Source organism: Eretmochelys imbricata, chromosome 26 (genome assembly GCF_965152235.1).
Source record: "Eretmochelys imbricata isolate rEreImb1 chromosome 26, rEreImb1.hap1, whole genome shotgun sequence".
NCBI lineage: Eukaryota > Metazoa > Chordata > Testudines > Cheloniidae > Eretmochelys > Eretmochelys imbricata.
This window is the reverse complement of record NC_135597.1, coordinates 4,346,348-4,488,573: the sequence shown is the minus strand read 5'-3', so window position 1 is coordinate 4,488,573 and position 142,226 is coordinate 4,346,348. Positions and strand designations below refer to the sequence as shown.

The following is a 142,226-nucleotide window of genomic DNA, read 5'->3' as shown; positions in this document are numbered from 1 at the left end:
ATGAGCACAAGACACAAAGTGGATGCCTCACACCTTGTCTCGAATATCCTGGGACCAACACAGCTGCAGTGCTGCACACAGATGAGCACCTCAGCTGTATGACAGATCTGATTCCTCTGAGAAGATGTTATATGTTGCACAATAGGATGGACACATTTTATTGTTAAGGTTCAGCTTCTCTCTTTTTGGCCAACACTGAGGTTGCAGATCTTTATCCGAAGTCTAATGGAGCTCCAGTACCCAATAAGGGGAAGGAACTTAATGATTGTGGAATCTCAGTCGTTGGAGATTAAGAGCAGGTTGGACAGGCACTTGTCAGGGATGGTCTAGATAATGCTTGGTTCTGCTGTGAGTGCAGGGGACTGGACTAGACGACCTCTTGATGTCCCTTCCAGTCCTCTGATTCTATGATTAAAACTAGCAACTCCAGCCTCCTGACTGGTATGAATCAGGCATCATGGGATTATCCTCAATCAATACCCTCCCACAGAATGCACACCGCAATAGTGCTAAAACATCCAAGAACTACATGACACAAGTGATCTTACATGCCCATATGTGAAAAGCAGATCTATTCCCAGGGAAAAGCAGTGGCCAGGACTCACCATCGTTGGGCATGGTAAGAATAGGAATCTGAGTAATGGAGCCATTCCTGCCTTCCACACGCCCAGCTCGCTCATATATAGTGGCCAAGTCAGTGTACATGTAACCAGGGAAGCCACGTCGGCCAGGCACTTCCTCTCTAGCTGCTGAAACCTGCAGGCAATTCAGGCAAAGTTACTCAAAGCTCATCACTGAGAGTTCAGGTACAGCCACCACAAAGTCCGCCACGGCATCCAATAAAGTTATATTAATGATTAACAGGACTGGCCACATGGTAGTGCCAAAACACAGCTATTCAAATCCTCTACAAGAGAACACCCACAAGCCAGGCATGAAGATCATTCCCTGTGTAAAACAGAGATCCTGTAATGCTGATCAGAAATTGACTGCCAGGTTAACAAGAAACTACTGAATCAATCTCCACTACAAATGAATTATATATCCAGGCAGACAAGCCAATTTTGCAATGCTTTATGACACAGTTCTGGCTAGTTTCAGAAGCCTGAGAAATGCAGAAGTAGCTTAACCTTGCATGCAAACATCAGTAATTTTTACACGTTTTCCCACTAGAACTATAAGCAACTGGATAACTTAGTTTTGAAATGGGAGATTCCCGTGCACTGTTATTTCTGTCAGAGCCCACTTTACACATGTCTGGTTTAACATGGAACATCAGCTGCATGCAGTGCCCATCCCCGGATACAGACTAACTTGTTAGGAATAACGGAACCTGACAGAGTAGCTTTTTTAAAATGGATTAGGTATCTTTCTCAAAAGGGACCGAAGAACAGCAAGAGGTTTGCTGAATAAATTACTCATCCATTTTATGCTCCCATTCAATTTCAGCCCTTTTTGCAGGGTGGCGAACACCTACACACATTTATCGGCTACATAAGAACAAGTACCTCTCGTAGAGCTTCAGCATAGGAGCTCATGTCTGTCAGAATGACTAGTACGTGCTTCTCACACTGGTAGGCCAAGAATTCAGCAGTGGTTAGAGCGAGTCGAGGTGTGATAATACGCTCAATGCTGAAAGGACAGAATTGCACGTTCAACACCATCCAATACTATGAGGTTACAACGCATACACTGAACAGCACAACTCAAAAGTAAGAGAGGAAACAGGTTAGGAGCCCTGTGAAATCTACTCCATATACTAATTGGAGTGCGCATAATTAGTGTCCAGGTCTATAGTATCTGAGCCTACTGCCACGAACGTAAGATATTTGACAAGCCAGTAACGTGGCTTCTTTTAAGGAAAATGGAACAGACGCCTCAGGGGGTTGTGGAAGCTCCTTCCCTGGAGGCTTTCAAAAGAAGGCTGGATAGGCACCTGTCTTGGACGGTTTAGACATGACAAATCCTGCATCTTGGCAGGCAATTAGACTAGATGACCCTTGTGATGCCTTCTAACCCTATGATTCTAAGGGTCTCAGAATCAATTTCCAGCAGCTTTTGGACACCATAGTGACATGTTTTCCAGTGCACCAGTTCTCCACATTTCTGGTTGGGAAAAACAGTCATTTTACCTACTTACGTTGGATCATTGGCCAAGTTCAAGAACAGGCACACGTTGTCCATGGAGCCATTTTCCTCAAAGTCAGTTTTGAAGAACCGAGCCGTTTCCATGTTCACCTAAACCACAATACTAAGTAGTCATTTGCAAACAGGGAGACTGTTTAAATTCCCATTCTATAAAGTAAGTTATTTAAAAGACTGGTTCAGAGCTGGTGCAAGCCTTTAATATCTATACTACCAGCCCACCCTTTCAGTCAACCTGTGACTAAGAATAACATTGGACAGTCTATCCATAATGCAATATATTATCATAAAGGAATCAGAGCTCAGGACCAAGTGTGGCAGGAGGGGTAGAGATGAGATATCTTGCCTTATTCATGACCAACCCTAGTCAGGTGAAGACAACTGTCAATCTGGAGGGAGGAACATGTAACAATCCTCTGACAGTCAGATGTTCTGCACAACTCCAGAGAGATCTAACTTGGATGCATATGCAGTGTCATCCTACCATTCAAGTAACTGATATTGCTCTTTAGTAAGCACTGTCCCAAGAAGAATTTGGAGATCAAAATGACAACAATTCTGCCTCCACCTAATCTGAGAATGTAACAATGCAATGACACTACAAAACAGATGCCTACGTTAAGAAACTGAGTGTCTTTTACCACAGAATAAGCCATTTTACCACAGAATATCCTGCTATTAAAATTTCCCCTTCAATTGTGGCAGGGGTTACAATCTGGGCAACTTACACAGTTAACAAAGTTTTTAAAAATGCAGTGCTTGGGACCTTTTAAAATGTTCTCTTCTTGTTCCAATTACAATGGAACCACCTATTCTTACAGATACCATTCTACCCCATGAGGCATTCTCCCATCAGACAGCCAGGTAGATTCATCAGCCTCAATAATACTATTGCTTTTACAACAGCATAGTATAGACGGACCTAAAATGTGACAAGCAACTCTAAAAAAATGATTAAGTTTGCATAATTCCAGTGATATAGCAAACTGGATTGATTGTTCCGTCTTAGTGCTCAAAGTATTGGAAGTAAACCATTTTTACGATGTACCTAAGCATAATGGTACTTACACCCATAGCAGCAAACACAATGGCAAAGTTCTCTTCACTGTAGTCCATCACATCTTTGGATTTCTTCACTAAGCCAGCCTGGCGACATATCTGAGCTGCAATCTGAGAGGAATGCAGAAGGAGCTGCATAAATCTATTGTAGTAAGTTGCACATTTATCTACTGTACAGACTAACTCAGGGAATAAATCACTTTTTGACATGGTTAAATACAAATGGTCTCCTAGAACTTTGCCCTGAGGCCAAAAGCAAGAAAAAAGCAGAAAACTGGTGCTAGAGAAGGAAGATTATGTGGTATCTGGCCAATCAATATTTGATAAGAAGCATCTTGAGAAAGCAGAACTTACTCTGTTTTAAAGCTTTGTGTTAATTGGTGTATATTTTACACACACAAATATTCTTAACTCTCCCCACTTGTAACCTCACATAGCTCATTCATTTTAAGTTCTTTGCACTGCAGAACTGAATGTTTCCAGCAGCTAGTAGTTTCCAGCAGCTGTCAGAGCTCCATTAAAGCACCCACCTCATTATGGGGCAAACCAGCAGCAGAGAATATGGGAATTTTCTGTCCTCTGGCAATGCTGTTCATGCCATCTATTGCAGAAATGCCAGTCTGAATCATCTCTTCTGGGTAGATTCGACACTGTGGATTGATTGGTTGACCTATTGTATTTTCACAGAGAAACCACCACATTATTTACCTAACTTTAACAATGCATAGATTAATAAAGGTTTCAAGGCAAAGTTTCAAAATAAGGCTATAAAAATGCATTTAGAATCACAAACATTTTAGTTCACCAGACACTTCTGGTTCTAGTTTGAACTTAGTCCATTGACTTTTTTTTTAATTGGTCATGAGATCATTTATCAATTTGGCAATTTATATGCATGCGGATAAAAAGGACAGGATACTGTCATCCTACTCCTTGGAAGGAAATTAACACCCTCTTCTCTTTGGGGGAAGGTTACCACAAGTCTATTATAGTTAGCACTATTAAACCACTTTAACCAAAGCACTCTCCCTAATTAAGAACTGCCATGCATTACTGTAGGAAAACACAGACCACTTGTCCTGTGGGCCCATCTTAACAGTTTATGAACAACTTTCTGATGAGTTACTAGGCATTCAGTACTTTGTACACCTTCTGCATGATTTTAGGGCTATTGTTTCATTTGCAGAGGCCTCTGAAAAGTAGCTTGTCACTGCATTTTGTGTAGAGTACATACTGGAATTCAAGTCAAAAGTCAGCCTCTTGTTCCCTACCAGAAATGGGTACCATGAATAGTTTTTGAAAAAAAACACATACCCATAATGTCCAGGTAATCTTCAGCCAAGACAATGGGACCTCTGTCAATAGGTTTTCCTGATCCATTAAATACACGGCCTACAAAAACAGTAACAAGATTATGATTATATGAACAGGACAGTAGTTACCTAGTTGTTTTCCCATCTGTAGTAGTATTACATGAAAATAAATATGTTCAATCCAAAGAGCAAGGTCTAGTGCATACCAAGCATATCCTCAGATACTGGGGTTCGGAGAATATCCCCAGTAAATTCACAAGATGTTTTCTTAGCGTCAATACCCGAAGTTCCCTCAAATACCTGCAATATATCAGAAGAGACACCAGGTGAAATGGATACATGTTCCTTTAGCGTAGGTAGATAAAGACATTGTGCAAAGAGTTATAACAGATGGGATGGAGATATACAGGTCAGTGAATCTCTAACACAACAAGCAATGGGTTAACCAACAAGCAGCAAAAGCAAGACGGACCTGTGTAATACAGGAATTATTTCCAAGACCATTTAGAAATTGTTCATTTGTACAGATATGTTAACAAAGCAACACTGTATAAAAATATATTTTACATATGACCTGTAAAAGCAGTTAGTCAAGAATGCCAGTGGCTATCAGGGATCACTCCTTTAAAATTTAAGATCATTTTCTGCTGCCTACACAATAAAGCTCTTCAGCTAAGTAAGATTAGAGTGGTAACTATTAACAGCTGCTTTGAGAACATCACATAGATGTGTCTCAAACACACTGAAGCTTTGCAATGGATCTACATTGTAGTAGTACAGGCTGCATGGAGAAGATGAAGGAGGACTCTTGCCTTATGTCTACAAGACCCTATTGTGGTCAGAAGTTTCCTTAATGTTTAAACAAAAGCAAAAACTGAAGGTTACTCAGATCCACCCACCAATTATTTTCAAATGTTTTTTGAATTTATATTAAGTTTTGACTCAAGAAAGTTACAAGGACTTTAGATTTGCCATAGCCCAAACTGATGCCCACTAAGGAAAAGTCTTTATGGGACCATTCTGTCCCTAGTTTACCTGAACTACAGCTTTAGAGCCGCTGACTTCTAAAACTTGCCCACTTCTCTTTGTGCCATCAGGAAGTGTCAAGTGGACAATCTCTGCATACCTAGGAAACTAATGCAGAAAAAAAATCTGTAAGACAGTGGGGAAAAAGTTAAAATCCACAAACTAGAGTTACCACATTATCCATAATAGACTAAATAGATCTTGAGACAAAAAGCTACCATATCTTTTACACAATTCACAGTCAAAGGGAAGCGCCAAGGCAGTTAACGTTTACTGACAAAAATGTAGCTGTTTTTATGATGAGCTCCTTAATCTGAGTGGCAGATTTAGCAAGCAGCGAGGAAAAAAACTTGTTTAAAGACAGCCTGAAACTGTTCTCTTGAGTAGCTGAACCCATATGCCAGTAGTCAAGCACAACAGAGATCCACGTTAAAGAGAAGCCAAGAACTCTAGCAAGGGAAAATTGTAGCTTGTCTACCACAAACACCAATAACCCCTGCAACCCTCCTATGAAACAAATACCCCTTCCCTTCTAACTCCCCCCAAATATTTGATAAGCATATGCTAAAAATCTTAAATTGTTTCCTGTTGTTCATGTATCCAATACTATGCACTGAGTACTTTACAAGATTTGAATCATTAATATTAAATTTGAGTTTGATAAAATGCATATGCATTAGAGTTTAGACTGTTCAACTGTAGCATCCGTTTCCCCACTTCTCTTCAAACGTAGAAGTATGAACGGCATAGTTGCAGAATTATACTCCTTTCCATTTCAGCCACAGGACATTCTTTCCAACCAGGGTGCCTGACAGCCTGTCCCAATGTCCTGAAGCAGTCTGTGTGGCAAGTTTTGGCATTTAGCTCAAAGTGTTTGGAATATAAACAAGATCTTGTGTTTAAAGTAGATCACAGAACCCATGGAATGCAGAGCTAAAGACTGTTCAAATGTGTGTCTAGATCACAAGCCAGCTTTCCCACACCATCTCCCTCAAAAGAAGATTTCATTAGAATAATTTTTACCTTAACTTGATCCAAGATTACCAGTGGACCATTAACTCCTGATACAGTTTTATATGCTGAAATATAAAAGGTGCAAGTCAGACAATATATTAAAATCAGCATAAGCATTCTATGCTGAATAAGTAGAAGAACACACCCTTTGCAAAGTCTGGGGGTCTAACCTTCTCTGAATCTGTGAGACCTTCCATATATAGTGGAAGCTATGTGTACAGAACAGCAAGTGCCATTACCTGGTGCTGGTGATTCTATAACCAGCATTCTTTTCTTTGATTCACTACTTGGCCAGTATCCCCAAGTGGTGTTACAGGACACTGTAGCATTGGAGAGGTCACTTATGTCCAGAGAAGAGCCATGAGTTCAGCGATGTAAACCTACATAACATGGTCAAATTTAAACAGAAGACTATCTAGATTCCCTGTTCTTTCCATCAGACACAGTTCAATTCACTACCTAGCCTAAACTATTGTGTAATGGTGCTGCATTCAGTGAAATAACTGCCATTTTAATCCATCAGAAAGGTAATCAATGTGATGCATACAAACATTTTATCAATTGGGAAAAGTCTAACAGATAAATACTATACAACTAATTGCAAAACCTTAAAAAGTCACTGATAGCAACCTAAGGATAAGGGCAGTATAATTCATTGAGTGTTAGTCTTTTGACAGAGATCAAAGCAACAAGTGAACACTATATGCCATTATCTCAAGACTCAATCTAATAGTCATCTTTAACAAGAGCAGTAAAGTATCCTGCTGAGTGATGTCAAAATCACCCAAAAAAAATCTGCATTACATTTAGTTTAATTTACACTCAGATGTGAACAGATGAGGAATCTCACTTGCTCAAAAGCGGATGATCTTCAGAGCACCTACAATGCATTTGGGAAACATTTTCCAGCATACCATGCCAACTGCTGCTGGAAGAGAACCTTTCAGCACCATCCCAAGAGAAGCTAAGGGACTGCACCATGAAAGATGGTGTTTCACTTTAGTCGGTAATTCAGAAATTACATAGTATTTACCACAGCTCATATAAGGTGCATTGTCAAGTCATTGAGGAGTAGAAACATGCACAGATGTCTGAAGTCCATGTTTTAGACAGAGAGTAGGTCTACACCAAAAACACGGCATCAGAACAGCTGCACAAATGCAGCTGTAGCACTTAAGTGAAGATACTGCTATGCAGATTAGGTAGTTAATCCACTTCCCCAAGAGGCAGTAGTTATGTCAACAAGAGAAGCTCTCCTATCAACACAGGGCAGCCTACAAGGGTTTAAGGTTAGTATAACTAAGTTGCTCAGGGGTGTGGATATTTCACAGCTACTTCTGAACATTCCTCTACACTGGTGGGCACTAAACATTGACTCATGGGACTGTGGCATGAGATGAGCCCAACACTTTACAGGATGGGTTTTATTATTCACCTTGTAATTGGCACATCTTTTTGGTAGTAAGACATTACTATTAATGTGTAGAACATAACTTTGCAGATGCTGACAATAGGAAATGACTTTCCAGTCATGATTACAGTTATTCCACTAGAATCCTTATTATTCCCAAACAGGGCACCAGTGTCTGTGTTTAAGCTTAGCCTCACTTGATCTGTGAATACAGGAAGTGTTTGAGAGCCACAAGGTTCTACCAGGGTCACAAGGGAAGACTAAGCAAGAGAGTAATCATTAATCAGTTACCACGAGGGAAAAAGGATGAGCAAGTTGAGCTATTTCTAGATTGGGAAAACAAACTAATATGACCAAGAAAAGAATGTTACCAGGAAAGATCACAAATCCCACGTAGACACAAACAAGCTATAAAGACCTGGAAATACAGCGTAGGCCAGACAATGTGAGAGTTTAGTACACATTGAAAGACGTGTGCCTAAATCATGTTTTATGTATTATGTCAACAGTGTGATATTTACAGTGTTAACAAAGGTAACAAGAGTTTGCTGATGAACAAGCATAATAGCATAATCTTGAAAGATTTTAACCTGGAGATGAAAAAATAAGATACAATACTGTGTAAAGCTGGTTATAGGAGCCATTCTGTCACATTTGGTTAGTTATAACTGAATTTAGATAAATGTTAAAGCTAAAGAGGATGAGAAGTCTAGCTCTGCATCTTTTTTTACTTACAAGGAAATGTTTCATTTGTCCCAAGTTAGGCACTTTGGGTTTCTCTGAACTGAACACTTCTCATTCTTGTTATGCCAATTAGAACTATTCAGTGTGTGTACCAATGTGAATAGCACTTTAAAAAAAATATCAGGGTGAGGGTGGAGCCAGACATTTGCAAAAACAGGAGAGAACTATATTGAGCAACATTACATTTTAACCTGTAAAAAGAAAAGGAGTACTTATGGCACCTTAGAGACTAACCAATTTATTTGAGCATGAGCTTTCGTGAGCTACAGCTCACTTCATCTGATGAAGTGAGCTGTAGCTCACGAAAGCTCATGCTCAAATAAATTGGTTAGTCTCTAAGGTGCCACAAGTACTCCTTTTCTTTTTGCGAATACAGACTAACACGGCTGTTACTCTGAAACCTGTCATTTTAACTTGTGACAGTCTTGTCAGCACTTCCTCACTGATCCAGGGTGAAGAGCTCACTTCCTAACACTGTCCATCAGTGAGATACCAGAGGGGATTTTATTACATTAAACAGCATCAAATCTATTGGTATCACACAAGCAGCTTGGCATGCTGACTCCAAATCCTTGTTTTCAATCACTTTTTAGCCATTCCAGTGATGAAGTGGGTTACAATTAAATCTCAATTTAATGTTTTACATATATAAAGACCCTTCTACCTCAAAGGATTCCAGAGTGTGACAAGCTATATACATACCCCACAAAAAACGCAGCCACCTATGAGGTGGAAAGCAGACAGCAAGTGCCCAGCAACAGAGGAAGGGTCACTCTGGGTGGGAAAAAAAAGCTGGAACAAATCCATGCTGATACATGACCACAGGATCTTTACTGTCCATGCAGAATAGACATGCACTTAATTTTTAGAAGGCTCATCCAAGAAAGCCATTAAACTGCATGCAACTCTGCCTTAGAAAGACAGAGAGCTAAGCTGACTAAGTTCAAACCCCAGGAAACAGAACAGGTGTTCCAAACCTCCATGCTCAAACCACTAAACTACCCATCTGGCTGTATATCTTGGGCTTTGATGTCCTGTTCCCTTCTACTTTTGGATGAAGATGATTTTGTATGACCTTTTTGGGTCCACAGTTACTGATCTGGACTTCAGACTCAATTGAAATACTCAAAACATAAAAGCAAAGAAGTTACTTGTCTACACAGTGAGAAAATTCACGCTACTTAAGTATACAGGCTCTTTCACAGAGTTACTTAATCACACAACTTCAACTGATCTAAATCAAAAGTTTTAGCAAAATCACTGCTCCAATCAGTTTTGGCCTTCCTCATACCCACACTGCAGTAAAGGATTTAGAGCTGTGAAATAACTGCCTAGTAGAATCACTATTTCCCCTTTTCCCCAACTTTCACAATCACAACAGTTTTAATGTACAAAATCACATCCCTCCCCCCAATATCACTTCACACTGTTTACAGTAATATGTCCTGTTTCTGCCAGAAAACTGATCTGTGTCATGCAGGGAAATACAAAATAGTGGATAACTAGCAACTAGATGTATCCAAAATTTGACTGTTATTTGCACAAAATTAAGTCAGTAGTCATACCAATTACACTGAAGAAACTCCAGTTTCTGTATCCAGTAAAACATATAAGCTCATAGCAATTGAGTCAGTTCTATTTATGAAGAGGTTGTCAGAACCAAAGAAAAATATTCACGTGTCCTTACGGATTTTGAATTAAAAACGAGACTAATCCACCCAGTCGTTTAACTGAAAAATTAGGCTTAACTGAATTTGAGATATTGAATTTTAGCTCCATTAAACGTCTGTAGCCAAAAGAAACCTTATGATGCACTTGCAGTCTCTAACTTAGGGCATGTGTGCACTACAAGTTGAAGTCAACCTATGTTAGATTGATTTACAGCCACTGCAGTAATTACTACATGGCTGAGGTCCATACTACCCTCCTTCTGTCAGTGGTGCATGTCCTCACTAGGAGCACTTCCTCCAACTGAAGAGGGGTAGCGTTGGGGGCCGAGAGCCAGGGTTCTCAGCTCTGTTCAGCTCCCCGCTGGGAGCCCAGCTGCACTCCAGGCTTCTTGCTTCCCTGAGCCAGGGGCAGCTGTCCAAGCTTCTCACCTCCTTGCGCAGAGGGACCAGGCTCTAGTTGGAGCCCACTACCAGCCTAGGCTTTCTTGTCAATTTCATGGCTCCAGCATGGAGTTGTGAAATTGACAAGAAAAACAGCCAACAGATAATGCAAGTAATGCAGTGTGTACAGGGACATTGTGCCCCCCTAACTTCACCAAGATAAGCCCTACGCTTCTCACAGAGGTGGAGTTTTGTCGGTGTATCAGGGCATTTACATCAGTGGGAGCAAGGCTGCATTGTGTACACTGACATAATTAGGTCTTATGTCAACTTAACTTTATAGTGTAGACCATGCTTAAGCTTTTTATTTTGACTGATGCCCAGCAGCAGCAACCTCACCTTCAGCAGGTTATTATGAGGATTTCATCTAGAGAAACCTTAGCAGCAATAGGTTCATGAAACAGACTATGAATTGAATCGCTTGAGAGATTCACCTTGCTATATTTCTGTACTCCATGCAACAGAAGCTTAGAAGTTAGTTATAACTACTACACCTATGAGGTCACATCTACTTCCATCCCCTGCTCCCTTCTCATCCATTCATATTCTCTCTCTCACACACTCTACAGCAAATGATTGTCCCCTTACAATCTAGTGCACTTAGATTCAGGAAACAGTTTTCCCCTCCTTCTGGAAGCACATGCATTTCCAAATGAGAGCAAGCAGGCCCCTCTGAAACATGTATCTGCAATAGTCAGATGTGCCCACCTCCACCTAATTAGCCTTTCCTAAATTTAAACAATATAGGATTTTACCGTAGAGCTAGAATAAATAAGTCACGTTGAAATATAAAGACAACTGCAGTCATGACTGGCTATTAAGCTACATAACACCTGCTCCAAACCACATTTGATTCTTGTACATATTTGTTAAAAGTCCTTATTGTATGATACATCTTGAGTATCTATGTAGTCAGTCTCACATTTCCATTAAGCTGCAGTGTAATCACATGACCTTGAAACAGATCAGGAACAGATTAGTCAACCCATAGGAAGAGTGATGTTTCACAATCCCTTATTGTCCTTTACTCAAGTAAAAATCAGGACAATACATACTCCGTAAGACCGTCACACCACTTTAAGAATACTAACTAAAAGCAGTGTCCACCATCTGCCTGTTATAGAACCATTCCTGTTGAAATGGAAACTGGAATTTGTCAGCAACCATATTCTGCACACAGAATGCTACTTCAAGGGGTTGTGCCTAGTAAATGTAGCCAACAACATGATCTTTCCCAATAGCCTCTGTATCTCCCAATTTTCATTTGTGGTTCATCCATGCCAAGAGTCCCATGTGGCAATATTACAAGGAAAAGCCATTTACCTGTGTAAAAAAGCCACATAAAGCCCCCGACTTTCCTAATTGCCTATGTGGATTAACTGCTCTGTTCCCAATAAGAATCTGTCCAGCTTTACCCCGACAGGGGAAGTCAACTCTACTACCCTGATAAACACCCCAAAGGTGGTAATCTTGGGGAGGGGGTGCTCCTCAAATCCAGTCCCATCCACAAGGCACACCCAACTTCTGATTCTTATTCCTACACCAGGCAGACCCAGACCCTGGAACTAACAGAGCAGCTGTACTCTGCTTGACACAGACCTACACCAGAGCCCCACTGGTCTATTTCCACCCAGTGGACACTCGAGCCCAAGACACTGGTGTGGGGAGAAAAGTTGGGCCAGAGGACAGCACAAGAGGTGGCTGGGGAGCACTGGGGCCAGTGGGCACAGAGAGGGGCAGTGAGAATGGCCTGGGTGCCGGGACAGAGGCAAATCCAAGAGCAAAGGGGCCTCCAGCCAAGGGGAACCAGACAGCACCAACAGGGACTTGGGGGGGGGGGGGGGGAGGATGGGGGAGTCTAATGGCTAAAAAAAAGGGGTAGGGGCCTCTGCTCTAAATGCAAGAACAGGAGCTGGGGCCTCACCCACCTGCCTGGGATGGGGGGGGGGGTAGGGGGCTAGCAACCAGAGCCTGGCTTTAGGGATACAGAGGTCACAAGGCAGCAGGCCTAGCCTCTTCCCTCCTCCCCCCCGACTGGGGTACGGCAGGGTGTCCCCCCCGGCCCAGCCCCACTCTCCCCCCCCCAGCCCAGCCCCTCCCCCCCAGGCCCAGTCTCACTCTCCCCCCCAGGCCCAGTCTCACTCTCCCCCCCCCCGGGATGAAGCGGGGACCCCCCTCCCCCTCTGGCCCAGCCCCTCCCCGGGGGCCTCTGAATGGGGAGCCGGAGCCCGGGTAGGGTCTGGGCCGCGGCCCGGCACTCACTGAGCCGGGGCTGGGAGATGTAGTCCCGGCTGGCCGCCGCCGCCTGCTCCCGTGCGGCGGCCGCGCCGCTGGCGCCCTCGGACACGGCCCCGTTCACCATCCCCCGGATCGCCCGCAGCGCCGCCATCTTGTCCCCGTCTGAGCCCCGCAGCGCCACTGCGCAGGCGCTGATATAGTCTCTCCCGTCCTCCCGCCGCCGTGCGCGCCGCCGAGACCCGGAACTGGCTGGGGCGGGGGGGAGGCGCGCGACCGCCAGGGGCTGGGGAGCTAGCCAGGGTGCTGGAAGCTGGGGCGAGGGGAGAGGAAGGGAAAGGGGGGGAAAGAGGTGAAGGAGGAAGGAAAGTGGGGGGAAGGGGGAAAGAAAGAAAGAAAGAAAGAAAGAAAGAAAGAAAGAAAGAAAGAAAGAAAGAAAGAAAGAAAGAAAGAAAGAAAGAAAGAAAAGGGGAGTTTTCAGTGGAGCTGGTTGGGGAGAAAGGGAACAAACAGATTTTAAAAAATCTCTAGAATGATGCTTTTCCCCCCTTCTTTTTCCTAAACTTCAGAAATGTGTCAGTTCTGAACTCTGTCCATCTCCTGTTGTCAGCATCCTCAGGGGTGCGGCTGACACCGCTGCCTGGCAGAGGCTCCCCCGTAGCCTCCCGGCACCTTCAGGGAATGTTCCCTGAGAGGGAAGGCTAGGCTGCCCCTTGCTCAGGTCCACCATTGCTCCTCGTCACACACCCCTTGACCCAGCCTTAAGCCACTCTAGCATCTGCTCAGTATTTTCTGGAAACACCGGTTGAAAATAAACTGTAGTGGGCCAGCAGATGGTGGTGACTCTTCTTCAGGCCTTTCAAAACACTGCATGACTCTCTGATTGTGGCACTCCAGAGCACCGCTATGCCAAGAGAACAGTTGTATCTAAGGGTGTAGCACTCAGTAGTTATGTGTATGTTTGTATGAATGTAACTATTTTTTTTGGTCAGAGTGAATAGAATGCTGGGGATATATTTTCCAGCATCCTGTCCCTGCTGGAACTCTGCTGGAGAGGACACAGGGACTCCGCTTTGGTCAGCCGGGAATGGTCTTAGCAGAATATGGTGCTCCTGGAAGATATTCCAACAAGCTGTGTGTGTGTGTGTTTGTATTCTGACAAAAGTTTTAATAAAATGCTCCAGGTTAAAACCACACCCAGGTCTAGGAGTGCAACAAGAGTGTCCTAGAGTACATAGCAAACGTGAAATGAAACATGGCTTCAAATGCAAAGATGCTCCTTACACAGATTCAGCCATATGTGGAACATCAACTATGTAACTTTGCAGTTTCATAGATTCATAGTTGTAAGGGCAGGGTCAGAGTTGCCTTTCTCAACCAAACTTTTCATCTAATAAAAAATGAAATCAAGTTTGTTTGACAAGACTTCACCCCCCCCCCCCGACAATGTTGATTAGCATTAGACTTGTTAAAAATCAACATCCAGTGCAAGTTATCAGTTCCCGACTATTTAACTATAATATTTGCTGTTTAACATCCTCCTCAATTACTGATGGGATCGAAGGCATTACCACTTTAAGATAGAAATACATCATTTCACTTCTTTCCATATATAGAAGAGAAATAATTTATTGACTACTTCTTCCTTTAGGCACCACATTTCCAGAAAGATTTTGGCAAATTTTAGCAGGTTTGGAAGACTAACAAAGTATCAGGGGCTGGAGGGACTGATGTGAGGGAAAGATGTAATAATCTAACTATGCATAGTTTAGCTAAGTAATGACTAAGTGAGGATACAATCATCAAGAGGTAAAGCACTAACTGAGAAGCAGTGTAGTCTAGTAGATTGAACATAGGGCTAGAATCCCAGTAATATGGGTTCTGGTCCCAGCTCTGCTATTGATGTACTGTGCGACCTTTAGCAAATCACTCACCTGCTCTGTTTAGTTTATTAATATCTGGTAAACACTAGACAGACTATTGATATTAAATAGAAAGAAATCGGGAGATCATGAGTGGCAATCACTTTGAGGATGAGGTTCTACTCTTCTTTCTTCCAGTAGCTGTTTTCAGTCATCTGCAAAGACTTTCTAAAAAGTGTTTCAGGGAGACATAGTCCAATTAGTCTAGACCAGTGGTTCCCAAACTTGTTCCTCCACTTGTGGAGGGAAAGCCCCTGGCGGGTTTGTTTACCTGCTGCGTCCGCAGATTTGGCCGATCCACTGGTCTAGACAGAAGGATCCTTTCATATTCTAAATAATTTAATGTATTGTTGAATACAGTGGCTGAGAATATTAGTTTCAACATCCTACAATAACACAACATTTGACATTGCAAAGAGCTTTACAGACTGTATACATTCAGCACCACAGAAATTCAGCTACTTTGAGAAAGGAGCAGCAATCAACTTACAGCAAAAAAACCACAAACCTATTAATTTATGTGTCAAGTAACATAAAGCTTCCTCTATTACACAACAAAATAGATTCAACCAGAAATTAATTTCAAGTTTCACTGTGAATGGAGCACTTTTGGGAGTTGTCTGTGCTGATCTCTATTTAGACAGCAGTTTTCATCTGACATCTGGCAACATTATATCTATGAGCCTTTTGTCAAACGTCATTTTATTACATGTTGCTTTGACTCATTGGTATACTGGAGTGTTCCAGCCCTCTTATGGGTCACTTAGAGGATGCTCCATAGCTAATATATTTTACTGCAGTTTTAGAATGAGGAGTCAACAGCAGAGAGCAACCCAGTCATAACCTATTGACAAAGTGAATTCACAATGATTGCAACTAGCCTGTAGGTTACGCATCAGGTGCTGCTTACAATGAGTTGCTCAGTTCCACATGGCATGGATGTGAGACACACTAGGAAGCCTATAATAATTTAAGTAGTATATTAGGACTGTGCATTAAATGTCATTATTTCATAGAATCATAGAAGATTAGGGTTGGAAGAGACCTCAGGACATCATCTAGCCCAACCCCCTGCTCAAAGCAGGACCAACACCAACTAAATCATCCTAGACGGGCCTTAAAAACCTCTAAGGATGATGATTCCACCACCTCCCTAGGGAACCCATTCCAGTGTTTCACCACCCTACTAGTGAAATAGTGTTTCCTAATATCCAGCCTAGACCTCCCCCACTGCAACTTGAGACCATTGCTCCTTGTTCTGTCATCTTCCACCACTGAGAACAGCCGAGCTCCATCCTCTTTGGAACCCCCCTTCAGATAGTTGGAGGCTGCTATCAAATCCCCCCTCACTCTTCTAAACAAGACCAGTTCCCTCAGTCTCTCCTCGTAAGTCATGTGCCCCAGCCCCCTAATCATTTCCGTTGCCCTCTGCTGGACTCTCTCCAATTTGCCCACATCCTTTCTGTAGTAGGGGGTCCAAAACTGATAGCAATACTCCAGATGTGGCCTCCCCAGTGCCAAATAGAGGGGAATAATCACTTCCCTCAATCTGCTGGCAATGCTCCTACTAATGCAGCCCAATATGCCATTAGCCTTCTTGGCAACAAGGGCATACTGCTGACTTACGTCCAGCTTGTCATCCACAGTAATCCCCAGGTCCTTTTCTGCAGAACTGCCGTTTAGCCAGTCAGTCCCCAGCCTGTAGCAGTGCATGGGATTCTTCTGTCCTAAGTGCAGGAATCTGTACTTGTCCTTGTTGAACCTCATCAGATTTCTTTTGGCCCAATCCTCCAATTTGTCTAGGTCACTCTGGACCCTATCCCTACCCTCCAGCATATCTACCTCTCCCCCCAGTTTAGTGTCATCCACGAACTTGCTGAGGGTGCAATCCATCCCATTATCCAGATCATTAATAAAGATGTTGAACAAAACCAGCCCCAGGACCAAACCCTGGGGCACTCCGCTTGATACCGGCTGCCAACTAGACATCGATCCATTGATCACTACCTGTTGAGCCCGACAATCTAGCCAACTTTCTATCCACCTTATAGTCCATTCATCCAGCCCATACTTCTTTAACTTGCTGGCAAGAATACTGTGGGAGACCGTGTCAAAAACTTTGCTAAAGTCAAGGAACAACACATCCACTGCTTTCCCCTCATCCACAGAGCCAGTTATCTCATCATAGAAGGCAATCCGGTTGGTCAGGCATGACTTTCCCTTGGTGAATCCATGTTGACTGTTCCTGATCACCTTCCTCTCCTCCAAGTGCTTCAAAATGGTTTCCTTGGGGACCTATTCCATTATTTTTCCAGGGACTGAGGTGAGTCCAGTCAAGAGTAAAAGTTTAGCTATTTCTTTGTATGTACTGTATAAAGAAATCTCCTTGAAAGTATTCCATTGTCATATGTGTATTGCATTTATACAGCATCTGGAAACTTTAAATTACAAATACCCATTTGAGTAGAGTAGATATTATACTCATTTTATAGGTAGAGAAACATAGGCTCAAAGTACTTAAGCTACCTACCAAAATCCACACAACAAGCCAATTCCAGAACTAGAAATAGAATTTAGGACCCAGGGTCCCATATACTGAATGCAACAACACTGGCTAGAAAGCCTGAAAAGTCAGCCAACCAGGCACACTGGGAAAAATATGAGAGAAAAAACTTTTCCAAACCAGCCTTTCTCACAAGTCTTTACTGTCAGGATTTAGGAGCCGGGAAAACAGCAGGTACCGGAACAGAGACAAAAAATAAAAAATGAAACCCCCCCATCTCAGAGCTCTCCCTGGTCTAACCCTGTGTCTCTGATTGGGCCCTCAGCCACATAACCCACCCTTTATACCTGATTGAGCATGCAATGCAAACATCTTTAACTGGAGGTTAACGTCTTGCTTTCCAGTGCCTGGCTAGAACCTCTGCCTGTCCCATGCCTCTGTCTGTCTATAAAATAGAGAAGTAAGAATGCAAGTGGGAATGGAGCCATCACACTCACTGGGTCATCATCACAATCAGCTGCTTTCTTGATGATGACTTAGGTGGAATACAAGCCACAGGAGTTAGTGGGAGTACTGAGAAGCCAAGCTCATGTTTTCATTGCAGATACCTTTAGTAGTAATAACAATTTTTTTAAAAGTCCGGGGGAAGAGACTGTAAAATATCTAATGCATACATGGAAATGTTTCCAAGGAGAATATTTGAATAAGTTTTGCCATCATCTCTGTGAAAGAAGATACACAATAAAGTAACAAATGTGTGGCCCCCTAAGCCTGTGGCTACTCAGAACTTCCTGGTGACAGCATAAATAGAATTAAAATCCTCCAGCTCTGGATCCCTATCACTCAGGCTAAAGAAGAATTGCTATGAGGTGGTTACCAGGACATAACAGAGTAGTTATGATTCTATCCAGTAGATGGTAGTGGTACACTGCTCATGCTGGATCTGTACTGTAGATATTTGGAAGACAGTTTCCAGATCTATCTATTCTGCTCTAAACTCACAACCCAAATACACCTCTGCTCTCCTACACAACTAGGAAATTCTTTGGTAGGTTGCACTCATCCGGTGTTATTGACAATGGTTATTGACTATACAAAAGCCTGGTAAATGGTCTCAATGTCAAGTATAACTGTCAAGAGAAGGAAGGTGAAAATTATCAAGAACTGTTTTCTTTCACCGTGGTAACTTCTATCATGAAAGGATGGAGGTAACATTTTGGATCTAAAAATTAGAGACCACAAAGCATTATGTTGAAAGAGCAAAATAAATAATGGAATAAAGTATAAAATAAATCATATTTCAAGTGACGTGTACAATGTATCACCCACACACTGCCATTATTTTCCAGCCAGCAGCCCCAGGAGCTTCTCAGTTGAAACACTGGACTTCTCACTTCCCTAAGGACAGGGCAGATGCTACTCATCCCTAAGGACAAAGCAGCAGAGAACAGAAAAACAAAGGGCAAGGGTTTGTTTAGAAAATCCCACTTTTCAAACAGAGGTAGCAACCGTGCCGCTGCCAGTCTCTGGGCATGCTGCAGTGGCACAGATATGCCCAGGTGTGGAAGGGGAAAAGGAGCAAGACAGTTGTCATGAGGTGGAATGTTTTATTGCAGCATTGTGATGGAGGCCTGAGAGGAACCTTATCCAGATCCATATGCAGCATTGCATAGTCGGGTGGTGTGGCCTTCACCTTCCTCTGAAACACCCAGTATCAGCCACTGCTAGAGGCAGGCTACTGGACTGGACTGGCCAGTGGTCTGGCCTGGTGTGTCAAATCCTATGGTGCGATGCTTACGTTTCACATGGCAAAGAGGGTCTTATTCAGAGCTGCTTTCTTTTCCCTGGGATTGGGGCAATAGGCTGCTCAGTTTCTTTTTCATGGGGAGGTTTGTTGTTGTTGTTTTTAATGACTCCCTCCAATAAAGCAGTGAGATAAACCGAATGGTCCACTGGAAAAATGTTATACCAGGTTGGAGGGCTGTGAGATTACAAGTCAGACCCAATTGTATGTCTGCTCGGGGAAGAGAATAAGAGCTTTTTCCATGTTAAACATGGAAAGAGAAAGGCCTGTCTGGGGAAGTATCCTTTTGAGGGAGCCCCTTGCAATCCATCCCAGGAGAGAAGGAGCATTGCCACTTCTTTACTTTCTGCTTGCAGGAAGGATTTAACTTAAACTTTCCCCCTCCTCCATTTGTAGCCCATAAGCTAATGCAATTCCCCCATATAAACACATGTACTATGCCCCCTTCACACACCCACATAGATGCTGCCCCCTGCATCTATGCCTTGATGCAGACCTCTCTCCCACACATTGGAATAGCCTCCTCCCTGACACAACACATTGATGCAACCCCATACGCAGGTAGACACAGTGACGCAGCTCTCCACATGTGCACTGATGCAGCTGCCCTCCCATACACTGACACAGAGCTCACCACATACACAATGACGTAGCATCTACACACAAACAGACTCAGCCCACATGTTGGCACAAGCTCCCATACAGACACATAGACACAGGCCCACATCCCTACATAGTGCCTCAATTCCTGCTTCCCACACACACACACACACAGAGTCAGCAACATCCCTCTTTTTTTTTCATTTGGGTCCCAGAATGATGGTTAAGGTTTAACCCTCAAATTCCTGCACCACCAGAGGCCTTGCCAGTGAAATCTGCCTCTTTATACATAGGAGCACTGTAACTTTGATTCAATCTTTGAACAATGAAGTAGGAGACAAAAGCTACAGCTACAGAGCCCATTTCAGGCTGTACAAATGATTCCTCTGAGTTCAGGAGGTTTTGTTTTTGCCATTTTAACCTGGTGGAAGCTGCGCTGGAGATTTTGAACTTGGCGGTTTGTTACCTATTTCATTTGTCTGGAAGTCTTGTTTGTCCCTGTAGTTGGTATTTGGGAACCCAGAAAATAATCATTAATTTCTCAGACTCTTCTCCTAACCCAGCAGGTTCACCTCAATTCTGCGGGGGCATTCTGCCCACCTGTGCGGGCATTTGGGATCCCTGGAAGGATCAGAGGCACAGCGGGGCCGGTTTGTTCTCAGTACCTCAGGACAATTGTGGAGAAACAACAGAAGGATTTTATTATTTTTACATTTAATTTTAAGTGAATTTAAGGCTGATGAAAGATACCAGATTGACAGCCGTGGAGCTGAATACCTTCTGTGTATCCACGGAACAGATTTGAAGCAGGCTGCATCAGAACATCCTGTCCTTGCACCAATTTGCATCACTCCTAACTTAAAGGGTCCCACCTATAAGGGTCAGAGTGGAGTTTACATTCCATGGCCCATTCTTTCCTTGGCCTGTCTGCTGAAACTGCCCACTAACTCATGGCACTTGTGTAGGTGGGAATTCTCTGATGTGGACACTGGACTACAAACCTTCAAACTCATTTCATTCAAGGATCATGGAACAATGCTCAGATGTGAGTGATTGTCAGTATCTGGAATCCGTAACTGGAGCTGGTAACCTAGAGGTCCATTTCCCATGACCCATTGCCTGAGCTAGCCAGTCCTCCAAATATTTCATTATTATTTTTATTGTTGTCATTATCATTATTACAGCCCATAGTTTGTAGAAGGCCATTTGTGGCGTACAGGTGCCTTTCACACCATGGAGGAGGAGAGCTGTAAAGCCCCAGAACAGCCTCCATGCACTGTGCTGAGGCCCAGACAACAGTTAAGGTGTGTGATGAAAGACAAGCATTGAAGGAAAGCAGTGGCGTGCTGGTGCTTCTTTGCTGCAGATAATCTCTGCATCCTCTCTCCGATCCCCACACACACACACCCTTCTTTCCTGCCTCTGACGCAGAGGGAGCTGCAGGGTTGAATGGAACCTATTTGAGGTTCCAATTAAATCTTCATGGAAGAGGGACATTCATATCCTTCCCAGATAAAAGGATACATTCACTGGGAACAGCAGTTTCAGACCACAGTGCTGTCACCGCTACTTTCTAGCAGCCAGCTGCAGAGACCAAGATGTGTTCTCTGGTAAGAGTCCTTTCTTCTCTGCTCAGTACAACACATTTGCAATCTGTTGTTCTGGGAGCAGATTTTAAGATCTAGATTTAAAGACTGAGTTTAATTATATTTATTTTAGATTTTCTATATTCTTCCTTTCTTCCTTCCTTTCGAGTCCCTAAATTATTTTTTCTTTCTTTCTTTCTTTCTTTCTTTCTTTCTTTCTTTCTTTCTTTCTTTCTTTCTTTCTTTCTTTCTTTCTTTCTTTCTTTCTTTCTTTCTTTCTTTCTTTCTCATGTAGATCTGTGCTTTTGCATTTGTTAGATTACATACTTTACATTTGTTTGCTTGTTCTCATTTGCCTTGAGGAAATAACCAAAGAAAATAACCCAAGGTTCTGTGCCAACAAGTGATGGGTGGGACTCAGGCATTAGGTTAAAGAAAAACAATGTTTTTCATAAAGATTTAAGTGTAAGGGTAGATGGCATTGTCCATGATTTCACAAAACAACCTGTGGAGGAGGATGAACCGTAGTTCTGATCCAGTCTCCAGACCCTTTCTTCTTACCACTCTAGTCTATGAGGTGACAGCTCTTCGTATCAGCCATTTAGTATATTAATGATTTTGTTTGTTTGTTTTGGTGCAAATTAATTGCAGATTTGTAATTAATATATTCACCATGGTGGAACAAGCAATCTTTTCTCAACACATCTTAAGCCCTGATCTTAATTGCATTTGTTTGGTTTCTAAGTCTTGTGTTTGGCTGTGATGTTTCAGTTAGGTGAAATGAAAAGAGGTGTAAAGGAAATGAAAAGCCTTCGAGAAACTTAATTTAATCTCCAAGGACCAAACATGAAATGAAAGATGTGGAGATCACTACAAATAAGCTATCAGCTCAATATTTGCTTAGAGTCTTCTAAAGCCTTACAGAAAAGAAGAATGAAATGATGCCCTGAAGTTAGAGTGGCTGATTCAGGAGACTGGTAATGGGTAACAGGGAACTTCGCAGGTAAAGGCACAGTTTCAAATGCAGCACAGATCCACAGCTGATGGAAATTACTGTCACTTGGTAGCTGAGCTGATGGTCCCAGTTTAACTCCTAATCATAGAATCATAGAATACCAGGGTTGGAAGGAAGCTCAGGAGGTCATCTAATCCAACCCCCTGCTCAAAGCAGGACCAATCCCCAGTTTTTGCCCCAGATCCCTAAATGGCCCCCTCAAGGATTGAACTCAGAACCCTGGGTTTAGCAGGTATATGCTCAAACCACTGAAGCTATCCCTCCCACCCTTTGAGCTAATGAGTGGTGCCCACTTCTCAAAAGCAGTTGACACGGCCTGACCCCTTCCTGGCAATCTCCGCAGATAAGTCAAGGGCACTGTGGGGGCATGACCCAGAGGAGATTCCTTAAGAGCAGGGGTGGAAAGGGATGTGGGGACATTTGCATTGTTGCTGCCCTACGGCGTGCATAAACAGAGAACTTCAGCCTGACTCCTGAGCAAAGAACCATTGAAATGAGGCACCCGCTCGTCTCTCATTCATTATGGGCAGGCTTTGCAGAATCTAATTGTTACTTTTTGTAATTTCAACAAATAATATCAATGTTTATTTTTAAGCACTTAAAAAAGATTTTTATCTGTTCAATTTTTCTAAATTGTGTAAAATTATCTTCTAATCATTTTTTTTCAATTTTTATCTACTTACATGTTCACCGTTGCAGGAAATTATGGGGAGAGGTCAGATATTAATTATTTATTGATAACAGACACTGAGATTCAAAAAGTTAAAGCTTTATAACCATGGACACACAAATTGTCAACATCACATGTCAAAATATACAAAATAAATAACCTTGCGTCAAATTCTATAAGTTCTCAAGCAACATTTTTCTTACTTTGTCTAACTCTAAATTTTGATTATTATTGATGGAAATATTTTTTTCCTCAGTTTGTTTGCGTGTGTGGACGGTGAAACTGAACAAATCTAATCTTTCCAAGTCTAATTAGGGTATGGTCAAAAGCCCACTGAAGTCAATGGAAAGATTCCTGTTGACTTCTGGCCCTTGGATCAGCCCTGTGTATTTTCCTGGGTATTTTGCAGAGTGTCTTTCTTAAAGATTACAGGACATCCTCAGCCCTGAGAAGTAGTTGGAGCGCACACAGGAGTTGAAAGACTGAAGCAGCCCTGCTGGGTTTCCAACAATGCCTCGAGCGGTGGAGTGCGCCCCCTGGAGGTGGATGAAGGAGGGAAGGGAGTCACGGAGACTGGTTCTGGTGGTCGTGTTTGTCGCTCTGCTGCTGGACAATATGCTGCTCACTGTTGTGGGTACGTTCAGTGTGGGTGTGAATGCGTGTGTAGGTGTCAAGGTATCCTGAATGATGTGCTGAAGAAATTAAGACTCTGTATATCTCAGTTGGAACTGCAGAAACCAGTAACAAGAGAAATGAGTTTGACTGGTCTCCATCCCAGGAAGTGCTGCAGGTGTGGAGCAAGGTGCACTGGGAGAGTTGGATGTGGGCAGTTTACCTGATAACTGTCTCTAGCTCGAACTATTAACCTTTCATTAATTTCCCCCACACAAACCAAAAGTGCTGAATAAAACCCTAACTAATCTCCTCCTTTAATTTTCTTGCAGTGCCAATCGTCCCCACCTTCCTCTACGCAACAGAATATAAAGGTGCGAACAGCTCTGCTACGCAGAACTGGATCGTGGCAGCCCCCACGGCCTTTGCAGCTCCTCCCTTCTCCTCCATGTTCTCTCACTTTGACAATACCACAGTGACTGTCTCAGACTACACGGTTGTCAACACCACAGTGGGGGTGAATGGGACAGAAAGCAGCAGCCTGCCTCAGCTCACTGGGCCCAGCCTGCCACCAAAAAACAACTGTGTAGACGGTGAGGAGTTCCTCATGGAGGAGAACGTGCGTGTTGGACTGCTGTTTGCCTCCAAGGCTCTTATTCAGCTCACAATCAATCCATTTGTGGGTCCTCTGACTAACAGGTATGTCAGCCAGGCTATAAATGAGTTTATGAGCATGTAATGCAATGAACAAATTTGGGTCACATTCCCCCCTAGTGGGTAGTCCATTGGAGGATAGCAGCCTATTGATGCTGCTAGCAAATAAAGTTACTCCTTCTTCAATAGTAGAGGTCTGTGTTGCAGTGCTGAAGGGCATGCATTTAAGCCTTGCCAGTGACCCACGGCTGGGACCATTATGATAACACAGCATGGGAGCTCACCAAAGCCCCTTGTGAGCTAGAATAGCACAGTGGAAATATAAGCATCCAATCGTCCAGGAATTCCACCTCTTAAAGAAAGCCAGCAAATTGCTTTGAACATGTGCATTGCTAAGGAAATATTATTGGTGCTCCCTAGCCGAAAACTCATTTGGCCCAGGCCCTGCTTAGCCCAGCATACATGAGTGAGTTAGGACCCGTGTACCAAGTTGAACCAAGGGCATCAATAGCTTGCATGATGCTCCAATGAGACTGAAAGAACTGAAATGTTGTCATCACACATTCTATGTCAGTAGCTAGGAATCACAACATTTTGATTCAAATTTACACCCTCCCCACTCCCACTCCCTTACATTTGTCTTTTCCTTTATTTTTAACTTAAACAACAACATCATCACATAATCCTCAGCCTAAAATTCCCCCTAAGCTTGATGTTCCCAGGTATTTTCTCTGCAGGACCTCTCTGTCCCTGCACTTCACTTCCTCTGCTTCAGAGAGGCGCTCCCGAGTTAGAGCTAATAGGACCCCCTGATCTGCCTGGCAGGATGGGTCAGCAAAATAGATCTGCATCTCTGTGCAGGGTCCTAGAACTTGTTACAATAATTTCACACACTTATACACACACATTTAAACGTATGCAGAGACTAACACACACATTTGCACCCATATACCTTGATATAGAGCCTCACTCTTCCATATAAAAACATTCACTGACACACAGAGATATGTATACTGATATGTACAATGCTCACATTCACACTTCCCTATGTAAACACACACACACACATAGGTGCACTGATGCACACACACCACATCCTCAGAGACACAGCTACACAGCCATAGACAACAGCCTTGAATACATTTATACACCTACACATACATATATTGAACACACCCATATTCTGCCATTCTCCTGCAGTCTCATACACACATACAGTATTTACTCATACATGTACACAGACATATACTCATTCGCATAAATGCAATAATGCATTGGTGCTAAGATAAAGTCCTTAGCTTTGAATGAGAAACTCTCCTTGAGTTCTTGATTGTCTCCTCCCTTTTTAGGATAGGATACCACATTCCCATGTTCGCTGGATTCATCATCATGTTTCTCTCTACAGTCAGTGAGTATTCTGTTTCTCTGCCTTTCACTGGGTAGCGCCAGGTCTGTTCCAGTGAACAAGTAACTAATCTGCAATGAGGCCAACATGGAGCCTTGGGATCCTTTGTCCATGACTGTCCCAATGTCTGAGATATGGGAGGACAGCAGATCGGCCGACTCCCATTCTAGAAGCAAAGAGTGAAATTCAACAGGTGGTTTCCAGTGCTTGACAGCATTTGAGTTGGGTGTTTGTTGTAGCAGCGTTCAACTCTTCTTGGAACACCTCTGTGTGGCCCCATCAGCATGGTTACCATTTAAAGTCCCCAAAAATGAGATCTTTGAAGAAGGTATGTGGTGACCTCCCTTCCTCTGGACCAGAGGATAGTGAAAGACACTGACGTGGCCTTCAGAGACTGTAGGCCTGTGAGAGCATAGCTAAGAAGATTTGTGCAAGCTGGTTTTAATTAGAGATGGACTTGAAGAATAGCCTCAAATACTGACTCTGAATTTCTACTTTCCCCCCAGTGTTTGCTTTCTCAGGTACCTACACCCTGCTGCTTGTGGCTCGAGCACTCCAGGGCATTGGCTCATCCTTTTCATCTGTCGCAGGTAAATGTATTGGCTTATGGGAGTAGCTGGCAGCAAGGCAGATCTTAGCCAGCTAGGAGGACTGATGTCCCACAAGCAGCGTCTGGACTTTGGCTGCTTTGGCTGAGCTTAAATGGTGCCTCTCAAGCAACCTGGGCCATAGAGAGTGAAATTCACAGTGTGTGAAATGTGATGGTTCAGTCTGCAGAGCAGAGAATCACAAAGATCCTTCCTCCAGCCTAGGAAGCTCTCACTAGCATGCCCAAGCATCACTGGATAAAAGGAAGATTATTCAAGAGAGGCCCCAGGTGCTACAGTGCACAGACCAGGAATCAGATTTCAGACTGTTCAGGGGGTGAGGTTTAAACTCTGTAGGCTTAGAATTCATAGATTCCACGGCCAGAAGGAACCATTGCGATCATCTAGTCTGACATCTTGCCTAACTTCCCCAAAATAATTCCTAGAGCAGAGCTTTCAGGAAAAACATTCCATCTTGATTTAAAAATGGTCAGTGATGGAGACTCCACCGCAAACCTCGGTAAATTGTTCCAATGGTTAATTATTCTCACCAGGAAAAATTTGCTCCTTATTTCCAGTCTGAATTTTCTAGCTTCAACTTCCAGCCATTGGATCACGTTGTATCTTTCTCTGCCACATTGAAGGGCCCACTATTAAATATTTGTTCTCCATGTGGATACATATAGATTGTAGTCAAATCACCCCTTAACCTTCTCTTTGTTGAATAGATTGAGCGCCTTGAGTCTATCATTATAAGGCATGTTTTCTAATCTTTTATCATCCTCGTGGCCCTTCTCTGAACCCTTTCCAATTCCTCCTCCTCCCCTTTGCCACAATTTGGCACATCGCTCATGCAGACACTAAGGCATGGGCAACTCCTAAAAATTAGATCGACCTAGCAACATTGCTCAGGGCTGTGAAAAAAGTCATGCCCTGTGCGATGTAGCTGGGTCAATCTATTCCTCCACATAGGTGCAGCTAGGTCGAAAGAAGAATTCTTCCATTACCTAGCTACCATCTCTCGAGGGGATGGATTTACTACACTGATGGAAAAAACCCTTCCATCGCTGCAGCAAGTGTCTGCAAGCGTGCCACTGTAGTGCTTGGAGTGTAGACATACCCCAATACAGAGCATGGTAAGACATAACACTGACTACAAACAGGATGAAATTAGGGGCCCAGGTGTTACACAGGCAACTGAGCTCAGGTAGGCTGGAGACCGAAGTATCCAGGTGTGATTCAGACATGGGTCCGGATGAGATGCGAGAAGCCTAATTCAACTTACCTCTGCTTCCTTTCTATTTTCAGGCCTGGGAATGCTGGCAAGTGTGTACACAGATGACTACGAGAGAGGAAACGCTATGGGGATAGCATTAGGAGGTCTGGCATTGGGGGTGCTTGGTGCGTAAACTTTGTTCCCCAAAAATTTAGATTAGTGAGAACTCTGATGCTTCTTCAGCCAGTAGATACCGGTTTCCCCAAGTCCTTGCTCTGCACCACTGTTGCACCTGTCCCCTAACATGCAACGCTGGCTCATTCCAAAAGGCCTGGCTGGTCTTTCCTCCTGCCGTTCCCATGATTTAGCCCCATTTTTTCTCCTGTGCTCATTCTCTGGCACCGTTTTCTGCTCATGCTGGAAACTTTTCTCAGCAGATACCTACCTGATCCCATGAAAACTGCTACTGAATATAAAATGCTCCCTCCTCTTTCTCCCCACCTCTTCAGTTCAAGACATAATGAGAGGTGGGCCGAGTACTGACATAATGCCATGGTTCTAATGCCGGCTCTCCCACGGGAGTCAACAGGAGTCTTTCCATTGGGTCTGGGGTCAGGCATCACGAACAATTGACTGTGGCTTTGCCTCTGCCGTAACTCCAGCGCACCCATGTACTTCACACCCACTGGACTGACCCAGCCCTTTCCCTTGCAGTTGGGGCTCCCTTTGGAAGTGTGATGTATGAGTTTGTTGGAAAATCAGCCCCCTTTCTGATCCTGGCATGCTTAGCCCTTTTGGACGGAGGTGAGTCACCAAATGTGCCGGCCAGTTTTGGCTTCACAGCTCCGAATATCCACCCCCACCTCCAAACTAAAGCATTCAGGGATGGGTATCTGAGAGGAAACGTCACAGGGTTTGTGCGGAGGAATAGACAGACTCTACAGGTGCTATTAGCAGCAGCAGTTACTATTGCTGTTTTTAGTTGTGCACTCAGCACTGTACGCATTCATACACTGGCTCTGTGCTCACTGCCTGACGTATGACTTACAGATGCTGTCAGACCCAGCCGCTCATTCCCCATGTAAACCACTTGATTGCTTCACTGGAGTGAGTAACAGAGTCGGGAAATGTGTGTTAAGAGCTCCATGCGCTGGCTAAAGTGGCTACTCTGCTTCACAGACCCTCCTGGTTAAGCAGAAAACAACTGAAAACAGGGTCTGATCGTAGGAAGTGCTAGGCAACCTTAACTAGAGCCATTGCTACCAACTCTACCTACAGTAAGTGATCAGCATGGTTAACTATAGCCATCAGTACTGCTCTGCCTGTAATACTCTGTCCCTTCGTGCTGAGACAAATCAGTAGCATGGTGGAACAGATGTGGTGACCTAATTTTGTTGTTATAATTTATTATTTGTATTTGTATTGTAGTTGTAGTCCCTAGAGGCCCCAGGCCCCCTTACTTTACTCTCATACAATGAAAACATGGTCCCTGCCCCCAAAGAACTTACAATCTGAGTAATAGGGGTAAAATTTTCAAAAGCACCTGAATTATTGAGAAGCCCACATCCCATTTTCAAAAGAGATTAAGGGCCCGTCTAAATGGCAAATTTACTGCCCCGCGAGACAGGCTGTGAATCTCCAGCACATCAGCTTGCCATGCAGGGTGTCCTGTGTGGACACGGCTACAGTGCAGGGAAAATCCCGGAGCACAACCATGCTCCAGGAATTTCATTGTGCTGTAGCAGTGTCCACATGGGACGTGACTTTGTGGCAAGCTGGTGCACTGCAGAGTCACACCCTGGTTTGCTGCACTCACCGTAGAGATGAGAAGAGCCTCTAGGCACATGGGATACTTTTGAAAATGGGATTTAGGCTGCTAAAACTCCAAGGGCCTAATCTGGCCTTAAAACTCTCACTGATTTCAATGCAAATTAAGTGCCTAAATACCTTTACAAAGCTGGCCCTTTAGTCCCTTTGAAAATCTTACCATAGGTCTTTCCATCTGTAATTTCTGCTGTGGTCTAATTGTGGCTACCTAACAAATGGCTCTCACCTTAACGTAGGTTGTTTGCATGTTTTACTGCTTCGTATCTGAATAATGCACTCACACTATAATGGTCCGATCCTGCTCTCACTGACGTCGACGGGAGTTTTGTCGGAACAGAATTAGGGCCTAAAATTTCTCCCATCTCAACAGATGCCCCCGAATGTGTTAGAATTGGGACAACTGGCCCATTTCTGGGATCACTGGGTTTTGAGATACTGAAGGGGGAGGGTCTACAGTAAATATGAGACAAGAGGTAATAGTGGCTGGAGGTGCCATGCCAAGGAATAAGCAAATAATGGTATTTTTCTCTTAGCTTTACAGCTGTGCATACTGCAGCCCTCTAAGATTTCCCCCGAAGTAAGTACAAACATATGAGTGTGTGACCTTGTGCTAGACAATGTGAACAATGCGGGCATGGATTCCCTGTTGGGGAAGACTGTGGTGAAGCTGCCAGCCATAGAGCATGACGGCACTGGGAAATGAATGCATGGGAAAGGGTCAGAGATGGCAGCAAGGAATGGTTACCTAGACAAGTGGATAGCGCATCGTAATGTGTATTTAATAGATTCCGGGGCTATATTTGGATCTCAGTTACGTTAGTGTAACTCTGGAATAACTCCATTTGCTTCAGTAGAGCTGTTACTCTCAGTGTCACTGAGAGCACAGTTTGGCCCTATTATCTGCCTTTTGAAACAGCCAGAAATTCAGCCTTCCCTGTGAAAGGTGCTCAGTTCTTCTGGACATCCATAGAGTGCCCTGTGAGAAACAACTGCTGTGCTTCCCGCTGCTGGCCAGACGCTCGTGTGGATTTAACCAGTCCATGGCAGCAGGACTCCCTGCGGGCAGCCGCAGTTTGACCAGCATGCTGTGCTCCCTAGGCAGCCATCTGGAGAGCCGGGGGACTGCTCTGAGCTCAACCCTGCTAGGATTCGCTCAGTGCTGATTCCACCATGAAAGGGAGATGCCAGGTTGGCAGATCTGGGGTCAGGTATATCAAGCTGACATGCTGGCTCTTTGAACGATGGCTAGGTGAAAATGCTGAGAGGAGACGAACACACAGACACTAGGCACTGACCTGGAAAGGGAAGCTCAGAAACAACCCCCTGGTGGAACCAGCTCTCTTAGTACTTCCCCCATCTTGGCTCTCACAGGACAATGCCAATGTGCCTTTACACAGAAGGGCAGGCTGGCCACATGGGCCATGCACCTGTACACGCACAGGCTGGCTCACGGCCTGGACCATGCACTTCTATAGCATCTGGTTTGGTTTACATGCTTCCCCTAGAGCACTACTTGTAACCCCCTGCTTCCTTTCTGTATTATGCAGAGCACCAAAAGCACCCCCGTATTCGCATTGCTGCGAGATCCCTACATCCTGGTTGCTGCAGGTAAGGTGAGATGGCTGCATCCCTCACTGCCCCACAGTGCATCTTTACCTTGTTCTTGAGAATATTCACCAGGGGCTTGTGATGGAGTCGTACTCGTAATCCGTTAGCAGGATTGAAATGTGGGCAGTTAAAATGGAGCGTTTCCTGTTGTTTTCTCTCTCCCAGGTGCCCTGTGCTTTGCTAACATGGGGGTGGCAATGCTGGAGCCCACGTTACCCATCTGGATGATGCAAACCATGTGCTCCCCAAAGTGGCAGCTGGGTAGGTGCCTCCTTTCTCAGCCTTCTTGGTTACTGAAAAACAATAATAGCCCTCATGTGTTTAAACCACATCAGCTCAGAGGAGGCGCCTGTAGAGGGGGGTGAAGGTGCTGGTTACTGATGCAGCCTGTTGCATGAAATGAAATGTATGCCTCCACCTGCAAAGGACGAGTGGTCCCAGACTACTGCAATGTAGTGTGGTCGGAGGGACACTCAGGGTCTCTGGATGGGGGGTCACCCTGCTGTCTATAAATAAAAGTTAGAGGAGATTCCTGACTGAAGCGGGAAAAACACCCAGGGCCTGATTTCCCCCGCACATACACGGCTGTAAATCAGGAATAACTGCCCTGAAGTCAGTGGGGTGACACCGGGGTGAGAGGAGAATCAGGACTCAGGATGCAGATAAGAGAGAAAGGAGTCAAAGAAAGTGCTGTGCAGATGGGTCTGTAATAATTCAACTCCCACGCAGGAGAGGGGCCTCTGGGCACGATCTCAGAGTCAGGCCTGACACAGTCTCTGAGCCTGACAGCTCAGGTACACCAAGCAATGTCATCCTGTGAGGTAGAAGCTAGATGTCTTAGGACCAAATCTATCCTTAGCGTAAGGGGTGCCACTCCATTGAAATCAGTGGAGATGTGCCTGCTTCCCTCACTGCTGAATTTTGCCCTTTTCGTGGCCAGACACTAGAACAGGGCTTAGCCAACTAGCAGGTTCCCCTGCTCAATACGTGGTCTGTGTGCTCAGCATGCTAGTGCTGTTGAGACGTGAACCAGAGCCCAGGTTCTCTCTGGGTACGTCTTTGTTGCAGAATTATTGGCACCCGGGTCACTCTACCCGGCAGCTGGGGGGCGAGCTTCCTGGCCCCGGTACATAGACTTGTGCTAGTGAGGCTCATGCTAGTGCTAAAACTAGTAGCGGGGGTGTTGCAGCACCTGTGGGGGCTCAGGATAGCCAGCCGAGCTCAGACGCCGGGTTGGATGGGTCCAAGCTCAGGGGGCTGGCCCACGCCTCTGCCAGTGCCACAATCTCAACACACAATGTTAAGCTACAGGTGAAAGAAGGCTATCTGCAAAGCCAACAGGGAGGAACGGGACGCGTGGTACATACTAATTACTCACTGTCTAGGAAATGTGATAAGAAGGTAACAGTGCCTACCTTTGGTACAAAAAAATGATAAAATCCAACTGGCAGTGGAATGACCTTTGGGGACGCTCCAAGCTACACTTACGACCCAAATTGAATTGCAACCTGGCAGCAGCAGCGCTCATGAGAGCTGCTAATTGAGTTACTAACTAATCAGGCAGGAGCCTTCATCCAGATAAGGGGCCATGATGCCTTGGCTGGCGTGCGTGACTGAGCAGGAGTGGATGCGGTTAGCAGACTCATCTCTCAGGGGCTGTGGGTAGTGAGGGGGAAGGGACGGTGCTTGGTGGTGGGAATGGAAGTCACTGCGCAATTCACTGGGGAATTATCCAGTGCCCACTGAAGATGACTGGAATCTTTCCACTGAAGTCAGTGGACATCTGATCAGGCCCTTGCAGAGATGGTGGAAATGGAGCCCAGAGGGATACTAAACTGGGAATGTAAGAGAGGAGCCCAAAACAAAACCTCAGCTGTAACCATCCCCAGAAAAGTTTGGATCCAAGCAAAAACTCCTTGGGCTGAGCCAAACTCTCAGTACAAACACCCCTAGGGAACTTTGAATCTGTGTCCCAACGTTGCAGCCAGGGCACATCTTCACATTTATAAAGCACATGGCAAAGCCGTGTCCCAGCTGTGCTGCCCCTCTACACAGGATTAATAAATAACATGCATTATTTGGGAAGGATCCCCCCCCCCAGCTTCCAGTTTTGCACCCCTTCCCTCCAGAATCTATGACTTGTCATTATTAATTATTTGTATTACTTAGTGCCTAGGAGCTATAGTCATGGACCAGGATCCTGTTGTGCTAGGCGCTGCACACACATAGATCTGCAGCCATTTGGCTCCTATCCATGCCACTGACATGTCACTCCCATGCGGAAACTGCAGAAGGAGCACGACCTCTCTCCCCTCATCACCCAGGGCTGAGTTTGCTGCAGAAGCCTAAAAGCCTGGAAAGAAAGCCACCAGGGCCAGGTCTCTCAGGTACCAGTGCTGAACACTAGACAAAGGGGGCCTGATTCTCCACTCTGCATAGGGTACCAGTTAACTCTTATTGATTTCAAAGGGAAAGCTGGTATCCAGCAGTAGGAGAATAGGTCCCAGGGCTGTTGAACAGCATCCATCTTAAAAGCAACTATAGAATCATAGAACTATAAACTATAAACCCAAGTGTTATTCTTTGTTTGTTTCATTTTGCCTACCCTTGTGTTCCCTGGAGAAACGGGAAAAGCTCAGACTTCCCCAGCAAACCTGCAGGATTAACAATGCTGTATAACCTTTAAAAAAGAGGAAAGGAAATTAAGAACAAATCAAGTGTGCTTTAATAAGGAAGTTGCCTTAATATACAGGCAAATAGAGGCAATCATGATTTAGTTATAGTCTGTACGGGAGAGTATATTAAAAATAAACAACTGGTAAACCAGCAGGATGGTCAAATATTTGATTTTAACTTAATTATAATCCCTGAGGTTTTTCAGTAGGCAGTTTTTCTACGCTGTGAAATGGAAGGGGGAGGAAGAGAAAGAGAGAAAGCAATACAGAGTAGCAGGATGGCTTTATGGTTAAAGCAACAGTCACGTGATCTAGGTTCAGTTCCTGGTTTTATCACAGATGCCTTGTGTGACCTTGGGCAAACCACTTCATGGCTCAGCTTCTCATCTATAAAAAGGGGATAAAAATCTTTCTCTTCGACCACCCTGTGTGTGTCTTGGCTATTTAGACTGCAAGCTCTTTGGGGTAGGGATTGTCTCTCACTATATGCACAATGCGGCCCTGATTTTGGCTGGGATTTGTAAGCACTGCTGTAATACAGATATAGAATAATAATAACAGAGAAGAAAAGAGAAACCATTGCCTTGCAAGGGCTAATATACATTATACCTGGGGACTCTGCATTGGATATTCATTTGCCCTGTCTAATCTGCCCTGGCTCACATGGCCAAAAGCATATGTTATTTGACTGATGGAAAGACTGTTCATGATTTACCACTGGAGCAGATTCAGACTCTATGGAGGCCAGATCAAATTGGACCTTGAGATCTTCCACGCATTTACAAAGTGGTTGTTACTATGAGCATCTGACTATGAGCCTTCTAGCACCTAATGGGCTTGAGCTCTGAACTTCTTTGGGAGGTGTCAGGAAACTCTGAAGTCTTTAGGCAAATCTCTGATGATCATGTGTTATGTATTTGAGGCTGGGGCTCTTCTTTTGCAGGGATGGCGTTCCTGCCTGCCAGCATATCTTACCTCATTGGCACCAACCTCTTTGGGGTGTTGGCCCACAAAATGGGGCGGTAAGTGGAACTCAATGGCTTTCAAACCTTGGTGTTCTTCCCAGCTGTCTTCAGACCACCCAGCTGCTTATTTGTAATGAGGTGGTGATGCTAGTCAGGGGAATATCTGTCTCACACTACAGTGTGGTGGGGAGGAAGGGTAGCTCAATGAAATTAAAGGGCAGCAAATTTAGAAGCAATGCAAAGATTCACTATTTCATGCAGAGTGAAATTGACCTATGGGATCCACTGCTGCAGGAGGATATTGAGCCTGTCTAGATTTCTCAGAGGGGTTGAATAATTTTATGACCAATAATAATATTTATGGCTATGTAGGATAAGATAAGGTGATGAAATCTCATGCTTCAGGGTGTAAACGTCCTGGGTCAGAAAGTAAACTTTTCCCCTCCGTGAGTAGCACTGCATAGTTGGTGCTGTAGTAGATTGGAAGGCCCAGTGATCCCATCTGGTACGACAGTTCATGTGCCCTTGGGGCTTACAGTGTGTCATTCTTTTCCTATCTTCTTCCTCACTGCAGGTGGCTGTGCTCCCTGATTGGAATGGTTGTAGTGGGGATTAGTCTCCTTTGTGTAAGTACTGCAAGATATTCTGAGACCTCTCTGCAGAAGAATCATCAGAGCTTTAGGCAGGGAAACCAAGAACTTCACTGCCCCAGCCTTTCACCTATGCAAAACTGGGTCAGGTTGGGGTCCGCATTGTGCATGAGCTGACTTTGGGCATATCAGCCCATCCCTTAGTGGAGTTTTTCCATATCATGAAGCCAAGGTAAAGTGTGTGAAGTAACGCTGGTGCCCCATCTCTCCCTCTGTGGAATCTGTAAATGGGGAACCGTCCTTTTCTTCAAAAGCCAACAGGACTCTTCTGGGGCATGAGGCACTGAATGGGTTCTTGTGCTCTGCAATTTCTTAGGGCCGGATGTGTAAAGGTATTTCGGCATTGAACGTTGCAGATAGGCATCTAGTGGTATTTCGCAAAGTGCCCAAGTGCGTTAGGTGAATAAGACCCATTTATTTCAGTGGGAAATAGGTACCTTAATACCTTTGACATTCTGCTTTTAGTGGCTTTTCTAATGTCTCATCTTCCTGCAGGTCCCACTGGGTGGTGGAGGTGTGAGAAGTGTGCTCACATGCCTGGCAGTTAGTGGGAACCCAGTGGCTGCATTAGTGCATCTATTCCACTGGTCATGTGCCCCTTCAAAGAAAGGCCTCTGGCCAAAGCCCCTCTGGCCTCCCTCATATCTTCTTTCTTTCCCCTCCAAGGTGCCTCTTGCGCAAAATATTTATGGACTGATCGGCCCGAACGGTGGGCTTGGCTTTGCCATAGGTAAGATGCCAAGGTGACTAATCATTCTGTCCAAGGCAGTCCCATATACCACAATCCGAACTCCATCCCTTTGGAAGGCAGATGTCTCTACAACATACCCAAAGAGCCTCTAGTCCATGCATGAACTCCCAGGAACCCTTATAACCTATAAAATGCCCTATACCCTGCTCTCAAATACTTCCCTGTATCACTCATCCCCTCCCACGCTTGGTGGGAATGAGTCTGGCTAAGAAACAACCTTGTGCTGTTAAGCGACTGCAGAGCCACTAACACAGGGACAGCGATTGTGGACGAGGTCTTTCAGAGGCCATTGGATGGAGCTCAGTCACTTGTCTCCCCCTCAAGTGCTGCTTTGATTAGAATCGTGTGTGTTGCACTCAGGAGAGACACTGAAAGCCCTAGATCCTGGAAAGAGCATGGTCAGGACATCTGGGTCCCAGTCCTGGCTCTGCTGCCAACATGCTCTGTGGCCTAGGGCAAATCGCTTTTCTTGGCCTTGTTGCCGCATTCTGTAAAACGGGGATAACAATATTTATTCGTCTCACAAAGGGAGGTTGTGAGGACTAATCAAAGCGTAGTGCCCTTTACTGAAAAGTGTGGGAGAAGTGTTGCATGCCCTTCTGTCTGCCTTTGAAGAGATTCACTTGGAGAGGGCAATGGCTGATCACATTATTTTTGCTTTGGGGGCAGGCATGGTGGATTCCTCGATGATGCCTATTATGGGATACCTGGTGGACCTTCGCCACACCTCTGTCTATGGCAGCGTCTATGCCATTGCTGATGTTGCCTTCTGCATGGGCTTTGCTATCGGTACGGATTAACATTTGCCTGAAAGGGCAGCATATATGATGATTTCCCAGTATATGGCTTCATAGCATTAATCCACAGCACCCCACCTCAGTGTTGGCTGAAAGCAATTGGTAGTGGGCATAGAAATCAGCCATGATACAGTAATTTTACAGTCCATCTGCACTGATCTCTCCAATTTGGCAAAGGAGGTTTTTGTAATCTTGCTCTTTGTTTAACCCTTCCTCACATCCAGGTCCATCTACTGGGGGTGTGATTGTACGGGCTATTGGGTTTCCTTGGCTGATGGTCATCATTGGAGTGACCAACATTGCTTACGCCCCTCTCTGCTGGTACTTGCGGAGCCCTCCGGCTAAAGAGGAGAAGATTGTGAGTTGAATTCTACAGCATGTGGTCTTGATAATCCAGGAGACTTGCATGTGACAGGTGCAAATGTGTGTAGAATATTGTATGCAGGTCTGGGCACCGCAGTACTAGAAAGATATTAACAAATAGGCTGGATGCCTGAGGGACTGACATACTGAGGCCAGACTAAGTGTTAAATCTGTGGTATAGTGGTCTTGTAGACAGGGAGTTGGCCTAGGACTTGGGTTACCTGAGTGTTATCCTTGGCTCTGCCAATGTCTTGTTGTGTGACCTTGGGCAAGTTACTTCCTCTCTCTGCACCTGTTTCTCTTTCTACCTTGCGTCTAGCTTGATTGTAAGCAAATCTGAGGCAGGGAGTGTCTTGCACTGTATATTTTGTGTATGTCTTGCATTGTGTTCCTAGCACAGTGGGGCCCTAATTTTGTTGGGCCCTTTAACTGCTACTGTAATGGTAATATAATATTTCAGCAGTTCTAACCCTGCCATGCTCAATTAGCAAAATATTCACTCATTTGCTCACAAGAGTGAATTCCAACCTGTGCCACTTCTATCCACTCAACAGAACAAACCCTTCTCTTGTGTTTTGGATAAGAAGCCAGAATCCCTTGGAGGGCAAACAATTTATATGGTTAAAAAAGCAAACAAACAATAACACACCTAAAATTTCCCATGGCCCACCATTTGTCATCATTATGCAAAGTCTGTGTAGCGCTTTGGGTTATGGTAGATATTTGTATTAATTAATAGATGTGATAGATATTTGTATTAATTAATGTATTAGTAATTATTATTTTTAAATATTATATTATTTTCCCCCAATTCCCAGGCAATTTTAAACCAGGAATGCCCCATGCAAACCAAATGCTACGCCACCCAGAAACCTCTGCGGGAATTCCCCCTGACAGATGGTAGTGACGAGGAGGCAGAGAGTGAGGAATAGCAGAAGCAAAGATGCAGCTCCTGCTCTGAAGCTGTGTCAAGTTTACAAAACCCCGGACGTCTTATCAAACAAGGCTAACCCAGAGACCTCCCTCCTGACAGCCAACAAGATCCAGGAGTCCTGGCTTCATTAATCTGCCATTCTCATGGCACTGGGTGGTCAGGCAGTCGACAGGAAGCCATTGAGAGCCGGGGCTCCTGGGTTCTATCCCTGGCTATTCTCACCTACTGTGTGAACTTGCGCAACTCACTTCACCTCATTAAGTCGCATCTATGATAAGGGATTATAATCAGGTGGAGTCAGCCCATATTGTCCTACAGAAAAGCAGTCGTGCGGTGCAATCCACCCATCTGTGATAAGTGGATGGTACCAGCCTACCTCACAGGGGTGTTGTGAGGCTGTGTTAATTAATGTCTGTGAAGTGCTTATGCTCCTTGGATGAAAAGCACTAAAGGGTAAAATATTATCTCCAGGGGATTTTCATCTCTGGGGATCCTATTTTAACCCCCAGCATGGATTTTCTCTGTAACACTGTGGAACCATCACTCTGCACCTCTGCCAATAAAGATGCCACAACATTAATGTGCTCCCTGGCTTGTATCAAGGTGGCAAAACAAACAACAAATCCTGCTTACCACTGTCTCGGCTTCTGTGTCATGCATGCTGTTTCTGAGGTCAGTGTTGACTCCTCTAGGTGCCTCTTCTACTACCTATTCATTCATTTCCTTTGGGAATTGATGAAGAAATTCAGGTGGAAATGGGGTGGAACCCACATGTAGAATCCTTATTATTACTTATATTACCATATTGTCTGGACTCAGCAAATTTTATAGCTGCTTAGATCACTGGTCCATGTAGCCCTGTTTCCCGCCTGGGACAGTGGCGATCACCATGTGCTTCAGAAGAAGGTACAAGGAGCCCTGCAGCAGGCTTCCAAAGAGGAAGCTCCTTCCTAACCCTCATCAGTGAGCGATCAGCTTATGCCTTGAAGCAAGAGGGCTTATATTCTTTCCCTGATTTAGTTTTTCCTCCGCATCTCTGCTGTGAAATTTCTACGTCAAAGTCATAGTCTTACTCATAACTAAGGGTCCGTGTGTGCCATGAGTGCCCATCTTGCTCTGTCCATATTCACCAGGTTGTTTTTTCTTGTAAATAGAAAATGGTACAATTAAATTTCTTAGGCCACCTGGGACTGACTAGCTCAAAACCTACATACAGCAACCAGATATTTTTATTTTACGACTTCCTCCCCAGCTCTCCTGAACATCAGCACCTGCTTCCTTGTGCTGCCAGGATTTCCAATGAGAAGCGTGTTTACTTTCTCCAGGGAGGAGGCAGAAGGAGGGACCTTCCTATGCTGAGATCTATTCACACCTCTACAATGGGTCTCCCAGTTAAATATTAACTTTAACCTCACGTGTGTATACCCTGCAGCTGGATGCTATGGAAACTCACCTAACGTGGCTGACAAGGGATGCAGACAAGACTAGAAGACAACGGTGCCCACACAATGGGTTTCTCATCGGTTACTCAGCCGCTGCGCACCTTAGCTGGCAATGCTCCATTAAGTTCAGATGGGGAATGCAAGTCAGACCCCTTGCTCATTTCTGTGTGTGTTTATAAATCAAGAGCAGAGGGGCTGCGCCCCAGAAACCACCCCACCTGTGCATGCTGAGTTTATAACGCTTTGACTGCCTGAGGATGGTGGCTTTTGGGATTTTTTTTATGCCAACAATTTGGAGAGAATTGTACATGTAGCCAAGTAAAGATGTACACACATGCGATATGTTATCATTCCCGTCCAGTCAAGTTTATTAATAGTGACTTAGCCAACGTGCCCAAAACACGACATATTACAATAAACCTTAAAACAAAAGCCATAATTTTAAAATATTAAAATACATATAAATGCACATTAAAAAGAACACAAACCAATTAAACCATATAATCACCATACCACTTGCCTCTTCCTTATTTCGGCAGCTGGTCATAGGGCAAATAGGGCAACCGCTTGGATCACAAATACAGTGGCAATTACTAATAAATATTCTGTTTTCTGAAAGGTTGTAGAAAAAGGCATTGGGGATGAAAACACAGAAAGCCATTTTGACCTCAAGTGCATTACACATTAGAGTATAATAAATACTGCGATCAGTCTTCCACCTGCCCAGAGCTGCCTGGTCAAAGGCAGTTACATTTCTCAATGCCAGTATATTGGCCTTCTAAGTAAACTGTTATTATTCATGTATTTTATTTGTATGGCAGTAGTGTTAGGGGCCCGAGTCAGGATCAGGGCCCCATTGTGCTAGTCACTGTACAGACTCATAATACTCTGCTCTGAAAATTGAAGTCTTTGCAGGTGCCAGTCAGTGGGCATGATTCTAATCTCACCCTAGTGTCACTTAGTAGTAGCTCTGCTGAAGTCAATGGAACTGCACTGGTGTGAGAGGAGAATCAGACCCAGGGACTTCAAACTGAGAAAAATCGAGAATCCCACTGATATTCCCTGCCTGGGAATGCAGCTTTAAAACAGATGCAGATTCTAATCCTAATGAGTTTGTCACTGTAATAAATCGACCATGCACTGTACACGAATAGGACAAAAATGCCCCTCTAAGGGCACACACACACACACGTTATGGAGGCACCAGTCACGGTTCCATAGTTAAGACTGAAAAAAGACCAGGAGTTCTTGTGGCACCTTAGAGACTAACCCATTTATTTGAGCGTCAGCTTTCGTGGGCTACAGCTCGCTTCATCGGATGCATCCATCGAAAGCTGACGCTCAAATAAATGGGTTAGTCTCTAAGGTGCCACAAGAACTCCTGGTCTTTTTGCGAATACAGACTAACGGGGCTGCTACTCTGAAACCCGTCATAGTTAAGACTGAGTTGATGAAATGTGTGCATTGAACTGTGTCAAACAGACAACCTAGCACAGAATAAAAGAAACCTGTTCCAGGTGGGCCCTGGAGCAACATGCAGTGGGGCGAGAGAGAAGCTCAGGGCACGTCTACACTACGGGCACTACAGTGGAACAGCTGTAATGCCATAGCATAAATGCTTCCTACATTGACCAAAGGGGTTTTTCTGTCAAAGTAGGTAATTCTTCCATCGACTTAGTCAGGCGCACACGCTGGTGGGTAGGTCAGCTTAGCTACAGTGCTCAGGGCTGCGAATTTTTCACACCACTGAGGGACGTCGCTAGGTCTAGCTAAATGTCAAGGGTAGCCCAGGGAAGCATCTACCTTTCAAAGTGTTGCTGGGCTAGCAATGTTGGTTAGGAGCAGGGAAAAGATCAACCGCCTGACAAAGCTATGCCAGCAAAAGCACTAGTGGGGGGGCACTTATACTGGCAAAACAGTTGTTCTACACGCAGCGTATTCAGTTTGGGGGAAACCAGCTCTTTGATGCTGTACACTGCGTCCTGCCCAGAGGGTTTGCTGGTTTAGCTATACAGGCAACCCTTTCTAAATCAGGATTAGAAATTGTTCTGAAAGATAGAAAACAGGAATTCATTCCAGGAAGGGGAGCTGGGGGTCAGACTAGACGATTCCTGTGGTCCCTTCTGGTTTTAGAATCTGTGTCTCCACTGTAGGTGTGGCCAGAGAGAACCTGCATGTGACTGCAATATCATCTATCGATGGTATTTGCTGTTTGTCAATGAAGATGGAGATCTTTGCCCTGCAGCCAGTCGCACGCCCATTTCACATCATAGCAGAGAAGCGTCTATGTTCTGTGTCTGTGGTAGCCTTTCACTTTATAAACTATATTACATTTCCTGTTGTTGTTTTTTCATGCTCCAGTGACAGCTGCCCTTTGTGGGCTAGATTAGGGAACAGGAGCCTTTCCTTGCTTGCAAATTTAACCAGTCACTTGCTTAGCGGCTTCTCTTCTGGAGACAGTTAGGACCAAATTTGCAGCCAGCCTGAGAACTTGCATACCCAATTGTTCACCCACACAGCTGATTGTGCCCGTCACGCTGGCTATACACCCATCTTGCACACACTAATTCTGTGTTTGAACAAATTGAGTTTGTTGCTGAGATCCAGACAGAGAGAGAAAATAATTTGCTAGCATTTGAGAGGGTACAAGCTAAGCAGAGAAAGTATACTACATAAGAGTAGGTTAGACAAACACCTGTCAGGGATACTCTAGATCAGAGGTGGGCAAACTATGGCCTGCAGGCCACGTCCGGCCCGTGGCACTGTCCTGCCTGGCCCCTGAGCTCTGGCCGGGGAGGCTAGCCCCTGGCCCCTCCCCCCCGCTGTTCCCCCTCCCCTGCAGTCTGAGCGCACTGTGCCATGCCATCAGCGCTCTGGCCTGCCGCTCTTGCCGGGCAGTGTGGCGTCGTGGCTGGCTCCAGCATGGAAAGCGGGTGGGGAGCGGGGGGTCCCGGGGCGGCAGTCAGAGGACAGGGAACAGGGGTTGGTTGGATGGGTTGGGGGAGGGCAGTCAGGGAGCGGGGGGGTTGGATGGGTTGGGAGTTCTGGGGGGGGCAGTTAGGGGACAGGGAGCAGCGGGCGGTTGGACGAGGCGGAGGTTTTGGGGGGGTGGTAAGGGGACGGGGAACAAGGGGCATTGGATAGGGGGTGGGAGTCCCAGGGGGCCTGTCAGGGGTCGGGGGTGTAGATAGGGGTTGGGGCAGTCAGGGGACAGGGAGAAAGTTGGAGAGGGGGTGGGGTACCAGGGGCAGTTAGGGATGGGGGTACCAGGAGGGGGTGGTCAGGGGACAAGGAGCAGGGGCGTTGGATGGGTTAGGGATTCTGAGGGGGGCAGCCAGGGGGCAGATAGGGGGTGGGGGCCAGGCTGTTTGGGGAGGCACAGCCTTCCCTATCCAGCTCTCCATAAAGTTTTGCAACCCCAATGTGGCCCTCGGGCCAAAAGATTTGCCCACCCCTGGTCTAGATAATACAGGGGACTGGACTAGATGACCTCTCATGGTCCCTTCCAGTCCTATGATTCTATTATTTTTCATACAACTGATTCTAGTCCTACTCATTCAGTTGAACATCTATCTGTCCTCGGGGAGACAAGGGAGTTGGTGGTAAACAGGAGGGAACAGCTCCCCATGGGACTGGACCTCTGCAGATATACACACACCTCACAGCTTCAGGTGCATGTCTGCTCAGTGTGGAATTAAAAAGAATCCGTCTATGTCAGGAGCTGATTGTATCAGTCGGTCTCTGTCACTGCGGCAGCTGCAATTTCCTTTTCTGAAAAACAGAGCGTGTGAATGGAAAGAACAGATATGCCCTGTGGCCAGAGCACCCTCTCCTGTGATCCTTTCACATCTGTGACACATGTCCAGAAAGGGTTAAACATCCTGCAAAATAAATGACTCATATTCAACCCTTAAAGACGGGGGAGATAATGTTGGTGTTTTTGTGTATTTACATACATACGGGTAGTGGTCAACAATGTAATCAACAGTCCCTGTCTATGCTGTATTCTGATCTTTCAGAGATCAAAAGAACATCCTAGCATTTAAATGAATTGTAAACTCGGGATATTTCTGTATTCATCTCTCTTTGAAATGTATAGCAAATCATCAGTGAACAGTGGAGAAACAGGCAATTGTCTTGTGTTAATTCGCACAGCTAAGTACCGGTGATGGACCCACTTCAAAGATGCCCTGATTACCTATTATTCCCCGAGGGACTCCGACTTGTCAAAGAAGGCCTGAAATTGTATAAAAGATCCTTGGGTCCCAATCCTATTTATCTCATATCTGCTTAAGCTTCATCAGGGGAAGTTTGAGTCACCAGACTGAGATCCCAGTTATGCTGGAAACACCCTGGATATGTTATTGGACATTGGACTATAGACTATAAACTACATTCTAAAAGAATTCTTTGCAACTACAAAGCTCACCATCTCTGCTATGTACCTGAACCTCAAGAACTGAACTCATGTCTGTCTGTATATTGATCTTTTAGCCATTCTCCCTCTCTTTTCTTTCTTAATAAATTTTAGTTTAGTTAATAAGAATTGTCTGTAGCGTGTATTTGGGCAAGATCTGGAATATTCATTAACCTGGGAGTAATGTGTCTGATCCTTTGGGATTGGTAGAACCTGTCCATTTATATGGTGAAATAAAATTTTCAGAAATCTTCATCATATTTGACTTGGGTACCTGGATGGAGGCCTGAGGCTGGGTTACTTTAAGGGAACTGTATTGTTAGCTTCTGGGCAACCAGTAAGGTAATAAAGAAGCTGGTTTGTGCTGGCTGGGTAAACCTCAGTATTCGAATATCCACCAGTTTGGGGGATTATCTGCCCCATTCTTTGCAGTTCACCCTAATTGAGTGACCTCAGCTGGCCCCCACTGGGATCCCAGTCACAACATCTCACAAGCTAAGGGCTGAGTCTGGCCAGTTCCTGGATGAGACACCTCCCTAGAAAACCCAGGTGCTGCAAAGAGCTGTATTGTGGCTCAGAAGGGGGTGTTCTTCCTTCTGAACACAATGCTGGCACGTTTTGGGGGTGGGGGGGAAGCTGCAATTGTTCCGATGAAATGCAAAACTGACCTCCTGAGGTCATTGCAATCCGGAGACCCCGTGCAAGGGCCTTAACACTGGTGACTGACCTAGATTCGGTGCACTTCCATTCTGCCTCCTAGGGCGTCTAGTTCAACTTCACCTGGGCCTAGTATAGGATTGCTTCTTACAATCTATTTGTCAGGGCTCTGTCCCATCTGATTTTAACAGTCCCACGTGAGGAGGCTCCCACTGTTTCTTTTAGGGGGATGGTTTCATGATCTCATAGAAACTTCACCATTTAACATTCATGCTAAATGTTCCATTGCTCTGTTTCAGCCCATTACAGCAGCCAGTTTAAATAACAAGCTCCTAGCTGATCAGACATTACAATCCCTTTATTTGGCCTTCTCCAATTGACTCCATGAATCATCCAGAGCCACTGAATACAATCAGCTGAGACCTTGACTTTAATCCGGCCCACAACAACCTATAAGACCTAAAAGCCCAGACTTCCTCCTGCTTTTCACTGAGCTCCCTGCAGCACGCACAGGGCGGCTGCTTTCACCTGATAAGGTGGGTTGTTATTATTATTATTAGCCAGCGGAGAGGGATGTGGGCTCTGTCGGAGCAACAGAACAATGACAGAGAGGTAGCCGGACCTGGAGGAGGAGCCTACTGGAACATGGCTTCTCCGGGAGGCTAACTCAGAGGTGCACGTACATCTTCCCCCAATGTCAGGACTGTAGTTATTAAAGAGTGTGACAGCCCCTGGTCTCCATGAGAAGGAAAAGGCATCAGCAAGAGTCGATGTCACATCCGTTCCTCTAGTACATGCCCAGATTGAACTCAGCAGTAAACTATTCCTGCCAGCCTGGAACTTTAGATGCTTTTAAATCACTGGGGTATGAGGGATGCAGAGACAGACAGAAAAGCAGGGACCTGAGAGAGGGTTTCAAAGAGGACAAGATCAAAGCATGTGCATCAGCAAGGTGCAGACAGACAGACCGTGGCAGGCTAGCGTGGGGTAGATTCACACCACAGCTTGCCATAAACTCAATGTTTGCGTAGAAAAGCCCTAAGGGCTGGTTGACCTATAGCAGCAATGTGGACTACGGGAGTGTGATTTTGAAAGCACGCTAATATGCTGAGTATTAACTGGTCCATGCAGACCCTGCTGGTAGGCACTAAAGGCTCCCTAGTGCACTGTAACACAGCGCGTTTGGAAACAGTCCTATGCTAAAGTGCACGAGGGAACAAACACACTAAATGCTAAACTAGGGACTCAGCAACAAGGGTACAAAGCTTAAACTAACACATAAGGAATTTTTATAGGCCAAACAGAAATGAAAGTAGATCCTATTTAGATAAGACTTTTGGGAAATAGCTAAAAAAAACCCACCCTTCTCATTACAGTATCAAAGAGAAAGCCCCCCAAACTCCATTTTGGACACAGAATTAATGCCCTGCTAAAAATACCACCACCCCCGAATAGCGAAACTAATAAACCCCAAAAGCCCTAGTTAGGCACTTAGGGCCAATGAACCGCGGTTAGAGGTTTCGTGCTGCCATCTGCTGGCTGCAGGTGCGCACTACACCCCACATTTTGATATTCAGGATGCTCTTTTGTCTTATTGTTCAGCGCTAACCCTGGTGTTTCTCACCAGCCCAAAGCTCTTAGACAGGAGCAGAGGAAAGACGGTGGTTTTGGAAGCCGTATTGGGGTGTCCACACATAGCCCATCCCTATTCCCCCCTTTTCTGCATCACTCCCCCTCCTCTCCGCAACACCCCCCACTCCTCCCTCCATCTCCCATTCCTCCTTCCCTCCCATTAACCCCTTCCCTCCATCACCACTCCACCCCCCAAACAAATCCTACTCCCCACCGCTCCTTCCCCAATTCCTCCTCCCTTAGCCCCTCCCTTCTCCTTCCCCCTCCCCTCGCTTTCCCCGATCTCGCGAGAACCCAGCACTGGCTCGGCCCTGTGCCCTCCCACTGTCATGGTGACTCCCTGAAGCCGATCAGCCCCAGCCTCAGCCCGGCGTGGAGTTGTCTGGGAAGCCCGGAGTAGGGGAGCGGCGGAGGCGAGATGCATTCGGACGATGTGAGTCCGTGGTGGGGGTTGGTTCGGCTGCGTCCGCCGGCTCCAGGCTGCCGCGTCCTAGCCAATCAGCGCCACCAAGGCAGGGTTGATTCGGTTGCGTCCGGCCGCGTTTCCCTTCCCCTTGCCCACGTGGAAATCAGAGGGGTGCCGAGCATCGGGGGGCCCCGGGCGCTGAGTGGCCGGGAGGGGAGCTCACAGGTGCGAGGGCTGGCTGCAGCTCTGGGGGTGGTTGTCTCAGTCACCCCAAAGCTGCGGCTCCCTAAAGAGTCTGGGTCCCAGCCCCACTCTGTGTAACCTACGGACCCACCGGCTCCCATGGGGCGCTGGCCATGCTGGAGCAGGGAAATGTGCCCTCCTCCCCAGCGTTACAGGGGGCTGCTTGCTCTAGTGGGGAAAGCAGACCCAGATCGCCCATGGGACAGCTCAGGACATGAAGTGGGACAACACTCCCACCTCCTGCTTCCTGGCCTCTGGGGGTGGGAGAAAGGTGTGGTGATGGGCAACCAGGTCTCCTGAATGGCTGTACAGCACCCCTAGTCATAGGGTCTCCCCTCCGAGGCTTGGAAACTGGATTTCCTGCATGGCAGGTAACCATAGGGTCACCCCCAGGACTGTCCTGGGAGTGAAAGAGCACGGTCAGGACAAGAGCCTGTGCTCAGGTTAGCAGGTTTGTCCAAGCAGCTATGGCTTCATCTGTGATGCTCATGTGCTAGCAGCTGGCTGCTGCTTTGGCATATAAGGCAGCAAGTTGCATTGCTGTTGTGTGTTTAAATACTGCATGTGATTATCACTGTACCCAACACTATTGTAATTATAACCGTAGAGCTTGGAATGCCCCAAGGCTTTACAGACTGCATAGGAGACATGGTCTCTATCCTAAAGAGCTTTGGGTTAAAATGAAAACATGTGAGAGACCCACAGGGGATGGGGTAGTAGATTACAGGAAGTTCATATGCTGGTTTAGAGAACCATGCATCCATGTTAGTGGGTTTTAATATTTTGTTTGGGTTTTTGTAGCTGTTGTTTTACCTTATGAAAACTTATAACTTGTTATGTCAGCAACAGTGCATCTTTCCTTGCTGGTGAACTCACCCCCCAAAACAAACAAAAACAAAGAGAAAGTATGGATACATATGCTGTGCAGGCTCCAAGCTTGGTTTCCTTGCCTGCAATGTGCTGTAGTAGATCCACCTGAGTCTCGGCTCCTGGGTTCTATTCCAGGATCTTCTGCTGACTTTAACCCAGACAATTCACTGCTCTCTGTCTCAATGTTACCATCTGTAAAATGGAAATAATAACCCAGATCTTCCCTCTGATGTGCTGGGCGGCTTGGTTAATGAATGTTTGTAAAATGCTGTGAGAGCCCTGGATGACTGGCTTCTCTAGAAATGCATGTGCTACCCTATGAAATGTACTAACTGACCTCTGGTTTATTCAGGTTGTCTGGGATAGTCTTGGAAACAAACAATTCTGCTCTTACAAAATAAAGTGAGTATGTCAGGATCCAGCTCTGCATCTTGCTCTTCAGATTCCAATTTGAGACCCAGGTTGCTACTGGGAGGATGACTTCCTGGCTGCCAGAGCCAAGTGCTATCTGTTTCAGAGTGTCCCTTAGCGCTTTAATTTGACTGCTTCAGGAATTCGGCACATTCCAAAGGCTGGGGTGGAACCAACAATCTGGAATTAAAAGGTTAGGAAGCTCAGGGTGTATCTACCCTGGAATAAAAGACCCACAGCATGGCCGTGGCTGGCTCAGGTCAGCTAACGGGCTGTGGGGCTAAAAATTGATGTGCAGATTTTTGGGTTCGCACTGGAGCCTGGGCTCTGGGACCCTCCCTGCTTGTGGGATCCCAAAGCTTGGGCTCCAGCCTGACCCCAAACATCTACCCAGCAGATTTACATCAGCTGACATGAGCCAGCCGCTTGTGTTTTACTGTAATGTAGACACACCCTGAGTGTCTCTGTGACTAAGTTCCCCATCTATAAACTGGAGATAATCCTTCTCTACCTGACAGCAGCAGTTGTGAAGTTTAATGCAAGAGGACTTGTATAATATGTGAGATTCTCAGATGGAATCTTCCGTATTAGCGGCTCATCTAAAGTCTCTTCTTTCCAGGACAAAGACACACAACTTTTGCCGCAATGAGTATAACCTGACAGGTCTGTGCAATCGATCATCCTGTCCGCTGGCAAATAGCCAGTATGCAACCATCAAAGAGGAGAAAGGTGAGACTTCTGCAGTGCCCCAGCAAGGGCCTTGCAACCTTGCACAGCCCTACCCCTTGTCTCTTTCACTGGAATCATGGGCAGCTATTGCTCTTTCCTCTGGTTGACAGGGTCCCTTTAAGGCTTCTTTGGGTCTCAAATGCACATTGGTAAAATATCCAGCCAGACATCTGCCATGTATTAAGTAAGGTTGGTGTGTGTGTGTGTGTGTGTGTGTCTCTCTCCAATGGGTTGAATTGCCCAGCTTTGTGCTTTCAAGAATTTTCTTTGTGTTCCTCTTTTCACCTCCCTAGTAAGCTAACTGTAGGCCAGAGAGAATGGCTCAGGGTTCTAAGCCTCAGGTTTGAAGCCCCTAGACGCTCTTGGTATGTCTACACTGCCCTGGGTTAGTAGAACTCAAGTTACCAGACTCTGGGTCTGTTAACTTAGGGGTTGAGCATCTACCCTCATTTGTAACCCCAGGTTACGAATTGTTCAACCCTGGGTCCCAACCTGGGTTCCTGCATCTACACTGCATTATGCATGCTGAAGTCCAACTGCCCATATCCCAAACTTCCTTGTGCCTTCCCAAAGGGCCACTCTAGCCCTTTGTTCATGGTGCAGGGTGGGAAAACTTTACTGTCTACCAAACTGGACTGTTCAGAGGACAAAGAAAGTCAGCCTGTCAGATTGTGGGATACTTCCAGAGCACAAGTGCAGTGGGGCTGCATCCAGACTGCAAAGCATTAGGGCTTGAATGCTGCGTGTCAGCTTGACTCAGGCTCGGACCCACCACCCCCAGGAAACCCTAAGTTAGCGTGGTTTGTGTATAGAAAGGAGGAGGGTTAGGTTTGAGTCTCAGTTCGAACCCTGGGTTTACACTGCAATGTAGACATTCCCTCTGGAGCCACAGGGTGGGCTCAGACCCCCTCTGCAGTTCAGTTGTATGAGACCTTTGCCCTGTGTGGGTGTGAAAGCTCCGTCCCAGGGGACTTTCCTCTAAGAGTAGTCTGCCTTGAGGTGTGTGGCCTCCTGCTCCCCCTCGCCCAAACAGCTGTTGGGCAGCAGATTGCTGCTGCCCTCCACCTTGAAGGTGGCTGCTTCTCTGTAGGGCTGTCTGTGATGCTCTTTGTGGGGAAAGATGCTCTGTGTCTGTCAGTGGTAGCCTTGGCTGAGAGTACAGCAAAGCCACGCATGCTCCATGCCAAGTGGGTGAGCCCAGGCTTGCAGCCTTTCACTTAGTTTGTTGATGCTGCAGTAGCTGAGCATGTTACCCTTTGGAGCGTAAGCCCCCCTGTGATGAATGCTTGTGTCTGACATTGGATCCCTGCCTATATTCAGACTGGAGATCTGGGCAAGTGTCCCAGTGCTGGAGTTTTCTGCAGTGACTGGGACGAGCTAAGCTTGTCTCTTGAGTGCCTACTGGTGGTTTGAATGAGTTCATGTTATTCCTCTTTCCCTTAGGTCAGTGTTATCTGTACATGAAGACAATAGAGCGGGCGGCTTTCCCCAGTCGACTTTGGGAGCGGGTGAGTTAAATCCCATACCGTGCCTGAAACTTAATCTAGCAAGTTGATAGATGTCACCGTTGTTTTTTTAAAAAAAATGTTCCACTGTTTACAACATATCCAAAGCATTCCTGTTTAAGCCCACCTAAATCAACCCTGATGTTTTTGTCCCTAGGTGTGGGCGGTATAAAGAGCAGGTTCTGATGTGGGTAAACATCTCAGGACCGGCAATGGGATACGGACACTTCCACCTTGGGATTGTTCTAGTCCACATTATTTTAATTTTTCTTAAACATATTTTAAAAAGTGTCAGCTGTTCTGGAGAGAACATATCCTCCACTGCTGAGCATTAATGCAGTATATTACTTGTATACTGGCCCTGCAGAACCCTTGTGTCATGGCAGTTTATGGCACTTAACCTAATGAAATGTCTTATGCCAAGAAAATATCCAATGGCAGCGTAGTCCCTGCTTTTCACAGACTATTAGCGCTGTCATTTTACACTGACTGTTTCGTTAACACAGCGTGCCCTGGCTTTCTAGAGCCCACAGCTGGGTCTTGAACTCAGATCTCCCAATTCCCAGCTCTGCCACAGACGCTCTTTGAATCTCTCTGTGACTCAGCTGTATAACTGGGATAGTACTTGGGAAGACGTGAAGATACCATGGAGATAGAGGCTGTATAAGACACTAGGTAGAACACAGAATGGATGAATCACTGACCGAACTGCTAGGCTTTCACTGATAATCTAACCTATGATCAATAGAATCCGAAGCCAGGAATGTTTGAAAAGTGTTCCTTTGATGTAATGCCCAAGGGATTTTTTTTCTTTGAATGTGTCTGGTCTGGTTGGCTCTGGGGATTGTTAATACAGAGACTTGAACCTCTCTCTTCAAATCTGATCTGAGTTAGTCTGATGCTCAGTTCTCATCTGACTGATGGCTGTTCTTTGGCCTATCTGTAAAATGAGATGCTGGGAAATAATTCCATTCGCAAGTGTCCATGTCACAAAAGCCATCACCACAGCAGGATCCTTGTATGTAGCATCAGCAGAGAGACCAAAGATTGGATAGATGGACTACAGACTGAATTCCTTTTGTTTTAGAACACACCCATAGTAAGAGATTGGCCCTGTCCCAACGAGCTTACAGTCTAAACAGGCAAGACAGACAAAAGGGTAGGAAGGGAATGTTCCCATTTTATAGAAGAGGAAATAAGGGCCAGAGAGGTTAAAATAACTTCCCAAGGTCACACAGGGAGTCTGTGGCAGAGCTGGGATTAAAAGCCAGATCTTCTGAGTCCCAGTCCAGTGTCTTAACAGCAAGAACATCCTTCCCCTTGCCCACTGGGTTTCAGAAAAAAGCCAGGGGCGGAAGTGGTCCAGCACCACAACCACCTTAAACTCCACTCCCCTTTGTGAGGATGTCCCAGAATTGCTTCTGCTCCAAAGCTTTTCACCCTCCCTCTCTCTGTCAGGTCCGACTGAGCAAGAACTATGAGAAAGCTTTGGAGGAGATAGATGAGAACCTCATCTACTGGCCACGCTTCATCCGGCACAAATGCAAGCAGCGCTTCACCAAAATCACACAGTATCTGATCCGCATTCGGAAGCTGACACTCAAGCGACAGTAAGTGATGACGGTTCACTTCCTTCCCTCTGCTCCATACCATCAGCCTGTCTGCCTCTCTTAGGGCTGGTCTATAGTTTAAAATAAATAAATAAATCATTGGGTCCATCTAACTGAATCTGTTTGAAATTAATTTAGTTACAACCCTAATGTAGATGCACTTAAACTGATTAAAACTGCACTTTTATGAGCTTAGCCTAAGTTTCCTTTGAGAGGCCAGTTTGTGCCAGGTGGGGAGCAGGGAGCATCCTGTATCGGAGGCTGGGGAGGGACTTGAATAAACAGTCACTCGCTTGGTGTGCATCAGTGGCCGGTAGACTGAAATCTTCACTAACTGACCTTCTCTCTTCCCCATCACAGGAGGAAGCTTGTTCCTTTAAGCAAAAAGGTGGAAAGGCGAGAGAAAAGGAGAGAGGTAATGTGACTCTTGTGCAGCCCTGATTCTTTCAATGTTTCAGTTTTTTTGCATTTTGGAAATGAATTGATGCCAACTCCTCTTTCCCCTGGTACTAGGAAAAAGCCCTGATTGCTGCTCAGCTGGACAATGCCATTGAGAAGGAGTTACTGGAGAGACTAAAGCAGGAAACGGTAAGGGTTACCACCTCCCGTCTCCTAGCACAAAAGTGTATCCCTCTGCTAAGCTAGGGGGGTGTTTACCAAGCTCATTCGAACAGCGATGCATGAGGCAGAATAGGATCCAGCCTGCTCTCCCATTGCTGTGTTGGCTCCATGTTTGCTAACAGTTCAGACTTGCTTGTGATCATTAGCTCTGCTGAGATTGGGGAGGCTGTTCTTACACAGCCACTCTTCTGCCTTTGGGGAATGCTGTTGGGAAGATGAGCTCTCTAATATTACGAGGACAGAATTATTGGTCACTGGCTCTGTACTTGTTCATAGCTGTATTTGGCTCTGAGCCTCAGTCCTGAAGTGCTGTATAATGTGACTGGCATAAAATGCATAATAAACCAGCACTATAAACTAGTGAATAATCTGAGTAGTCTCGCCCACCTGCTAGAGTCAAACCCTTTACTTCCTCAGCATCTCTGTCTGTGCAAGGCCTCTGGCCACCTACAGCAGGGTCAGCAGAGTAAAGGGCTCTCTTGGCCAGGGCTGCAGTGCAGCCTTTAGCAAGGGCTGATGAGGAGAGCTGATTAAAAACAAAGGCACATGAGGGGGAATCACTGAAATTTGTCCCTTTTTATCATGTTAAAATATTCAAAAGTTCAGTCTTTTCCACCAATCCTAACAATCAGCTCTCTGTGTGCCCAAGGGGCAAGGCAGCTTGGAAGCTTTACGTAGCAAATCCTGCAAACCCTACCGATGCTCTGAGATTTAACACCACCTGCCAAACCAGAAACAGGTCATGCAGTTGTGGATCAGGCACTAGATTTCACATAGCTGGGTCACTTGGTACCTGCTGCACGTCACTTCTGGAGGCAGCGCATGATAGGGTTTGGCTACAGTGTGTGACCTGATGATCAACAGATCTGTGCAGGCTAAGATAAGGGGGTGAGTTTGGAGGAGCTGACTCTCATGCTTCAGGGCATTAGGTGACCAATGCAGCAGTCAAGAAAGTAAGTCGTACCCCTCCCTTCCTGGGGCACACTGCGAGTCAGGACAGATTCCTTAAGGGCCAGTAACAAATGTGGGATAAATGGATTCTGTGGCCCATTAGTCTAATCTAGTCTGGTGTAACCTGTGTTCTTAGCCCTCAGCATGGGGTGGACCATAGCCAAAAGGAGTCAGTTCCTAGATGATCTATCTTCCTGGTATGATTTAAAGCAGGTGCTTGTTTTCCTTTCAGTATGGAGATATCTATAACTTCCCCATACATGCCTTTGACAAGGCTCTGGAAGAGCAGGACGTAGAGAGCGAAGCAGAGTCTGACACGGAGGAGAAGGAAGAAGAGGAGGAAGACGAGGTAATGGTTGTAAAATTCTCCCATCAGAGTGGGGCAGTTAAGCCATGACTGCTGTAGTGCTGGACCCATTTTATATATATATATGCACATGGGGTTGTATGAATTTTGCAGAAGAGGGATGTATATGTAGACAACTGCATATTAATATTCACTCACGTCTCCATTCTCCCCTCTCCTATTGCTAGCCAAGTACAGTGGGAGTCTGGCTTGTCGCTTTGTGCCTAATCCCTTCCTCCTACCCCAAAGCTCTTTGCAGATGACTCCACTGTCTGTAACCTGTTACGAGTGTTAAAATCCCTTACTAGAGAATCAGTGCCAATAATTGGGGGATTTAGTCAAGAAAGTAGTCAGATTGTAGAGATACCACTGTAGCTTGCAGAAGGCAGCATGCTGAATGCTGCTTCTGCAGTTAGTAGTGTTCCCTGCTCAGCAGAGACACCAGACAAATGCATCACTAGCTGCTGGAACTGGCCCTTTGTGAATGCTGTGTGGTGGGGAGAGCAAGTTGCGGTTAGTTCATCATTTATAGTTTTGAGTCTTCTGTGTAGCAAATGGGGAACAGTGCTACAGGCTCCCCTGTAAATTCAGCTCTATAGAAGATGGTCCAGGACCCTGACTCCCAGTATCTGAGTGGGTTGCACACACCCTTCCTACAGTGACATTCCCCCACACTCCAATCCTCGTGCAGTGCATCCAGTCTAGATGCTCAATTTCTGACCTGATCTCTTACAGGACGCTGACAAGAGGGAGTTTGTAGAGGTAGATGAGAGCGACCTCAGTGACTTTGAGGTATGTGAAACACCCTGATAGCCTGATCCAGCTACGCATCAAATGGAAAGGGGCATAATGCATGTGCAGTGATACAGATACCAAGAGTTCTGGCCCCAATCTTGCTCAATGATTACACTAAACCGGCTGAAAGGTTATAGCTAACCTTAGCGCATGAAGGGATGTTAAATCAATGGAATGCAGCCCCGATCATCCTGCATTTTCAGTCCTCCTGTAACTGCCCAGTTTAGCTCCTTTTCATTCCAAACATCCTCCCCTCTGGCTGTGTTCGAAGCTGTGTTCATGTGATTAGTGTCAGAGCAATTGGATTCACATGTTGTAATATCAGACTGCAGCGTATTCATTCTGTTCCCTTCAAAGGCAGCATGGAATAGACAACAGGGAGCCAGGACCTGCACGATGGGAGTAATGCATTTGCAGAGGAGTGGAGGCTTAGTTAAAGTACAGCGCTTTCAAGTCAGTATTTGTATTAACCCTCCTGTCTTCCCTCCTGTCCAGGACATGGATAAGCTGGCGACAAGCAGTGAGGAGGAGCAGGATGACAAATCCTCCAGTGAGGAAGAGGAGAGAGAGATGGCGGAGAGAACCTGTCACTCCAAATCCAAGGGCAAAGCTCCTGTGAAAGGACCAGTCAGGACAAAACGAGCCTACATTGAAATAGAGTATGAACAGGAAACAGAACCTGCATCCAAATCAAAAGCAACCTGACTCCTTCGAAAGAGGGTATAACTTGAGCTGTATGCTGGACAGTGGGACTGTATAGCTGGAGGAGTATGACAGTGTGACTTTAGCAGGGGGCATTTTGACAGGTGCAAAATCAAATTTAAATATTTTAATATAATAAAAAACAAAAAAGCAGGTTCTGGCTATTAGTAGCTATGTCTCAGGTGTTCTCTTGCACTTGCCTGATGCATGCCTGAAGGCTACAGTTGTCACAGCTGTGGTAGATTCCTTCAAGCAGGATCTGAAAGGGGAAAAGCACAAACACTTCACTTTCAATGCTGTGTGGCCCTCAAGCCTTCCTCATATGTTTCTACTCTCTTGTTAACCATCTTCATTATGTTGTAGCAACCAGAGAAGGATACTGCAAACACTGAGGCACTATGGGGTGATAGTGTCCCAGCACTTCAATGGGTCATTTTTATATCTCCACAATTTCCCTATGTATGCATCTGAGTTACCTCCTGAGCCACCTCTGCATCACCTAGAGAAGAGGACACCTGACTGTGTCTGTCTATGTGCCTTTATGGTTACATGCTAGCCCAGAGAGCCTTACATTTCCATAAGGGTGGTGTGTTTAGCTGTCTCCCTTGACAGGTGCTGCTGTGGACGTCAGGACTTTGCTAAAGGAAAACAAAAAAAAGCCCCACGTGCCCAAAGCCCTTCTACCTGATATTCTGTCCTAAAAAGTCACCAGTGCTCTTTTTTTCCTTTTAAAGAAAAATTTACAGAATGGGACTTGGTTGGAGTCCTTGGCTCACCTTCACTTGCCCCTGAGAGCAGTGATCCAGCAGGATCAGGCACTCTGTGGCCCCATGGAGCAGAGATGTTTTCACTGGCTGTGTCAGGCCTCCATCAGTAGATACGTCCCAGATCATCCTCAGCAGGGCCTTGAGGAGCACAGCAAGCCTGCATGCCATTCTGTGATGGAAAACAGACACTCTGAATAAACTCTTCCCAAGCCTGTCTCTAGGATGGTGGAGAATAGGAGAAAGCGTGCCCTAAACTCTGCGGGCAGCAGGAGCCACTTACTAGAGAGTGCCTGTCTGCCATTCAACTGTGCATTGCTCTAGACTGCCATTGAGCTCAGCTGTGATCCGGACAGCAGCCTAAACTACATGCTGGGTTAGAAAACACTTCGGAGGCGGGGGCAAGAGGCTCATTTTTAAAGCAGCGAGAGTAGTTTAGCATTTGCCTTATACCACAAACGCTAGGAAATACTGCCTGACAGAACATGGCTTATACAGTGTGTTCCCCCTCCCACTTCTATTAAGTCTCCCCCATTTAGTCACTTTATTCAGCAATCCAGGGTCTGAATCTATAGCATGGTAGCCTGCCATGTGTTAACATCCTCTGTGGACGTCGCTACAGTGCAGTGAAAGCCCGGCAGTACGGTGTGGCTTACGCAAGCGTGCCAAGCTGCACGCTAGGACTTGGACGGTGCTCTAGCAGTGTCCACATGGGGTGTTACCACACAACAAGCTGGTGGGCTGTCAATTCACAGCCTGGCTCACTGCACAGTAACCTGCTGTCTAGAGCCACCCTTGTGATTTGAACGCTCCTAAAATGCAGGCAAATACTGTGGCCATGAGGCAGAATGACTAAAATGTTTTAATGTAACCACCAGGGGGCATTCATATTCCCTGAATACAAAGGAAACTGAGTATTAAAGATTGCATAGATAGGACTAAAGTAAATATAAAGTGCTGCTTAATTTATCCTAAGATCTACATGCAGGAAAAAGCCTTCGGTCCTGCATGTGGTAATTCTTCCACAGTTGCCAAGTGAGGCCAAAATGAGGACTGGTCTAGCTGTGGGACTTTCTCAACTAGCAACGCGTAGAGGGGATTTCAGTGCTGTGACAGGAGTGAGTCCTGTTTACATAGAACTTAAGACTAGAGACCCATTTTTCACACGGTTCAAAACATCTTCCTCAGATCCCCAAGCAAGTGTAGCTCAGTAAGAGTGAGAGCATTCAGGTTTTGCTTCCTATTATAGCTATAAAAGCGGCAAAGAGTCCTGTGGCACCTTATAGACTAACAGACGTACTGGAGCATAAGCTTTCATGGGTGAATACCCACTTCATCGAATGCAATACGAAAGCTTATGCTCCAGTATGTCTGTTGGTCTATAAGGTGCCACAGGACTCTTTGCCGCTTTTACAGATCCAGACTAACACAGCTACCCCTCTGATATTATAGCGATGTCTCCTAAAGGTACCTTGGCCAGCCATGCTGTATGGTGCACTTCAGTGTCTCTAGTATTCCCAATCTGGCTGCTTCATCTGGACTATCACAGACTTCCAGGTATCCCACAATTACGCGCTCCAGCCTCTTCAGGTGCTGTGCTATCAGGATGCCAAGTCTGCCAAGACAAGAAAAGTCATGGAAGGAAGTTACTGTGGCCAATAAGTAATCATCGAAGGGCTAATGCACAGTTCTTACCTCTTCACAAAGGCAGGTAGGTTCCTGGCATACACTCTCCGGAGTGGGAGCCGGTGTTCTGCTTCCATGTGAGTCAGAACTAGCTGCAGGACCTCATGACAGGGAGTAGCTGCTCTGGGTTCCTGGGACAGCCGCTGCGGGGATCTCTCCAGAACCAGCAGCAGGTCCAGCAAGCACAACAGCACCACCTGATGCAATGAGAAGCAGGGAAGGAGTCACTATGCAGCTCCTTTGGTAGTCTGAGGGCAGTGGCTCTCAACCTTTCCAGACTACTGTGCCCCTTTCAGGAGTCTGATTTGTCTTGCATACCCCCAAGTTTCACCTCCCTTAAAAACTACTTGCTTACAAAATGAGACAAAAATACAAAAGTGTCACAGCACGCTGTTACTGAAAAATTACTTTCTCACTTTTACCATATAATTATAAAATAAAATTGATTGGAATATAAATATTGTACTTACATGTCAGTGTATAGTATATAGAGCACTATAAACAAGTCATTGTATGAAATTTTAGTTTGCACTGACTCCGTTAGTGCTTTTTAGGTAGCTTATTGTAAAACTAGGCAGATATCTAGATGAGTTGTACCCCTAGTTAAGAACCCCTGTCTTGGGGCACCAGAATGTATGTCATTCTTTCATAGCCTTTCACATCTTTGGCCTCTCTATATAGACTGTGAACAGGGGGGCCAGGAGGTGGGGTCCTTTTCCCTGTCCATTAAGACCTAACCGAGATCCAAATTAATTTCATATGGGGGCCACTAGCCAATTGTCAGATACTAATAACCTAATGCTAGATTAGAAAGGGTGACCTAGAAAATGGAGGTTCTATATCCCAGTCCTCTGAGCTATCCATTACATTAATTAAAATCCCAGTAGGATCGATCAAGGTTTAGACTAAACCCCAGTGGCTTACCTGAATGAGCTGTGCCTCCCGTACGTAGAGGTGATGGTACAGTGCATGGTAGACAACCTGTGCCCTATTAAACTGGTTCAAATCCGCAGCTGGCTGCAACAACAACGGAAACATCTGTGTGTAATTCAGTGTGATGGAAGATACACCATATTCAGCAGTTCTGTACAAAGCTGATCACCTCAGCTCTGTTAGAAGGAACAGGATACTAGCTCTGCTGCCCTTCACAATACAGGGAGAGTGCAACACCACATCTGTGCTTTACAAACCAGGGCTATTAAAATACTGCTCCAAATGACATACCGCAAGCAAGGAGTGCTGTTTGTTTAATGCTTAGAGGGAATTGGGAAACAGGCCACGAGTTCTATTTCCATTACTCACCATGTGGCCATAAGTCTGTACCTTTTTTTAAAAACCATCTTTTATAGCTGGGTGCATATTCACCAACCTTGCAGGAGGGGGGAGATGGTAAATGTATTTGTGACTATAAAGTGCTTTGAGATACTAAGTGAAAGGTCTAGAGAAAAGCAAAGTGTTATTATTAATAAACCAAGTTCCTGCTCCTGCTTAAGCTACAAAACCGCACACAGCAGCACTGCTGGAAACCCCCACAAAACTAACTTTAAAGTAATTAGGAACATATGTGGAAATATTTTAAGATGTGCCCAGCATCTTATAAATAGCCCCGATTAGCATCCACCTTTTCATGAGTCACACACAGATGGATATGAATATTTTCCAGCTGCCACTATTACTGCAGTTTGAACACTAGAAAAATGAAGCTGAGAATTGGTGTGCCATGTCCAGTCATCTTGAGAGTTAACAGCATAGCCAGGAATCCTGACTCAAGAGTCCTCTGCTCTAAACATTAGACCACAGTTCCTCCTTATGTTTGCCTGTGGCAACATGGTCCCTCCTCCTCCCAGCAGTGATCTTTCCTTACCACATTGAGAATGATATGATGCAGGCAGCACACACCCAGGATTTTATTCTCCTCCTGGTAATCATCCGAGAGGAGCAGTGATGGTGGGAGGACATTCTCCAGGTGACGGCTAAGCCATGGCCGGGTGACTTGACGCAGCGTCCAGGAGAACACATGCTTTGTGGCAGGGTTGTGCTTCCACGTTTCTCTGGAAAAATGCATAAAGCAAACATTACCCTAGTGGTTTCACTGCAGCATCGCACCACAAGATTCAGATAACAGACCAGGACTAGCACGTGGTTAGGGCAGACTTCTGTTCTTTTTTATATGCAAACCCTTTCCCCCTTTAAATCAAATAGTTTCTTGCTCTGTAAAGAGTCTTTGACACTTTAACCAGCAAAAAGGTGACAAGGCAATTAGCAGCAGAAAGAAGATTCCAAGTACGTAAACCATTAACATTAATATTTTCACAAGAAACCACAAATTATTATTATTATTATTTTAACTATTTACATGTTTAGGAAGTTTTAAGAGGTTTACAAATCCTTGCCATGTAAATATCAGACACATAACAATAATCAATCATTGCAACAGTGACTTTTGTTTAGATTAGAGAAACATTATACAGTAACATAATCATCCGTTCTCTCTATTTAACTGTGTTACCATATTACAAAGTCAGCATCTTTATGCTACCCATGACCTGTTGTTTCTGTAGCCACTGGGTTTGGGTGCCTTAGTTTTGGAGTACACCTTTGAAACCCCTTGGGCCTGCTTTTCTGCAGAGCTCCCATTAACTTCAAGGAGAACAAGTGCAAGAACAGGCCCCAAACAGGTACACTGTTTATTTCAGTAACATGTGCTGAACAATAACCAGGCCAGAGGAGCAACCAGCAACTTCCGCTACTGGGGCAGATGTGCATACAACTTCCAGGGGTGGGGGTGAAATCCAATGTTTGGCTAATTGATTCTCCCCAACCTAGGCACCCACACTGATCCCAGCTACTTGCCCAATCTTCTCAGTAAAGCTTAGACACTAACAAATTTGTCTGAGCATAAGCATCCGATGAAGTGAGCTGTAGCTCACGAAAGCTTACGCTCAAATAAATTGGTTAGTTTCTAAGGTGACACAAGTCCTCCTTTTCTTTTTGCGGATACAGACTAACACGGCTGCTACTCTGAAATCAGTAAAGCTTGTTCACTGAACTATTTATTCCTGAAATCACAAGTGTCTCAATAGATTCAGAACTTGACCACAGTCCAGCAGTGCCCCTAACCTCACTGCAATGCTCACCAATCTCCAGTCCTTTGACCCACTAGTGCCAAGCCTCACCAAGCAAACCCCCCCAGGCAAGTGATCTTACTCACTTAGTCAGCTCTGGCTTCAGGAGTCTCATCACGTCAGCAAACCTCCCTTCCTCATCTTCGCTTCCTCCCTGGAGGAATTCAGGCACCGACTCACAGCCTGCAACCTGAACTAGCAAGGTCAGCAGTTCCTGTGCTATTGACCGAGACCTCAGGCTGGTCCATGGCTTCTCTGCATGGTGTGTTGCAGCAAAGATGTAGATCAGTCCTAGGCAATGTGGCAGGACCTGCCTCACCACCACAGCACCCAGGGACTTGGATCCCTTGGTAGCTTCCACTTTAGCAAGGAGGCTAAGAAACACCAAGCCAACGTCTGCTGTTCTATCGGCCACTGTGGTGTAAAAGCCATCACTGCTGGGTGGGCCGCCGGTGTCCGATTTCTGCTTCGGCAGAGCCGCATAGTGGCTCAGCGCAGCCACCAAGTCCCCCAGCAACTTGGGGGTTACACTGGGGTGGCAGCCCCCAAACAGCCACTGGCAGTCTGCAGCCTCGAAGAGCGCACGCAGGTCTCTGACCATCCCTGCCTTGGCACTGACGCTGACTCCCTCCGCTGAGAAAAGCGACAAGGTTTGGGAGAGAACCTGCTCTGCTGGGGGGGCAGTGACAGCTGGGCATTCGGGGTCTCCCCTGTCTGGCGGGCTCTCCAACTGCAGGGATTTCAGCAGGCTGCTGAGCTCCATGGTGCTGATTGCAGAGACACCCCCGCCCGGCCCGCCACCCTTCCTATACTGATCCTAAGTCCTGACCACAACCACCCCCCCTACACGCTGTCCCTCACTGATGGACCCCACACCCTGACCCCAATCGCCTCTCCCTATTCTGACCCCTGGCTCCACCCTCTCCACTTACAGTTGGGGGGGGGGGGCAGTGTAACCCCCCCCACCCTTAAATCCTGACCACACCCCCTCTGCTACACTGATCCTAACCCTGCATCCTGACTCGCCCAGGTCAGCCTGGCACCCCCCAGGAAATGTCTTCAACAGCAAGGGAAGGAAAAGACCCTCCCACCCTCCACTGGGCCCTCGTGCCCAGCCCTGCCCCTGGGTACAGAAAAACTAGCGGGGGGGGGGGTTATAATCACCAGTCCTGGCCCCCGCCCTGTAGGGGGGGGGAGCTAGTGCCCCCCAGGGCACTGAGTCTCCTCCTGAGAAGGGGAGGGGCAATCTCCCTTCAGCAGGGTGGGGGTACCAGGTGCCCCCCCTTCTTCAGGGCAAGGGGTCCCCACCCAGGGTGCAGCCCCCCCCCCTCCGCGGGCGTGAGTGGGAGACCCAGCTCCTGCCGGGGGTGCACGGCGCCCAGACCCCCCGACCCCTCCAGCCCAGGGCGGGGGGATCCGCGCTCCCCCGGAAACCCCCTTCCCCCCGACTGCCGGAAACCACGCCGCCCTCCCTGCCTTTCCCAGCGCTGTCGCAAAACCCTTCCTCCCTTCCACGTGGGCACAGCGCGGCCGTAAAGGCGGAGAGCGAGCCGCGCTCTCCGGCATGGAGGGGAGGCGGGGTCTGGAGGTGCATATATTAGCATGCGTAATGCACCGGCGGCTCCGGCTCCGATCCTGCCCCGCCACGGGGGCCCGGATGGGAAATAAGGGCCAGCTGGAGCGGGACGGGGCTGAAAATCGCCTCTCGTTGCGGGAGGAGGGGAATCCAGGGGCAGCCCGGGCTGGGGGCGGGCACGCTCCGCTCGCCCTGAGCTGTAAGCCGGTGGCGTGGCCTGGCCCCCCCGAGCGCCGGGGCACAGGGCTGATCCTTCAGGTTCTGACGCGTGATGAATGGGGGTTGCACACGGCTGTGTGAGATGTGCCGTCCCTCTCTGTTACGACGGGGCACAGAACCCATCTGACCGGAACCTGGGGGGCAGCCAGTTTGGGGGCGTGGCTGGGGGGGTTGCTGGGGGGGGGACAAGTCCGTTCTAGGTTAGAGGGGGTGGGGTGGTGCTCACGTGTTCTGTTGTTGCCTCTGTGTTACTTTGTCTTTAGAGAGGCTAGCAGGCTCCAAATCGGTGTGCGGAGTTGTTAAATGTTACACAAAGGCAAGGTTTTGGTTTGGTATGGTTTTGTTTCCTTTTGTGCGTGTGGCCAGAGTGCTACTGGGTGCTCTAGAAATACTCTTAAACAGATGGTAATGCTCTTTGTACCCTATGTATAATGTGCTCTTTGGACAATATTTTCAAGTGTGATTCCTAATTTTGGGTGCCTAGCTTGACATGCTTTAAAGGGGTTGATTTTTGCTTTTGGAGAAATCTGGTGTATTTTGTATGCTTAACTTTGGGTACAAAATGACTAGTCATTTTAAAAAATCATGCCCTGGATTTGCAGAAGTCATTTTTATGACCAGAGCTGACTATAACTCTTGTTATGCCTTGAGGTAACAGGTCTTATTTTATCAGGACACTGCATCTTTTTATCTAACTTACAGAATCCCCCTGTGTTTCCTCTGAAATGAGTACAGAAAACAATATATGAGTACAGTCTCTGCTTATTCACCTCAAAACTTTATGTAGGTGGCTATGTAGTCTTCTTTGCTAATTATGAAACTGTTATAGACAGGAGATGTGACCTGGCCAAAGTCTCAAAAGCCAGCTGCAGAGTTGGGAATAGAACTCGGGAATTTTGCTTCCACTGTACCAGACCAAGTGTAAAATTTCAAACTGCCTAAATTCTATGATCAAAGGTGACTTATTTTAGCAAATTGGGATTTAGGCACTTTGAAAATTTTACCCAGCTTCTGGATTGGTAGCTTCTGGATTGAGAGCTTTAGCTCTCACAGTGACCTGCTTTGCGACTGGGCAAGTTACTTTCCCCATCTGAAGCCAAGTTTCCTGTATGTAAAGTGGAGATAACAATACTTAATTTCCTCAGTAGAGATGCTTTGCTATCGATGGATGATGTAAGGGGAAATACTATCGTATCTAATTACTGGATAGGTTTTTGGGACAATGCCAGGCAACTGAGAAATCCCAAGGAAGTGGCGTAGTTGCTGAGCTAACCAGACTTCCTTCCATGTGTCTGAAGTTGTGTGACTTTTCCTGTTGCGCCCGACAGATGGCAGTAGGGAATGCATGAAGTGAACGTTCTTATTAAAATTGCCAGATATCTCACAACAATACATTTACAGAGTTGTATTTGGAATGCTTTGTGCATCAAGGACTAAATGATCTTTGCCCCATAGCCCCCTTGGTCTCTCCTGTCACACCAGCCCCAGAGAACAAAGATGGAATACAGAGCTGGGATAGAGGTACAGATTTTATGTCCCTGCAATTTATCCATCAGCCCCTAAACTCTGATTTTACTAGCCTGAGAGAAATGGCCCAAGAAATACCTAGGGACTCAGAGCTAGAGAAGTATCTGTCAGGCTTTAATTGCATGGCTCAGGGAAACAGATCTACCTGAGAAATAATACGATGTTTGATCAAAACATAACACACTCTCACTGGGTGGCGGGTGAGGCGTCCCTGTACACATCTATTCTTCTCCTGCTGTGGCTGTATTTGTGTGTGTGTCAGGAGCAGATGACCTATGCAAGCTCATGAATTGCAAGACTTAAACATCCTTTGGTGGGGCTGGAAACAAGTAGCTGTGCTTAAACTCTGTTTTCTTCCTGATCCTTAGTGGTATTCACCTTGTGGTCTGAAGAATGAGGATTCAGAACCCATGCATTTTTGTCCCTCCCAGTGTCACTGCAGTTTAAGAATATAAGAGCAGCCAGACTGGGTCAGACCAAAGGTCCATCTAGCCCAGTATCCTGTCTTCCGACAGTGGCCAGTGCCAGGTGCCCCAGAGGGAATGAACAGAACAGGGAATCATCAAGTAATCCATCGATGCCCTGTAGCCCATTCCCAGCTTCTGGCAACCAGAGTCTAGGGACACAATCCTTGCCCATCCTGGCTAATAGCCATTGATGGACCTATTCTCCATGAACTTATCTAATTCTTTTTTGAACCCTGTTATAGTCTTGACCTTAACAACATCCTCTGGTAAACAGTTCACAGACTGACTGTGCTTTGTGTGAAAAAATACTTCCTTTTGTTTGTTTTAAACCTGCTGCCTATTAGTGTCATTTGGTGAACCCTAGTTCTTGTGTATGAGGAGTAAATAACACTTCCTTATTTACTTTCTCCACACCAGTCATGATTGTACAGACCTCAGTCATATCCAATGAGCTTTTATTCATATAAATGTCCAAGTGATGTCTAGATCATCCTAAGTTATTTAATATCCTGCAGCAGTGAGTTTTACCTGTGATGTAGATGTTAATAGGGCTGGGCAGGAATCCATTTTCCTGTTCTTTGAGAATTTAATATTTTTGAAAAAATTTCCTGTGCTGAATTGGGACAAAAAGTCCATCTCAAATTTCTGAAAAGCATCTTTTTTAGATCTGGTCAATTGAAGTATTTCAATAATTGACAGACTTAATTTAAATTTGACTTTTTTAATGTAAATTTACTAAAATTTCTAAATGAGAAGTAATTGACTCTCAAAATGAAAATTTCAGTTTGTCTAAATGTCCTATTTAGACCTTGTTCATCTCAATTTAAAACAATTTTTTTGAATCAGGTGCCTTGTCAAACCCAACAGTTTTGCAAACGCTTTTCATTTTGACAAATTGGGATTTTTTTGTGAAAACGTTGTGAAAAAATTCCTGACCAGCTCTAGATGTTAACTTAGTTTCAGCATCCAAACTACTATGCTAACCATGTTAGGTGCCACCAGCAATGATGCAGCCCCACCAGTTGCTCACTAGTGTGGGGCTGCTCCTGAAGACACCAGGCTGCAGGTGTGTTTATCACTGTCATTTAACGCTGCTTAGAGGTGGTCTATATGACACAGTGGTAAATACAGCAACAGCCCCCTACAGCAGCATGCCTTATTGTTACTTACCCCTGTTACTACAACCACCAAAACCAATAAAATACAGGAGGAGAATACTTGGCTTTGCTAAAGCACCTCCCATCTGCAAACTCACTGCAATTAAATTGCACTTCATGTGCCCCTGTAAGAGAAGTATCATTGCCAGTTTACCAAAGAAGAAACAGACAGAGAAAGGTTGTGGATTGCCCAAGATCAAGTAGGCAGAGGTAGCAACAGAACCTATGAGCCTTGATTCCCAGTTTCTTGTGCTGATCTCTCTCTGCTCCATTCTAACTTCTTAATTTTATTCCCTCAAAACTCTGAAATATTCCTGAAATTTCCCAGGCTTAGTTTCAGTTCTAATGTGAATGTTTATGGAGGACCCCCCCAATCACACAACTGTCCAAAGAAAAGACACTTCTTTATGGTTTGAGAACTTACTGCCAGACTGTCCTTCCTAGCAACAAACATTCACAATTTAGACTGAGATGTCTTCAGTTTAATTATTGTTTTACATAAAACTGTCCATCCCCCATCCTCAGGGGTGTGTAGGAAGCCTGAGACAGTCAGGAAAGTAATACATACAAAAATATTATTTACAGTGCAACATAGTGGGGAGGAGGTGGGGGAATCCAGACTGGATTTTCCACCCATCAGCCCCTCCCTCTCCCCAAACTTTCTGCCTTATGCAAACAGTGACAGTTCACTTTCAACATACAAAACAGAATATTTCAGAGCGGTTTTACTGTTTTGCGCAATCTGAGCTGGAAGGAAATTCTGAGAGGTGACTTTAAAAACAAAATAAAAAAAAACAGCCTCCAACTTTAAATTAAAAATAATTCAAAAGAAAAACCTGCTTTGTATTTGAAATATCTCCAAACAATCTCCACCAGCTGCTAAAAGGTCTTGCTAGCCTGACATAAGAAAGGAATATTAATGTCCAACATGGGGCATTTCCCTGCCCCCCAGCTGTGGTTCCCTAAACACCCCTCCCACTCTTGCAACAGTCCAGCTCTGCCAACAGGATCTAATCAGTCATGACATGCCCTCTGTGGCTTCTGTTTTTATTCAGGCCCTATGTAAACACTGACTATTATTTTTTAAGACAGAGATCCCCTCAATGGACCATAGATAAGAATCAGTACTGTGGTTCTAGCAGTCAGGGGACAATTCCTGGCTGGCTGTAGTAGAGCTAAAGCTTTGGCCTTTAGAAGGGACCTATGGAAGAGTTAAGGCCCTAAATGTAAGTTCTGGTTTTGAAAGAGGGTTATAGTAAACCTATTAAGAACAGCAGTGGCAGGTAGGTTTGAACCACAGTCCCTGGGGGGTTGGGGGGGAGGCTCCTGCCTTGCTTCCCACCCTGAACGGGGTGGTCTCTGCGAGGAATATCCAGTTTCAGAAGCCTGGTGCCAAGGAATCAGACGTCCATGAAAGATCAGCTAGGAAGGGGCACAATTAAGTCTCCCAGGCCCTTCATGCATCAGCAGTTTGATGCTCAGGTCCCAATGACCCCAGAGTTGGGCCAACCCCTCCTCCTCTGTGTACTTCACGGGGGATGGAGCTTGCTTTCCTCCTGCGCTCATAGCAATGGATCTGTCCCAGGGGTTACAAGGGGGCCATATGCCCATGGCAGGAGGTATCATGGGCTGCTGGCTTAGCAATCCACAGGAGAGGTGGGTGGAGGGGTTAAGTGCAGAGATCACCAGGAAATGGTCCGTCTGGATGGCTGTTTGGCTTTACGGGGGGAGAAAAGAGGCCCTCACACCAGCTCATCCAGGAGTGTCCCAATGCCTTGGTGGGGCTCCGTGGGGCCTGTGATGGGCTTGTTGCACATAGGACAGACACAGCGAACCTCCAGCCATTTCACTAGACACCTGCAGCCAAGAAACAGAGATGGAGGGGGTGAATTTAGGACAGACTTGTCCTTCGCCAGCTCCCTGAGCCCACTACCCTCCTCACTGCTGCCCTCCCACGTATGATATCATGGGTCCATGCAACCCAGCAGGCTCCTGCAACTGGCATGAGCCCAGCCAGATGGGAAGAGAGTCATTTCTCCTCTCTGTGCCCAGCTGTCCACGTGCCTCCCATTCTCTCCCTTGCTTATCAACATGCTGCTGTATGTTACCCTGGTGCCCCGCCCCTCATCCAGGGATCCCAAAGCATGTGACTGTGAGAAGGCTCCAGAGGTAGGAGAGAGCTTTACCTCTGTTCCTCCCTGGTGCTCAGGAGCAGGATAGTCCCAAGCAGATCTCCCACCTCACCCTTCCCTAGTCAGTGCTTCTCTCTGAACACAGGCTTTGCATGGAGAGGGGGAAGCAGTGACTCTGTGTTTCAACAGGGATCTGTCCCTTCCTGGAGTCTGGATTCCCTGCTCTCGCTCATGCAGTGGAGGGGGCTGCAGAAATCAAGGGGACCAGCTGCAAGTGCTGATTTAGAAACTCAGTCCGAAGGCCTGGAAGGGGTCTTCCAAGTCCAGTTCTTTGCTATCACAGGCAACCCCATCATATAATCCTACTCAAATTTATCAACATCTTAAAACAAGCCCTGCACTGTTTATCCCCACTGCTCCTAGTGGGAGGCTGGTCCAGAGCCTCACTCCCTGGTGGCTAGAAACCATCTTCTCATGTGCAGCCTAAATTTATTCCTGGCCAGTTTACACCCAGCCAAGATGTGAATCCCCAAAGCAAAGACAGGCTGAGCCCTAATGATGGGAGGAAGTCTGTCCTGGCTCCCCAGCTGGGTTAGCATAGGGCTAGAAGGCAAAGGGGTGTAGCCGGGTGACTTGTGCACATTATTATCTAGCTGGCTTAGAGCTGCTCTGGGCATCTTTGCCATCCTGAGAGGGGAAAGGACCAGACATGGGGCCCCTTACCACCCAGGAACTGTATGAGGCATGGGCTGGGCCTCTCTCCAATCATAGGCATGAGAGGCATAACTGAACACTGGGCCTTGGGCCAAGCTGGGGGCACGGAGCAGGCTCTGGGCTGTCCTTGGCAGCTACTCACTTTCTGTGGAAGGCATGTTGGCATGGCAACACTCCCAGCTCATCTTTCACTTTAAAGTCTTCCAGGCAGACGGCACAGGTCTGCTGTGGGGAGACAAGGGCGGGCGGGGGGGAGAGGGGGGAAGGAGAGAAAATGAGCCTGCAGAACAAAGCATCACACCCCACAGGCACCAGAGAGCCCAGACGGAACCAGCCGCACACCATCACCAGCACCGCTTCTCTTTTGCTCCCTCAGCAGCTCATTTCACACAGCCAACAAACAGCCCTCGGAAGGGAAGCTTGCTCACTGATAACAGGCTGCATCTGCACAGGTAGGGGCCTACCTAGCATCTTTGTCTCCCAGAGCCACCCAAATGACCCGCAAAAAGCATCCTCAGCATGACACAGGCCTTGTGTGGGGCCACACAGTGACTCAGTGGTAGTCCCAGGTGGGTAAGCTGAGCTCTCTGGGCTAGTGAATGTTCGTCTGACCTCAAAACCCCATCTTGTTACAAGAGACGAGTTTCGTTAAAAGGCATCTGCTCCCAGGCAGCGAAATTATCATAAGGGCTCAGGTCCTGCTGGACCTTTCTCTTATCTTTCAGGTAACAAGAGCAGAAAGAAAAGGGGCTTAGAGGGGGGCAGCAATTCCATGAGGCCTGTTCAGGTTAAAAATCAGAGTGGAGGCTGTCCTTACCCCATGCAAATTTAACTTCCTGGCATCACCTTTCAAGACCACCTGTGGGAGAAAAGGGAAAAGAAGGAGGCAGAAGCAGTTATCAAAACGACTGGTGTGGTTATTTTTAACTAAGCAAATGTTGTGCTTGTGAAAGTTGTCAGCCTGACAGTGCTGGAGACAGAAGGCCTCTGTTTATCCAGAGAGCAGGCAGTGCACAAGTAGTAGCAGTGCTAACTAATAACGGGCACACAATTCGGCCAGTCTGAGCTTCGACTCAGGATAACCCCAGGACTGGGAGAGCGAGGCGGGCTCCAGGTCAGAACTGAAGCGCAGCCACAGAGCGGTGTGTGGGGAGCCCTGGCATGGAACAGCAAGGCAGGACTTAGGAACTCTAGGGCTCCCAGAGCTGGACAGTAAGGGACCTGCAAATCAGGATTGAGGGGCATTGGCAGAGCAATGTGGGGGAGACCAGGCCTAGAAGAGAAGAGCAGGCAGCAGGTCAGCACTGAGGGGCATTGGCAGAGCTCTGTGGAGAGGCCTGCCCTGCACATTCCTGACTCCAGCCAGCAGTGACAGTCCCTCCCTCTCCTCCCCAGAAATAAAATCCTTTTGCTCCCTTTTGGACATTTGACCTTGGACAAAGAGCCTCTGCAGTGGCTGGTCTTTCCCCTGCAAGACTGCCCGGGGCCTATTCCCCTGTTGTATATGATTCCCATTGTAATCCTGACTGGCTTTTTCCCAGCACTGGCTTTGCTTTGGCTCTTTATTCAGTTCAGTGGCATTCTCCAAGCTGACAGCCCAGCACTAAACCACCCTGGGCATTCCTCTTCAGACCCAATATGCAGCCATGCCTCAGCTCTGTTCTCTGTAAGTTCTCAGATCCTATGCACCACTTGCGTTTCTACTCTGAAGGCCTGGGAGGTAAGCTCACAGCCTTGCACTGGTCTCCCACTCAGGGGTGAATTTCACCCTCTTGTGAACAACAGAGCTGTACTGAGACCCTGCCTCTAGAAACGAAGGTCAAGCTATCTGTTCAAATCCAGTTCCAGGTCAGCAGTGACCTCGAGTTATTCCCATTGATGGCTTTCTCTGGTGTCAGTCCAGCTCCTCATAGAAAAGTGCATGGCTCACAATCCCCTCCCCTCACTAGCACTAATCTACATGCTTGTAAATATCATAGGCCTGCCGTGAAACCATACCGAAATATTTAGAAATTAGCCACACTTTACCTCCTTGTATCCAAATCTTTCACTCTGTGCCTGATGCCGAAGTTTGCTGGTGAAGGAAAAATAATATATTCTGTTATAAAACATGCTTTGTGAAAGCCAGTTGAGGCTGATAAGGTACTCAAATGCAAAACTCAAGCTCATAAAACTAAGGAAATACAGAGTAAAGCCTACATACATCATCCCACACAGACATCCCCACAGACACACACCATCTGTCCCCCCTCAGACCCAAACCAATTACAGTTACTGGGACCCAAATCCTCAGAGATATTTAGGAGGTTGGTACTCCCATTGATTTTGTGAGTTAGATGCCTAAATACCTTTGCGGATCTGGGCCCAAGGTCACACCCAAACCACCTTTACTCTGCCCTTCATTTGATTCCAGTGATCCTGTGGGATATGGGAATTTTCAGTTGGAGAGGACCAGGAAAGGCCATCAAAGCCTGAGCAGGACAATGAGAAGGTCAGAGACAAGTCTGCTTTCTCTGCTGAGCTATATTGTTGATGCAAATCTGATCTAACTGCACAAGAGGCATGAGGGGAGTTTGGCTTGGGCTCTATGATTGGATGAGATTAGACTCAATCATGACCATCAGCAACTAAAAGTCATCACCTCCTGAAGGCTCTTTTGGATTCTCTAAGAGGTGACCTTTGTCCAGCTTATAGTCTGAGAGGTGCCTGTATCAAAAAGAAACATGGCCTGTTTCTCACTAAATGGCCCCCTGGCTTCTGGTTTCAGCAGAGAAGCCAAGAACTGAATATGCCAAGGAGAATGAGCTCCCTTCTTCCAGCTCCTCCTGGAAGGGCGACCAAGGAAATAAAGGACAAAGCTTATTGTTAAGGGACACCAACCCACAGAGATTTATTCATAGTGCAAAGTACATTGCAATTAGAGTGAATGGGCCTTTTCATAAGAGACTCTTGGGCAGTCAGTCCAGAACTTTTCACTGACAGTATATTCAATATTTTTTAAAAAAAGAATTCCTACACTTCTTTAAATCAGTTAAAAAAAAAATCAGATGAGATTTTCAGCATTCATATTTAACAATTAAGTAGCATTTATGAAGTGTTTCAGACATTCACCCTGGCAGTTAATAACCCCGCTCAGGGAAGAAGCATCAGGTAGGAACAGTGAGACGTATGGGTGTCGTAGAGTGTTGAGCACTCATAATGGGAACCCATAAAGCTGGACGCAGATTTTCAAAAGCTTCCTCTGATTTGCGGAGTTCCCATGTTGGGGATCCCAGTTTGAGATGGCTTGTGCCTTTCAGACACACTGAGCACCTGCATCTCCCACTGACTTCAGCTAGAGCTATCAGAACCCAAAGTCAAGCCCAAGGTGTCTCAAGTTGGGCACCCGGTAACAGGCAGCTGAAGACAGTGGTCACTTTGGAGAATTTTGGCCTTGGTGTCTTATCCAAGGCCACAGACAGGAAGCCATTTCTGAGGTGGGACTAGAATTCATGCGTACCCAGCTCCCAGATTTGTGTTTGGACCATTATGCCAGGCCTGTCCATGATCCAAATAAAACTGAGACAACGTCCCTCCCTTCACTCCTCTGCAAGTGAAAGCAGCAGGCACGCACACTGCTGCAGGGAGGGTATTTATTCAGGACACTCGTCTGCTGTTGTCCAAAGGCAGCAAGTTCATTGCTAAACAGAGCACAGCATCTCCCAAAATACCAGCAGGAATCAGAGGACGGGGCCCGATAAGATCATGCAGCCTGCGGCCCCAATTGTTTCACTTAGGAAGTAGTGAGCGCTCCAGGAAGCGCTGTATTTCCAGAGTTCTGCTGACCTGTCAACAGCAGCTCGGTCTGGCCCCAACCTCAGTCTGATGAGGGAGCAGGGGAGGGGGAGGCAGCACCGTCCCAAAACTCCAGTGGGACGTTACACAGGGTGGTGACAAAAAGAGATCCCTGACCCAGTACAGGCATCGAATGGCTTTGTTCGTTTCTCCTGCACCCCTGGCTCAGGAAACATCACCCCCCAGTCCCACCACGATGAAGCTCTCGTGGAAAAGCCTCTTGGCTGAGGGATACCCTCCCACTATCTATGCTGAGCATCGCAGGAGCCTGGGAAGTCTGTTACCCCAGCAACTGAGTTGTGTCTATAAGCTGTGCTTCTCTTCCCCGAGCACTGCCAGCATCTTGCAAGCTGTTTGCCTGCTGTGCCCAGCCACAGATGGGGAGGGGCCTGGCTTATAGACACTCTGGGAGAAGGGAGGGAGGATGGGTGGGTGAGAACGTGTGGTAGGACCAGATAAGACACATGCCCCATCCCCATAAGGACAAAGAGCTCCTCCCATCTTACCCAGAAACTTGTTTTATTTTCCCATGTGTTCCTCTCTTGCTTTGATTTATGCAGAGGGATTTTATTCCCCAGAGGACGGGACAGGATGCAGCACCTGGTCCTCGACAAGTTCCTGTTTCGCACCTGTCTGTATTACAGCTGGGCTGGGTTACCTCACTGCCCTCCAACCATAGAGCATTGCACACATCTGCAGTCCCCCTTTGAACCCAGGAAGTCAGAGTAGCTGCTTTCCTCAAGTTGTTCAGGGAGCCAGTGTCACAGGATCACCCATCCACTGCTCTAACTGGATAAAGAAGCCGGGACTATATGGCTTGTCCTGGCCCCCCCCGCTGAATAATCACTGCTGACAAAATGAAAATAAACCCCCATGTCCCTACATGTGCAACAGCCACCCCTCCCCATGGTTGACAGCAGAGCTGTTATCCTATAGTGCCCAGACAAGGGGTGGAGGGATGGAACACAGCACATACTTGGCCAGCGTGTTACACAGGGGAGGTTCTTACTGAGCCATCTCCTGTGTGTATGACTGGCAAGCTGGGGCTGGCATGAGGCTGTATATTTATCTCTGTGGTTCCTCTCGCTGTATTCATGTCTCTCTCTCTCTCAGAATCTCCGCTCATTCCCAGCCTCCAAGTGAATGTTAGACAGCAGAGGCCTGAGAAGGGCCCCTCACACATACAGAACATCCTTTATGTGCTGTAAGCAGGAGGGGAGTAACAGCTGCAGGAATGGCTTACTATCAACCAGAACAATTTCCTGGGCAGCCTGCCTCCCCAGTTCCCCACGCGTGCAAGCCAGAGAGACAACCAGGCTCATTATCCAAGCTGTAAAAAACCCAGGTCACTCAGTGCCTCCTCCAGACCCAACAGCTTATTTTTTTTAATTAATAATATTAACTAATTCAGTGGAGCGAGGGAGCAGCTGAGGGTGGGGGACAAGTTCCAGAGCAGGGCAGGGCAGGGCACGGCTGCTTGGCATGAGCTAGCACGGGGCAAGGGTACTGTGTCCACAGCAGTCTCTCTGGCAGGGTGGGCATCAGATCTGAGCCTGTGAGAGGCAGCTGCTGTGCTCCCTGCCCCCAACAAGATCCCACTGCAGAATCCAGAAGCTATGGGGCATGGCAAAACGGCAGATATTACACTGCCAAAGGCTGCAGAGTTAGGTCACAGAGTACCGGGAGGGGACTGACTCCCCCTCTCTTATCGGGGAGCTTTAGGTTTCCTGAAGGTTTGATCATTCCCTTGCAAAGGACAGACGCTTTTAGATCCATCCCACACAGCACGTTACAATTGCAAGATTGAGGGGCACTAGCAGAGCTGGGGAAGCTGAGGGGGAGCCCAGGATGGAAGGGCTGCAGAACAGGAGGAAGGTGCAAAGTCAAGCTGGACAGGGTCTCAGGACTGGGACAGCAGGGGCTGCTGCAGGGTAGAAGTGAAGTACATTAGCAGAGCTGGGTGGGGCCCAGCTGTAGGGTAATGAATTCAATTTTTCACCAACCCACTCAAACTTTTCTAGAAATCCCAGTTGCTGCTAAACTCAAGAGTTTAAAAATAGCCTTCTTCCACAGGGAAGGGTAATGAAAAGACACATCCTCCCCCCTTCCCCTATAAACAATACATCAGTCTTGCTCAGTCACCTGAATAATACCGCCCCCCTTCCTGCCACTTCCTGTTCTGCTCAGTCCAACTCCCTTACTTAGATGGAGCCCTGCAGAGACCAGGATCCTGGCTTGGCTTGGCGCCCTCGCAGGGAGTCGATTGTTTGCTCCTTGGGGAAACGGGGCGAGTGCTCTTGGCAAATGTTTCCCAGCAGGCTATGGACATAAACAGCAGAGAGGCAGCGGCAAGCAGTTGGCTCAGAGCAGGGCTAGACAACATGGTGCTGAAAATGCCCAAGCCCTTCCACATTCCCATGTCTGCTGTGGCTACCCTGGGTGGAGGTACGAAGAAGGGGGGAGTTCCTTGTCCCATTTTTGCCAGCGCAGATGCAGCTTAGATCTCAAAGTGGGCTGCCAAAAATGGAGGCACCTAAAATCAGAGGCTGCTTTTGGGAAAAAAAAAAAAAAAAAGAAAAAGGAAAAAAAAAAGGCCTTGGGTAAGTCATTTAGGCCAACAGTGGCAAAGTCCAGAAAAGAACCCAGATGTCTTGATTCTCAGGCCTGGACTGAGACCACTAACCCAGTCTTTCCCCATGCTGTTCTGGGCATGAGCACATGAGTTTGCCTGGTAGTCCACACTGGAAAACACCCCTTCCCTTCTGCTGTCTCCCCAACATATTACTCGGCGGTGGGAGGGGCTTTATTTGAAGCAGGAGAAGCTGTACTGGGCCAATTAACAGCTGCTGTTCCAAAAGGTGACACATGGAAGGACCAGATGACAACAGAAGCCTCCATATGTGGAAGGGAAATTGCTGCTCAGAAGCTGCTTTTGATACTTGATTTGCTGGGGCAAAAATCCCCTCAATCCTACCAGATTATTTCCCCCGCTATCCTCTCCCAGCCCTCCTCCCAAACTCCATCCCTCCTCAGTGGAGAGCTTTCCCAGCAGTGCCAGGCCTGGGTAAACATGGGGTTAATGCTCATGGATTTGTGACCATGACCAGCCATGACGCTCAAGGCAGACGGATGGGCTCTAGCGACACAGAAGAGATGAAATTATTCTAATAGGTTTAATAAAAATAATAGATCTCAGACTAGGAATGGAGGCGACAGGCAGCTTCTGGGAGGCTAGTCAAAGCTTCTAAAAATAGTTCCAGATCCTCTGATGATGCCATCTGCAGAATTCCCCTGGTGCATGTCAACACAGAGGTCAGGTCTGCAGCAGGTCTCTTCCTCCTTCCCTGGCTCTGTAACCCCAAACACAAATCAGCTATGCGTCTGGCAAGCAGTTGATTGTTTCCTCCTTGGCGGGGAGAGAGCTGGGGCGACTGCTCTTGACAAATGGTTCCTAGCAGATTACAGGGCGTACAAGGGTGGGGAAGGAGGGATGGTTATTTTTTAAGGGGTCACCCCTAAATACCACTGTGGTAGAATGACTGTATGATTGAGGTATGAATGAGGTATACGACAGCCTCCGGTTATAATTTGCAATGGGAAGGGTGTTACTTCTGCTTCCTTAAAGGGACTTGGAGGTCAGCAGAGCCAATGGTGTATTTTCCCTCACACAAAGGTCTGCAAAGCCCATGAAGCTCTTCACTGGTCTTATTCAAACCATACGTTTGAGGGCTCTTTAAAGCAAAAAAACCCAAAAAACAGTTGCAACAGCCCAGCACTCAGAAGCAACCCTACAATAACAAATCAGAGCGCTCAGTGCAGGGCTCATAAGCAACCCTACGAAAACAAACTCCTGTGTTTGTGTGCTGGAGGAAAAATTTGCTAATGCAACATTTAAGGCATTTGTGGTAGCCAAGCAGAAAGACAAAGGAATATATAGATCTTTGTATTATATGTATATAAAAGTGACTCCATGCAGTGGGGCTGTTCAGTGGGTTTGTCTGGGTTTCACCCCAGTGGGATCCCACTAGGCTCAGTGATCAGTGAGAGTTTGAGGTTGCTAGGATTCTTCATGGGAGCTCTTAAAACAAGGGTAAGTTAGTCTGAGTCAGGGTTGTCATGGATTTTATCATGAGTCTCAGGATTTTCTTCAAGACCCAGCTCCTGGTGACATGTGATTATGTGAGACTCTCAGCTTTCACCTAAAAATATTCCAGTTGGTCCTCTGGGCCCTATTGTCCTTAGACCACCCAAAAAGCAGCTGGGGGTGAAACTTTCCCAGGCTGGAGCCCTGAGGTCATCTGATAGACAGGCTCCCCTGTATCCTCCAAGCCAGATGCAGGCAGAGCCCATTGGGTCCCTAGCTCACCTGATGAAGTAGCAGCAGAAGATGAGGCTGAGCACAAAGACAAAGATGCCGGTGCCGAAAATGACCATGTAGATATTCAGCGGTAGATCCTGGAAGGTGATGGGAGGCATTGTGCACGATTTATTGGTATAAATCAGCCCCAAACCACAGAAGCATCCTTTGGAGAGAGAGAAACAGCCTTTAGAATGAAGAACGGAAGAGAGAAAATGGAAGATCAAATTTACCCTTCTTAGAGAAATGCAACTCTCTTTCCCCAAATTCTCTGCTTGGGGCACAGACAGCGCAATTGTAACCCACTGTAGCATTTGTGTTGTTCCTCTTGTTACGTCCCCCAGCTAGACAGCCTAGCTCTTTAACTCAAGATGTAAAGATTAATGCTTCTAGCTTTGGAGATCCCCTTTCAGTTCCTGGGGTGTTGGCCATCACACTATAGTTATGGCTTTAATCCTTAGTGGGAAGGAAGGGAATCTGGCTAAGCTGGGCTCCAGCCACTGAACAGATACCTTCGTGGATTCTCCTCAGACACATCATGCACCATAATGGGTAGCTATGCAGAAGAAAGTGACTAAGAGGAGGGGTATACTGCAAAAGGAGGGGTGTTCTTAATTTGGGATAGCGAACAGCGGTGAAGACACAGCAAACCAGATTACCAGTTCAAATTTAAGCCTATAGGGCAACCTGGAGTTGACCCTGAGCTGCTAATCTGAGTTAAAAGCTGTATTGTCATGTCTCCACTGCTAGTTTAACCTGAATTAGCTAACCCCAGTTAAGAACACCCTTTTTTTGCAGTGTGCACAGGTTTGGAAGGATTAGATTAAAAAAAAAAAATAAGTAAACGTTGATTTCATCGCCCACATACAAACCAAAGAAAAGTTATTTCCACCAATAATACTACTAATTTAGATAGGCAAAGTAAGAAAATCCTGTTTAAGAAATTATTAGAGTTAAAATCCAGTGACCTAGACTTTTGAATTAAGCTGGTTACCAATGGACTAGTGAATGAATAGTAAAAACGGGTCAGAATTGACTTAAAGAGATTTACTTTGTATTTTTTGGCATGTGGCGTTGACAATTTGTGTTTTAACAGTTTATAAAGCTTTAATGTTTTGAATCTCAACATCGATGGTCATTAAATAATGTTCTGATGCCCCCCCCCACCATAATTTCTCACAATTGTGAAAATTTAAAATGGGTAAAAAAAGCTTAAAAATCAGCCATTGATTCTTATCTGTCAAAATTATAAACAAATAAAAATCAAATTCTGCCAAGCCTAAGTGCGGGCATACCCTATGTAAGAATGGCCTCTGCTCACACAGCATCTCTCTGCTCCCCGTTAGTCTGAGTCCTCACGGCTGATTTCACTGCCTCAAAGTATGCTTTCACTCCCATTAGCCTTGTGGGGCCAACACCGCCACAGAAGAGCAAACGGGAGTCTTGCTCTGACACAAGTATCCACTAGAGAGGATCCAGTCCAACTGCAGAAACTTTATTGTGGCTTGTAGAATGAAGGACCCTGCTCTGGAGCTGTGAATGAGTGTGTGTGAGAGAGAAAAGAAATAGCCTTACTATGTCCTCTTTACAAAGTCTCTTTTATGGCCATTGCCACATCTTTAACGCAATACCTTTATCTCCCGGAGATCTTCCCCCAGGAGACTCGAGACTTGTTAGGGCTCCTTGGGGATTGCTTTAGCTGAAGGCCACCTTTGTTCTACCTCAACTGGATTCTTGGTGTGACACTGTTCTTAGCACGTTCCCCTTGACCCCCAAGGCCAGAGATTTCAGTTCTGCAAGTCAATCTTTGGGTTTATGTGCACTGGAGACTTGCCCTGATTTCAGCAGCTGGTGAAACCCTCCAGCTTAGATGGGATAAACTGCTAAAAGCCAGTTTGCAGAGGTTAGCTGCACCAGTGCAAATATTATGGTTATTCGTTTTTATTTGTATTGCAGCAACGCCTAGTGGGCCCAATCATAGACAAGGGCTGCACCGGGCTAGGTGCTGTACGAACAGAACAAAAAAGAGACAGTCCATGCCCCAAAGAGTTTACAAGCTAAACAGCAGCTTTGCTTGTCTATACGAAGGGTTCGCACTGGTGCGGCTACACAGCTGTCTAGAATCAATGCAAACCTCTGATGTAGAGAAGGCCTTAGTTTTGCATCAACAGTGCAGACGCTCCAGTGCAGTCCTGCAGAATGGTGAGTGCTTCTCTGTCATAGGTGCTGTCAGAAGAGGAGCAAAGGGGACACCATCCATTTGCTTCTGACCTATGCTTTTCTCAATCCCAGGAGAAACTGATTTTTATGAAAATGATCATCCTCCTTCAACATCTTGGACTAAAAGCATCACAGCCAGGAAGCCAGGCTTTGGAAGAAAGACAAGCACATACTCTCTATCTCCATAGAAATACACAAACTCCCTTCCTAGTCCAAGGGCACAGTAGAAAAATGCTTGAAAAACAGGGACAGTCGGCATGTGTCATTCCAGCCGTGTGTTAGCGCACAAGAGCCAGAAACGGAAATTGACTAGATCCTTCACTAGATTTCTGCTTCCAAGCCAGGAGTGGGGACACACTCAATGGGCCTGCTCCAAAACCAACTGAAGTCAAGGAGATTTTTTTCAATTGACTTCAGTGCTCTTTGAATTAGGCCCAATATGCCCATGTGTACCCAGATACACTGACCAATGCAATCCTTCTGCAGGTCATCTTGGTGCTAGAGGGTAGGATGGGATTTTACTTCTCTATCCAAATACATTCATAGGCTTGTTTCCTTAGGTTTTGGAAACTCACAGGACCCACCAGGGATGCATCTAGTTTGGGACTAGAGCCAATGGCAAAATCACAACTACTATTCCAGAGGCATCAGCCCAGGAGTCCTAAATGGGGCACAGCAGGCTCTGGTAGGAGGGCAATGGTAAAGCAGGGGATTATAAACCCAACCCTCTCAAGGAGTGGGGAGAGAGATGCAGTTCAAACAAAGAGAAGAATGCAGGGGAAAAAAACCCAAAGCCAGTGCAGACTAACTCCCCTGGAAGCTGTTAAAAAACAAGATTCTGCCATGAAAAGGCACCGGCTTTGTACTTCAAAATAATGCTGACCGAATGAAAAGGGGAGCTTTGATTTCATTTTAGATCGTGCTCAAATGGGAATTTAAAAGGACAGCAGTCTCTGAACTGAGGCCCCATCTGTGTTCTCAAGTGCCTCTTCCTCTCCCCTTTCCGCTCCAGCACCCTGTGTCCCTGCTCTGCTGAATCTCATTAAAATCCTCCTAGAGAAACATGGCTTTAATTACAGCCAATTAAATCCCCCTTCCCTCCCTGCAGCCTCTGATAATAGGGTGAAATTTCCCCTCTGCCATTAGAAACAGAGAGGGGCTGGGCAATTGGTGGAGTTGTGGACAGTGGCGCATGAGCACAGAAGTCACAGGAGAGATGCTTTGCATGCTCCAAAAGCAGCACCATCTCCCTCCAAACCAGACTCCCATAGGAGCAAAGCAGGAGGCACGGAGAAGCGGAGCTATAGCTGCCTGGAGACAGTGGCATGTGTCTAGTGAATGGGGAAGGGTCTGTGAGCTGGGACTCCTGAGTTCTAGTCCCATCTCTTGGAGGGATTGTGAGTACAGAAGGGGACTGGGAGCCCAGGCTGCTGAAGTGAAATCCTGGCCCCCTTGAATTCAATGGCAAAATGCCCGCTGACTTCAGTGGAACCGGGATGTCACCCTTGGAATCCACTCCCTGTTCTTCGACGCATTCACTGTATGAACTTGGGCATGTCACCTCACCTCTTGTTTTACCCATCCATTAGATAGGGATGATGCCACCTCCCTACCTGCAGCGGAGGACTGTGGGTTATGTAATGAACAGCTATAAAGCGTTGGACAATCCTGGGATGAAAAGTGCTACGGAAGTATTATTAATTAATTGTGCTGGAAATGGCCCACCTTGATTATCATACACATTTTAAAGAGAGTGGTCACTTTGGATGGGCTATTACCAGCAGGAGAGTGAGTCGGGGGGGGGGGGGGAGAGGCGGAGGGTGAGAAAACCTGGATTTGTGCTGGAAATGGCCCAACTTGATGATCACTTTAGATAAGCTATTACCAGCAGGAGAGTGGGGTGGGAAGAGGTATTGTTTCATGGTCTCTGTTTATATAATGTCTTCTGCAGTTTCCACAGTATGCATCCGATGAAGTGAGCTGTAGCTCACGAAAGCTTATGCTCAAATAAATTGGTTAGTCTCTAAGGTGCCACAAGTCCTCCTTTTCTTTTTCCGAATACAGACTAACACGGCTGTTACTCTGAAACCCATTAATTAAATAGTAGTTATTCAACAACATTCAGCTCTTCCTGTTCTGAAGTCCCAGACATCCCCCCATAGGAGGTATTTATTAGTTCGGTAGCACAGTAAGCATGCACAATGCTTGTAAACACATGAACACAAGGTTCCTATCCTAAAGATCTTACCTTCAAAGACCAGATTCTGCAACCCCTACTCACATTGCTGCTGCAGGGAGGGTCAGAGCCAAATACTATAGCTAGATGGATAATTATATGTTTGGTACTAAAATTTGTAATGATACAAATCAAGATAAGGGCTGTCAAAGTTCATGCTTCAGGGTGTAAACTGATCCTTCCAGGGGTCAGGATTGAAACTCCATATACCATCACCTTTGTGTACTGCTAGCTAGGAGCTTTATAGGGCATCTTTTTTGCACTGTTTTGAAGCATTGGGTATTCATTGAACCTGATGGAACAGTGATCAAATCTGGTATGACAGGAAGCAGGTTACTTGACTGTATGGACCAGTGGTCTGTTCCTGTATGGGAGGGGACAGGATACTGGGTTATATAGACCAGTGATCTGTTCCACTACAATAGGAAACAGCATTTATCATATTGGGACAGGCCCATCTAACTCAATATCCTGCCTTTTTTTGTATCAGAAGAAAATACATCATCTATCTAGTCTCCTATGCCACTTCCTGTTGGACTGAAAAAGATCATAAGCTCTCTTGCCATACTGGAATAGAGCAATACTCCACATTTGCCAACATCCTACTCTCTAGATCATCAGGGGCAGGAAAAGAGATTGGAGAGAAGTGATCTCTTCTCACTGTTCTGAGCAAAACTAATCAGAAATTATCAAAACATGATTAAATCACCCATCAAAAATAATGACACAATGGTGGTACCCATTGTGGCCATATTTAACTTAGAGTCCTCATTTGGGTTGTAGGCAGTGGAGCAGCTGTTACTGGATACAGGAAAGCCCATTAGAAGTCACCCCCAAACAGTAATAACTAAAGATGGTAATAATGGGCCATGCATACGTAAGAAACAGGATAAAAAAGAATAAAAGTACACAACCCAGCAGAAGTCTACTTTGAAGCAGTGAGCTATTTTTAGCACCTACTGCAAAGTGCTAGCCACTAAATCCTGGCAGTGTCTCTGTCAAAGATTTTCAGACAGAATTTGCTACCCAGTTATATGAAGTATCTCTCTGGCAGTCTGAGATCTATTAGCAACTCAGAGGAAGGATATGGTTAAAGTCACTAGACTAGGAAGCAGGTGATCTGGGTTCAAGTCTCAGATCGGTCATAGACTCACTGTGTGATCTCGGGCAAGTGACATCAGGCTATGTGTTCAGCTCCTGCTTTCATGCTTCCAGACAGACTTCAAAGAGTTTGGACTCCCCTCTGGCTGGGGAGTTGAGTATGAAACTCCCAGCTCATGGCTTCTCTTGCCTTGAACCCTGAAAGTGGTGACTCTAAAGGGGTTTTTTTGCATCTGCACAATGTAAAACAAACACCTGGGGCAGTTGCAAGCGGCCTAGTTGTATGGCAGGTTATCTAAAGATGATCTGGACTTATGAGCAAGCCTCTTGAGTAGTTAATTAATCACTCATTTATGATGGGGTGGGAAATCCTCATCATAAATAAGTGGGCCCAGAGCTGGACTCAAAACGAGAGAGAAAAGAGAAATGAAAGCCAGCTACAGGGGATCTTGATTATGTGCATACAAAGACAGGGTGAGCTAGGCAAGGACAGTCCATATAATAATAGTAGTACCTGGCTTCTTATTTATGAAGCCCAGACAGACCTCAGAGAGCTCTTAAGCATTAATGGTGTCAAAGTGAGCTTCCCAGCAGGCCTTCACCTACACTAGTTTTAACTGAGTCAGGGGACCGGATACTAACGTTGTTCCAATGTGTAGTCTAGATGGGACCTTGCCTTTGCTCCCTTTGGACATGTCGATAAACACACACCCTTGCACAGAAGCTCCACTTCTGGGAGCACATTTCCCTGGTTCCAGTATGGCCCCATGCCTGGGGACAAGCGTAGGAGAATCATGCTCTGGCTACTGACTATTTTCCTAACATTTCCCACTGGTGGCAGCAGCAGTGGGAATACTAGGGTGCACAAGGCACCATCGGCAGCTGGCATTTAACCACCTTGCCATCAAGACCTGCTCCAAGCAGGATGAGTGACACAGTAGTTGGAACGGTTTCAGAGTAACAGCCGTGTTAGTCTGTATTCGCAAAAAGAAAAGGAGTACTTGTGGCACCTTAGAGACTAATCAATTTATTTGAGCATGAGCTTTCGTGAGCTACAGCTCACTTCATCAGATGTATACCGTGGAAACTGCAGCAGACTTTATATATACACAGAGAATATGAAACAATACCTCCTCCCACCCCACTGTCCTGCTGGTAATAGCTTATCTAAAGTAATTGTCAGGTTAGGCCATTTCCAGCACAAATCCAGGTTTTCTCACCCTCTACCCCCCCACACAAATTCACTCTCCTGCTGGTGATAGCCCATCCAAAGTGACAACTCTTTACACAATGTGCATGATAATGAAGTTAGGCCATTTCCTGCACAAATCCAGGTTCTCTCACTCCCTCACCCCCCTCCAAAAACCACCCCCATACACACACAGACTCACTCTCCTGCTGGTAATAGCTCGTCCAAACTGACCACTCTCCAAGTTTAAATCCAAGTTAAACCAGAACATCTGGGGGGAGGGGGGGGGTAGGAAAAAACAAGAGGAAATAGGCTACCTTGCATAATGACTTAGCCACTCCCAGTCTCTATTAAAGCCTAAATTAATAGTATCCAATTTGCAAATGAATTCCAATTCAGCAGTTTCTCGCTGGAGTCTGGATTTGAAGTTTTTTTGTTTTAAGATAGCGACCTTCATGTCTGTGATTGCGTGACCAGAGAGATTGAAGTGTTCTCCGACTGGTTTATGAATGTTATAATTCTTGACATCTGATTTGTGTCCATTTATTCTTTTACGTAGAGACTGTCCAGTTTGACCAATGTACATGGCAGAGGGGCATTGCTGGCACATGATGGCATAAATCACATTGGTGGATGTGCAGGTGAACGAGCCTCTGATAGTGTGGCTGATGTTATTAGGCCCTGTGATGGTGTCCCCTGAATAGATATGTGGGCACAATTGGCAACGGGCTTTGTTGCAAGGATAAGTTCCTGGGTTAGTGGTTCTGTTGTGTGGTATGTGGTTGTTGGTGAGTATTTGCTTCAGGTTGCGGGGCTGTCTGTAGGCAAGGACTGGCCTGTCTCCCAAGATTTGTGAGAGTGTTGGGTCATCCTTTAGGATAGGTTGTAGATCCTTAATAATGCGTTGGAGGGGTTTTAGTTGGGGGCTGAAGGTGACGGCTAGTGGCGTTCTGTTATTTTCTTTGTTAGGCCTGGAACGCATGCCTCTAAACTAAGATTCTCACTGGAACTAGCAGTGGGTGTCAAAACTACAGTAGCCACAGTGGGAAATTTTAGGAGAAAAAGGAGAAAGGAGAAAGAATAAAACCTTAGTAACTATCCCCCCACTCCTGTTCTGAAGGAAGAAGGGGACCTTGCTCTCCAGCGTGCTCTCTAGCCACAACACAGCTAATTTTAGATGCACCCACTTTGCAAGTATCATTAAAAACAGGCATGTAGAACCCAAGAGATCCAGTTAGAAATGCCAGAAAGGGAGCCAGCCAGACTTGGAGGTATGTCCCTTTCTAACAGCAAACTAGAGTCCTAGGCTTCATCTAGACTCCGATTTTAAAGGTGTGTTGTTGGAGCATGTTAGGTAAAGTTCTAAAAGTGTAGCCTAGCCAAGGCAGCATAACCTTTGACGCATGCTAAACTAGTTGAATAATCACCAAGGCTCCTTCTAATTCAAACACCATGCCTTTAAATTCTAGCCGAGACAAAGACCTTGTCCACATGTACACCTATGTTGGTTCACGTAAATCCACTTTAAAAGCAATTTAGATGAACTGGTGCAAACCCCTTTGTAGACTCTAATTTCAGTTTAAGAGTGATTTATTTAGGTTTATCTTAAATCAATTAGGATTAGGTTTAGGTTTAAGATTAAATTAACGAAACCCTTCTTAATTCGAAATAAGAATATTGACGTAGGGGTTTGCATCGGTTTAAGCAAAATAGCGCATGTTTGTGTATAGACAAGATCTGCACTTGAACTTTTTTAACCAATCATCCTCTGATGAGGAAAGCTCCCCTCATGATGTAGAAGCCACTGCTCCATTTTGCGGAGGAAAAGCTTACATTTGTATAGGGCCACCACAAAAACAATGAGCAGACAGCAACAATCTAATCTGTTTCCCAGAGCTGTGCTGACAGATCCTGGCTCACAAACCAGGATGCAATGAGACAAGCCATGCTAATTTTCAACATTTAAAGACAACACAAGGAATTTTTAAAAAATAAAAATTTGTTTGAGGAGGTTAGAGGAGACCAAACTTGTTAGCACAGGTGGGAAATTTTCTTTCCCCCCCCCCCAAGAGATTCTAAGAGAGAAACTACAGAGAAAAAAAACAGCACTTGACACTGCATCCGATGAAGTGAGCTGTAGCTCACGAAAGCTTATGCTCAAATAAATTGGTTAGTCTCTAAGGTGCCACAAGTACTCCTGTCCCTTCAAAGTTACTTGTCAAGGACAAGATTTGCATTTGCTAGCACGTATTTAGGCATGAGATCATACAGAGTCTAAGTGCCAGATTCACTCCCGAGCAATCCCAGTGATAATGATTTTAGCCCCAGACACGTATAGGCCTGCAGATGAGAAATGGACAGCAGAACCATTGCAGGATTGGGGGCCTATGTTTGCAATTATAGCGGTATGGCAGGATTTCCATTGACTTCGCTGGGTGCAAGAGTCTGCATGCACTGCCTCATCCGGAAAAGTGCAGATGCCAGGGTCCAGCCACACTGATCAGAATCAGGGCTTTGAGCAAGTGGAGGCCTTTGAGCTAGCCTCACCCCACTTACTGTTTAATGAGATGAATCAGAAACTCAACCAGTCATTAAATAAACATCACTCCCACCCCCCCAGTAAAAAAGGTACACGCTCCACATCTGTAAACAGAATGCAACATCCATTGCAGTTCTTGCTGTGATGCTAGAAGACTTTTAAACACGTGCATTCCCCCAAACCAGTCATCTCTGTACCAAGCAGTGCACAATGGGGGTCATGGCATCCCTCCACATAAAGCTACAGGTAGGTGGCTCGTTTGACTCTCATTTACCCACTGGTATCTCTCTCTCTGACAGCATATAAATATATAATTCAGTATTCTGTAAATAGTTCAACAAGAAGCAGAATATTTGATATATTTATAAATAAATAATGGAAGTTGGAACTCAAAAGTTAACTGTAGCATGCACAAGTTGCTACAAAATATTCAACAAACCTTATTTATGTTGAAAGGTCAATTTGTCTATCAGCGTTTAGGCGTCACACACCAAGGCCCCAATCCTGCCAACACTTATGCTCATGGTTAACTTTAAGCACGTGAGTAGTCCCAAAATTCAGAAACCAAGGTGCCTAAGATTAGTCTCCTAAATCCATGCTTCAGTTCCTGAATAAGAGTGGTCTAGTTTTCAGCGTTTCCAAGCATCCTCAGCCTCTGAAGCCAATGGAGCTGGGGGTGCTCAGAACCACTATATCCCCAATCTCTGTTATTTTTTAGGAGCCTAGATATGGATGTAGGAGGCAAATTTTAAGCACCCAGGTTTGAACATTTTTCTCTGATGTCTTTATATGTATCTTATTTTAAAGAGAATGCATTCATTCGGAACAAGTTGGCACGTAACATATGGCAAGGCCATTGGCTTCCTGTCCCCAAAGCTGCATGAGAACAGGCAGTATATGAAGAGGTGTTATGGAAGAGGAAGCCACTGGTTGCATTATATTTCACTTCAAAGCCTGCAGCTCTTTCAGAAATTTAAATAAAACTGACCTTTGTTACTCAACTATGGCTTAATGATAGAATTCCCAGCACAATTTTGAACTACTTAGTCATAAAAAATGGTTTATTATTTTTATAAAAAACTCACGAATATACTTGATTTTGTCTTCATGTCCCTTTTGTATGTTTAGCACAATACAATGGAGATACAAGGCCCTGTCTTGAGTCCTTTTTTTTTTTTTAACAGGTTTATTCCCAATTTGTGGCCCCTTGAAAGAGGGAATTTCATTATAAGCAGCATCAGAAATGAATGCATGGCAAATTAATTTAGTAATTGGCTTCTATTCACTGGAGCTAAGCAGGATTCACTGTACTTGAAATAAACTGATTCTCTTCCCCACCCCCTTCCTTTTCCCTTCTATTGTCTTTGAGCACATGGCCAATCGACTGTGTGTGTGACATGTGTTAGTTAAATTTCATGAAACTATATACAATTAAGGGAGGGAGAAACGCAATGCAAACTAGGCTTAGAACAAAAGCCTCTTGAAATAATTGATCCAAGCTCAGCCTGAGTAGGTCCAAGAAAGGATTCTTCTTGTAATTAACCACATTACATACAAAGAGCATATACCATCTGCTAGCTATTAAAACCACAACATCTCTCTCAAGAAAAAGGAAAAAAAAAAAAGAGGAGAGAGAGGAATCAGACTAGGAAAACAGCAGAAAAGGAACAAAAAGTTTCTAAAACTAAACTTAAAAAATTTCTATAAAACTATTTAGAATTGTATTAAAGGAACTTTGATATTTAAAGACAACAGAGACCCTTTTTTTTTTTTTGGTAAAAGAAAATAAAAAGCAGCAGTATAAGCAAATCTAATTTGGTGGTTGGGGGGAATTGGATCCCAAAGGTTTGCTGATCTTTATTAGCCACAACAGAAGCTAAATGCTTCAAGAGCAATACCATATTCAGCTTTGTTTTTAATGGAAGCTGTGTGAATGAACTGGATCATCCTAGTAATTGTTTAACAATATTAAAATTAACCATATTCAAATTCTTACTATAAACTCCAATCACAAATGGATGAAGGGGAAAAAAATCTCAGATCGACATGAACAAGTAAATTTATGGGAAATATATACATTTTAACTTAATAAAGCTGGAAAAATGAATCACTAGCAAGGCCAGCTTTAAACACACACACAAACACAAAGTGGAAACAAAGCCTGAGCTTGCATCTCACATGCTTCAGCAGATCTCTCCCACTCCAGATCTGTAAGGAAATGACAGACTTTTTTATCTCTTTAAAATATCTTTGGATTTTGTTTACAGAGTCAGTCTGCCTTTATAAATAGGAACAGCTTCCCACCCCACCATGTAATACAATGAACTTGAGCACAGCTGGTGTCCATGTGGGGAGGGGAACCACTTTCTCTCAATACAAGGAGACTTTGCATGCATGCACACACATACACATACAACTAGCACACACACAACCAGCTACTCACCGTTACACCACTGAAATGGGTGCATCAATGAGTCCCAAAGTCCTGCAAGGAAAAGAGAAATAGAGAAGAGGATCCTTTCACTTGCGGGGATGGGGAGTTTAGCAGCCCTGGAAAGAGCTCTCTTCTCGCTACCAGCAGTCCAGGAAACAGGCTCGGTGGGTTTGTAAGTGACAAAAGAAAAATCCCAGAGCAAATAATGATAGAATTGCAGAGAAGGAAAGTTGATGGTTTGGGTAACAGGGGCCTGTTAGTTTGCTAGATCCTACAATTGCAATTTACAAGCAGCTCTTATTTAGGGATTGTCTCCTACTCTCTGATACATTTCTATAAGGCTTAGAGTGACAAGAAGCAGCCTCCCCCTTCTAGCTTGTTAGCCACACACAAAACCAATCACAGCCTGAACTGCATGCCTCATTAACATACTTTCCTTTTAAAGGGTTGAGTGTGATAGGCTGGCTTTGAAGTGTCTCTCCAGCCTATGGTTTTCAGGCAACAGGCAAGGTGTGCTTTTCTGCATATGGACTTAACTAATACAATGTAACTTTAAATTTATTTTCAAAAGTCTGTTAGTGAACTCAAACACAGCTGGGTTTGTCTTTCACAGGTGTGAGGGTCATCAAAGAGCCTGCTAAGAGTTAATGATTAAAGATGCATGTTTCTACAAGGGAGCTAGTCTGCTTTTTAGGGCATATACATCCTAAAAAGTAGAGTAGCTCCTCTTATTCCCTTTGAAGGTCACAAATTACAATACTTCTTAGCATTTACACCGGGCTTTGTATTGCCACAACATTGTGTTAACACTAATTAGACCTCACTATACCCTTGTTATGTAGAGATTGGGAAATCAAGGCTTGGGGTATAATGGAAGTTACTTGTCCAGGGCCATGCTCATGAAATCAGAGGTAGAGCTCGGATTAGAATTCAGGAATCCAAGGCTCCTTACCCTGGGATGAGGCCGTTGGCCCACGCTCAGAGTAACTTCAGTGCGGTGGAAAACTCTCCTTTAAATAATAAATATATTCTCTCTCTTGAGCCCCAGAAATCTTTATGTAGCTCACAGCTTTGTGTTTCACATCCATTGCCAGGCCTCCTCCAGGATTTGAATCCAGGCCAATCACACCCACAGGCCATTTAATGTGCATAGCCATAGCTACAGGCGGAGGAAGAAAAAGTTTGAAAGGACGTGAACTGTGAATGTCATGCTTCAGGGAGTAATCCAATCTCTAACTGATAGTGGATAGGAAAAGACTCATATGCCACAATAATCCACTATGGGGTTTCTTGTCCTGCCCTCTGATCAATTGGTACCAGCCATTACTGGAGACAGAATAATGGGCTAGGTGGACAACAGGTCTGATCCAGTTTGCAAGTTCCTATGTTCCTCTCTCTCTATTTCCTTATGGTTTTATGGTATGGTTTTACAGTAGTGGTGGATGAATACCTAAAAAAAAAAATCCGCCCATCTCCATTTATAAATGAATTGGCTGTGGTGGTGTTCACATCCGTTAGTGTTTTCTTTCGCTGATATTCCAGCAAACATGCTTACTGGCCGGAATGATCCTGGAAATAAGTGGCTTTAAGAGAGTATCAGATAATAATCTCTGCAAACCAAATCTGATGTATTTGTCAACATGAATCTCAGCAACAGAAACCTGATTTTAATAGTTACACTCATCCAATCAGGGAAAGAAACAATGCCATGTGATCTATGTGTCTAATCAGTACTAACCACCACAGCTCAGTTTGTGGATCTCTGAACCTCATCAGTTTGCCTACGATGGGCCCATTTGAAAAATTATTTAGGGAATAATTTTCAATAGTAAATCAATCTGAGGCAATTGTAAACTGCTCCTGGATAATTTGCAAACAGAAAAATAGGCAGAAGTCAGTATATAAATTAGTCTTTCAGCCCTAAGTGGTAGCCATTCACTGAGGCCCCAGCCTTGTCTGCACAGAAACTTGTATCAGTGTAATTTAACCAGTTTAGCTAAACCAATGCAAACCCATAGTGTGGACACTCCAATGTCAGTTTAAGAGGGCCTTATTTAGATTTAGCTTAAAACCTGTTTGTAATTGACTTAAATTAAACTGAAATAAGTCCAATTTAAACTGAAATAAGAATGTCACATAGCCTTTTCCACTAGTTTAACAACGTACTACAAGTTAAACTGGTTCAACTCTGTCTGTAGACAAGCCTAGAGACCTGCCAAATACATTGAATACAGGCTACCAAAAAGGCAATACTAACATCACTTGCTTGCTACTAGTCAGTTGAATTTGTACTCATGCCCTACCCTTGAAAGGTTTTGTAGCCCATGTCCACTTCCCCAAGCTTGTGTGTGTGTGAGAGAGAGAGAGAGAGAGAGAGTGCTTACCCAAAGCAATGAATCATCTTTCTCAACTGTCAATTTCAGACCCAAATTTCCCTCCCCATCTCACACTCGCCTGGTATTATCTCAGCTTCTCTGCTCCAGATTAGCAACCCCAGAAATGCTGGCTCATGGAACTAAGATGACATCAAGTGTTTTTTAATGCAAAAGAGAAGAATTCCTTAGACTGGAAGTTCTTTGGAGCAGGGGCTGTCAGTTCAGTATATGCGTACAGTGCTCTGCACAACATTGATCCCCGAGTGGGGCCTCTAGGTGCTACTGCAATGATAACGGCCGAGTTTCCCGTTTCTGTCCCTCCTGACTTTCCTTGTGCCATTATGTTTGGGCTCCTGTCTTCTATGTTGTACACTCTTGGCTCTCAGATCAGTCACCGTCAGGCAGCGATTCTAAGAGGTCAGTCACTCCAGGTACCACTAGGGGTTTAGAGGGACCACATCTGCTCATAGCTTGATACATTCCATATCTTAGAAAGGCTAGTAGTCACCCAGCAGAGCCACACCTCCTCTCCTGGAGTGGCAAAAGTTCCCCTGGCTATAGAGAGATTTGCAGACAAGGCTCAGCAATAGGGCCTTCTTGCTGCACTATCCCTCAAACCTATTCCTCTAGAAGGTATTTGGGCAACACACCTATGGCCTGTCGAAAGCTACAGGGGCTCAGCATCAAAATAACTCACGATGTGCTTCCTCCATTCACCCATGGCCACCTCAGGCTGACAGAGCTAAGGTAAAGGGACTGTGAAGTCACTATATGGTTCCCCCTGGGGAGTTCCCCCAATTATGTCCTTGGCAGTCATTGTAACTGGATCTATGCCATCTCCTGCAGGAGCCCCAGGTGCCAGGGGCATTCCTGGGGGAGGGAGGGAGGCAGCTATCCCCTGCTGCAAGTTAGGGCTGCTCTAACTTACACCAGGGACCAAACTATCCCCAAGTCCCTAACACAGGAGAGCAGAATGGATGAAGTAATGCTGCCGATGCTCCCCCATTGACCCTGCCCTTTGTCGTGCTTAGCAGGCCTCTCTGTCTTTCCACCAGCTGAAAATCTGAGCATCCCCTTTGTCCTCAGGCCTGTCTCCTGTCTCCTGTCACTGCACCATCCACCATCATAGCTGCATCTGTGATTTCACCCACTGAATTAATTTGCTGATCAGCCATCATACAAATTTCCCCTTGTGTCCCACACCTCCCTGATCCTACAGAAAGGATGTGGACAAATTGGAGAGTCCAGCAGAGGGCAACGAAAATGATCAGGGGGCTCGGGCACATGACTTATGCGGAGAAGCTGAGGGAACTGGGCTTGTTTAGTCTGCAGAAGAGAAGGGTCGGGGGTGGGGGGGGTATTGATAGCAGCCTTCAACTACCTGAAGGGGGGTTCCAAAGAGGATGGAGCTCGGCTGTTCTCAGTGTTACCAGATGACAAAACAAGGAGTAATGGGGCCTCAAGTTGCAGTGGGGGAGGTCTAGGTTGGATATTAGGAAACACTATTTCACTAGGAGGGTGGTGAAGCACTGGAATGGGTTACCTAGGGAGTTGGTGGAATCTCCATCCTTAGAAGTTTTTAAGACCCAGCTTGACAAAGCCCTGGCTGGGATGATTTAGTTGGTGTTAGTCCTGCTTTGAGCAGGGGTTGGACTAGATGACCTCCTGAGGTCTCTTCCAACCCTGATACTCTATGATTCTATGATCCTAGCTTTATCGAACAATGGCCGTGCCCACAGTTAAAGGCTTAATTAGCAGCAGGACCCACAATGGGAGCCACACACCAGCAGGGCCCACAACACGTGCGGTAAAGTTACAAAATCAGGCAAGGACTTTTCAGAACATCGCCAGAGTCCAGTTCGACTACACAGTCTCCATTACCTAGGAGCCTCTGGAGCCCCGCCTGGCTCCAGCACAACATTCTCTGTTACCCAGAAATCCCTGGGTTTGCAGCCCAGAGCCACCACTATTGTTCATACTCTCAGTGCCTTTTCTGGGCAGTTCCTGTATGTTGTCCTACCATGACTTGGGGGGAGGGATAGCTCAGTGGTTTGAGCATTGGCCTACTTAACCCAGGGTTGTGAGTTCAATCCTTGAGGGGGCCATTTAGGGATCTGCAGCAAAAATTGAGGATTGGTCCTGCTTTGAGCAGGGGGTTGGACTAGATGACCTCCTGAGGTCCCTTCCAACCCTGATATTCTATGAATATAGAGACTATAACCTGAGCCCTTTGGAGTAGGATACAATGCTCCCTTTCCAAACTCCTTTTTAAGGAGGGTTTGCCACAATTCCTAGCCCTCCTCCAGTCCTCCACCTCTCATAAACATCCCTTTCATTGACAAAGGGGGAAAGAAGCATTTCTCAATGTTTCCCTGGGAGCCTGATGCGCACCCTGCCAGCCCACTGCTTGCCTGGGCCCTCAGCCCTGCCAAGACACTGGGCCAGGTGTGTTATGGAGTCCCAGAGAACCTGGCTACCATCCAAACAGAGCAAATCACTGTTGTATGCCTATCAGAGCCCTTAATGACATATTTTTACAAGAACCAAGTTCTAAATACACAGAGCTGCCCAGCCAGCTAGTGTGTCAGGAAGTGGAAGAAGAATGGAGCTATATTAGGAACAGATGGACAACAACCCCCGGAAGCATTATGAGGCCAGTTCGATTCAGCCCTGAACTGTGACGTGTTTGTGGATCATAATATAGGCACTGCTAATTAGCCCTGTGATAGTGCTTTTCAGCCATAGATCTCAGAGCCCTTTACAGAGGCAGGTAAGTATGATCATGTCCATTTTAAATAATGGGGAAACTGAGGCACAAAGGGTTTTCAAAACCCTCCACCGATTTCAGGGTCCTCCATTCTTGGGCACCCAACTTACAATAATACCTTAGGCCCGATTCTCATGTAACACATTGGCCAAATATGTCTTTGTTCCCTTTTAGGTGGCTGTTACTATCTGGTCCTGACACTTTAGCTCAGGCACTAGAGGCATGTGGTTTTAGAGGCAGGTGTCCTAGGATGAAAGCCTAGCCGGGGTGCAGAGCACCCTCTGCAGTTATCAGGTGGGGTCCCACCTCTCTGGTCTCTGCTTCATAGCCCTTCGTGCAAGTTTCCCCACTCCTACACCCCAGGCTTGTGCAGCACTCTAGCTCCGACTTGTATGCGTGTGGGTAGAAAGGCTATCCCAGCCCCCAGACAGCTCTGACTAGGAGCTATGCAGACGGACTGGTTCCTAGCACATGACTTACCTGACCTATGGGGGTTGTTTTGAGTTTCAGCTTTGATCAACCTCGCAAAATGTGGTTAGAATGGTCACATGTTATGTGGCTTGGGGACTTGAATGGTGCTGGGAATGTGGACCCAAAACTTGCAGCTTGACCTCATTTCTAGTTATAGGTTGAAACCACCCCCTCCCCCTTTGGCAGCCATTGGGAGAAGGGAGCTCACCCCAGAAAGAACAGGCCCTGCACCCCAGTAAAGCTTCTGGCAATGATGGCCGCTTCCACAATTCCAGATCAAGTGCACTGGGGTAAGAAAAACTGCACACAGCTTGACTCTGAATCCTGTCTGACTCGTTGGAAATTTGTTCTTGTGTTCCCCCCTGTGACCGTTGGGGGCAGAGTGGAACACAGCTGCAGATGGGACCAGCCTGAGTTGCTAAGATGAACCCCAGAAGGCTGCTCTCCAAGGAGCTAGGCCAGAGGCCCATAGTTCTAAAGGCTTCAGTATAAGCATGGTTCAAAGGCTGAGCAAGTGTGAACTAGAGACCTACAGGGATCAGAGATGAGGAGTAAGAAGGGGCTGCTTTTCACTTAGTCTCCCGCTAGCCCGAGTCTGTCAAGTCAAGATCTGACTGTGATAACCTCTGAGTCTGTTGACCCAGCATGGAGGCTTGCCCCCAAAATGCTGTGTAGACATGCCCTGAGCTATGAAAGTCCTTTAGGTACCGGTAATAGTCTGTTTTGGCTGCCGGGCTCAGGTCAAACCAAGCAGGAGATTCCTTCATGGATATATGAGCTACCCTCACATAGTACCAGCAGCCAGAGTTCTGACTGCAGCAGAACCAGCACTGACGTGCTCCCCTGGGATGTGCCAGGCATACCCAAGTTAGGTGCTTTGGAGAGCAGCTCCAAAACACCTCTCCTTGATCTTCCCAGACTCCTGAAGCTCTCAGAGCTGCTGTTGCTGCCACGTGGGCCTTCAGCGTGTTTAGGAGTACAGCCCGCTCCTGAGCGTTGAAAGGAGACTTTTGTCTCTGCATAGTTATCAGGGAAGCTAACTTTTGCTGGTCCTGGTTTCTGTGGCCTGGCTTCTTCTGGCAGAGAGCAACATCACCATCTGGTGGTTGATACAATTCATGGCAGTGGGTTAAGCATTTCTTTGTGTTGTGTTCTAATCCACTGTATTGCATTATATCCTGGGGCTGGTTCTCCCCAGCAGCTCCACTGTAGATTGTGGGCCTCAGGCCTTTTATCTCACGGGTTTGTTACCTGCCTTCTCCCTTCAGTTGGGAAATACTTTCTCTTTTGCTTTCTGCCTCCATAGAACTGGTCCATCCATTACATGACACATTTTTGTGTGATTATCGAGACCCAAATGTTATCTTTGTATCATTTTGTAACACTAAAACAAATATGCCAAATTAGGGACCCACCTGCCCCCTAATGCATTACGTAGTTTACAGACAGCCCCCTACTTGGCCGGCCCATCCATCCACAGAGCTAGGATTTGGCAAGGCAGATCAGGCCACTGGACCCCTCCAGCCCAGTCTGCGGAACTGGCCTATACCGGATGCTTCTGCATAAGGAGAACCGCCCTGATAATGCGCCTGGCCAGTGGTGCTGTGCTGTAACCTCGTGCAGGTATTCCTAGGCCAAGGCACCAGCTCTGCTGGCAGCATCCCGGAGAATACCTCTGGGTGGAGCATAGAACTGGAGGGGGAATTTGGAGCTGGAGAGGACTGTACACTCACCTTTGCTTGGGACCACTCCCCACCCCGAAATCCTAAAAGTGGGAGGGGTGGGGAGTAGTTCCTTTGCAGCCTGGGGGTCTGAAGCTTCAAGTTAATAATAGGGGGAGGCAGCTGGGCCCAAATGCGGAGCCTAGTTATCTCAAGAGCTGAATCTCAAATGTGTTCCTGCAGGGATGGAAAACTGTGTCACAGTGAAGCCACCCGAAATGCTGGCAAGGGAGGATTACTCTTTGATCGTATTCTGCTCCCTTGGGGTCACTGGTAGCATGGCTCCCTGAGTCTTGTTATTTATGTGGGGAAACTTTTTAGCAGGGTGGCACTGAATGCAGCTGGAAGCAATTCTGGGAATATGGCAGAGGTGGGGCTGGTTTTGATCTGCCTGTGGCAAAGCGGCGCTCAGGCTCCATGGCCCAGAGTCTGCTGCTCTGCGGACTAGCTAGTGACTGCCCTGATGTCAGTAGACTTTTTAAGATATGGCCACCTGCCCCTCACCAGAAACGGGGTGGACACCCCTCAAAGCTCATTGCACTCAATCCCCCTCCCTCCAAAGCCCATGTATAAACACTGTTCTAGAAATGAACCCAAGCTTCAAAGATGGAGCCTGTCCCTGGGAGGTGCTGGGTACCCTTGCTATTGCTGTTGGATCAGGATCCCACCTCTTCTAAGCATTTGGTTCCAGGCCCATCCCTAGGGTCTCGGTTTCTTAGTGCTTTGCTGGCTCATTCCCTCCAGTAGGTCTGTGTTGAGGGCCCCATGTCCCAGTGAGGAGAAGGGCTGGAGGGGCCACTTAGCACACTTCTGATATTCCTCACTGCAGAGATAAGAAGGGAGACAAAACTCCCTCTCCCAGCCCACCTCATCCTGTCAGATAGATGCCTGTAGGGAGGTGGGATTTGCTTCCTTCTCACAAACCCGACCTCAGCCAAGGGGCTGGGAGAGGATCATGAAAAGCTGATTGCAGTACTTAAAGGGGGAAGGGTCACAAGGGGGGTTGCAGACTGCCCCTCCCCCCAAACCTCCCCCCAGTCTGAGCAGGGTTGCTGAGGGCTGCACTTTAACACTGTCTTACACACACACACACACACACACTTTTTTCAGATCTCTTTAAGCGTTGGGCGGTTGGACCTTTGACTGCCCCGCAGTCAATATATCAGTATATTGCACACACAGCTACCAGCGAAGAGGCAGCAGCGTTTCAGCTCGTTGGTGGGATGTGATCCGTGAATACACACAGTCTATCTAGACCCTATCTCTCATCCTCCTTTGGGGTCTGGGCAAAGATGCTCCAAAACACAGAAGCAGAGGGGCAGATGTTTTTCCTCTGCAGTAACTTTATTCTTACAGGTAAATGTTTTACACTGAGGGCACCCCAAGTCTACGACACCATGGGCCTTGTCTAATTCTCATTGCCACCAAGAAATGTACGCAGCTTGGATCTCGTAGGAATGACAGGCAGGGCTGGCTTGCTGCCTGGGTGTGCCCGCTGGCAGAACCAACCCATTTGGGCTTCCCAGAGCCAGCAGGGTGAGGGGAAGAGAAGCCCGAGACATGGGATAATAGTCCCTGTGGGGTGCATCTCTAAGTCTTGCAGCCTGGAAGGAGGCTGCATGTTAGGCCTCCACAGATGACAGAGCTGCAGGTTGGGGGCCCCTCTGAAAAGCTGCCACTCCTTGAGGACCCAAGGGAGCCCAGCTGTGCCTGCCAAGCGCCTGCCCCATGATGAAAGCCCTGTGTCTGCTGCTCAGCTGGCAGTAGGGCTGGGCTGAGTGCCGGACACTGAACAGCGCCCCCTCCCCTGCCCACTCATGTTCGCCGCTTCAGCCTCAGGGAGTTGTCCAGGGAGACCAGCTGGTGCAGGAAGCCCCGGTTGGGGATGATGCCGCGGTGGTCCTTGACAGTCTTTATGGCTTCCACCAGGGTCATACGGTGGCGGATCATGAGGTAGGCGAGGACCAAGGTGGCTGAACGGCTCACCCCGACGGCACAGTGGACGAGGATCCTTCCTGCGGGGAGAAGGGGAGCTGTGTCACAGCCTGGCTACAGCCCCAAGGCCCCACTGCACGGGGTTACGGAAGTCCAGGAAACAGTCATACAACAGTGTGGATGAGATGATCACTCCAGTACAGGAGTTAGGATACAGGGCTCGATGGGACAGATGGTCACACAATGGCAGGGGAGGCGGGTTCCCTTGGAAAAAGTTGACTTTTCACTGAAAAATCAAAATCTGAATTATTTTGATTCAGAAATGCTGCTGTGTTGCCTCGCGGGAGTGGTAGTTTGAGTGGTTCATGCCCTCATTTCCCTCTCTAGGCTGGGTGGACCGGTCAGACGACATCTGCCAGGATTCACTGTAGTGCTTCTTATAAGCATAACAGCACCACAGTCTCTCATTTTGGGCAGGGGAGGTGATGCATCATGGGAGTCCCACTGCCACAGTGAATCATGGGAGATGATGTCTGGCGAGGGAGCCCAGCTCCAACTAGGAGAATGGGAACATGAGGCCATTGAACTACAGCTCCCATGAGGCTCTGCTGCAGCATTTCCAATCAAAGTATTCCAGTGTATGGCTCAATAGTTCCATTTTTGGTTGAAAATCAAAAACATTTTGGTTTGTTTTGTTTTTTTTCAGTGAAAAATCCAAGCTTCGCATGGAAAGCAGATACTTTCGTTTGAGTGAAAAATGTAGTTTAGTCAAAAACCCAATCTGCCTTTGAACAACGTTTTGAGAGCAAAATTTTCAACCTGCCCTACTCCCCGGTCCCTGTGAGCCAGACTATGAGCTGCGCCTCCTCAGTGCGGGAGGCCAAAGATGCCTGTACCCCCATGCACCTCCTGAATCCTGGTCTCGTCTGGGGACTCCAGATCCACCCCCTCCTGCTCTAGAGCCACCCCCACCCTGGCATACCCTTATGCCAGGGGTTGCTTACACCCTCCAGCACCATAGGAATTCCCCGTGTTGTGAGAGGAAGGGATCCACCTAAGATCTGGCCTATTTGTTCCACCAGGATGGCATGAAAGGGCCAGGCTATGGCCCATAATTGGTCCTGGGTCTCTTCCAGAACGGTGGCTGCTGGGATAGTGGGCTAGCTGGACCATTGCTCTAGTCTAGCTGATCCCAGTGTAGATGGAGGTGGCTCTGTTCTGGTGCAGCAGGAGGCCAGATACTGAGCTAGAAGGACCATTGTGCTGGTCCAACTTGGTGACACTTGGTGTTATGGTAGAAGTTTTGCAGACTCAAGAAGTGGCTGGATTTGGGAGATTTCTCTGAGCCGATCACATGGGGGAGGGCTATGGAGGTGGGAGTGAGGATCGCCATGTCTTGCTAATGGTATCTCCACTGCTTCCAGCAGAGAACCGTGGGTGGCGTGTTTATAAGGAAAGAAGGTGACTAGAGATGAGGGTTTTGGACACAGCCTCGCCTCTTGCCCAGCCAAGCTCTTCGTCCCAGCCCCTGCTCCCTCTCCTCCAACCCCTCCTCTGCCCCTCACCTCCTCTCTCGCTCAGCGCCTGGTGGATGAAGTCAGCTGAGGGGTAGAAGTAGGGACTCATGTCGAAGCTGGGCGAGTCGTGGGCCTCAATGCCTAGATAGCGGATGCCGGTGCCTTCATAGTACTCAGCACCCCCTCTCCATTTGCTGTGCGATGCATTGAGGATGTGGGTGATGCGAAGGCGGGCCAGCTCACGCCGATTGGCTGCTATATCTCTGCGGAGAAGGGAGCAAAGGATTAAAATGGGGGAGCTTATGTGGCGGCAGCTGAGCAGGGGGTGCTTCTTCACAGTGGACTGTGCAAGTATTATCTGCTAGAACTGGTACTCGGGCGGGGAGAGCTACTTGGGCCAGGCCAGCCTGGATTTTTGGCTTGGAGGGAACAGGCCAGAAGAAGGGGGTGCGGGTGAGGAGAGGCAGTCATCTGGTGGGTACATTAAAAAATAGGAAAATCTGTCATTCCCCACCTAGCAACACACATTTCTCTCTCACCCCCAAGAGATGCTAGCCTGAGGCTCCCCATGCAGCTCCTGCCAATGGGCCTCAATCCTGACCCACAGCCCCCCTGCTATACCAGTCTGGGTTCCCCTTTCTCCTTTCCAGCTCTGCCAGTGCTGCTTAGTCTTGTATCGCCGGTTTCCCAGACCTTTTGAACAAAGAATCATAGAAATGTCAGGTTGGAAGGGACCTCAAGAAACCATCTAGTCCACCCCCGCCATGCTGAGGCAGGACCAAGTAAACCTAGACCATCCCTGACAGCTGTTTGTCCAACCTGTTCTTAAAAACCCCAGTGATGGGGATTCCACAACTTCCCTAGATAACCTGTTCCACTGCTTAACAGAACCACTAACCCAGGAAACCAACCTTCCACACAAACTTCCTCGTGGCTGGATTTTACTAAAACTAGACAAGCCATTTACAACGCACACTTTGCTTCTCTACAAAAGAAAAAGGACACTAAACTTTCTAAACTACTACATGCTACAAGGGGCCACAGCAATGGTTCCCTCAACCCACCTAGCAATATTGTTAACCTATCCAACTATACTCTCAGCCCAGCAGAAGCAGCTGTTCTATCTCGGGGCCTCTCCTTCTGCCCCTCCACCCCCATGAACATGATACAGTTCTGTGGTGACCTAGAATCCTATTTTCGACGTCTCCGACTCAAGGAATATTTCCAAAATACCTCTGAACAACATACTAATCCACAGAGGTCTCCCTACCAACACTACAGAAAGAAGGATTCTAGGTGGACTCCTCCTGAAGGTCGAAACAGCAGACTGGACTTCTACATAGAGTGCTTCCGCCGACGTGCACGGGCTGAAATTGTGGAAAAGCAGCATCACTTGCCCCATAACCTCAGCCATGCGGAACGCAATGCCATCCATAGCCTCAGAAACAACTCTGACATCATAATCAAAAAGGCTGACAAAGGAGGTGCTGTTGTCATCATGAATAGGTCGGAATATGAACAAGAGGCTGCTCGGCAGCTCTCCAACACGAGTTTCTACAAGCCATTACCCTATGATCCCACTGAGAGTTACCAAAAGCAACTACAGCATATGCTCAAGAAACTTCCTGAAAAAGCACAAGATCAAATCCGCACAGACACACCCCTGGAACCCCGACCTGGGATATTCTATCTACTACCCAAGATCCATAAACCTGGAACTCCTGGGCGCCCCATCATTTCAGGCATTGGCACCCTGACAGCAGGATTGTCTGGCTATGTAGACTCCCTCCTCAGGCCCTATGCTACCAGCACTCCCAGCTACCTTCGAGACACCACTGACTTCCTGAGGAAACTTCAATCCATCGGTGATCTTCCTGATAACACCATCCTGGCCACTATGGATGTAGAAGCCCTCTACACCAACATTCCACACAAAGATGGACTACAAGCCGTCAGGAACACTATCCCCGATAATGTCACGGCTAACTTGGTGGCTGAACTTTGTGACTTTGTCCTTACCCATAACTATTTCACATTTGGGGACAATGTATACCTTCAGATCAGCGGCACTGCTATGGGTACCCGCATGGCCCCACAGTATGCCAACATTTTTATGGCTGATTTAGAACAACGCTTCCTCAGCTCTCGTCCCCTAAAGCCCCTACTCTACTTGCGCTATATTGATGACATCTTCATCATCTGGACCCATGGAAAAGAAGCCCTTGAGGAATTCCACCATGATTTCAACAATTTCCATCCCACCATCAACCTCAGCCTGGTCCAGTCCACACAAGAGATCCACTTCCTGGACACTACAGTGCTAATAAACAATGGTCACATAAACACCACCCTATACCGGAAACCTACTGACCGCTATTCCTATCTGCATGCCTCCAGCTTTCACCCTGACCACACCACACGATCCATCGTCTACAGCCAAGCTCTGCGATACAACCGCATTTGCTCCAACCCCTCAGACAGAGACAAACACCTACAAGATCTCTGTCAAGCTTTCTTACAACTACAATACCCACCTGCGGAAGTAAAGAAACAGATTGATAGAGCCAGAAGAGTTCCCAGAAGTTACCTACTACAGGACAGGCCTAACAAAGAAAATAACAGAACGCCACTAGCCGTCACCTTCAGCCCCCAACTAAAACCCCTCCAACGCATTATTAAGGATCTACAACCTATCCTAAAGGATGACCCGACACTCTCACAAATCTTGGGAGACAGGCCAGTCCTTGCCTACAGACAGCCCCGCAACCTGAAGCAAATACTCACCAACAACCACATACCACACAACAGAACCACTAACCCAGGAACTTATCCTTGCAACAAAGCCCGTTGCCAATTGTGCCCACATATCTATTCAGGGGACACCATCACAGGGCCTAATAACATCAGCCACACTATCAGAGGCTCGTTCACCTGCGCATCCACCAATGTGATTTATGCCATCATGTGCCAGCAATGCCCCTCTGCCATGTACATTGGTCAAACTGGACAGTCTCTACGTAAAAGAATAAATGGACACAAATCAGATGTCAAGAATTATAACATTCATAAACCAGTCGGAGAACACTTCAATCTCTCTGGTCACGCAATCACAGACATGAAGGTCGCTATCTTAAAACAAAAAAACTTCAAATCCAGACTCCAGCGAGAAACTGCTGAATTGGAATTCATTTGCAAATTGGATACTATTAATTTAGGCTTAAATAGAGACTGGGAGTGGCTAAGTCATTATGCAAGGTAGCCTATTTCCTCTTGTTTCCCCCCCCCCCTCCCCCCAGATGTTCTGGTTTAACTTGGATTTAAACTTGGAGAGTGGTCAGTTTGGACGAGCTATTACCAGCAGGAGAGTGAGTCTGTGTGTGTATGGGGGTGGGTTTTTGGAGGGGGGTGAGGGAGTGAGAGAACCTGGATTTGTGCAGGAAATGGCCTAACTTCATTATCATGCACATTGTGTAAAGAGTTGTCACTTTGGATGGGCTATCACCAGCAGGAGAGTGAATTTGTGTGGGGGGGTGCAGGGTGAGAAAACCTGGATTTGTGCTGGAAATGGCCTAACCTGACGATTACTTTAGATAAGCTATTACCAGCAGGACAGTGGGGTGGGAGGAGGTATTGTTTCATATTCTCTGTGTATATATAAAGTCTGCTGCAGTTTCCACGGTATGTATCTGATGAAGTGAGCTGTAGCTCACGAAAGCTCATGCTCAAATAAACTGGTTAGTCTCTAAGGTGCCACAAGTACTCCTTTTCTTTTTGCGAATACAGACTAACACGGCTGTTACTCTGTAACCCAGGAATCTATCCTTGCAACAAAGCCCGTTGCCAACTGTGTCCACATATCTATTCAGGGGATACCATCATAGGGCCTAATCACATCAGCCACACTATCAGAGGCTTGTTCACCTGCACATCTACCAATGTGATAAATGCCATCATGTGCCAGCAATGCCCCTCTGCCATGTACATTGGCCAAACTGGACAGTCTCTACGTAAAAGAATAAATGGACACAAATCAGACGTCAAGAATTATAACATTCAAAAACCAGTTGGAGAACACTTCAATCTCTTTGGTCACTCGATTACAGACCTAAAAGTGACAATTCTTCAACAAAAAAACTTCAGAAACAGACTCCAAGGAGAGACTGCTGAATTGGAATTAATTTGCAAACTGGATACAATTAACTTAGGCTTGAATAAAGACTGGGAGTTGATGGGTCATTACACAAAGTAAAACTATTTCCCCATGTTTATTCCCCTCCCCCCCCCGTGTCCCTCCCCCCCTGCCCCGGGGCTGTTCCTCAGACATTCTTATCAACTGCTGGAAATGGCCCACCTTGATTATCATTACAAAAGGTTCCCCACCACACCCCCACTCTCCTGCTGGTAATAGCTCACCTTACTTGATCACTCTCGTTACAGTTTGTATGGTCACACCCTTTGTTTCATGTTCTCTATGTATATAAATCTCTCCACTGTATTTTCCACTGAATGCATCCGATGAAGTGAGCTGTAGCTCATGAAAGTTTATGCTCAAATAAATTTGTTAGTCTCTAAGGTGCCACAAGTCCTCCTGTCCTTAGACAGTGATACTCAGACCTCAGTGATTCAGGAGCCAAATTAGCGATCAGTATTACCCAAAAGAGCCACAGTCGTGTGAATTCATTGTTTCATTTACTATATATATTTTCTTGGATATTCTGACCAAGTATAATTATTTTATCAACTACAGTTGGTTAATAACATAGTAAAAGCATCCTGATGAGTTAATAATTTAGACTGGTTAATAATTAAATTGCCCAGTGTTTTACTATCATGCGCTGCAAAGAGCCGCAGAAGACACTTGTGGCTTCCGAGTCTCAGTTTGAGTATTACAGCTTTAGAGAAAGTTTTTCCTAATATCCGACCTAAATCTCCCTTGCTGCAAACTAGGGTGCTTGCTGTGTCCAGTTTGTGTGTGGTGGGTCTTTTCACATGGACACCTTTACCCTCAGGGGCCATTTTTGAGTGCCACTATCACAAAGGGAAAGGACGGACACACACACACACAAACGTTGTTTTTCTTGTAGCCCTGGCTCCTGGAATCAATTTATTACTGGGGAATCCCTGCTTTCATGAACGCAAAAAGTAAGTTTCTAGCCCTTGTGACTGCAGAGAAAAGCTTGAAAACGTGACCTGAATGTGCTGGAACAGGCTCGGAAGCCAGAAGGACAATAAAAAGAGCCCCCAATTTCGGGGCTGCCTGAATACTTGGCATTGGGAATACTGCACGCAGACACACACAGTGGCGCTGCACTCTCCTCCTCCCCAGTCCGTGCCCCCTCCCACAACTATGCTACCGTGTCCCTTTCGCTCTTCCTTCCCATCCCCACCAATTCCCGCTCTCCCTCACGACCTTGGGCCTGCACTTACTGGTCTCCCAGGTACAGTCCTGGCCAGACCTCATCTGCATGGTTACAGGCTGTCTTCCCCGTGTACAGCAGCCTCTCCAGCTCAAAGACACTGAGGATGGGGTGGTTGCTGGCGTCTTCCTGAGACCCCCGGCTGGGTGACCTGGAGCTGCTTCTGGAGAACCTGGACATAAACGCCATTGGAGCTCCCGAGACCCACGATGCATCCCTATGGGCGATAACGCTGCAGCTGCCGTCACCCACAGTCCCGTCCTGTAAGTAGTGGAGACGCCATTAGGTGACCCCGGCATGGGAGTATTGCCAAGCCCTTCCCCACGTGACAAGCGATCAGCTCAGAGAATTCCACCCCCCGCCCTGCCCCACCCCGCCCCGCCCCACTGCCCTGACACACACACACACACACACACACAAATCCAGCTGCTTCTTCCTGAGCGGGAGACCCAAGTCAAGCAGCTTTGGGCTGAGACTCCTGGCTCCACTGGAAGTGGGGTGAGTTGGTCGTGCATCAGAATACCTCACAAAAGTTCAAAGCAGCCCTGCAGATCCTCCCAGCAACCTATGTGAACATCTAGCTGCAGGTGTAGAGCCCTCTCCGCCCACGGGTTCCCAACGTCAGGCGGGGGCAGTACATCATAGGCTTCCCCCCTGGAAGGTGAAGCATTTGGGGAGGGTTTAATGGGGCCAGAGCACTGTGAACCAAGTAAAGGAGGAAGTGGGGTCACCAAAGCCTTCAGCCCACTTGTGCACCCCTTTCATGGTGAAGGGGCAACGTTCCAGCTCTGCTCTGCTGGGTCAGTGTCACACTGTCAGGCCCAGAGTACCCAGGTTTCTGTTTATGAGATGACACAGTAGCTCAGCTGTCGCCTTCCCGCTGAACTGGCTAGAGGGCTCTGGCTGCCAGGGTCACGATGCCAACTCAAGAGCTGATTGTGTCAACCTAGGATTGGAGGAGCTGGCAGGCAGCGAAGACTCTGGGCTTGGTGCCAGGCTCTGGGGCTGGGAGGAGAAGCAGGTGGCGGATTCCATACGGTGTCACGTGGGGTCTCACTGGGCATCGGCCTGTCGTGTACCAATAAAAACAGCCTGATGGGAGGGAGAGGCGGTCTTAACCTCTCTTGGCACAGCAACCTCCCTGCTGCATTTGAAAAGCTGGGAGGCTGCTCTGGGTTTGGGATGGGAGGCGTTAGTCGTGGGGCAGGAGACTTTTATGGGTAAGCAATAGAGCCCAAGAGGCCCGACTCCCAGGTGTGACTTCCTCAAGCCGGCAACAAGCCCCCTGGGACACTCCCACTCACACCCACATGGGGGATGTACCCGGCCTCCATAACAAAGCCTCAGCCTTGGGAACATTTTTCTTCTTTGCTGCCTTCCTCCTCAGTGCAGCCAGCTGAAAGCTGCTGCTGCTGGTGATGCCAGGAGCTGCCTCCAAGCATTTGGGAACCCATCCAAAGTCTCACCTCTCAGCTCCGTTCCCGTCAGCGGCTCCGCGCTGGCCAGCTGTTTTCAGCGGCTAAAAGGGGGAAATGGAGTGACCTTAGATTTGCCTTGCTGGCTTAGACTGTCAGTTCCGTCGGTCTGGCACCCCGCCCTCAGCAATGGCCAGCAGCCAGTGGTGCCGAAGGAGGAAACCCCGAGACACTTACCTGATTGTGCCCAGAGGATGGAAACGTCATGAGGGCACCGCAGAATTCGGAAGGGATCTAAAGAGACCTGCTAAGTACTTCCCTCCCTACCGACCTCTTCCTACAGTTTATTCTCTGCAGGGTATTTTGGATGCTGCCTTGGATATGGTTGTGCCGGGCATGGAATAGACTTTTCTGGAGCCAGAGGTTCCCCATCAGCCCTGGTATGACTGGGTGCAGCTGCCACAGATCGTAACAGGAGCTGCAGCAGCGTATACCGTGGTCCAGAGTTGGCTCTATGTCTCCTGCACTCTGCTGAATGTTTGACCTGCTGGCTCCAGGAATAAATACCTGGTAAGCCCATGGGCAGCACACCACAGCTGGGATCAGCCGCAGCACAATGCCATGGGGGTGTCTGCCCACTCATGCTGCAGCAGGCCGTTCAGCCTGGGCCCATCCAAGCCTGGCCCATACCGTGCCCCTTAATATAAGGCTACCAGCAGATCCATGGCTGGCTAAGGGTCTGCCTACACTGTAACTGGAGGTGTGATTGCAGTTCAGGTAGACATACCTGCACTAGCTTTAATCTAGCTAGCATGGCTAAAAATATCAGCAAAGACTCGTCAGCACAGACCCTGGTGCAGGCTGCACACGCAAGTACCTATCCAGTGTTCCGGGTGGGTTTGTATACCTGCAGACGTGCCAACTCCCACGAATCGATTGGGAGAGTCTTGATTTCTGAGCAGAATGAAGCCTCACTCGTGATCTGGCGATAGAACTCTCAAATGTCAGGATTTTTTTTTTCCCGCCCCGCCACATTCTTAAAATGTATTTCCAGTCCAACAGGAGTTATCCCCACCTTCAACAAAGGAATGCGATTTTTCCACTGGCCAGTTACTTCCAAAGTACTTTGAAAGACCATGAAAATTCATTTACATATCAGATAAACAGAGCCATCAAGCTATCAAGTAGGGGGAAGAGACAGAAGGGTTACACCCAGCAGGGAAGAGAAACTTCATCTGAGACAAATAGAAGGGGGCAAGGCCAAATCTCAAATAAGCAATTGAATCACTGAAAAAAAAAATCCTGACATTTGACAGTTCTAAAAGTGAGGCTTAATTTTATTTAGAAATCCCATCAGCTGCCCCAGGTGCAGCCAGGATTCCAGCTATCAGCCCCAAGCGGCAGCTCCCCTGCCGGCCTGGGAAGTGGGAGAGGGGACCCCACTGCAGCGCCTCAGGCCTTGGGGGGGTGAAGAACCCTAAGGAGCAGAGGGGAGGCTGGGAGCTGCAGGAGAGCTGAAGTGAGGAAGGGGGCTGGTGGGGTGGGAGGCCTGTATTGATGGTGGGTTCTGAGCAGATGGGGTGGTGCTGGGAGGGTGAATTGAAGGCAGTGGGGGTCGATGGGGCAGGGGGGGCTGAAATGATGGGGTGCAGAAGATGGGGCTGGGGACTAAATTGAGGGGGGGCTGAATTGAGTGGGGTTGGGTGGCGACAGAACCGACGGGGGTCTGGGGGACAGGATTAATTGTTGGGCAGGAGACGGGCAGATGTGGGGGTGCGCACTCCTGCAGCAGGGGCCAAAATCACCTTCTCCAGTACACATGGGGGAGTGGGTGACACTAACGGTCGCATGCACATGCCTGATGATGGGCAGGGGGAATTCAAACATCAAGAGACTGATTTTAAAAAACCATCTTTTTCAAAAAGGTCATGACTTTGGGGCCAATCTCATGATTGTGGCAGCCCCGACTCGTGATTTTTGATCTCTCGAAGTTGGAAATACTGCATCTGGGCTGCTGCGTCTGCACTGCTAGTTTTAGCTGCATTTGCTAGATTAAAGCTAGCAGGGGCATGCCTGGCTGAGCTGCAAACCCACCTTTGCTTGCGGTGGAGACAAGCCTGAGAATCTGTGGGACAGAGCCACTCTGGCATATAACTCAATCGGCCTCACAGATGTATCTGACCCTCATCTTCTGCCCCCAACACCCACTGGGTGCTGATGTGCAGTGGGCTCTAGCTGGTAAATATCACCAATTGCTACCTGATATACAAGACCCCAGAGCAAATCCCCAAAGCACCATTGCTACATGGGAGGTGTGGCCCATTCCTGTATTAAAACACAGGGTGAGCTACTGCATGCAGTGACTTCTTGCTCACAGGTACATGGCTGCCTCTGCCACCCCTGCCATTCTCACGCTGCGCTCGGAGGGAGGAGAGAGACAAATAGACAGACAGACCCTGCCTACACACACGGCTGCTCTGCATAGACGTTATCGCACCCGGGCAGGCTGCCCAACCCCACACGCTCAGCAAAGAGACAGAAAGACAGACGGACAGGAGGCAGGAGGGAGACACCCGTCCCTGTTACTCTACCTTTGTGCAGGCTGTGATTTCTCAGCTCAGGGTGAGTTTTCTAGTCAGATCCAGTCGGCCATGTCTTCCTACTGCTGCAGCTCTTGTTGCTGCCGCTGCTGCTGCTGCTGTAGAAAGGCTGATATATGAACATCTATTTTAAGCCATGACATGTCCAGAGGCAGGTTTGTTTATATCATCATGTGGGTGGGTGGAGGGTGGGGGAGAGAGAAAGCAGAGGGAGATTGACACAAACACAGAACATCCCATGCAAACACACACGTGTAGATGTACGCACACACAGTCATACATATAAACACACACACACACACACGCATATTCCTATGCATGGAAATACACATGCACAGCCACAAGAATATGCACATACAAAAACTTGCATCCAAACGCATACAAATTCTTCTCCATATCTCTGTGCTCCCCACTGCCCCATCCCCCCGCAATACACAGCTAGCTACAGGAAATAAAAAAGGAAAGAAAGACTATTCTACTGATGAAAAGCTCCATCTAAGAGCTAGTTATGATTATGAATAGTAATAATAATGGGGAATAGAGTCACAGAGTTTAAGGCCAGAAGGGACCGCCAGATCATCCAGTCTGACCTGTATATCACAGACCACCAGCGCCACCCAGTACCTGCACATTAAACCAAACAACTGAAATGAGACCAAAGTATGACAGCCCACAGGAGACTAGACTGTGATGTGCTGCAGGCAGGGAATAGACGGGACCAAGGTGCACCAGTGCCTAAGGCCCCTGCAATGTCAGGAAATGGTTAAGTGAGATATACTCAAAAAACCCTGGCTCCCCCAGGCTGCAGAGGAAGGCAAAAACCCACTAGGTCACTGCCAACTTGATGTGGGGGAAAATTCCTTCCCAACACCGCCTATGGCAGTCAGTTAGACCCTGAGCATGTGAGCAAGCCAGCCAAGCACCTGAGAGAGAGAGTGCTTGGTGCCACCTCAGAGCCCTGTCCCTCCCTTTTCTATGTCCCATCTCTAGCTGTGGTTACCCCTGATGCTTCAGAGCAAGGAGATTTAAAAAAAAAAAAAACACCCCTCTCCAGAATACACTAGGGGGAAAAATCCCTTCCTGACTCCTGCAGGTGGCCAGTTTAAACCCGGAAGCATGAGCTTTTAGGATTGGTGCCTGAGAAATGATTGCCCAGAGCAAGAAGTCAGCACAGCTCCAACCATCTCAATGCAGGTGGTGCATCGTCCTTTCAGTTCACCTGAGAGAGCTGCTGCTGATAGCTCACAGAGACCTGGTGTGAGTCTTGGCTGTAGTAGCAAGCAAGATGCATGTTGAATGTGGTCACAGTGTGAGGGACACATCTGCATGTGAGGCCAGATTTCTCAATGAGCTCAGCACCCAGCAACTCCTATTGTACCTTTGTGAGCAGATTTCCAACAGAGCTCAACATCCAATGCGCACCCAGCATGCTGGGCTCTCCTGAAAGTCTGCCCCCTAGCTAGCCGATACAGCCCACCCCCATCTTACTGGGTGACAGCAGGAAGTATTGGGCTGATACCCATCATGGGAGGGCTATGGGAAGGTAAACTGAGGCTGTAGGTACTCAAGGGCAAGTGAAGGCAAGTCACTGAGTGAACCTGAATGAAGGCAGCTTGGGCCACCATCTCCATCTTTTCGTTCTTTTCTTTCCTTGCCCATCTTTCAATGGCACCCCAGGAAATTGGTCTTTGCCTTTCACAAGAGGGTCTGTTACACTAGCACAAAACTAGAGAAACCTTCCAGCTGGGTGGCCAGCACTGGCCAGGAGCTCAAGTTTGATGGTACCAAAGGTCCAAGATCAGGGTTGGCATTTCTGGTGCAAAGTCAGGGTTCCCTGACAGGAGTGCGAGCACTGTTTTAACATCTCACTTTAAAACGCAGTGATCACAGTGAGGACAGAAGGCTGCAAGGCGGGAGGAAGCTTGGCCATATGTCTGGAAGGAGACCTTGGATAATCTCATGCGGTTCCACTGATTTCTACAGAAGACCACATGCACAAGGGCAAGAGTTTGGGTCCAAGATGCTCCCAGGGAGCTGTGGGTTCTTGGGGGAAACCACCAGCCTCTTTTTGCTGGTTAGGACTTATCACATCCTTCAGAGAGGCTTCAGCCCCATCCCTCACTAACGTTTGTTTCCTGGTTTTACCAAATCAATCTGCTGTGTAATTATCCACAGGGCGCCTCTGAAATGGTAGCTAGAGCAGCCTGCCGAGGAGGGTCTGACGAGATCCTGTGTTAACTAGCTGGTTACCCACATGGTGCTGACTAGAGGGAGCGAGAACGTGTATAATACCTTTGATGACTATGTTGCTGCAGCCAGTTCCAGGGATGGGGAAGAGAGGCACAGCCTGCCACTGCCATCCACTGGAGGCATCAGAAGCCATTCTGCCCCTCCAAGAGCAGCCTCACTGCCTCCTGGGGTGGGGTATCCAGGCCCTCGGTCTGTAGGAAAACCAGCCAGCTGTTGGCAGCTCCACACAACAGAAGGAAAGAGATGGGTTGCTGATCCTTCCCTTTGACCCCCATTGAAGCCCCACACATCCGCAGCTCTCTGTGTGTTATGTGGGCTGCGTGCACACAATACACATACTATCTGTATGGCCCTGAGGATGTCACAGGGGCCACCGCCGTGCTGTGCTGACTGGGCTGCAAGCGGCCTGAAAACCATGGGTTGAGAACCACTGCACTATAGCCTTTCTTCTCACTCCCGCTCTTGCCCTCACTGCTTGTTATCGTCACTTAAATAGGAGACTGATTTTTGCAGCAAGGACCTGGCATGGTGGTAAAATACTCTGCATACGTATGGCCCCGCAAGAATGATCCATGACTCCAGGGAATGCTGATGGGCTATAGGGGTCTTTGCATATAGGTCACTGGTTTGGGGCAGCAGTAATCAAAAGCTTTTGCCATCTGGATGTTGTTTGGTGACTTATGTGAAATGAACTGATGGGAAGGGACACATAATTTTGTGGCTACGGCAGCAGCCTGGAGAGCTATGTTTGGTCCCTAGCCCTGCAACTGACTTGCTGTGTGACCTTGGGCAAGTCATTTAGGACCAAATTTTTAAAGGTCTTTAGGTGCCTCACTCACACTGAAATCAGTTGAAATCAAGAGTTAAGCACCTAGATACCTTTAAATATCTGCCCCTTAGTCTCTCTCTGTGCCTCAGTCCCCCATCTGTATAATGGGGATAGTATTACAGCATACTGGAAGATGGATTTGTTGATATTTGGAAGGCTCTTAGATACTATGGTGATTGGGACCTTATAACTACATAGAAGCGTGTACCTAGTGGACAGGAGTCCATAATACATCTTCCCCCCTTGCTGGTAGTCTCAGCAGAGAAGTGAAAAATATTATAGACCTGGAGATGGTAATATATTTACTTGCAGTATTTAATCCAATCTCTACATGCTACATGGCGCTCCAGAGAAAATATGATTCCTGGTAAATGAGGGAGACAAGACTGGAACTCAAGTTTTGTGGAAGCCTGCATGTTTGTCTGTAGTTGTTTTGTTGAAAAAATGCCACCTCAAGAATAAGTACTGTGACTCTACCTAACATGATAGAGACTGAACTCCCCACTTATTCCTGGAAGTGTCATGGCAGAGAAGTGTCATTGGCCAGGCAGTGTAAGGGGAAGATTGCACTTCCACTGCCCGGTACAGTACCTTTAATGTGGATAAACAGAGGTCTCTGCTTCCCTGGGCCACCAGTGAAGGACTGTTCACCAGCACACAGTTCACATTGAAAAAGAAATGCTTCTAATGCCTATCACTCATGTGTAAATCTGAATAAAAAAAATCTTTGAGAAATAAAATCAGGTGGATAAATGTTTTGGCTTAGTGCTGCCTATAGGGCACTTACTGGTCATTTAGCGGGAGGATTTTCATTCTGCATGTTTCTACTCCAATAATAATAGTGGAAACGCTTTGAAAAGTAGCCAAACTCGAGCAGAGGCAGTGAGTGCCTTTCACATAACGAAATTTCAGGCACTTTGAAATGCATGGGGAGCCACATAGAGTAAAAATGTCAACAAGCCACCTCCTGATTAAGTTAAGGGAAGTCGCTCGGATATGAAAAATGAAGCTATGTACATACTCTGCCCCCCCACCAATCCCAACACTTCTCCCTAAACACTGGTCCTGGAGCAGAAAGTGATTTGCTCCCTCCTTCGCAGCTGGGGTTTCTACTTGCTGAGTGGCTCAGTGCATTTCTTATGAAGCTTGTCTCTTGCAAAGATTAGGAGCAGCTCAGCATATGTCTGCAGTCTTAGTGGAAACATGAGCACGGTTTGGATCTTGTGGTGACTCCTGCATTCAGGACTGGGTGGTTGATTTGCCCCAGCTGAGGATCTGGCCCTTACCAGCCACCTTTGCATGCCTCATGGAATAGGACTTACTTCCGCTCCTTAATCCCCCTATCTTGATACAAGGTGGGGAGATGGCAGGTGTACGGAGCTCACAGAATTCAGGTGTCACAAAAGCCTATCTCACATACCAGTCTGCAGCCTTGTTGAGACGATGTTCAGCCACAACGGACTAAATTCCCGGTAATTCTCGGTTGATGTAATGCCATCAATGTCGACACGAGCTACACCAGGGATGAATCGGTATATGATGCCTTTATTCCTACACCCTCCCAGAGAGGAGACATGGGAGAGGAACCCCTGGCCTAGTCAATGCTGTGTCAAGAATACAACGTGGACTCGTAGGATACCTCAGGTCATTCTGGACAATATAAAAGAGAGAGAGAGGGAAGAGTTCATTACTGCCTATGGCCCCTTTGCATGAGAAACAGGGGTGGCAAAGCAGCCGTATGATGCCCCATGGAGAATATCACCAGGGGAGGGGTCTGGCATAGTTGACTCTATACTCTCTTCCCGCAAGAGCCCCTGGTGCAGAGCGCATGCCAGCAGCATGCTGGGGGTGGGTTGCAGGATTTAGAAGGGGTGGCCAGCCTTAGCTATTTGCAGGTACCCCCATGCCCAGAGGGACTATTGCAGTCAGGGCACAAGGGCTGCTTTAATCTGCTCTGGAGGCCAAATTAGCCCCCAACATTCCCACAATAGGCAAGGTGCAGGCCGCCCCCAGCACACCCTCTCTGTGCTGGGCTCAATGCCAGGGCTAGGGAGACAGAGCCTCACAGAGCTTGCAAGAGAGACAAAGGCAACAGGCACCTCGGTGAAGGAGTTCACGGATGCAGCCACTGGGGGCTGCTCTGGTTATACATAAATCACATCATGTGCATTGTCTCGACTGCAGTAAAACACAGAAAATGTAACACAAGGGAATAAATAGCAGTGTCTAAGGAGTGTTAGAGCTGCCGCTTCCCCGCTTTGGACTCCAGATGCATGCAGATCTCACAGCCTTATTTTAAAGATCAGAGATCAATCACTGGGTATTTATGCACTAAACACAGCGCATCCAACGGCCACCTGGAAAGCGCAGTAGCCAGAGTTTATTATATTCACTCATAAACAAGGGAGGATTTACATGTTTCATTGAACATCTGCCATCCAACAGACCGATCACAGAAGGAGGCGGGCAGAAAGAGAGATTGTACTGGAGAGGGTATAAATGGCTGCAGTGCAGCAGGGTAAGGTTAAAGCCACTGCATAAGTACATAAGGATGGCCACACTGGGTTAGATCAATGATCCATCTAGCCCAGTATCCTGTCTTCTGACAGTGGCTAGTGTCAGATGCTTCAGGGGGAATGAACAGAATAGGGCAATTATTGAGTGATCCATCCCCTCTCGCCCAGACCCAGCTTCTAGCAATCAGAGGCTTAGGGACACCCCAAGCATGGGGTTGCGTCCCTGACCTTCTTGGCTAAATTCCATTTATTTCCAAATTGATGGACCTATCCTCCATGAACTTAGTGAATTCTTTTTTGAGCCCGGTTATATTTTTGGGCTTCACAACATCCCCTGGCAATGAGTTCCACAGGTTGATTCTGCGTTGGGTGAAGAAGTACTTCCTTCTGTGTGTTTTAAACCTGCTGCCTATTAATTTCATTGGGTGATTCCTGATTCTTGTATTACGTGAAGGGGTAAATAACATTTCCATATTCACTTTCTCCATATCATTCATGATTTTATAGACCTCTATCATATCCCTGTTAGTCATCTCTTTTCTAAACTGAACAGTCTGTCTTTTAAATCTCTCCTTATATGGAAATTCTTCCATACCCCTAATAATTTTTGTTGCCCTTTTCAGTACCTTTTCCAGTTGTAATATATCTTATTTAAGATGGGGTGACCAGAATTGCATGCAATAATCAAAGTGTGGCTGTTCTACAGATGTATATCGTGGCATTGTGATATTAACTGTCTTATTATTTATTCCTTTCCTAATGATTCCCAACATTCTGTTCTCTTTTTTGACTGCCACAGAGCATTGAGCAGTTGTTTTCAAAAAACTATCCACAATGACTCCAAGTTCTCTTTCTTAAGTGTTAACAGCTAATTTAGACCCCATAATTTTGTATGTATAGTTGGAATCATGTTTTCCAAGGTGCAGTACTTTACATTTATCAATATTGAATTTCATCTGCCATGTTGTTGCCCAGTCACCCAGTTTTGTGAGACCCCTTTGTAACTCTTCACAGTCTGCTTTGGACTTAACTATCTTGAGTAATTTTGTATCATCTGCAAATTTTGCCACCTCACTAAGCCAGAGTTTATGCCCCTTTCTATTTCCCTGAGTAGGATTTGACTTCCTATTTTTAAAGGATGCCTTTTTACCTCCAGCCACCTCTTTTAGTCTGTTGTTTAGCCATGGTGACATTTTTTTGGTCCTTTTGCTGTTTTTTTTTTTTTGTTATACATTTAATTTGAGCCTCTATTATGGTGTTTTAAAAAAGTTTCCATGCTGCTTGCAGGCATCTCACTCTTGTGACCGCAGGTGGGTGGCTTAACTGAGAAGCAGGCTGTCATAAATATAAAGGGAAGGGTAAACCACTTTGAAATCCCTCCTGGCCAGGGGAAGGCTCCTCTCACCTGTAAAGGGTTAAGAAGCTAAAGGTAACCTTGCTGGCACCTGACCAAAATGACCAATGAGGAGACAAGATACTTTCAAAAGCTGGGAGGAGGGAGAGAAACAAAGGGTCTGTGTGTCTGTCTTTGTCAGGGATAGACCAGGAATGGAGTCTTAGAACTTTTAGTAAGTAATCTAGCTAGGTATGTGTTAGATTATGATTTCTTTAAATGGCTGAGAAAAGAATTGTGCTGAATAGAATAACTATTTCTGTCTGTGTATCTTTTTTGTAACTTAAGGTTTTGCCTAGAGGGGTTCTCTATGTTTTTGAATCTAATTACCCTGTAAGATATCTACCATCCTGATTTTACAGGGGGGATTTCTTTATTTCTATTTTTATTAAAAGTCTTTTTGTAAGAAAACTGAATGCTTTTTCATTGTTCTCAGATCCAAGGGTTTGGGTCTGTGGTCACCTATGCAAATTAGTGTGGCTTTTTATCCAACATTTCCCAGGAAAAGGGGGGTGCAAGTGTTGGGAGGATTGTTCATTGTTCTTAAGATCCAGGGGTCTGGGCCTGTAGTCACCTAGGCAAATTGGTGAGGCTTTTTACCAAACCTTGTCCAGGAAGTGGGGTGCAGGGTTTTGGGAAGTATTTTGGGGGGAAAGACGTGTCCAAACAGCTCTTCCCCAGTAACCAGTATTAGTTTGGTGGTGGTAGCGGCCAGTCCAAGGACAACGGGTGGAATATTTTGTACCTTGGGGAAGTTTTGACCTAAGCTGGTAAAGATAAGCTTAGGAGGTTTTTCGTGCAGGTCCCCACATCTGTACCCTAGAGTTCAGAGTGGGGAACCTTGACACAGGCGCACAAAAGGAGGGAGCTCAGAGGGTGTGGGAAGGGGGGATGGTATGGGGTAAGAAAGCAGCATGAATGCAGGACACTCTTAGAAGCATTTCAACTGGGTCTCTCTTACAGAGTGCACCAGAAGGGCAGATAGAAAATACAAGAGGCTCTGTAGGATGGGACCCCTGCCTAGCAGGTATCCGAGGGAGTAAGCAGGATGTCCCAGTGTGGTAGACTCTTCTCTGTAGAGAGACCCTGGATACTGCAGTGGCGGATAGTTGATGGAACCTGACCCACCTGCTGTCTGCATGTGACAGTCAAAGGCAGGTGTGGGAAGCAGGCACCCTCTGAAGAGGGGGCTGTACATAGGCCCTAGGGGTCAGGCAATGCCACAGCTGGGTAAGTCCAGTGAATATTCTGCCGCATGAGTTTATCTACTGCATTCATAACAAGGGAGAGGTGACCACCACCCAAACTCTATGTGACTATGTCTGGACTTCCCAGCTCAGGGCCATGAGATCTGTTCCCATCCAGCTTCTCTGTAGGACCCAGAGGGGGAGGAAGGTTGCATTTCAGCCTCCCACTTTTCACATCAAATTGGTTAGTAACAGCGGACAACGTTTATTCAGGCAAAAGATTCAGAGGAATGAGTCCAGTGCTCAAAAAAGCAGGTCCCCATAGTTACTTAGAGAGAGGGGATGTCACCCATATGGTACATTTTATGATCATTATTTTGCAGATTTAGGTCAACAAAAGCTTTGTTTTCCCTGGGCGCGCGCGTGCGTCTGTGTGTGTGTGTGTGTGTGTAAATGGAAGAGAAATGACTGATGGATGCTGTACTTGTTTGCCATAGAGCAGAGCAGGTGAATCGAGCGACAGCTTAATACCCTGTTTGCAGACCCTTATGCCTATGGATTCCCTCGCAAAGTCTCTTGTAAACATCAGATACATCTTAGCAGCAAATCAGACCCTGCAAGTGAGCCAGCAGCACCAGGCAGCAGCCTACCTCTGTTGATCCATTGGGACCTCAGAGCAAAGGAAGGTGGCAGAGGGTTATCTGGGGGGGGGCAAGTGACATGCTCGGAAGCTTGAGCGTTGTTTGCAGTGCCTCTGGGATGTAATCATGGGGACCCAGAGGGATGATGTATTCTATCACTTTCTAACTGGTTTCAGAATTCCCAGGGCTGGGGGGCAAATGCATAAGTAGATGCAGGAGAGAGATGTCGTCAGGCAGGAGTACACAGGCCTGAGAGGGGACAAGTGTCCATGTGACTCAGCGTAAGCAGTCACCCCAAGAGCTTCCAGTTCATTAGATGGAAAAGAAGAGCAGCTTGGTAGGGAGAGGCAGCTGGGAGATCGGGGTAACGTTTCTGAGCTCTGCCACTGACTTACTATGTGACCTGTATCAAGTCACTTTGCCTCTCTGTGCCTCAGTTCCCTATAAGCTCTCTGAGGTGGGGAATTGTCACTTCCCCAGCACAATGGGGACCCAGTCTTGGACGGGGTCTCTTGTAATACAAATAACATCTTTTAATACCAAAAAGAATTATGACCTGGCAAATCACATTCATTTCCCGTCTGTCAAATGAAGAAGAGAACACAGCCTAGATACAGATAAGGCTTCCATCACCATAGCAGCTCAGCGCATCCAACCTTTAACATTTTTATCCTCACAGCACCTCTGTCAGGTAGGGAAGTGCAGTTATTCTTACTGTACAGAGAGGCTAAGTGATTGGTCCAAGGTCACACTGGAAATCTGTAGCCAAGCAGGGCTATGCCCCCCACCCCCATTCTCCTAAGCCCCAGGCTAACACCCTAACCAGTCAACATTCTTCCTCTCCTGACCTGCCTTACTTCATGAAGGAATGTTTGCAAAGCACGTAGTGGTCCTGAGCTGGAAACTGCTGGAGGAAGGAAAAGGTTTATGTATTTATTACTATGATCAGAGGAGCCCTGGTCATGGAGCAGGACCCCATTGTGCTAGGTACTGTGTTCTGAGGGTTTGAATTTATCTGTGTGTTTCTCTTTCAGCAGCAGTCTGCTAGCCAGCAGGCCAGAGCGAGGTGAACATTCTCTGCATACTCATATCCATCTCTTCATGATCACCTTATGACTGCATTGGAGCTGGAAAGGGTAAGACTGGGAAACACTTTCGAATGTGATAAAATGTCTCTCCACCCCTTGTGTGTTTTCCTCTGTAATGATGTGGCAGAGAACATGATGTCGGAGGCTGGCTGGCCCTTTGAGGCAAGCTGGGCTCAGCCTGGTCCATGACTTAGCAGTTGACCTTCAGCCTCCCTGATGATCTGGCAACATAAGGGCTAATCAGTGATCCCAGCTGGGTGTAATGGGGCTTAATTAGAAAGCCCAACCACCCCCGGCTGTGGGGCTGAAGCAGGGAGCACACTTCTCAAACAGAGCTGGGCCCTCAACAGTGGTAGGAAGATGGTTTATTAAGGGGAGCAGCTTTCTTGGGAGAGCCTTCCAGGCAGCATGATAGGTTCCTGCGGATGAGTTCTGAGGTAGCGCTCAAAGGGAATTGAAGTCAGGCCTGGGCGGGGTGAAGGAGCTGCTGTATGTGAAGTTGAGCTCAGGAGAGTGAAGAACCTATTTTTATTTTGGAAGGGGACTGAGCTGTTGTGTGATCTGGCTGGAGGGCTGAGACCCAGAAGTCTGGGGAGGAGATCAGCTGGGTATGATTGCTCTGGCAGCCAACTGGTGGGTGAGGCAAAGAACCCTGCAATGCCATGTCCAGATGTGAAGAGGTGACCTAGAGGTAAGGATGTGTGTTTACAGAGGGGTCTGCTGGATGGGACACTATCATTTCAGATTTGTTTGTCTGTGCTAAAGAGGTGCTGTCTGATGGCATGACCCTGGTTTTTCCTATAGCAGATGGAATGGGCTTGAGACTTGCATAAGGAGAATCCCCTTCCCAGGCTATGCTGATGTGGGAGAGGTGTAGAAGCAGGATGCCATGTTAGGGCTGTCTTTGCTGCTTGTGCTGAGTTCCCCAGTGGTATGAGTCTTGTCTAAATAAAAGACATCTCTCTGAAAAATAACTAAGTAAACTTTCCAGGGAACCCAGAGGCTCAGGGGATTGTAAAGCCCTTTGTAAGGGAGACTGTATGTGTTTGCTCCTAGAATGACTCTAGTATGTAGAGAATTATATCCTTCTAGTATGAAAAGTAGTGTGGTCCCTAATGTGCGATTTGGGTTGAAAGTGTTCCAGGACACCTCTACCCTTCCAGGAATAATTTGAAAATAGGCAAGTTTGCCCTCTAAATAGCCTTCTGTGTAAATGTGGGTGTGTCACATGTGAGGAAAGCTCTGGGTATGTTACTCATGCCTGGTGCACATCATGCAGGTTTGTGAGGTGTGAGCAAGTCACAGACGTGCTGTGCATGGATCACATGTGGACAGCATGCAAGTGTCATCCATGGGTATGTGAGCTGTGGCATGCCCTTGTGTGGTGTACAGCTCATGCATGAGTGTGAAGTGTATGTATAATACACATGCACTTGGTGTGGCTGTCATGCCTATGTGAAAGGGGTGGGAATATGGGGATCTCACGTATGTGATGTCAGGCAGTAGGTGAAACACTTCTGATTAAGGAATGCTGTCCAGGGTTTTAGGAATCTGAGTTCCCTATCCTGTGAGACACTTATTTGCCTTGTTGAGGGGTAGTGAATCTTTAGCCAGCATGCATGGCACTGCATACAACATTCAAGATTGATTTAATGCTATGCCAGCCTGACTGGAACTCTTTCCTGCTGGTGAAGCAGGAAGGCTCTGCGTAAGAAAATTGAGATGCTACTGGAAGTTGCAACAATAGCGAACTATTCATATTACAGTACTGCCACAACTGCAGCTGAGATCAAGGCTTTATTGTGCAAGGTGCTGTGCATATGTAGTATAAGACTGTCTTTATCCAAAGGTAGTCCTAATCTAAATAGACAAGTGGTGGGAAAGGAAAGAAAGTGACATACCCAAGGCCACACAGCAAGTCAGTGGCAGAACTGGAGCCAGAACTCAGGTCTCCCAAATACCAGTGACTTAACCACTAGCTCATGCTGCTTTCCCAAATGAAGCACTAAGGTGTTACTGCAAGTTTTGTGATGATCCTGCTCGCTCTCTCCCTCCCAACGCATGAGCCAGGGGGTGAAAATTTCATTCAGGGATATAGTCTCACAAAGGAAACAGCAAAGCTGTAAGTGATCCTCCTCCTGCAAGCTCTTAACAGTTAAGTGTTCTATTAAACTCCCCCATGCTGCTGCACGCTAGGCACCAGGGAGGAGACAGAAGCTGTCTGGCCATGACTACAGTCCAGGATGACAATCCCCTCAAAATAAATATGCTTCCCTATAAGAAACATGATAGATAAACCCTGGGACAGAAGGACAGGTAACTCAGTTTTTCAGGTGCTGATTACAGCAGCATCAGCCAGAAGGGAAGTTAAAGCCTACTGAAGCTTATTGATTGGTGCCTGTTTTATCTCCTCTCCTTCCCCCCCCGCCCCTTTTTTTTTTTTAAATGGATCTCATCACAAGAGCTCAACTTGGCTCCTCCGGCAACCAAAGGTCCCCAACAAGTTGTTGTCCTACAGCTCTGAGACCTGAGGAGACAGTGGTCTTAAACCCTGTCTTGAAGCCACTTGCTTTGTAGAGAACTTGTAGCATTTATGATGACTGAGCTGGGAATCTCCAATTTGCTCGTGGATGCTTTCTGCTTGTCAGATGCTGCCTTGTTAGTGTCTGAAATCTGGGATGGATTTGAGTTGCTGGCCTTCAAGAAAGGAAGGGGGGGGTGGGACCTAAAAGACAGAAAAACAATAAGTTGGTGCCAAAATGTGTTAAATCAAGATGCTTTCTTTCTGACTTCACTAAAGCTAGGGGCTTGTCAGCAAAGGAAGCCAGGACCTGATTCAAAGCTCATTGATGTGTGGGGGAGAAACTCCCATTGATTTCAGTGCATTTTAGATTAGCCCCTTGAAAACAAGATTCTAACTGGGGGAGAGAGCAGTGCACAGTCAAACTGCAGGGTCAAATGAGCTATATCTAAGGTATGTAATGGCCTTATTTACCATAGCATCTGAGAACTCACACCTTATAAAGATTGATCTTTTAAGACTTTGGGCTTGGCTTCACTACTGCGCTAAATGGGTGCCTCTGTATTGATGCAAAGTGGAATTTGCCTGGGGGTTGGGGGGAGAATGAGCTACACTGGCTCAGTCACGTGAGGATTCGGGTCCTTGTCTTAGTCCTACTAAGGTCAGTAGCAAAACTCCTACTGACCCCAGTGGAGCCAGGATCTGGCCCTCTATGAGCAAGTAAAACATATATCCTCCTCTGTCCCTATTTACATATTTTACTAAGATTGGCCGCTTTTCAGGGCAGGGTTTGTCAGGGATCTGTCCACCAGAGCACCCCCTTCGGATGCTACATAGCAAGTGCGCGCACACAAGTTCAGATCTTCCAGCAAGAACATTCAATGGCAGGTCCTCAGCCCTCTGGCCAAGGCCTCCTGACTTTTCCCCTTTTCCAAGTGGAAACACAAATCCAAGGTCAGGACTAAACACAAAGGCACGGGAGGGGGGAAACGCTGCCCATGGGAAGTTCTAGTCATGATAGTTGAACCCTTCAGAGGGGCCCCAGTCCACCCGGAGTTTGCTGGGCCTCCAAGCACAATGTATAAATAGTCTTTCCCCCTTCTTTAGCATAGGGCCCCTGTGTTCCCTTTCTGTGAGGGCAGAGGCTCTGCTAGCTACTAGACTTCAAGCTGGGAAGTTTAACCACCTGCTCCCTCTTCTTAAACTCCTCCAAACCTGGCATGACTTGCAGGTGTGGTAGGGCAGGGCTATTCCAAACAAAAGCAGCTCCTTATCCCCTTCCATGCTGGTGGAGTTTATATGTCCTATTAGTCTCTTTTTATTATATACACATACAGCCCCTAGCCCAATGGGATGCTATTAGATCTACAAGTCACCATACATTTCTTGTTCCATTTCCGATCATAATATCTAGGCTAAAGAACCTGGGCTGGGATTTCCAAAGCTGCCCAAATGATTCATGAGCCCTGTACTGGCCCTTGAAAGAAAAGGAAGTGGGTGAGAACAGTCCAGCCTATCCCATTCCAAGAAGTATCTTCTGAGCAATGATCCTGCGGACCTCAGGGCCAGATGTGGGAAGAGGAGAAGGCTCTTGCCTTTTCTTTAAGGGCCTAGGACTGGGACCATTGTGTTCTAGAGTGAGGCAAGGTTCCCTTCTTGCTCCTGTTCAATCACCCAACCTGTGACAAGCCCAAATCTAAATTCAGTGGGAGCTGGGTGTCTAACTCCCATAACTGCCTTTGAAAATCTCAGCCCTCAGGCTTTAGGGCTCTGGGGCACCTTGTATTTTTTTCCTTTGGAGGAAATTGCTGTTCCATGAGGGACTGTGATGCCTGAAGGTTCCAGTTTATGCTGTGATGAATCCAGGCACTCACTCAAGCTGAGCCTGTTGCTAAGGCATATCTTCCTGTCAATGACATTGTCTTAAACAGACTCTTGCTGTAATAACATTTGCAGTAATGAAATTGCCCAGCTGTGCAGGCTGCTTTTAACAGTAAAAATATCTGAGTCTGCTACAAAGGGAGATCTAAATGTCACAGAGAAAAGGTTTCTGTTTGTTGGAATGGAGCAGCTATGGCAGCTGCTGGTGATTTGGAGGAGAAAGGCTTGCTGCAGATCCATTAAAGGAGAATCAGGGAGGTTTTTTTGTGTGTATGAGAATGATCGAAAGATGTCCAAGATCACAGATCTGTAATATACATGCAAATATAACAAGTCAAAAATCAGCTCCCCTTTTTCTGTTACTGAGTTGGGACTGTTTCCTCCTCCCCCTCCCCCCCTTGAAGTAGTTGATGAGACAAGGCAGAGAGCTCAGGAAGTGAGATATCCAGTGATTGGGTCAGACAGATATCAATGATAAAGGTGTAAATCTGGAGTAACTGCATTGTGACAGCGGGGAAGAAACTCAAACTCCAGGTCTGACCCATCTCTCATTTACACCCATGTAATTTGGGAGTGACCCCACTGAATGTAGTGGGATTACAATGTGAAACAAGCATAAGTGAGATCAAAATCAGACCCCACATGTATACTTCTGTGTATGGAACACCTGGAGGCTCATGCCCTTAGGAGGAAGAGTTGAGATGATGATGCTCACACAGCACTCTGCAAACATGTGGAGTTCCTTTGAGTAATTAGTTCATTATTATCCCCACGAGACAATGAAGAAGCAGGCGCACAGAGATTGTTGTGGTGTATCACAGAAGACGGGACCACAGTGCGTCATGGGAGATGTAGTCCATCAAGCTAGCCTGAGCCATAGAGAAGAATGGGGGCATGAGGCACCCAAACTACAACTCCCATGAGGCAGGTGGTAGTTTGGGTGGACTCTGTTTAACATTGAATTGACCCACAGTGAAACACGTCAATTGTTTTTCAAACTGAAATACTTCAACATTTCTAAATTGTTTTTTAAACTTTTTCCATTTCATGTAAAATTTCTAATATATTTGACTTTTCCTCCCAGTTTGGAATAAAAACAAATCATATTGGATTTTCCCCTGGGATGGAAACTCCAGTTTTCAGTCTCATCTACCTGAGATGCTTTTGGCCTGATCTGCAGATCTCATGAGCTTCTGTTAGTGCTGTGGATTTTCAGCACTTCAGATAACTTGGAACCCTTTTAAAGGGGTTTGGTTAAGGAGCAAAAATCACTGTCCACTCTTGAAGACTTGGCTGCATGAATTTAAGGGTATGCCTACACTGCAGTTGAGAGGTCTGATTGCAGTATGTGCAGACATACACAAACTAGCTAGACCAAAGTTAGCTTTGAGCAATGCTAGCAGTGAAACCATGGCTGGTAGATGTGCATATGTATCCAGGGTCCTAGGCAGGTGGGCCTCATCCCTGTAGTTAACAATGCTGCTGTAGCCTCATTGCTATTATTGCCTGAGCTAGCTTTGATCTGCAATCACACCTCCCGGTTGCCTACTTTCAGTGTAGGTTCTGTTTGGTTAGCATGAAAGCTGGGGTAAACAAAGGAAGGGCTAGGAATTCAAGGGGGCCAGGGTTTTATCCTTAAAAGTGAAACGCAAGACTCCCATTTACTTCAACAGAGCCAGGACTTTACTACTTCTTCACTTTGCCTCAAGTCTTCTGAGTAGCAGCTGTTCCAGTGAAGGGCTACAACAGTTCACTACGTTTTTCTTCTGGCTTCTTAATGGTAACAAGATCTGGGCCTCAAGCTTCTCTCCACCCAAACCCCCTGCTAGGGAGAAAGTGATGTTTCAGTAGAGGTAGAAAAAGCCTCTTGTTGCATGGGGAGGGACATATAAAAAAGAGGGAAAACACTGAAGCTGATGACTTAGCCTGAGAAAGGGCAACTCATGTCAGTTAATCTGACACGTTGTCTGGCTATGAAAGGAATGGCCTTTCCATTGTGGGAATGTGTGGTGCACTGGGAAGGGAAATGTCTGCTTTTCCAACTATGGCTTTTAGCATGAGATGGAAAGGTCACAAAGGATAAAATCCAGCCCCCCAAAACTGACCAGCTCTGCAACTGGGCCTGACTTAAGGGAAACAGATGGTGAGGAAGTTTATGATCTTATCATCCCTTATTAGCATTGTGGGAACACTCTCTTAGGGCCCCAAGATCAGAGCCCCATTGTGCTAGGAGCTGTACTGGCATATAGTGATGCAGTCCCTACCCCCAAAGAAAGCACAAGACAGACAAATGGGGGAAGAAAGGAACCATTATACTCATCTTACTGATCTGGGTGCTGCATGATCTGATTGTTTATAGATTGTCAGCTGGCTTGAAGACCCAGCACAACTGGAAGCATGAACTGATGATGCTTCCAGGTGTAGGGATCACAGAGGACTCCGGAGGGACTACTTGTAGGATTTGGTATGAAGTTTGGGTGAGGAACTGAACTTTCTCTCTCCCTTCCATGTAAAGCAGGATAGAAGGAAACACCTTGAAACAAGTTGAGCATCATAATTTGTAGGTTGAAATCCTGGCAAAGGTAAAGGAAAAGAGACCATGGATGCTACAGCCTTGTATGAATCCCAGGCACCAAAGCAACCCCTTTTGAGGAGGAGGCTGCTCATTGCCTGTCCCTCCAGGATCCTGAAGTATGACCTACTAAATGACACTGCTGCTGGATGTTTTCCTTCACTTGTCTCCCTTTAGAAGGAAATGTCTTGAAGGGCTGGAGCCAGCTTTGCGAGATCCATTGGGCCTAATAGGATGTGACGGCAGGTAAACTGACACGTTCAGGTGGGGAAAGCCACATCAGATCTAGGTGCACTTGGCCTACATCTCTCTGGCTGGCTGATATTGCTCAAAAGAAAGAAGGTGAAATGAAGCTTTGTCCAACCCCATCCGTATGGGGTATTCCCCACTGATGACAGAGCATATTCTATAGCCCCAGTCTCAGGATCCTGTTTGCTCCATGCACTGCAATGGGAGGCACAGCAGAACTGAAGTTGTATCAGCAATGTTCTTCCTCCCTGAAGTGGTGATGCGTGTGGAACTAGTTACATGTTTGGCTATGATCACACAGCTCTGCCAAGGCCCTGCTCTCCTCACCTGCAATACCTCCCCTATCAAACCAGTTGAGGGCCTAACTGAGGAACTCACAAGATCCCCATCGCTGTAGCACCCCAGTCTTTGCATTTGTCCTCACAACACCCCTGTGAGGAAGGGCAGTGCTGTTACCTTTATTTTATGCAGGGGAACTGAGCCACAAAGACCAAGTGACTTGCTGTCAGGGTTCCTCCCCCACTCTGAACTCTAGGGTACAGATGTGGGGACCTGCATGAAAAACCTCCTAAGCTTATCTTTACCAGCTTAGGTCAAAACTTCCCCAAGGTACAAAATATTCCACCCGTTGTCCTCGGACTGGCCGCTACCACCACCAAACTAATACTGGTTACTGGGGAAGAGCTGTTTGGACGCGTCCTTCCCCCCAAAATACTTCCCAAAACCTTGCACCCCACTTCCTGGACAAGGTTTGGTAAAAAGCCTCACCAATTTGCCTAGGTGACTACAGACCCAGACCTTTGGATCTTAAGAACAATGAACAATCCTCCCAACACTTGCACCCCCTCTTTCCTGGGAAATGTTGGATAAAAAGCCTCACCAATTTGCATAGGTGACCACAGACCCAAACCCTTGGATCTGAGAACAATGAAAAAGCATTCAGTTTTCTTACAAGAAGACTTTTAATAAAAATAGAAGTAAATAGAAATGAAGAAATCCCCCCTGTAAAATCAGGATGGTAGATATGTTACAGGGTAATTAGATTCAAAAACATAGAGAACCCCTCTAGGCAAAACCTTAAGTTACAAAAAAGATACACAGACAGAAATAGTTATCCTATTCAGCACAATTCTTTTCTCAGCCATTTAAAGAAATCATAATCTAACACATACCTAGCTAGATTACTTACTAAAAGTTCTAAGACTCCATTCCTGGTCTATCCCCGACAAAGACCAGCATATAGACAGACCCTTTGTTTCTCTCCCTCCTCCCAGCTTTTGAAAGTATCTTGTCTCCTCATTGGTCATTTTGGTCAGGTGCCAGCGAGGTTACCTTTAGCTTCTTAACCCTTTACAGGTGAGAGGAGCTTTCCCCTGGCCAGGAGGGATTTCAAAGGGGTTTACCCTTCCCTTTATATTTATGACAACACCCCTGTGAGGAAGGGCAGTGCTGTTACCTTTATTTTATGCAGGGGAACTGAGCCACAAAGACCAAGTGACTTGCATACACAAAGTCTAGGGCAGAGCAGGGAGTTTAAGAGGGGCCTCCCAAGTTCTAGGCTAGCTGTTAGACCATCCTCCCTCTCACAAGTCTGATACCAATTTTTGTTGATGGACCATAATCCTGATCTGCAGCACCCTCTGATATCCCAGTCCTGCACCAAGTTATACTGACCTGCAGGTTTTCCTGCTTACCTTTGCACAATTCCAGTGCCCTGATCTATAGCACCCTTGCTATTCAACTCATTGGCCTTTGTAAGTAGTGCTGCACTGTGTGTGTGTGTTCTGTGTGGGTGTTTTTTTAATTTTTTTTTTTAAAAAAAAAAAAAGCTCCACCCAAATGAGAGCTGCACTGTTACCACCCAAACTCCTCATTTGCCATGGGATTACATTATTGAGCTTTTAAAATGCAAGTTCCTTATGTAGATGATGCAGGAAAAATAAGCTGCTCAAACTTTTCCATGAGCCCTATTTCCCACCGACTCACCACATGTGACCCAAAGTCATTACTGTTCGGCATCTGTTCTGTGCCGTGTGTGAAATGAATCACAGAAAACCAGAGCTGGAAAAGACTAGATGGGCTAGTAGGTCTCTCTTGGTCAGTGCAGGATTGTTCCCTGCAGTATATTTCCTAGTGCTCTGTCCAGTTCAGATCTAAATGATCCAAATCATGGGTCTTCCTCCATATCTCTTTAAGATGAAGGAGGCTTGACCCAGTTCTCAGAGAACAAATGATCACAAATCGGTTCCCTGAATGAGTAGGCCATGGAGACTTAACTGTCCTCTGACTCCTATCATGCCTCAAGGCCTGCACTGTAGCATATGACAGCTAAAGTGTGTGCATGCAGGAAGATTACACTACTTCTCTGCTTGTGCTATACTTCTCCTGTGGATAAACAGAAGACTTGTGGGCCTGATTCTCATACACACTAAGGCCCCTTTACAATGCTTTTGCAGTGACAATATATGCTGACCATATAACGGGTGTCAGAGCAGTATAAAGGGCCTCTATTGTGAATGAGAACTGGGTCCTTGATGTCTAAGGATCATCAGTCCAGTTACTTTTACCATGGCTAAAATCCTAATCTTTTCTGCCCTGATCATGTAAATACTTAGAATTTAGCTAGCGTTTGTCCTTATTACTTGTCTTGGCCACTCCAACCAAGATCAGGGCCCCATTATGATCGGTATTGCACATGTGCATAGTAAGAGACAGTCCCTGCCCTGAAGAACTCCAATCTAAATAGTCATGACTGTGAAGGGTTTCTCCATTGTACCGAAGGGAATGGGGTGGGGGGAAAGCAAGGCACTAAAAGATTGACCTGCCCAAAAAGTTGCACTGGGAGTTCATGGCAGAGTCAGGAATTGATCCCAGCTCTCCCGAGTCCAGTGTCTTAACCACAAGGACTTCCTCGCACCTAGAAACCAACTAATTACCTGTCTACAAGGGTCTCGTGCTACAATGCCATGCCAGTGTCTCTGTGATCTCAGCTCTCTGTAGCATGCTGTTTAAGATCTGTGGCTTTGCAGCATGCAGCCCCACTCCAGGCTTTATTGCTGTCACGCTCTGACTGTCATTTTATGAGCCCAGGGCCCTGCCTGTGCCACTCTTGTTCATTTCAGAAAACACTTTGCAGAACAAACGAAGGTGAGAGGCAAGTGGAGCAGGAGCACTTCTGAGGAATCTTTTTTTTTTTTCCCCTCATTACTTTCACTGGCTTTAGTGATCTTTCTTCATGTTTCCTGAAAGTGACAAGGGCATTTATTACATGAGCATGAGGCCTTGGGAATCTCCTGGAGACGTATCATTCCTGCTATTATCTTCCTCACATGAGGAGCAGTTGTTCTTGTCAGCCTTGCTCACTCCTCCTTTTGCAGGGAGGAGAGAGGATGCTGGGGATTTTTCATTAATCACTTTTATACCAAGAGTTGAGGGTCCTGTCTGCATTCCAATCACTTCTGATCTCTGTTACCATTTTTCATAGCAGCACTTATGGAGGTTGTCTAACGTACCTCGAATTGGCGGCATAAATGACCAGCCATTCAATGTCCAGAGTGAAGGTTTAAACTTCAGTAGGGAAAATCTGTTACAGCTGTCCCTTTTTCTCTCACTGTTTCTATTTTCTCAGAAAGGTGCTGTGGGTGGGGGCTGGGCAGTGGCTAGTTTAGGGTAAGAAGAAGGTAGGCATGAGTTCAGATTTCTGATTTTTTTTTTTTTTTTTTTTTTAGGTGGCATGTGGGTGGTGTGTTGTGAACTGAAGATCCAGCTTAAGAATCAAATGGAGGGGAAAATACTCTAGTAGCTTCACATAATGACTTCCAGCTGGGGGAGATCAGCACAGCACCTCTTCTGGCTTGCAGGATTGAATGGCTCCCTATGAAGCATGAGGCTCTGAGTGTGAATCTAGCACTTCAGGCCAGGATTAGTTTCTTACTAAGTGTTTGTACAGCACCTAGCACAATGACCCTCTATCTTCATTGGTGCCTTTTGGTGCTACTGGCACAAATATATAATAGCTCTTTTCCACAAGGGCACACAGGGAGTTGCAGGATCTAAGGTTCATAAAATATCAGGGTTGGAAGGGACCTCAGGAGGTCATCTAGTCCAACCCCCTGCTCAAAGCAGGACCAATCCCCAAGTTTTCCCCAGATCCCTAAATGGCCCCCTCAAGGATTGAACTCTCAACCCTGGGTTTAGTAGGCCAATGCAAACCCCTTCCTAATCTCTCCTGCCCTGAATACTAGACTTCATCTCTCACCACTGTGTAATAAGCTGGTAAGGCAGCTTTATTTCATTTCCACTCTAGGAAGTGGTGCAGACGTCCCTCATCTTGCCTCATTAGGGCAACAAAAATGATTAGGGGTCTAGAACACATGACTTATGAGGAGAGGCTGAGGGAGCTGGGATTGTTTAGCCTGCAGAAGAGAAGAATGAGGGGGGATTTGATAGCTGCTTTCAACTACCTGAAAGGGGGTTCCAAAGAGGATGGCTCTAGACTGTTCTCAATGGTAGCAGATGACAGAACGAGGAGTAATGGCCTCAAGTTGCAGTGGGGGAGGTTTAGATTGGATATTAGGAAAAACTTTTTCACTAAGAGGGTGGTGAAACACTGGAATGCGTTGCCTAGGGAGGTGGTGGAATCTCCTTCCTTGGAAGTTTTTAAGGTCAGGCTTGACAAAGCCCTGGCTGGGATGATTTAACTGGGAATTGGTCCTGCTTCGAGCAGGGGGTTGGACTAGATGACCTTCAGGGGTCCCTTCCAACCCTGATATTCTATGATCTTGCGGGGGGGAGGGATTGGCCTGCTAAACCCAGGGTTGTGAGTTCAATCCTTGTAGGGGGCCATTTAGGCATTTGGGGCAAAAATTGGGGATAGCTCCTGCTTTGAGCAGGGGGTTGGACTAGATGACCTCCTGAGGTCCCTTCCAACCCTGATATTCTATGATCCAAAGACCAGGATGAAAGGCAACAGGGGGCAAGTCACTTCCTGTCTCGTTCCTCTCTCAACCTTTGTCCTGTGTATTTAGCTCGTAAGCTTTTTGGGAGGGTGGTGTGTGGGTGTGTATGTACAATGGGGTCTGATAGTGATTGGAGCCTCTATACCGCTTTTAATCCAATAATAAAAGCGGAGGATCAGCTGCTGGGCCCAAAAATATTGCTAGCCACAGCCCAAGCTAGTTCTATGAGAACATCTCCCATTAAACAGGCACATCCAAGTCAGAGGGTCTAGGCATGCTGGGAATGTGAAGCTGTGACTGGCAAGAGGTGAGGCAGACTTTTGGAAAAGCTTCTCATTGCTGGTATGGTTAGGTGGAGCTAGATGTAAGGCAGAAAGAAAGCCCTTGTTCCCTCAGTGTGGAACAATCTGCAAACAGCTGCTGGGCCCTGTGGGGATCCAGAGGGGGAGAGCTGCTCTGTTTGGCTTTCAAGCTGGACCTACATCAAACTCGTTAATGTCAATAGAAGGGAAATTGATTTGAGCTTTGTAACCCTAATGAATCCCTTGCTGGTTGCAGTAAATTTATTCTTTTTGATTTCCTTTTTTGTTTCATGGCTTTATTTTTTTATTTAATTTAATGTTCCTCTTCTGGCAGCAGTTTCTTTTTATTTCTCTCCAGTTTAAAAAGATGTGGTTGATTCCAATTAAACACCCCCTTTGGGATTATTGAAAACGCAGACACAACCCCCCCTCCATTTCCATGGTAACGTGGCCTCCTTCATGGATTCTGAATGAAGAGCTGAAGTATTTTGAGGAACTCTTCCTTCCTGCTCCTCTTTTTCCCCAAATTATTTGTGCTACAGGGAGCAGCTGTTAGGATGTCAGTATCTCTTCTCCCACTTTTAGCCTTGGCTAAAACATCCATACAGTATCTGGATTGCAAACTTTCTTGAGCACACCCCAAAGTGAAGCTAGCATCCCTGCCTCCTTTAAAAGAAGGAAAACTCCAAGAAGGGAATATTCTCTAGAGGTTAAAGTAGAGCAGGGAATAAGGCCAGATTTCCTGGCTTCTAGTTCCGCTACTGGCTCAACTGTACCTTTCTGTAACTGTTCTGTAAAACGAGGCTAATACTGAAATGCCTCTTTAGCATGTTTCATGTCCTAAGCCCCTCAGCTCATCCATAGCTTAGAATCAGAACTGAAGTGTTCAAACTGTGCAAAAAAAACCCTTCACTTATGAATGAATCACCTGTTAATTTTCTTCTCTTACATCCTGGAAAGGAAACTTCATTCTCAGAAGCTTATGTCAGATGCTCTGGGATGTTTAGCAGTTCAATAAAGTTTCCACAGTCTTTAAAATTAGAGGAAGTTCAAACTTGTATGTGGGTGTAAAAATGACTAGGTACTTGCCTCAGTGAATTCATATATAGGGATGTGGATCTGGGTAGTTACGCGAGTGGCTTATGCAAACATTTCTTTGTGTGCTTACTGTTCACATGTGGTGGTTATGGGGGTGGTCTGCAGTGTGCACATGTACAGGACATGTGCAAGCCTGGCTAAACCCAGAAGGAAGCAGTTAGGTGAGGCAATTGAAATACCTGCTGTGTCCTTGACATTTTCTCCCTTCCGCCTGTAGCTAAGAAGCTGGGTCTTGTGTGAAATGACAGCTTTGCAGCTGTTAATTATTGACCCTTCATTTTTATAAAGGCTGTATTTTACCATCAAGTGCTCAATCTCCAAGGGGGGGAAAGGAAACTAGACCAGCCAAACAACTACCTAAATAGCAAGAGACAGTCTCCTACAAAGCACTCGTTTTTATCTGCTGTTCTGTTCCTCTCTGCCACTCAATGACCGCTCACCTCCTGACTGTGAGTAGCAGAGCTTCTGGCTGAGGCTTCCATGCCCATCAACGAACTAGATTTAAAGGGTGAAAAATCTCAATGCAGAAACACTGTTTGCAGGTGGCCTAAGGATCCTAGTGTGGCTTTTGAGTGTCACGCAGAAGCCAGAGGATTCTCTTGCAAGCCATTTCTTGGGAGCAAGCAGCTGCGCGCGCTGTGTGTGTGTATATATATAATTTTTTTTGGAAGGCCAGTGTCCCCTTTGTTTATGCATGTACTGGAATCTTCCCCTTATCTCGTTAAGTGGGGGGTCTGCTTGTCATGCAAGGATCCACCATTTTTTTGTCTGTCCAAGGCAGTACTAAGGTCTGCTGACTTTGTTAGCTTTCTTTGGGAGGGTCTTTCTCCTGCCATGCAACCAGGTCCCCCACATTCATCCCTGCATGCATCCAAACACCCCAAAGTTGTGCTTTTTGGGTTTTTGTTGTCTACGCTGCACTCTGATTTCCATCCTAATACTTCCATGCTTTTGCACAATGCATCATCGCAGGGTGTGCCGTTGTAACGCCGACAGACCCCCAGTCGTCGGTGGGCGGGATCAAACTGGGGACCTCTGGAGCTTAGTACACGAGCCTCTACAGCATGAGCTCAAAGCCCACTGCCTGTTAGCTAAGGCTGTAGAGCAGACTCATTGTCTCTAAGTGGACTGTGTCCCACTAGATGGGACAGAACACCATACCCCGGTGTGTGGGTTACACTATACAGCGAGGTTTTCTGCTCAGTGGCAAATGCTTGTGATTCGCTGTCCCTGAGAGGAGGATGTTCCACACTTTCAGTTCTCCCCACTCTGGACAGTGTATCCCATTCAAGCTCCTCCTGTGACCATGATAGTGTATTGCAATACAATACTTATATGCTTCTCGAGCTGATAGTCCAACTGAACTTTCACTGAAGCTTCAAACAATTGGCTAGCTCCCCCTGCCCCATTCCCTATTTTTAGGTGGTTGTTGTTTTTTTTTTTTTTTTTTTCCCCTCCCAACTATGTTCCAAACAGAACTACAGCAAAGAGGCAGCTCCTGGGCTGTTTCCAGCCTGAGTTTGCAGATCCAAATGGATCGGCACTGGTGCAGTCTGCCATATGGGTGCTCATCTGAACTCCTGGCGTGTCTGCACTGGATTCGGGGGGGGTGGTGGTGGTAGTGACTGCAGCTTGTGTAGATGTGCCTGATCTAGCTAGCATGAGTACCAATAGCAGCAAAGGTACAATGGTTTCGGGGCAGGCTAATCGCTTAAATAAGGTCCCAAGCTGAAGGTTTGTGTGTGTGTGTGGTGTGGGGGGGGGGGAGGGTTGATCCTACTTGGTGTCCATCTTAAAGCTTCAGCTGTTGAATGCATAAGAATCTCAGCTTTCACTTTTTTAAAATAAGCTTCTAGCCCTCATGGTTGCAGAGAAACACTTGTATCACCTTTTCAAGCTAATCCTAAATGCCCAAACCAGAAGGCCAATTAAAAAGAACCAGAACTTTAAGGGGGAAAACCCTTATATTTAAGCCAAGCTCATGATTGAGTGGCCTGACTCAAATTTTCCAATGATTGGAGTTGGTAATACTGGGCTTGCCAAAGTACTTTGACTCTTATCCTTTGCACATCTGCATGATGCTAAATACTCGGGTAACTTGGCAAAGGCAGGAGCTGCATGCTGCTTTCCCTTGTCTCCTTCCGTTTCTGGGCTGTCATTTCAGCAACATCTTTAACAAATGAAAATCCTTCTTGGAGTCAATAGTAATTATAGGAATTTATCACAATTGCCAATCAAGGTGTTCTGGAGAGACTCATCTTTCTTGTTTTAAATTAGCTTTCACCACATGCAAACCACAAGTTTATCTTTAGGAAATCAATAGCAGGGAAATTACAGCTTTCATGAAGTGACATAACCCCCCAGCCATCTTGTTATGCATAATTCCTCTGGCAGCTTCAGATGAGAATCTTCAGGGAGGGAGGGGGTTCTATTTCAGCACAGTAGGAATAGAAGAGTCCAGGTTGCATGAAGGGTGAAGAGAACACCAAACAAGATCATATATATTTAGCAGGCTAAGAAAATAAGATTCCAGAGGGAGGAAGGGTGGCAGTCACTGGACTGGGACTCAAGATCTGAGTTTGCTTCCTAGCTTTGCCATAGACTGACCTTGGACGTTGAGTCACTTGAGCGCTCTGAATTGTTGCTGAAATATTCAAGGCTTTTGATCTGGGTGTGTTGTAAGCAAGATGAGCGCCATCTGCAAAACTCTGCCCCCAGTTATATTGGGGCTGATGCCAGTGAAGGCAATGGGGGTTGGCAGGTGTAACTCTGTGTACATGCATATTTAAAACCTTTTCCCCCTCTATAGCAGTGGCTCCCAAACTTGTTCCACTGCTTGTGTGAGGAAAGCCCCTGGTGAGCCAAGCAGATTTGTTTACCTCCTGTGGCCGCAGGTTTGGCCGATCGTGGCTCCCAATGGCCGTGGTTCGCTGCTCTGGGCCAATGGGAGCTGCTGGAAGCAGTCTGCTGGAAGCAGCAGCCGGTATGTCCCTCAGCCCGCACTGCTTCCAGCAGCTCCCATTGGCTTGGAGCAGCAAACTGCGGTCACTGGGAACCATGATCAGCCAAATCTGCGGACGCAACAAGTAAACAAACCGGCCCAGCCCACCATGGGTTTTCCCTGAACAAGCGATGGAACAAGTTTGGGAACCACTGCTCTATAGGATTAATGTAGATTTTTTTTTTTTTTTGAATGAGTTTCTTCTCCACTAAAAATAGATGCTGTAGGCCAGATCCTGGTGGTGTAAATCAGCATAGTTCCACTTTACATCAGCCAGGATCTGGCCCTGTGTAGATAGGACATGCAAGCCAATAAGCAAGTATTTCCCTTCCTCTGGTGCGTTTCTCTTCCTTTGCAGTTATACTGAGACTCATTCACTCACTCCTGTTTTATAGGTCTTGGCCTGGTATGTCAGTCAGGGGCTTGAACAAATATAGGAACCTCAGGCTGATGAACTAGAAGAATTAAATTAGATCATAAAATCATCCAGCAATTCCTGGCTTCTTCCCTTGACCCAGCTTCAAGTTTGAAAACAATAAAACAGTTTATTGCTCACATTTGAGAAGGCATTTCAGCCCAGGAGTCAATGGAAAGAAAGCTGTTTGCTTAAGTATAATTGAGTGCAGACCAGGAAGGGCCATTGGTGATGCAAAGCCCCACCCCTCTTTCCTCTAGCTCCGCAAACAATGCGCTCACTTGCAGCCGGATCCAATGCCCTCTAAAATCAATGGGAGTCCTTTCACTGACTAAGTCTTTCTTTTGGATAAGACTCTCAATTAAGCCCCCCCCAACATAAGTTTCACTGACAAAAGTGCTGGTGTGGACAGCACTATACCAGCAGGAGAGCACTCTTGCGTGCTCTCTCTCTCTCCAACCAGCATAGAGCAGCTAGACCAGACACTTGTTTTACAGCAGCGCAGTGGTACAGCTGTGCCACTGTAAAGTCTGTAATGTAGACCTAGCGTTAATTATTGTCCACACTAGGAAAAGTGGTTTAAAGTTAGCTAATGCATTGTAACCAACCTCTACCTTTCCCTACGCAAATGCAAGTTAACACCCTTCTACCTCAGTCTAGCTGGTGGATGATCGGCCAGCTAAAAGGTGTCTAACCTGCATCCGCACTAGACCAAGTCAAGTCTAGCTACGCTGACCACTTGTCTAGTGTAGACAAAACCGGAGTGTCAGCACCAACACGTCCACCACCCCTAGTGTCCCCCACATTGCTGTTCTTCCCCCCCGCATTGCTGCTACCGCCACTTCGTAGCGTGACCAGATACCAAATGTAAAAAATCAGGACGGGGGTGGAGGGTAATGGGCACCTATATAAGAAAAAGCCCCAAATATTAGGACTGTCCCTATAAAATCAGGACCTCTGGTCACCCTACCACTTCCTCTTGGCACTAACCCCACTGTCTTTTAGTGATTCCTGACTTCCAGCATGGCAGGGGAGTGATGAACTATTTAACAGGGCTCATTTCACTGGCTGATGTCCCTGTGTCTTGAGTTTTCTGGGTGCACTTTATCCATCTACAGCGCTTCTCTTTAAATGGCAGCTCTGAGGGGAGCCTATGCTGCTGTCTATTGTGTTAACAAATTAATCACTTAACATGTAATTTACCTTTCCCCTACACAACACTGAGCCTTTCATTGTGGGGATAGAGGGGGTGGGATCAGGGCTTTGTAAACACTGAACTGATGTGCAAAAATAATGTGCCACAGATGGGGGTTACCTAGGAACAGAAGCGGAGGTAATGGATCCAAGAAGACATAAGGTGAAAAAGAGAACCATTTATGGAATAATTGCTCTTACCCACTGCTTGCCTGTTTCAGGGGATGAGCCATATCTGCTCTCAGAAACTGTCACGACTGATGGATTGATTTAAAATCGCAGCAGAGAACCACAGAAGAATGTGAAGAGAGGTGAGTAATTACTGCCGTGGGCGGCTGCACACTGTGCAAGCAGGGACTCTTAGGTGGGAGGGGCTCAGCACGGCTGCTAACAGAGCAGCTATGGATGAGGCTTTCACTTTGCGGACCTGGAAGGGCTGCTATAGACCAGTGTCGTGGATCAGCTCTTCCCTGTGACTAACGTGCAGGGAAGGCCTGATCTTCCTCTTGCTTATGCTGGGGCAAATTGGGAGTAATTCCTTTGAGCCAATGGTTACACCTGCATCAAGCTGGTATGTGTCTTTTCACAGGGAAAGGGAGGCTCTGCGGTTAAAGGCTGAGACTCTAAAGATCTTGATGAAATTTCTGGCTCCGCCAAAGACTGACCTTGGAAAACTGTTTCAGATCTGTAGAAGAGTGATCCAAAAAAGTTGTCCGGCACATTTTCTCTAGCTGTTAAGATTCTAAGCTTTTCTGTGTCCGACAGCTTGGTTGTGTGTCTGTTTAGCACCCAACAGATTGGGGGAGACCCTGAGGTTGGTTGCAGACTCGAGAAGCTACCACAACAGCCTTTCATCATAAGAATAACTGTCAATGCTGACTTCCTCTTTTACCCCAAAACAAAAACCCTACCCCAAGCAGTGTTTTTGACCCCACAAGGGAGAAGCACCAGAGAGTTCATGAAATCCACTAGCTATTGATATTTTTATGTGGCAGGCAGTCTGACATCCTAGTGATGGGCAGCAGCCTGAAACCTTAACACAGTGCAAATTATAGAGGCTGTTTTTATACTCGGGGTCTGACTCTCGCCATGGTTAACATGCTGAACAGTCTTTCAGGGCTGGGTTGACAGTTTAGGCCACTGCTGATGCAGGGTTCTGTGCCAGCCTCTTGCCTGCTCTGGGCCTGAGTTTTCTCTACCTGAATAAAACTCATTCCTTTTTGCAGCAGGCCAATGTATCCTTGAATGGCAGGGGCCAGGGCCAGCAAGGACCAGGTGTCACAGGGTTTTGGAGTGGTCACTCCTAATACAATGATGATCCAGCCAGAGGGGCCTGCAGCATCCAGATTGCAGGTGCCTGTCCCAGCATCTCTCCTGTGACAGCAAGCAAAGGTCTAATGGAGTCTGGACATTTAATGAGGTGTAGAAAAGTTATTGTCTTCTCTGTGAAACTTCCTTTTCTATTGGCTTGGCTGGTAGTTTCTGGTCTAAGGTCTCTGGTTGATAGCACAGGGACATGTGTCCCAAGCTAGTGTCCTACTGAGGACCACTTTATTCCACCACTGTGTGACCTTAACCTAGGTGTTCTCTCCCACCATTCATCAGCCTTGTAACCTTTCTAGGGTAGGGACTGTCTGTGGCTGTAGAGCACCAAGTAGAATGGGCCCCAGTCTCAGTTGGGACCTGCAGATACAGTTATACATCAACATATTTAAGGCCCCAACATATTTATGTAAATGTAAAGCATCCCAAGGCCAAGAGTACAGAATAATCGACTCCATTGGGTGACCTTGCTTTCAGCTAATGAACTGTAAAGCAAACAAAAGCACTGAGGCATCTGAGTGTGAACAGAGGTCCAGCCCCTCCCTGGTGGGAGACCATCAGAGGTCAGTGTCCCTCCAGACTATCTACAACATTTTGTTGAGCTCATTTTGGTTCTCAAACTCCCTCCCCACCCACAGAGCCCACACTCTGGCTGCAACCCTCAGGCTGCTATCTTCTCCTAATTAAAGTCAGTAGAGCTGTAACATTCCTTAAGGAAACAATTTCCAGTCCAGTGGCATGAGGGTGGGCACAGATGGATAACATATCACAGGAGAGCAAAGGGGCAGTCCAAGGGATGTGAAATTAAAAAGTCAGAATAGGAAAGGCCATCATTTAAATTCACCAGATTCAATTTCATGAGCTGCTGCTAAATATGCCAAGAGGGGTTGAGAGAGAAATGGATAAAACTTAGTCTTAGAGATGCCAGAGTGCTGACAAAATCTCTAGGACTCTTCCATTGCTTAAGTGTTTACAGGGTTCTCAGACAAAAGCCTTTCTTGCATAAGAAATATCTCTTCCCCTCCCCCCACCTGCATAGGTGCTCCAGGGCTAGAGCACCAAAGGGGGAATGGTGGATGCTGAGCACCCACCAGCAGGCCCTTCTAATCAGTGCCTCCCTCTTTCTCCCTGTGCCTCCTGCCCACAACAATCACTGTTTTACAGTGGGGCTGGGGCAGACTCAGGGATCAAGCACCCTGCCTCCCCCCTCCCCCTAGCACATTGGGAAGTCAGCACCTGTGGCCTCTTGATGTTTTCTTCCTCTGGAGGAGATTCTTTAATGTTTTTAATTAAGTAAATACTAAGAAGGATGAATTCAAACTGGAATAGGTACAGAGAAGGGCTACAAGGATGATCCGCAGAATGGAAAAACTGTCTTATGAAAGGTTTCAGAGTAAGAGCCGTGTTAGTCTGTATTAGCAAAAAAGAAAAGGAGGACTTGTGGCACCTTAGAGACTAACCAATTTATTTGAGCATAAGCTTTGGTGAGCTACAGCTCACTTCATTGGATGCATACTGAAGTGAGCTGTAGCTCATGAAAGCTTATGCTCAAACAAATTGGTTAGTCTCTAAGTTGCCACAAGTACTCCTTTTCTGTCTTATGAATGGAGACTCAAAGAGCTTGGCTTGTTTAGCCTAACTAAAAGAAGGTTGAGGGGAGATATAATTGCTCTCTATAAATATATCAGCGGGATAAATACCAGGGAGGGAGAGGAATTATTTAAACTCCATACCAATGTGGACACAAGAACAAATGGATATAAACTGGCCATCAGGAAGTTTAAACTTGAAATTAGACAAAGGTTTCTAACCATAGAGGAGTGAAGTTCTGGAACAGCCTTCCAAGGGGAGCAGTGGGGGCAAAAGACATATCTGGCTTCAAGACTAAACTTGATAAGTTTATGGAGGGGATGATATGATGGGGTAGCCTAATTTTGGCAATTAATTGATCTCTAAATATTAGCGGTAGATATGCCCAATGGCCTGTGATGGGATGTTAGATGGGGTGGGATCTGAGTTACTACAGAGAATTCTTTCCTGGGTGTCTGGCTGGTGAGTCTTGCCCACATGCTCAGGGTTTAGCTGATCACCATATTCGGGTTTGGGAAGGAATTTTTCCTCCAGGGCAGATTGGCAGGGGCCCTGGGAGTTTTTTGCCTTTCTCTGCAGTGTGGGGCACTGGTAACTTGCTGGAGGATTCTCTGCACCTTGAAGTCTTTAAACCATGATTTGAGGACTTCAATATCTGAGACATAGGTTAGGGGTTTGTTACAGGATTGGGTGGGTGAGATTCTGTGGCCTGCAGGAGGTCAGACTAGACTATCATAATGGTCCCTTCTGACCTTAAAGTCTATGATTCTGTTCAATTACATTTTCCTTCCCCCACCGTCCCTTTGAAAACAGAAAGCTAAGGATGGACAGCACTCTCCCCAGCACACTACATATGAGTGGCTGGACTCTAACAAGTAGAATAAAGGCCTCTCCTGCAGTTTCCCCATCTGTCAAGTGAGGCTGTTGGTACTGACTTCCTTCGTAAAGTGCATTGAGATGTACTGATAAAAATCACTACATGAAGACTAGATATTTATCAATATCCTTTGTGGCGGAGAAGAATGGAAGAATACAAAAAGAGGATTCTCAGTGAGGCTACTGGACACTGATACACCCTGTAGTTCTCTCTAGGTCTCCACCTGTACAGGAGAGAGATGCTATGGAGACTAGATGTAAATGACTGATCTGGCCTTATGCCATCTGTTGCCAGTGCTCAGCATCCATGTGGCTGGAAGGATGGTGGCCTAGGACTTAAACTTTGGATTTTTTGACATGAGAACTTGAAGCATTTCACCAGTCCATTTTCAGTGGTGGGTTTACAGCTTCCTTACATATCAGATGGCTTACAAAATGCTGGTTGCACTGTACGCAGTGAGGTCTCTGTGATGATCGGGAACCTAGGGAAGGATGTACAGCTTGGTGCAGGGCTCATTACTTTACAAACAGAGCCTCTGGATTTTGCATGATAGGCCTCCATCCAGGACTAGGCAAAATAGTCTGGTGTGGGAAGTACTGTAGATACAATACCAGAACAAGCAGTGGAGGTGATGGAGAACATAAAGTTGCCTGTCCTTGTATCAAATGCTGCCAAGAGAGAAACAGGAACAACCCTACCAGATGAAATCCGACTGCCCTCTAGTCCAACATAGCCTGTTTAGATCAGTGGCCTATATCAGATGCTTCAGAGCAAGGTGTGAGAATGTCCATAATGGAATAACCTGTTAGGGAAGTTCTTCCTGACCCCTGTCAGTTATAGGTCTTTATGTCCTGAAGCATGAGGAGTTATAGCCCTTGTACATATGTAAAATTTTGTCACCTCATGGTTTAACCCTTTTCCCAGATCACTTACCCTATTTTTTCCAGATTAAAAAATGGAAGTGCTATAAAATGAGATAATATATGCACATTTGTATCCTATTTAATGTAACTTTTTATAGCACATTCTTTATTTAATCTGAGAAAATGGGGTAAATGATCTGGGAAAAGGGATAAACAGTGATGGGCAAAATTTGCAGATGATACAAAACTACTCAAGATAGTTAAATCCGAAGCAGACTGCAAAGAGATACAAAGGGATCTCTTAAGACTGGGTGACTGGGCAACAAAATGGCAGATGAAATCTAATGTTGACAAATGCAAAGTAATGCACATTGGAAAACATACCCCTAACTATACATATTAAAATGATGGGGTCTAAATTAGCTGCTATACCAAGATCTTTCT

The 142,226-nt window shown here is 46.5% G+C and overlaps 6 protein-coding genes and 1 non-coding gene across 7 annotated transcripts in view; 3 read left to right on the top strand and 4 right to left on the bottom strand.

Annotated features, from left to right (window-relative positions):
- The window catches only part of ATP6V1B2 (ATPase H+ transporting V1 subunit B2), a 17,731-nt gene extending 4,502 nt beyond the window's left edge, over positions 1 to 13,229 (bottom strand). Inside the window, exons 1-10 of the mRNA XM_077805682.1 lie at positions 13,086 to 13,229; positions 6,567 to 6,622; positions 5,553 to 5,651; positions 4,724 to 4,817; positions 4,519 to 4,596; positions 3,735 to 3,874; positions 3,214 to 3,315; positions 2,141 to 2,238; positions 1,509 to 1,632; positions 606 to 756 (exon numbers count right to left, since the gene is read on the bottom strand). Coding sequence (XP_077661808.1) covers positions 606 to 756; positions 1,509 to 1,632; positions 2,141 to 2,238; positions 3,214 to 3,315; positions 3,735 to 3,874; positions 4,519 to 4,596; positions 4,724 to 4,817; positions 5,553 to 5,651; positions 6,567 to 6,622; positions 13,086 to 13,212 — 1,069 coding nt within the window. The 5' untranslated portion in view covers positions 13,213 to 13,229. The remainder of the gene's footprint in view (positions 1 to 605; positions 757 to 1,508; positions 1,633 to 2,140; positions 2,239 to 3,213; positions 3,316 to 3,734; positions 3,875 to 4,518; positions 4,597 to 4,723; positions 4,818 to 5,552; positions 5,652 to 6,566; positions 6,623 to 13,085) is intronic.
- Positions 13,230 to 23,668: 10,439 nt separating this feature from the next.
- On the top strand, positions 23,669 to 38,200 carry SLC18A1 (solute carrier family 18 member A1). The gene is made up of 15 exons (XM_077805735.1): positions 23,669 to 23,792; positions 24,103 to 24,469; positions 25,774 to 25,832; positions 26,336 to 26,419; positions 27,725 to 27,817; positions 28,347 to 28,436; positions 29,993 to 30,036; positions 31,007 to 31,067; positions 31,233 to 31,328; positions 34,686 to 34,764; positions 35,282 to 35,333; positions 36,024 to 36,087; positions 36,778 to 36,897; positions 37,130 to 37,263; positions 38,087 to 38,200. Exons 1-15 carry the CDS (start codon positions 23,669 to 23,671, stop codon positions 38,198 to 38,200), a joined length of 1,581 nt encoding a protein of 526 aa, XP_077661861.1.
- An 8,463-nt stretch (positions 38,201 to 46,663) lies between these two features.
- Positions 46,664 to 55,693, top strand: MAK16 (MAK16 homolog). Its single transcript, XM_077805791.1, has 10 exons — positions 46,664 to 46,783; positions 48,222 to 48,271; positions 48,900 to 49,009; positions 50,453 to 50,517; positions 51,973 to 52,124; positions 52,485 to 52,539; positions 52,638 to 52,712; positions 53,929 to 54,045; positions 54,778 to 54,834; positions 55,333 to 55,693. Exons 1-10 carry the CDS (start codon positions 46,769 to 46,771, stop codon positions 55,540 to 55,542), a joined length of 906 nt encoding a protein of 301 aa, XP_077661917.1. The 5' UTR covers positions 46,664 to 46,768; the 3' UTR covers positions 55,543 to 55,693.
- TTI2 (TELO2 interacting protein 2) lies at positions 55,652 to 62,566 on the bottom strand. Its single transcript, XM_077805790.1, has 7 exons — positions 61,201 to 62,566; positions 59,854 to 60,040; positions 58,914 to 59,006; positions 57,999 to 58,186; positions 57,775 to 57,918; positions 56,316 to 56,475; positions 55,652 to 55,798 (listed from the first exon to the last, which is right to left on the bottom strand). Exons 1-7 carry the CDS (start codon positions 61,875 to 61,877, stop codon positions 55,718 to 55,720), a joined length of 1,530 nt encoding a protein of 509 aa, XP_077661916.1. The 5' UTR covers positions 61,878 to 62,566; the 3' UTR covers positions 55,652 to 55,717.
- Positions 62,567 to 62,939: 373 nt separating this feature from the next.
- LOC144257821 (small nucleolar RNA U13) lies at positions 62,940 to 63,038 on the top strand. The gene has a single exon (XR_013344601.1). It is a non-coding gene; the product is annotated as a small nucleolar RNA U13 (small nucleolar RNA).
- Positions 63,039 to 66,412: 3,374 nt separating this feature from the next.
- Positions 66,413 to 89,124, bottom strand: RNF122 (ring finger protein 122). Its single transcript, XM_077805725.1, has 6 exons — positions 88,826 to 89,124; positions 77,107 to 77,263; positions 70,935 to 70,980; positions 69,724 to 69,765; positions 69,049 to 69,131; positions 66,413 to 67,917 (listed from the first exon to the last, which is right to left on the bottom strand). Exons 1-6 carry the CDS (start codon positions 88,848 to 88,850, stop codon positions 67,803 to 67,805), a joined length of 468 nt encoding a protein of 155 aa, XP_077661851.1. The 5' UTR covers positions 88,851 to 89,124; the 3' UTR covers positions 66,413 to 67,802.
- An 8,841-nt stretch (positions 89,125 to 97,965) lies between these two features.
- On the bottom strand, positions 97,966 to 105,208 carry DUSP26 (dual specificity phosphatase 26). Its single transcript, XM_077805543.1, has 3 exons — positions 105,030 to 105,208; positions 99,651 to 99,865; positions 97,966 to 98,165 (listed from the first exon to the last, which is right to left on the bottom strand). Exons 1-3 carry the CDS (start codon positions 105,206 to 105,208, stop codon positions 97,966 to 97,968), a joined length of 594 nt encoding a protein of 197 aa, XP_077661669.1.
- Positions 105,209 to 142,226: the final 37,018 nt, after the last annotated feature.

Coding starts and splice junctions, on each gene's coding strand:
- MAK16 (XM_077805791.1), top strand. Junction 52,713..53,928: donor AGAGACTAAAGCAGGAAACG/GTAAGGGTTACC, acceptor TTTTCCTTTCAG/TATGGAGATATCTATAACTT. Junction 54,046..54,777: donor AAGAAGAGGAGGAAGACGAG/GTAATGGTTGTA, acceptor GATCTCTTACAG/GACGCTGACAAGAGGGAGTT.
- TTI2 (XM_077805790.1), bottom strand. CDS start 61,877: ATGGAGCTCAGCAGCCTGCTGAAATCCCTGCAGTTGGAGAGCCCGCCA. Junction 57,919..57,998: donor CTACCTGCCTTTGTGAAGAG/GTAAGAACTGTG, acceptor TTGTCTTGGCAG/ACTTGGCATCCTGATAGCAC. Junction 55,799..56,315: donor GCTCTCAGGGGCAAGTGAAG/GTGAGCCAAGGA, acceptor TTCCCCTTTCAG/ATCCTGCTTGAAGGAATCTA.
- DUSP26 (XM_077805543.1), bottom strand. CDS start 105,208: ATGGCGTTTATGTCCAGGTTCTCCAGAAGCAGCTCCAGGTCACCCAGC. Junction 99,866..105,029: donor GGACTGTACCTGGGAGACCA/GTAAGTGCAGGC, acceptor CCTTCTCCGCAG/AGATATAGCAGCCAATCGGC. Junction 98,166..99,650: donor GGCGCTGAGCGAGAGAGGAG/GTGAGGGGCAGA, acceptor TTCTCCCCGCAG/GAAGGATCCTCGTCCACTGT.
- RNF122 (XM_077805725.1), bottom strand. CDS start 88,850: ATGCACCCATTTCAGTGGTGTAACG. Junction 70,981..77,106: donor TTCTGCTGCTACTTCATCAG/GTGAGCTAGGGA, acceptor TTCCTTCACCAG/CAAACTTCGGCATCAGGCAC. Junction 67,918..69,048: donor CAACATGCCTTCCACAGAAA/GTGAGTAGCTGC, acceptor TCTTGGCTGCAG/GTGTCTAGTGAAATGGCTGG.
- SLC18A1 (XM_077805735.1), top strand. CDS start 23,669: ATGCCTCGAGCGGTGGAGTGCGCCCCCTGGAGGTGGATGAAGGAGGGA. Junction 23,793..24,102: donor TATGCTGCTCACTGTTGTGG/GTACGTTCAGTG, acceptor ATTTTCTTGCAG/TGCCAATCGTCCCCACCTTC. Junction 31,068..31,232: donor CTACATCCTGGTTGCTGCAG/GTAAGGTGAGAT, acceptor TCTCTCTCCCAG/GTGCCCTGTGCTTTGCTAAC.